Source organism: Hemitrygon akajei, chromosome 1 (assembly GCF_048418815.1).
Source record: "Hemitrygon akajei chromosome 1, sHemAka1.3, whole genome shotgun sequence".
In the NCBI taxonomy this organism is placed as follows: Eukaryota; Metazoa; Chordata; class Chondrichthyes; order Myliobatiformes; family Dasyatidae; genus Hemitrygon; species Hemitrygon akajei.
The window spans coordinates 146,731,122-146,875,300 of record NC_133124.1 but is presented as its reverse complement, the minus strand read 5'-3'; positions in this window follow the sequence as shown (position 1 = coordinate 146,875,300).

The following is a 144,179-nucleotide window of genomic DNA, read 5'->3' as shown; positions in this document are numbered from 1 at the left end:
CTCACACATTCTGTAAGACTGTCAGTCCCAGACTCACACACTCTGTAAGACAGTGAGACCCAGACTCACACATTCTGTAAGACACTGAGTTCCAGACTCACACACCCTGTAAGACAGTCAGTCCCTGACTCACACATTCGGTAAGACAGTGAGACCCAGACTCACACACTCTGTAAGTCAGTGAGTCCCAGACTCACACACTCTGTAAGACTGTCCGACCCAGACTCACACTCTGTAAGACAGTGAGACCCAGACTCATACACTGTGTAAGACAGTCAGTCCCAGACTCACACATTCTGTAAGATGGTCAGTACCAGACTCACACACTCTCTAAGACAGTGAGACCCAGACTCACACACTCTGAAAGGCAGTCTGTCCCAGACTCACACACTCTGTAAGACAGACAGTCCCAGACCCACACACTCCGTAAGACAGTGAGACCAAGACTCACACACTCTGTAAGGCAGTCTGTCCCAGACTCACACACTCTGTAAGACAGTGAGACCCAGACTCACACACTGTGTAAGACAGTCAGCCCCAGACTCACACAGTCTGTAAGACAGTGAGACCCAGACTCACACATTCTGTAAGATGGTCAGTACCAGACTCACACTCTCTGTAAGACAGTGAGACCCAGACTCACACATTCTGTAAGATGGTCAGTACCAAACTCACACACTCTGTAAGACAGTGAGTCCCAGACTCACACACTCTCTAAGACAGTGAGACCCAGACTCACACACTCTGTAAGACAGTGAGTTCCAGACTCACACACCCTGTAAGACAGTCAGTCCCAGACTCACACATTCGGTAAGACAGTGAGACCCATACTCACACACTCTGTAAGACAGTGGGACCCAGACTCACACACACTGTAAGACAGTGAGTTCTAGACTCACACACCCTGTAATACCGTCAGTCCCAGACTCACACATTCTGTAAGACAGTGAGACCCATACTCACACACTCTGTAAGACAGTGAGACCCAGACTCATGCACTCTGGAAGACAGTGAGACACAGACTCACACACTCTTTAAGACAGTCAGTCGCAGACTCACATTGTGTAAGACAGTGAGACCCAGACTCACACATTCTGTAAGACAGTCAGTCCCAGACTCACACACTCTGTAAGACAGTGAGACCCAGACTCACACACTGTGTAAGACAGTCAGCCCCAGACTCACACAGTCTGTAAGACAGTGAGACCCAGACTCACACACTGTGTAAGACTGTCCGTCCCAGACTCACACACTCTGTAAGACAGTGAGTTCCAGACTCACACACTCTGTAAGGCTGTCCGACCCAGACTCACACTCTGTAAGACAGTGAGACCCAGACTCATACACTGTGTAAGACAGTCTGTCCCAGACTCACACATTCTGTAAGATGGTCAGTACCAGACTCACACACTCTCTAAGACAGTGAGACCCAGACTCACACACCCTGTAAGGCAGTCTGTCCCAGACTCACACACTCTGTAAGACACTGAGACCCAAACTCACACACTGTGTAAGACAGTCAGCCCCAGACTCACACAGTCTGTAAGACAGTGAGACCCAGACTCACACATTCTGTAAGATGATCAGTACCAAACTCACACACTCTGTAAGACAGTGAGTCCCAGACTCACACACACTCTAAGACAGTGAGACCCAGACTCACACATTCTGTAAGACAGTGTGTTCCAGACTCACACACCCTGTAAGACAGTCAGTCCCAGACTCACACATTCGGTAAGACAGTGAGTCCCAGACTCACACACTCTCTAAGACAGTGAGACCCAGACTCACACACTCTGTAAGACAGTGAGTTCCAGACTCACACACCCTGTAAGACAGTCAGTCCCAGACTCACACATTCTGTATGACAGTGAGACCCAGACTCAGGCCCTCTGGAAGACAGTGAGACACAGACTCACACACTCTTTAAGACAGTCAGTCGCAGACTCACATTGTGTAAGACAGTGAGACCCAGACTCACACATTCTATAAGACAGTGAGACCCAGACTCACACACTCTGTAAGTCAGTGAGACCCAGACTCACGCACTCTGGAAGACAGTGAGACACAGACTCACACTCTCTTTAAGACAGTCAGTCGCAGACTCACAATGTGTAAGGCAGTGAGACCCAGACTCCCACATTCTGTAAGACAGTCAGTCCCAGACTCACACACTCTGTAAGACAGTGAGACCCAGACTCACACACCCTGTAAGACAGTCAGTCCCTGACTCACACATTCGGTAAGACAGTGAGACCCAGACTCACACACTCTGTAAGTCAGTGAGTCCGAGACTAACACACTCTGTAAGACTGTCCGACCCAGACTCACACTCTGTAAGACAGTGAGACCCAGACTCATACACTGTGTAAGACAGTCAGTCCCACACTCACACATTCTGTAAGATGGTCAGTACCAGACTCACACACTCTCTAAGACAGTGAGACCCAGACTCACACACTCTGTAAGGCAGTCTGTCCCAGACTCACACACTCTGTAAGACAGACAGTCCCAGACCCACACACTCCGTAAGACAGTGAGACCAAGACTCATACACTCTGTAAGGCAGTCTGTCCCAGACTCACACACTCTGTAAGACAGTGAGTCACAGACTGACACACTCTGTAAGACAGTGAGTCACAGACTCACACACTGTGTAAGACAGTCAGCCCCAGACTCACACAGTCTGTAAGACAGTGAGACCCAGACTCACACATTCTGTAAGATGGTCAGTACCAGACCCACACTCTCTGTAAGACAGTGAGACCCAGACTCACACATTCTGTAAGATGATCAGTACCAAACTCACACACTCTGTAAGACAGTGAGTCCCAGACTCACACACTCTCTAAGACAGTGAGACCCAGACTCACACACTCTGTAAGACAGTGAGTTCCAGACTCACACACCCAGTAAGACAGTCAGTCCCAGACTCACACATTCGGTAAGACAGTGAGACCCATACTCACACACTCTGTAAGACAGTGGGACCCAGACTCACACACACTGTAAGACAGTGAGTTCTAGACTCACACACCCTGTAATACCGTCACTCCCAGACTCACACATTCTGTAAGACAGTGAGACCCATACTCACACACTCTGTAAGACAGTGAGACCCAGACTCATGCACTCTGGAAGACAGTGAGACACAGACTCACACACTCTTTAAGACAGTCAGTCGCAGACTCACACATTCTGTAAGACAGTCAGTCCCAGACTCACACACTCTGTAAGACAGTGAGACCCAGACTCACACACTGTGTAAGACAGTCAGCCCCAGACTCACACAGTCTGTAAGACAGTGAGACCCAGACTCACACATTCTGTAAGATGGTCAGTATCAGACTCACACTCTCTGTAAGACAGTGAGACCCAGACTCAAACATTCTGTAAGATGGTCAGTACCAAACTCACAAACTCTGTAAGACAGTGAGTCCCAGACACACACACTCTCTAAGACAGTGAGACCCAGACTCACACACTCTGTAAGACAGTGAGTTCCAGACTCACACACCCTGTAAGACAATCAGTCCCAGACTCACACATTCGGTAAGACAGTGAGACCCAGACTCATACACTGTCTAAGACAGTGAGTCCCAGACTCACACATTCTGTAAGACTGTCCGTCCCAGACTCACACACTCTGTAAGACAGTGAGTTCCAGACTCACACACCCTGTAAGACAGTCTGTCCCAGACTCACACATTCGGTAAGACAGTGAAACCCAGACTCACACACTCTGTAAGTCAGTGAGTCCCAGACTCACACACTCTGTAAGGCTGTCCGACCCAGACTCACACTCTGTAAGACAGTGAGACCCAGACTCATACACTGTGTAAGACAGTCAGTCCCAGACTCACACATTTTGTAAGATGGTCAGTACCAGACTCACACACTCTGTAAGGCAGTCTGTCCCAGACTCACACACTCTGTAAGACAGACAGTCACAGACCCACACACTCCGTAAGACAGTGAGACCAAGACTCACACACTCTGTAAGGCAGTCTGTCCCAGACTCACACACTCTGTAAGACAGTGAGACCCAGACTCACACACTGTGTAAGACAGTCAGCCCCAGACTCACACAGTCTGTAAGACAGTGAGACCCAGACTCACACATTCTGTAAGATGGTCAGTACCAGATTCACACTCTCTGTAAGACAGTGAGACCCAGACTCACACATTCTGTAAGATGATCAGTACCAAACTCACACACTCTGTAAGATAGTGAGTCCCAGACTGACACACTCTGTAAGACAGTGAGACCCATACTCACACACTCTATAAGACACTGAGACCCAGACTCACGCACTCTGGAAGACAGTGAGTCTCAGACTGACACACTCTGTAAGACAGTGAGTCACAGACTCACACATTCTGTAAGACTGTCAGTCCCAGACTCACACACTCTGTAAGACAGTGAGACCCAGACTCACACACTCTGTAAGACAGTGAGTTCCAGACTCACACACCCTGTAAGACAGTCAGTCCCTGACTCACACATTCGGGAAGACAGTGAGACCCAGACTCACACACTCTGTAAGTCAGTGAGTCCCAGACTCACACACTCTGTAAGACTGTCCGACCCAGACTCACACTCTGTAAGACAGTGAGACCCAGACTCATACACTGTGTAAGACAGTCAGTCCCAGACTCACACATTCTGTAAGATGGTCAGTACCAGACTCACACACTCTCTAAGACAGTGAGACCCAGACTCACACACTCTGTAAGGCAGTCTGTCCCAGACTCACACGCTCTGTAAGACAGACAGTCCCAGACCCACACACTCCGTAAGACAGTGAGACCAAGACTCACACACTCTGTAAGGCAGTCTGTCCCAGACTCACACACTCTGTAAGACAGTGAGACCCAGACTCACACACTGTGTAAGACAGTCAGCCCCAGACTCACACAGTCTGTAAGACAGTGAGACCCAGACTCACACATTCTGTAAGATGGTCAGTACCAGACTCACACTCTCTGTAAGACAGTGAGACCCAGACTCACACATTCGGTAAGATGATCAGTACCAAACTCACACACTCTGTAAGACAGTGAGTCCCAGACTCACACACTCTCTAAGACAGTGAGACCCAGACTCACACTCTCTGTAAGACAGTGAGACCCAGACTCACACATTCTGTAAGATGGTCAGTACCAAACTCACAAACTCTGTAAGACATTGAGTCCCAGACTCACACACTCTCTGAGACAGTGAGACCCAGACTCACACACTCTGTAAGACAGTGAGTTCCAGACTCACACACCCTGTAAGACAGTCAGTCCCAGACTCACACATTCGGTAAGACAGTGAGTCCCAGACTCACACACTCTCTAAGACAGTGAGACCCAGACTCACACACTCTGTAAGACAGTGAGACCCAGACTCACACATTCTGTAAGATGATCAGTACCAAACTCACACACTCTGTAAGATAGTGAGTCCCAGACTCACGCACTCTGGAAGACAGTGAGTCACAGACTGACACACTCTGTAAGACAGTGAGACCCATACTCACACACTCTATAAGACACTGAGTCCCAGACTCACGCACTCTGGAAGACAGTGAGTCACAGACTGACACACTCTGTAAGACAGTGAGTCACAGACTCACACATTCTGTAAGACTGTCAGTCCCAGACTCACACACTCTGTAAGACAGTGAGACCCAGACTCACACATTCTGTAAGACAGTGAGTTCCAGACTCACACACCCTGTAAGACAGTCAGTCCCTGACTCACACATTCGGTAAGACAGTGAGACCCAGACTCACACACTCTGTAAGTCAGTGAGTCCCAGACTCACACACTCTGTAAGACTGTCCGACCCAGACTCACACTCTGTAAGACAGTGAGACCCAGACTCATACACTGTGTAAGACAGTCAGTCCCAGACTCACACATTCTGTAAGATGGTCAGTACCAGACTCACACACTCTCTAAGACAGTGAGACCCAGACTCACACACTCTGAAAGGCAGTCTGTCCCAGACTCACACACTCTGTAAGACAGACAGTCCCAGACCCACACACTCCGTAAGACAGTGAGACCAAGACTCACACACTCTGTAAGGCAGTCTGTCCCAGACTCACACACTCTGTAAGACAGTGAGACCCAGACTCACACACTGTGTAAGACAGTCAGCCCCAGACTCACACAGTCTGTAAGACAGTGAGACCCAGACTCACACATTCTGTAAGATGGTCAGTACCAGACTCACACTCTCTGTAAGACAGTGAGACCCAGACTCACACATTCTGTAAGATGGTCAGTACCAAACTCACACACTCTGTAAGACAGTGAGTCCCAGACTCACACACTCTCTAAGACAGTGAGACCCAGACTCACACACTCTGTAAGACAGTGAGTTCCAGACTCACACACCCTGTAAGACAGTCAGTCCCAGACTCACACATTCGGTAAGACAGTGAGACCCATACTCACACACTCTGTAAGACAGTGGGACCCAGACTCACACACACTGTAAGACAGTGAGTTCTAGACTCACACACCCTGTAATACCGTCAGTCCCAGACTCACACATTCTGTAAGACAGTGAGACCCATACTCACACACTCTGTAAGACAGTGAGACCCAGACTCATGCACTCTGGAAGACAGTGAGACACAGACTCACACACTCTTTAAGACAGTCAGTCGCAGACTCACATTGTGTAAGACAGTGAGACCCAGACTCACACATTCTGTAAGACAGTCAGTCCCAGACTCACACACTCTGTAAGACAGTGAGACCCAGACTCACACACTGTGTAAGACAGTCAGCCCCAGACTCACACAGTCTGTAAGACAGTGAGACCCAGACTCACACACTGTGTAAGACTGTCCGTCCCAGACTCACACACTCTGTAAGACAGTGAGTTCCAGACTCACACACCCTGTAAGACAGTCTGTCCCAGACTCACACATTCGGTAAGACAGTGAGACCCAGACTCACACACTCTGTAAGGCTGTCCGACCCAGACTCACACTCTGTAAGACAGTGAGACCCAGACTCATACACTGTGTAAGACAGTCTGTCCCAGACTCACACATTCTGTAAGATGGTCAGTACCAGACTCACACACTCTCTAAGACAGTGAGACCCAGACTCACACACCCTGTAAGGCAGTCTGTCCCAGACTCACACACTCTGTAAGACACTGAGACCCAAACTCACACACTGTGTAAGACAGTCAGCCCCAGACTCACACAGTCTGTAAGACAGTGAGACCCAGACTCACACATTCTGTAAGATGATCAGTACCAAACTCACACACTCTGTAAGACAGTGAGTCCCAGACTCACACACACTCTAAGACAGTGAGACCCAGACTCACACATTCTGTAAGACAGTGTGTTCCAGACTCACACACCCTGTAAGACAGTCAGTCCCAGACTCACACATTCGGTAAGACAGTGAGTCCCAGACTCACACACTCTCTAAGACAGTGAGACCCAGACTCACACACTCTGTAAGACAGTGAGTTCCAGACTCACACACCCTGTAAGACAGTCAGTCCCAGACTCACACATTCTGTATGACAGTGAGACCCAGACTCAGGCCCTCTGGAAGACAGTGAGACACAGACTCACACACTCTTTAAGACAGTCAGTCGCAGACTCACATTGTGTAAGACAGTGAGACCCAGACTCACACATTCTATAAGACAGTGAGACCCAGACTCACACACTCTGTAAGTCAGTGAGACCCAGACTCACGCACTCTGGAAGACAGTGAGACACAGACTCACACTCTCTTTAAGACAGTCAGTCGCAGACTCACAATGTGTAAGGCAGTGAGACCCAGACTCCCACATTCTGTAAGACAGTCAGTCCCAGACTCACACACTCTGTAAGACAGTGAGACCCAGACTCACACACCCTGTAAGACAGTCAGTCCCTGACTCACACATTCGGTAAGACAGTGAGACCCAGACTCACACACTCTGTAAGTCAGTGAGTCCGAGACTAACACACTCTGTAAGACTGTCCGACCCAGACTCACACTCTGTAAGACAGTGAGACCCAGACTCATACACTGTGTAAGACAGTCAGTCCCACACTCACACATTCTGTAAGATGGTCAGTACCAGACTCACACACTCTCTAAGACAGTGAGACCCAGACTCACACACTCTGTAAGGCAGTCTGTCCCAGACTCACACACTCTGTAAGACAGACAGTCCCAGACCCACACACTCCGTAAGACAGTGAGACCAAGACTCACACACTCTGTAAGGCAGTCTGTCCCAGACTCACACACTCTGTAAGACAGTGAGTCACAGACTGACACACTCTGTAAGACAGTGAGTCACAGACTCACACACTGTGTAAGACAGTCAGCCCCAGACTCACACAGTCTGTAAGACAGTGAGACCCAGACTCACACATTCTGTAAGATGGTCAGTACCAGACCCACACTCTCTGTAAGACAGTGAGACCCAGACTCACACATTCTGTAAGATGATCAGTACCAAACTCACACACTCTGTAAGACAGTGAGTCCCAGACTCACACACTCTCTAAGACAGTGAGACCCAGACTCACACACTCTGTAAGACAGTGAGTTCCAGACTCACACACCCAGTAAGACAGTCAGTCCCAGACTCACACATTCGGTAAGACAGTGAGACCCATACTCACACACTCTGTAAGACAGTGGGACCCAGACTCACACACACTGTAAGACAGTGAGTTCTAGACTCACACACCCTGTAATACCGTCAGTCCCAGACTCACACATTCTGTAAGACAGTGAGACCCATACTCACATACTCTGTAAGACAGTGAGACCCAGACTCATGCACTCTGGAAGACAGTGAGACACAGACTCACACACTCTTTAAGACAGTCAGTCGCAGACTCACACATTCTGTAAGACAGTCAGTCCCAGACTCACACACTCTGTAAGACAGTGAGACCCAGACTCACACACTGTGTAAGACAGTCAGCCCCAGACTCACACAGTCTGTAAGACAGTGAGACCCAGACTCACACATTCTGTAAGATGGTCAGTATCAGACTCACACTCTCTGTAAGACAGTGAGACCCAGACTCAAACATTCTGTAAGATGGTCAGTACCAAACTCACAAACTCTGTAAGACAGTGAGTCCCAGACTCACACACTCTCTAAGACAGTGAGACCCAGACTCACACACTCTGTAAGACAGTGAGTTCCAGACTCACACACCCTGTAAGACAATCAGTCCCAGACTCACACATTCGGTAAGACAGTGAGACCCAGACTCATACACTGTCTAAGACAGTGAGTCCCAGACTCACACATTCTGTAAGACTGTCCGTCCCAGACTCACACACTCTGTAAGACAGTGAGTTCCAGACTCACACACCCTGTAAGACAGTCTGTCCCAGACTCACACATTCGGTAAGACAGTGAAACCCAGACTCACACACTCTGTAAGTCAGTGAGTCCCAGACTCACACACTCTGTAAGGCTGTCCGACCCAGACTCACACTCTGTAAGACAGTGAGACCCAGACTCATACACTGTGTAAGACAGTCAGTCCCAGACTCACACATTTTGTAAGATGGTCAGTACCAGACTCACACACTCTGTAAGGCAGTCTGTCCCAGACTCACACACTCTGTAAGACAGACAGTCACAGACCCACACACTCCGTAAGACAGTGAGACCAAGACTCACACACTCTGTAAGGCAGTCTGTCCCAGACTCACACACTCTGTAAGACAGTGAGACCCAGACTCACACACTGTGTAAGACAGTCAGCCCCAGACTCACACAGTCTGTAAGACAGTGAGACCCAGACTCACACATTCTGTAAGATGGTCAGTACCAGATTCACACTCTCTGTAAGACAGTGAGACCCAGACTCACACATTCTGTAAGATGATCAGTACCAAACTCACACACTCTGTAAGATAGTGAGTCCCAGACTGACACACTCTGTAAGACAGTGAGACCCATACTCACACACTCTATAAGACACTGAGACCCAGACTCACGCACTCTGGAAGACAGTGAGTCTCAGACTGACACACTCTGTAAGACAGTGAGTCACAGACTCACACATTCTGTAAGACTGTCAGTCCCAGACTCACACACTCTGTAAGACAGTGAGACCCAGACTCACACACTCTGTAAGACAGTGAGTTCCAGACTCACACACCCTGTAAGACAGTCAGTCCCTGACTCACACATTCGGTAAGACAGTGAGACCCAGACTCACACACTCTGTAAGTCAGTGAGTCCCAGACTCACACACTCTGTAAGACTGTCCGACCCAGACTCACACTCTGTAAGACAGTGAGACCCAGACTCATACACTGTGTAAGACAGTCAGTCCCAGACTCACACATTCTGTAAGATGGTCAGTACCAGACTCACACACTCTCTAAGACAGTGAGACCCAGACTCACACACTCTGTAAGGCAGTCTGTCCCAGACTCACACGCTCTGTAAGACAGACAGTCCCAGACCCACACACTCCGTAAGACAGTGAGACCAAGACTCACACACTCTGTAAGGCAGTCTGTCCCAGACTCACACACTCTGTAAGACAGTGAGACCCAGACTCACACACTGTGTAAGACAGTCAGCCCCAGACTCACACAGTCTGTAAGACAGTGAGACCCAGACTCACACATTCTGTAAGATGGTCAGTACCAGACTCACACTCTCTGTAAGACAGTGAGACCCAGACTCACACATTCGGTAAGATGATCAGTACCAAACTCACACACTCTGTAAGACAGTGAGTCCCAGACTCACACACTCTCTAAGACAGTGAGACCCAGACTCACACACTCTGTAAGACAGTGAGTTCCAGACTAACACACCCTGTAAGACAGTCAGTCCCAGACTCACACATTCGGTAAAACAGTGAGACCCATACTCACACACTCTGTAAGACAGTGGGACCCAGACTCACACACACTGTAAGACAGTGAGTTCTAGACTCACACACCCTGTAATACCGTCAGTCCCAGACTCACACATTCTGTAAGACAGTGAGACCCATACTCACACACTCTGTAAGACAGTGAGACCCAGACTCATGCACTCTGGAAGACAGTGAGACACAGACTCACACACTCTTTAAGACAGTCAGTCGCAGACTCACATTGTGTAAGACAGTGAGACCCAGACTCACACATTCTGTAAGACAGTCAGTCCCAGACTCACACACTCTGTAAGACAGTGAGACCCAGACTCACACACTGTGTAAGACAGTCAGCCCCAGACTCACACAGTCTGTAAGACAGTGAGAACCAGACTCACACATTCTGTAAGATGGTCAGTATCAGACTCACACTCTCTGTAAGACAGTGAGACCCAGACTCAAACATTCTGTAAGATGGTCAGTACCAAACTCACAAACTCTGTAAGACAGTGAGTCCCAGACTCACGCACTCTCTAAGACAGTGAGACCCAGACTCACACACTCTGTAAGACAGTGAGTTCCAGACTCACACACCCTGTAAGACAGTCAGTCCCAGACTCACACATTCGGTAAGACAGTGAGACCCAGACTCATACACTGTGTAAGACAGTGAGTCCCAGACTCACACATTCTGTAAGACTGTCCGTCCCAGACTCACACACTCTGTAAGACAGTGAGTTCCAGACTCACACACCCTGTAAGACAGTCTGTCCCAGACTCACACATTCGGTAAGACAGTGAGACCCAGACTCACACACTCTGTAAGTCAGTGAGTCCCATTCTCACACACTCTGTAAGGCTGTCCGACCCAGACTCACACTCTGTAAGACAGTGAGACCCAGACTCATACACTGTGTAAGACAGTCAATCCCAGACTCACACATTCTGTAAGATGGTCAGTACCAGACTCACACACTCTCTAAGACAGTGAGACCCAGACTCACACACCCTGTAAGGCAGTCTGTCCCAGACTCACACACTCTGTAAGACAGACAGTCACAGACCCACACACTCCGTAAGACAGTGAGACCAAGACTCACACACTCTGTAAGACAGTGAGTTCCAGACTCACACACCCTGTAAGACAGTCAGTCCCAGACTCACACATTCGGTAAGACAGTGAGACCCATACTCACACACTCTGTAAGACAGTGGGACCCAGACTCACACACACTGTAAGACAGTGAGTTCTAGACTCACACACCCTGTAATACCGTCAGTCCCAGACTCACACATTCTGTAAGACAGTGAGACCCATACTCACACACTCTGTAAGACAGTGAGACCCAGACTCACACACTCTGGAAGACAGTGAGACACAGACTCACACATTCTGTAAGACAGTCAGTCGCACACTCACATTGTGCAAGACAGTGAGACCCAGACTCACACATTCTGTAAGACAGTCAGTCCCAGACTCACACACTCTGTAAGACAGTGAGACCCAGACTCACACACTGTGTAAGACAGTCAGCCCCAGACTCACACAGTCTGTAAGACAGTGAGACCCAGACTCACACATTCTGTAAGATGGTCAGTATCAGACTCACACTCTCTGTAAGACAGTGAGACCCAGACTCAAACATTCTGTAAGATGGTCAGTACCAAACTCACAAACTCTGTAAGACAGTGAGTCCCAGACTCACACACTCTCTAAGACAGTGAGACCCAGACTCACACACTCTGTAAGACAGTGAGTTCCAGACTCACACACCCTGTAAGACAGTCAGTCCCAGACTCACACATTCGGTAAGACAGTGAGTCCCAGACTCACACACTCTCTAAGACAGTGAGACCCAGACTCACACACTCTGTAAGACAGTGAGACCCAGACTCACACATTCTGTAAGATGATCAGTACCAAACTCACACAATCTGTAAGATAGTGAGTACCAGACTCACGCACTCTGGAAGACAGTGAGTCACAGACTGACACACTCTGTAAGACAGTGAGACCCATACTCACACACTCTATAAGACACTGAGTCCCAGACTCACGCACTCTGGAAGACAGTGAGTCACAGACTGACACACTCTGTAAGACAGTGAGTCACAGACTCACACATTCTGTAAGACTGTCAGTCCCAGACTCACACACTCTGTAAGACAGTGAGACCCAGACTCACACACTCTGTAAGACAGTGAGTTCCAGACTCACACACCCTGTAAGACAGTCAGTCCCTGACTCACACATTCGGTAAGACAGTGAGACCCAGACTCACACACTCTGTAAGTCAGTGAGTCCCAGACTCACACACTCTGTAAGACTGTCCGACCCAGACTCACACTCTGTAAGACAGTGAGACCCAGACTCATACACTGTGTAAGACAGTCAGTCCCAGACTCACACATTCTGTAAGATGGTCAGTACCAGACTCACACACTCTCTAAGACAGTGAGACCCAGACTCACACACTCTGAAAGGCAGTCTGTCCCAGACTCGCACACTCTGTAAGACAGACAGTCCCAGACCCACACACTCCGTAAGATAGTGAGACCAAGACTCACACACTCTGTAAGGCAGTCTGTCCCAGACTCACACACTCTGTAAGACAGTGAGACCCAGACTCACACACTGTGTAAGACAGTCAGCCCCAGACTCACACAGTCTGTAAGACAGTGAGACCCAGACTCACACATTCTGTAAGATGGTCAGTACCAGACTCACACTCTCTGTAAGACAGTGAGACCCAGACTCACACATTCTGTAAGATGGTCAGTACCAAACTCACAAACTCTGTAAGACAGTGAGTCCCAGACTCACACACTCTCTAAGACAGTGAGACCCAGACTCACAAACTCTGTAAGACAGTGAGTTCCAGACTCACACACCCTGTAAGACAGTCAGTCCCAGACTCACACATTCGGTAAGACAGTGAGTCCCAGACTCACACACTCTCTAAGACAGTGAGACCAAGACTCACACACTCTGTAAGACAGTGAGACCCAGACTCACACATTCTGTAAGATGATCAGTACCAAACTCACACACTCTGTAAGATAGTGAGTCCCAGACTCACGCACTCTGGAAGACAGTGAGTCACAGACTGACACACTCTGTAAGACAGTGAGACCCATACTCACACACTCTATAAGACACTGAGTCCCAGACTCACGCACTCTGGAAGACAGTGAGTCACAGACTGACACACTCTGTAAGACAGTGAGTCACAGACTCACACATTCTGTAAGACTGTCAGTCCCAGACTCACACACTCTGTAAGACAGTGAGACCCAGACTCACACACTCTGTAAGACAGTGAGTTCCAGACTCACACACCCTGTAAGACAGTCAGTCCCTGACTCACACATTCGGTAAGACAGTGAGACCCAGACTCACACACTCTGTAAGTCAGTGAGTCCCAGACTCACACACTCTGTAAGACTGTCCGACCCAGACTCACACTCTGTAAGACAGTGAGACCCAGACTCATACACTGTGTAAGACAGTCAGTCCCAGACTCACACATTCTGTAAGATGGTCAGTACCAGACTCACACACTCTCTAAGACAGTGAGACCCAGACTCACACACTCTGAAAGGCAGTCTGTCCCAGACTCACACACTCTGTAAGACAGACAGTCCCAGACCCACACACTCCGTAAGACAGTGAGACCAAGACTCACACACTCTGTAAGGCAGTCTGTCCCAGACTCACACACTCTGTAAGACAGTGAGACCCAGACTCACACACTGTGTAAGACAGTCAGCCCCAGACTCACACAGTCTGTAAGACAGTGAGACCCAGACTCACACATTCTGTAAGATGGTCAGTACCAGACTCACACTCTCTGTAAGACAGTGAGACCCAGACTCACACATTCTGTAAGATGGTCAGTACCAAACTCACACACTCTGTAAGACAGTGAGTCCCAGACTCACACACTCTCTAAGACAGTGAGACCCAGACTCACACACTCTGTAAGACAGTGAGTTCCAGACTCACACACCCTGTAAGACAGTCAGTCCCAGACTCACACATTCGGTAAGACAGTGAGACCCATACTCACACACTCTGTAAGACAGTGGGACCCAGACTCACACACACTGTAAGACAGTGAGTTCTAGACTCACACACCCTGTAATACCGTCAGTCCCAGACTCACACATTCTGTAAGACAGTGAGACCCATACTCACACACTCTGTAAGACAGTGAGACCCAGACTCATGCACTCTGGAAGACAGTGAGACACAGACTCACACACTCTTTAAGACAGTCAGTCGCAGACTCACATTGTGTAAGACAGTGAGACCCAGACTCACACATTCTGTAAGACAGTCAGTCCCAGACTCACACACTCTGTAAGACAGTGAGACCCAGACTCACACACTGTGTAAGACAGTCAGCCCCAGACTCACACAGTCTGTAAGACAGTGAGACCCAGACTCACACACTGTGTAAGACTGTCCGTCCCAGACTCACACACTCTGTAAGACAGTGAGTTCCAGACTCACACACCCTGTAAGACAGTCAGTCCCAGACTCACACATTCTGTAAGGCAGTGAGACCCAGACTCACACACTCTGTATGACAGTGAGACCCAGACTCAGGCCCTCTGGAAGACAGTGAGACACAGACTCACACTCCCTGTAAGGCAGTCTGTCCCAGACTCACACAGTCTGTAAGACAGTGAGACCCAGACTCACACACTGTGTAAGACAGTCAGCCCCAGACTCACACAGTCTGTAAGACAGTGAGACCCAGACTCACACATTCTGTAAGATGGTCAGTACCAGACTCACACTCTCTGTAAGACAGTGAGACCCAGACTCACACATTCTGTAAGATGATCAGTACCAAACTCACACACTCTGTAAGACAGTGAGTCCCAGACTCACACACTCTCTAAGACAGTGAGACCCAGACTCACACACTCTGTAAGACAGTGAGTTCCAGACTCACACACCCTGTAAGACAGTGAGACCCATACTCACACACTCTGTAAGACAGTGAGACCCAGACCCACGCACTCTGGAAGACAGTGAGACACAGACTCACACACTCTTTAAGACAGTCAGTCGCAGACTCACACTGTGTAAGACAGTGAGACCCAGACTCACACACTGTGTAAGACAGTCAGCCCCAGACTCACACAGTCTGTAAGACAGTGAGACCCAGACTCACACATTCTGTAAGACAGTCAGTCCCAGACTCACACACTCTGTAAGACAGTGAGACCCAGACTCACACACTGTGTAAGACAGTCAGCCCCAGACTCACACAGTCTGTAAGACAGTGAGACCCAGACTCACACATTCTGTAAGATGGTCAGTATCAGACTCACACTCTCTGTAAGACAGTGAGACCCAGACTCATACATTCTGTAAGATGGTCAGTACCAAACTCACAAAGTCTGTAAGACAGTGAGTCCCAGACTAACACACTCTCAAAGACAGTGAGACCCAGAATCACACACTCTGTAAGACAGTGAGTTCCAGACTCACACACCCTGTAAGACAGTCAGTCCCAGACTCACACATTCGGTAAGACAGTGAGACCCTGACTCATACACTGTGTAAGACAGTGAGTCCCAGACTCACACATTCTTTAAGACTGTCCGTCCCAGACTCACACACTCTGTCAGACAGTGAGTTCCAGACTCACACACCCTGTAAGACAGTCAGTCCCAGACTCACACATTCGGTAAGACAGTGAGACCCAGACTCACACACTCTGTAAGTCAGTGAGTCCCAGACTCACACACTCTGTAAGACTGTCCGACCCAGACTCACACTCTGTAAGACAGAGAGACCCAGACTCATACACTGTGTAAGACAGTCAGTCCCAGACTCACACATTCTGTAAGATGGTCAGTACCAGACTCACACACTCTCTAAGACAGTGAGACCCAGACTCACACACTCTGTATGGCAGTCTGTCCCAGACTCACACACTCTGTAAGACAGACAGTCCCAGACCCACACACTCCGTAAGACAGTGAGACCAAGACTCACACACTCTGTAAGGCAGTCTGTCCCAGACTCACACACTCTGTAAGACAGTGAGACCCAGACTCACACACTGTGTAAGACAGTCAGCCCCAGACTCACACAGTCTGTAAGACAGTGAGACCCAGACTCACACATTCTGTAAGATGGTCAGAACCAGACTCACACTCTCTGTAAGACAGTGAGACCCAGACTCACACATTCTGTAAGATGATCAGTACCAAACTCACACACTCTGTAAGACAGTGAGTCCCAGACTCACACACTCTCTAAGACAGTGAGACCCAGACTCACACACTCTGTAAGACAGTGAGTTCTAGACTCACACACCCTGTAATACCGTCAGTCCCAGACTCACACATTCTGTAAGACAGTGAGACCCAGACTCACACACTCTGTAAGACAGTGAGACCCAGACTCAGGCCCTCTGGAAGACAGTGAGACACAGATTCACACACTCTTTAAGACAGTCAGTCGCAGACTCACATTGTGTAAGACTGTGAGACCCAGACTCACACATTCTATAAGACAGTGAGACCCAGACTCACGCACTCTGTAAGTCAGTGAGACCCAGACTCACGCACTCTGGAAGACAGTGAGACACAGACTCACACTCTCTTTAAGACAGTCAGTCGCAGACTCACAATGTGTAAGACAGTGAGACCCAGACTCACACATTCTGTAAGACAGTCAGTCCCAGACTCACACACTCTGTAAGACAGTGAGACCCATACTCACACACTCTGTAAGACTGTCCGACCCAGACTCACACTCTGTAAGACAGTGAGACCCAGACTCATACACTGTGTAAGACAGTCAGTCCCAGACTCACACATTCTGTAAGATGGTCAGTACCAGACTCACACACTCTCTAAGACAGTGAGACCCAGACTCACACACTCTGTAAGGCAGTCTGTCCCAGAGTCACACACTCCGTAAGACAGTGAGACCCAGACTCACACTCTGTAAGACAGTGAGACCCAGACTCATACACTGTGTAAGACAGTCAGTCCCAGACTCACACATTCTGTAAGATGGTCAGTCCCAGACTCACACATTCTGTAAGACAGTGAGACCCATACTCACACACTCTGTAAGACAGTGAGACCCAGACTCATGCACTCTGGAAGACAGTGAGACACAGACTCACACACTCTTTAAGACAGTCAGTCGCAGACTCACATTGTGTAAGACAGTGAGACCCAGACTCACACATTCTGTAAGACAGTCAGTCCCAGACTCACACACTCTGTAAGACAGTGAGACCCAGACTCACACACTGTGTAAGACAGTCAGCCCCAGACTCACACAGTCTGTAAGACAGTGAGACCCAGACTCACACACTGTGTAAGACTGTCCGTCCCAGACTCACACACTCTGTAAGACAGTGAGTTCCAGACTCACACACCCTGTAAGACAGTCTGTCCCAGACTCACACATTCGGTAAGACAGTGAGACCCAGACTCACACACTCTGTAAGGCTGTCCGACCCAGACTCACAGTCTGTAAGACAGTGAGACCCAGACTCATACACTGTGTAAGACAGTCAGTCCCAGACTCACACATTCTGTAAGATGGTCAGTACCAGACTCACACACTCTCTAAGACAGTGAGACCCAGACTCACACACCCTGTAAGGCAGTCTGTCCCAGACTCACACACTCTGTAAGACAGACAGTCACAGACCCACACACTCCGTAAGACAGTGAGACCAAGACTCACACACTCTGTAAGTCAGTCTGTCCCAGACTCACACACTCTGTAAGACAGTGAGACCCAGACTCACACACTGTGTAAGACAGTCAGCCCCAGACTCACACAGTCTGTAAGACAGTGAGACCCAGACTCACACATTCTGTAAGATGGTCAGTACCAGACTCACACTCTCTGTAAGACAGTGAGACCCAGACTCACACATTCTGTAAGATGATCAGTACCAAACTCACACACTCTGTAAGACAGTGAGTCCCAGACTCACACACTCTCTAAGACAGTGAGACCCAGACTCACACACTCTGTAAGACAGTGAGTTCCAGACTCACACACCCTGTAAGACAGTCAGTCCCAGACACACACATTCGGTAAGACAGTGAGTCCCAGACTCACACACTCTCTAAGACAGTGAGACCCAGACTCACACACTCTGTAAGACAGTGAGTTCCAGACTCACACACCCTGTAAGACAGTCAGTCCCAGACTCACACATTCGGTAAGACAGTGAGTCCCATACTCACACACTCTGTAAGTCAGTGAGACACAGACTCACGCACTCTGGAAGACAGTGAGACCCAGACTCACACACTCTGTATGACAGTGAGACCCAGACTCACACACTCTGTAAGGCAGTCTGTCCCAGAGTCACACACTCTTTAAGACAGTCAGTCGCAGACTCACATTGTGTAAGACAGTGAGACCCAGACTCACACATTCTATAAGACAGTGAGACCCAGACTCACACACTCTGTAAGTCAGTGAGACCCAGACTCACGCACTCTGGAAGACAGTGAGACACAGACTCACACTCTCTTTAAGACAGTCAGTCGCAGACTCACAATGTGTAAGACAGTGAGACCCAGACTCACACATTCTGTAAGACAGTCAGTCCCAGACTCACACACTCTGTAAGACAGTGAGACCCAGACTCACACACCCTGTAAGACTGTCCGTCCCAGACGCACACACTCTGTAAGACAGTAAGTCCCAGACTCACACACTCTGTAAGATGGTCAGTACCAGACTCACACACTCTCTAAGACAGTGAGACCCAGACTCACACACTCTGTAAGGCAGTCTGTCCCAGAGTCACACACTCCGTAAGACAGTGAGACCCAGACTCACACTCTGTAAGACAGTGAGACCCAGACTCATACACTGTGTAAGACAGTCAGTCCCAGACTCACACATTCTGTAAGATGGTCAGTCCCAGACTCACACATTCTGTAAGACAGTGAGACCCATACTCACACACTCTGTAAGACAGTGAGACCCAGACTCATGCACTCTGGAAGACAGTGAGACACAGACTCACACACTCTTTAAGACAGTCAGTCGCAGACTCACATTGTGTAAGACAGTGAGACCCAGACTCACACATTCTGTAAGACAGTCAGTCCCAGACTCACACACTCTGTAAGACAGTGAGACCCAGACTCACACACTGTGTAAGACAGTCAGCCCCAGACTCACACAGTCTGTAAGACAGTGAGACCCAGACTCACACACTGTGTAAGACTGTCCGTCCCAGACTCACACACTCTGTAAGACAGTGAGTTCCAGACTCACACACCCTGTAAGACAGTCTGTCCCAGACTCACACATTCGGTAAGACAGTGAGACCCAGACTCACACACTCTGTAAGGCTGTCCGACCCAGACTCACACTCTGTAAGACAGTGAGACCCAGACTCATACACTGTGTAAGACAGTGAGTCCCAGACTCACACATTCTGTAAGATGGTCAGTACCAGACTCACACACTCTCTAAGACATTGAGACCCAGACTCACACACCCTGTAAGGCAGTCTGTCCCAGACTCACACACTCTGTAAGACAGACAGTCACAGACCCACACACTCCGTAAGACAGTGAGACCAAGACTCACACACTCTGTAAGTCAGTCTGTCCCAGACTCACACACTCTGTAAGACAGTGAGACCCAGACTCACACACTGTGTAAGACAGTCAGCCCCAGACTCACACAGTCTGTAAGACAGTGAGACCCAGACTCACACATTCTGTAAGATGGTCAGTACCAGACTCACACTCTCTGTAAGACAGTGAGACCCAGACTCACACATTCTGTAAGATGATCAGTACCAAACTCACACACTCTGTAAGACAGTGAGTCCCAGACTCACACACTCTCTAAGACAGTGAGACCCAGACTCACACACTCTGTAAGACAGTGAGTTCCAGACTCACACACCCTGTAATACCGTCAGTCCCAGACTCACACATTCTGTAAGACAGTGAGACCCATACTCACACACTCTGTAAGACAGTGAGACCCAGACAACGCACTCTGGAAGACAGTGAGACACAGACTCACACACTCTTTAAGACAGTCAGTCGCAGACTCACACTGTGTAAGACAGTGAGACCCAGACTCACACACTGTGTAAGACAGTCAGCCCCAGACTCACACAGTCTGTAAGACAGTGAGACCCAGACTCACACATTCTGTAAGACAGTCAGTCCCAGACTCACACACTCTGTAAGACAGTGAGACCCAGACTCACACACTGTGTAAGACAGTCAGCCCCAGACTCACACAGTCTGTAAGACAGTGAGACCCAGACTCACACATTCTGTAAGATGGTCAGTATCAGACTCACACTCTCTGTAAGACAGTGAGACCCAGACTCACACATTCTGTAAGATGGTCAGTACCAAACTCACAAAGTCTGTAAGACCGTGAGTCCCAGACTAACACACTCTCAAAGACAGTGAGACCCAGAATCACACACTCTGTAAGACAGTGAGTTCCAGACTCACACTCCCTGTAAGACAGTCAGTCCCAGACTCACACATTCGGTAAGACAGTGAGACCCAGACTCATACACTGTGTAAGACAGTGAGTCCCAGACTCACACATTCTTTAAGACTGTCCGTCCCAGACTCACACACTCTGTCAGACAGTGAGTTCCAGACTCACACACCCTGTAAGACAGTCAGTCCCAGACTCACACATTCGGTAAGACAGTGAGACCCAGACTCACACACTCTGTAAGTCAGTGAGTCCCAGACTCACACACTCTGTAAGACTGTCCGACCCAGACTCACACTCTGTAAGACAGAGAGACCCAGACTCATACACTGTGTAAGACAGTCAGTCCCAGACTCACACATTCTGTAAGATGGTCAGTACCAGACTCACACACTCTCTAAGAGAGTGAGACCCAGACTCACACACTCTGTATGGCAGTCTGTCCCAGACTCACACACTCTGTAAGACAGACAGTCCCAGACCCACACACTCCGTAAGACAGTGAGACCAAGACTCACACACTCTGTAAGGCAGTCTGTCCCAGACTCACACACTCTGTAAGACAGTGAGACCCAGACTCACACACTGTGTAAGACAGTCAGCCCCAGACTCACACAGTCTGTAAGACAGTGAGACCCAGACTCACACATTCTGTAAGATGGTCAGAACCAGACTCACACTCTCTGTAAGACAGTGAGACCCAGACTCACACATTCTGTAAGATGATCAGTACCAAACTCACACACTCTGTAAGACAGTGAGTCCCAGACTCACACACTCTCTAAGACAGTGAGACCCAGACTCACACACTCTGTAAGACAGTGAGTTCTAGACTCACACACCCTGTAATACCGTCAGTCCCAGACTCACACATTCTGTAAGACAGTGAGACCCAGACTCACACACTCTGTAAGACAGTGAGACCCAGACTCAGGCCCTCTGGAAGACAGTGAGACACAGACTCACACACTCTTTAAGACAGTCAGTCGCAGACTCACATTGTGTAAGACAGTGAGACCCAGACTCACACATTCTATAAGACAGTGAGACCCAGACTCACACACTCTGTAAGTCAGTGAGACCCAGACTCACGCACTCTGGAAGACAGTGAGACACAGACTCACACTCTCTTTAAGACAGTCAGTCGCAGACTCACAATGTGTAAGACAGTGAGACCCAGACTCACACATTCTGTAAGACAGTCAGTCCCAGACTCACACACTCTGTAAGACAGTGAGAACCTTACTCACACACTCTGTAAGACTGTCCGACCCAGACTCACACTCTGTAAGACAGTGAGACCCAGACTCATACACTGTGTAAGACAGTCAGTCCCAGACTCACACATTCTGTAAGATGGTCAGTACCAGACTCACACACTCTCTAAGACAGTGAGACCCAGACTCACACACTCTGTAAGGCAGTCTGTCCCAGAGTCACACACTCCGTAAGACAGTGAGACCCAGACTCACACTCTGTAAGACAGTGAGACCCAGACTCATACACTGTGTAAGACAGTCAGTCCCAGACTCACACATTCGGTAAGACAGTGAGACCCTGACTCATACACTGTGTAAGACAGTGAGTCCCAGACTCACACATTCTTTAAGACTGTCCGTCCCAGACTCACACACTCTGTCAGACAGTGAGTTCCAGACTCACACACCCTGTAAGACAGTCAGTCCCAGACTCACACATTCGGTAAGACAGTGAGACCCAGACTCACACACTCTGTAAGTCAGTGAGTCCCAGACTCACACACTCTGTAAGACTGTCCGACCCAGACTCACACTCTGTAAGACAGAGAGACCCAGACTCATACACTGTGTAAGACAGTCAGTCCCAGACTCACACATTCTGTAAGATGGTCAGTACCAGACTCACACACTCTCTAAGACAGTGAGACCCAGACTCACACACTCTGTATGGCAGTCTGTCCCAGACTCACACACTCTGTAAGACAGACAGTCCCAGACCCACACACTCCGTAAGACAGTGAGACCAAGACTCACACACTCTGTAAGGCAGTCTGTCCCAGACTCACACACTCTGTAAGACAGTGAGACCCAGACTCACACACTGTGTAAGACAGTCAGCCCCAGACTCACACAGTCTGTAAGACAGTGAGACCCAGACTCACACATTCTGTAAGATGGTCAGAACCAGACTCACACTCTCTGTAAGACAGTGAGACCCAGACTCACACATTCTGTAAGATGATCAGTACCAAACTCACACACTCTGTAAGACAGTGAGTCCCAGACTCACACACTCTCTAAGACAGTGAGACCCAGACTCACACACTCTGTAAGACAGTGAGTTCTAGACTCACACACCCTGTAATACCGTCAGTCCCAGACTCACACATTCTGTAAGACAGTGAGACCCAGACTCACACACTCTGTAAGACAGTGAGACCCAGACTCAGGCCCTCTGGAAGACAGTGAGACACAGATTCACACACTCTTTAAGACAGTCAGTCGCAGACTCACATTGTGTAAGACTGTGAGACCCAGACTCACACATTCTATAAGACAGTGAGACCCAGACTCACGCACTCTGTAAGTCAGTGAGACCCAGACTCACGCACTCTGGAAGACAGTGAGACACAGACTCACACTCTCTTTAAGACAGTCAGTCGCAGACTCACAATGTGTAAGACAGTGAGACCCAGACTCACACATTCTGTAAGACAGTCAGTCCCAGACTCACACACTCTGTAAGACAGTGAGACCCATACTCACACACTCTGTAAGACTGTCCGACCCAGACTCACACTCTGTAAGACAGTGAGACCCAGACTCATACACTGTGTAAGACAGTCAGTCCCAGACTCACACATTCTGTAAGATGGTCAGTACCAGACTCACACACTCTCTAAGACAGTGAGACCCAGACTCACACACTCTGTAAGGCAGTCTGTCCCAGAGTCACACACTCCGTAAGACAGTGAGACCCAGACTCACACTCTGTAAGACAGTGAGACCCAGACTCATACACTGTGTAAGACAGTCAGTCCCAGACTCACACATTCTGTAAGATGGTCAGTCCCAGACTCACACATTCTGTAAGACAGTGAGACCCATACTCACACACTCTGTAAGACAGTGAGACCCAGACTCATGCACTCTGGAAGACAGTGAGACACAGACTCACACACTCTTTAAGACAGTCAGTCGCAGACTCACATTGTGTAAGACAGTGAGACCCAGACTCACACATTCTGTAAGACAGTCAGTCCCAGACTCACACACTCTGTAAGACAGTGAGACCCAGACTCACACACTGTGTAAGACAGTCAGCCCCAGACTCACACAGTCTGTAAGACAGTGAGACCCAGACTCACACACTGTGTAAGACTGTCCGTCCCAGACTCACACACTCTGTAAGACAGTGAGTTCCAGACTCACACACCCTGTAAGACAGTCTGTCCCAGACTCACACATTCGGTAAGACAGTGAGACCCAGACTCACACACTCTGTAAGGCTGTCCGACCCAGACTCACAGTCTGTAAGACAGTGAGACCCAGACTCATACACTGTGTAAGACAGTCAGTCCCAGACTCACACATTCTGTAAGATGGTCAGTACCAGACTCACACACTCTCTAAGACAGTGAGACCCAGACTCACACACCCTGTAAGGCAGTCTGTCCCAGACTCACACACTCTGTAAGACAGACAGTCACAGACCCACACACTCCGTAAGACAGTGAGACCAAGACTCACACACTCTGTAAGTCAGTCTGTCCCAGACTCACACACTCTGTAAGACAGTGAGACCCAGACTCACACACTGTGTAAGACAGTCAGCCCCAGACTCACACAGTCTGTAAGACAGTGAGACCCAGACTCACACATTCTGTAAGATGGTCAGTACCAGACTCACACTCTCTGTAAGACAGTGAGACCCAGACTCACACATTCTGTAAGATGATCAGTACCAAACTCACACACTCTGTAAGACAGTGAGTCCCAGACTCACACACTCTCTAAGACAGTGAGACCCAGACTCACACACTCTGTAAGACAGTGAGTTCCAGACTCACACACCCTGTAAGACAGTCAGTCCCAGACACACACATTCGGTAAGACAGTGAGTCCCAGACTCACACACTCTCTAAGACAGTGAGACCCAGACTCACACACTCTGTAAGACAGTGAGTTCCAGACTCACACACCCTGTAAGACAGTCAGTCCCAGACTCACACATTCGGTAAGACAGTGAGTCCCATACTCACACACTCTGTAAGTCAGTGAGACACAGACTCACGCACTCTGGAAGACAGTGAGACCCAGACTCACACACTCTGTATGACAGTGAGACCCAGACTCACACACTCTGTAAGGCAGTCTGTCCCAGAGTCACACACTCTTTAAGACAGTCAGTCGCAGACTCACATTGTGTAAGACAGTGAGACCCAGACTCACACATTCTATAAGACAGTGAGACCCAGACTCACACACTCTGTAAGTCAGTGAGACCCAGACTCACGCACTCTGGAAGACAGTGAGACACAGACTCACACTCTCTTTAAGACAGTCAGTCGCAGACTCACAATGTGTAAGACAGTGAGACCCAGACTCACACATTCTGTAAGACAGTCAGTCCCAGACTCACACACTCTGTAAGACAGTGAGACCCAGACTCACACACCCTGTAAGACTGTCCGTCCCAGACGCACACACTCTGTAAGACAGTAAGTCCCAGACTCACACACTCTGTAAGATGGTCAGTACCAGACTCACACACTCTCTAAGACAGTGAGACCCAGACTCACACACTCTGTAAGGCAGTCTGTCCCAGAGTCACACACTCCGTAAGACAGTGAGACCCAGACTCACACTCTGTAAGACAGTGAGACCCAGACTCATACACTGTGTAAGACAGTCAGTCCCAGACTCACACATTCTGTAAGATGGTCAGTCCCAGACTCACACATTCTGTAAGACAGTGAGACCCATACTCACACACTCTGTAAGACAGTGAGACCCAGACTCATGCACTCTGGAAGACAGTGAGACACAGACTCACACACTCTTTAAGACAGTCAGTCGCAGACTCACATTGTGTAAGACAGTGAGACCCAGACTCACACATTCTGTAAGACAGTCAGTCCCAGACTCACACACTCTGTAAGACAGTGAGACCCAGACTCACACACTGTGTAAGACAGTCAGCCCCAGACTCACACAGTCTGTAAGACAGTGAGACCCAGACTCACACACTGTGTAAGACTGTCCGTCCCAGACTCACACACTCTGTAAGACAGTGAGTTCCAGACTCACACACCCTGTAAGACAGTCTGTCCCAGACTCACACATTCGGTAAGACAGTGAGACCCAGACTCACACACTCTGTAAGGCTGTCCGACCCAGACTCACACTCTGTAAGACAGTGAGACCCAGACTCATACACTGTGTAAGACAGTGAGTCCCAGACTCACACATTCTGTAAGATGGTCAGTACCAGACTCACACACTCTCTAAGACATTGAGACCCAGACTCACACACCCTGTAAGGCAGTCTGTCCCAGACTCACACACTCTGTAAGACAGACAGTCACAGACCCACACACTCCGTAAGACAGTGAGACCAAGACTCACACACTCTGTAAGTCAGTCTGTCCCAGACTCACACACTCTGTAAGACAGTGAGACCCAGACTCACACACTGTGTAAGACAGTCAGCCCCAGACTCACACAGTCTGTAAGACAGTGAGACCCAGACTCACACATTCTGTAAGATGGTCAGTACCAGACTCACACTCTCTGTAAGACAGTGAGACCCAGACTCACACATTCTGTAAGATGATCAGTACCAAACTCACACACTCTGTAAGACAGTGAGTCCCAGACTCACACACTCTCTAAGACAGTGAGACCCAGACTCACACACTCTGTAAGACAGTGAGTTCCAGACTCACACACCCTGTAATACCGTCAGTCCCAGACTCACACATTCTGTAAGACAGTGAGACCCATACTCACACACTCTGTAAGACAGTGAGACCCAGACAACGCACTCTGGAAGACAGTGAGACACAGACTCACACACTCTTTAAGACAGTCAGTCGCAGACTCACACTGTGTAAGACAGTGAGACCCAGACTCACACACTGTGTAAGACAGTCAGCCCCAGACTCACACAGTCTGTAAGACAGTGAGACCCAGACTCACACATTCTGTAAGACAGTCAGTCCCAGACTCACACACTCTGTAAGACAGTGAGACCCAGACTCACACACTGTGTAAGACAGTCAGCCCCAGACTCACACAGTCTGTAAGACAGTGAGACCCAGACTCACACATTCTGTAAGATGGTCAGTATCAGACTCACACTCTCTGTAAGACAGTGAGACCCAGACTCACACATTCTGTAAGATGGTCAGTACCAAACTCACAAAGTCTGTAAAACCGTGAGTCCCAGACTAACACACTCTCAAAGACAGTGAGACCCAGAATCACACACTCTGTAAGACAGTGAGTTCCAGACTCACACTCCCTGTAAGACAGTCAGTCCCAGACTCACACATTCGGTAAGACAGTGAGACCCAGACTCATACACTGTGTAAGACAGTGAGTCCCAGACTCACACATTCTTTAAGACTGTCCGTCCCAGACTCACACACTCTGTCAGACAGTGAGTTCCAGACTCACACACCCTGTAAGACAGTCAGTCCCAGACTCACACATTCGGTAAGACAGTGAGACCCAGACTCACACACTCTGTAAGTCAGTGAGTCCCAGACTCACACACTCTGTAAGACTGTCCGACCCAGACTCACACTCTGTAAGACAGAGAGACCCAGACTCATACACTGTGTAAGACAGTCAGTCCCAGACTCACACATTCTGTAAGATGGTCAGTACCAGACTCACACACTCTCTAAGAGAGTGAGACCCAGACTCACACACTCTGTATGGCAGTCTGTCCCAGACTCACACACTCTGTAAGACAGACAGTCCCAGACCCACACACTCCGTAAGACAGTGAGACCAAGACTCACACACTCTGTAAGGCAGTCTGTCCCAGACTCACACACTCTGTAAGACAGTGAGACCCAGACTCACACACTGTGTAAGACAGTCAGCCCCAGACTCACACAGTCTGTAAGACAGTGAGACCCAGACTCACACATTCTGTAAGATGGTCAGAACCAGACTCACACTCTCTGTAAGACAGTGAGACCCAGACTCACACATTCTGTAAGATGATCAGTACCAAACTCACACACTCTGTAAGACAGTGAGTCCCAGACTCACACACTCTCTAAGACAGTGAGACCCAGACTCACACACTCTGTAAGACAGTGAGTTCTAGACTCACACACCCTGTAATACCGTCAGTCCCAGACTCACACATTCTGTAAGACAGTGAGACCCAGACTCACACACTCTGTAAGACAGTGAGACCCAGACTCAGGCCCTCTGGAAGACAGTGAGACACAGACTCACACACTCTTTAAGACAGTCAGTCGCAGACTCACATTGTGTAAGACAGTGAGACCCAGACTCACACATTCTATAAGACAGTGAGACCCAGACTCACACACTCTGTAAGTCAGTGAGACCCAGACTCACGCACTCTGGAAGACAGTGAGACACAGACTCACACTCTCTTTAAGACAGTCAGTCGCAGACTCACAATGTGTAAGACAGTGAGACCCAGACTCACACATTCTGTAAGACAGTCAGTCCCAGACTCACACACTCTGTAAGACAGTGAGACCCTTACTCACACACTCTGTAAGACTGTCCGACCCAGACTCACACTCTGTAAGACAGTGAGACCCAGACTCATACACTGTGTAAGACAGTCAGTCCCAGACTCACACATTCTGTAAGATGGTCAGTACCAGACTCACACACTCTCTAAGACAGTGAGACCCAGACTCACACACTCTGTAAGGCAGTCTGTCCCAGAGTCACACACTCCGTAAGACAGTGAGACCCAGACTCACACTCTGTAAGACAGTGAGACCCAGACTCATACACTGTGTAAGACAGTCAGTCCCAGACTCACACATTCTGTAAGATGGTCAGTCCCAGACTCACACATTCTGTAAGACAGTGAGACCCATACTCACACACTCTGTAAGACAGTGAGACCCAGACTCATGCACTCTGGAAGACAGTGAGACACAGACTCACACACTCTTTAAGACAGTCAGTCGCAGACTCACATTGTGTAAGACAGTGAGACCCAGACTCACACATTCTGTAAGACAGTCAGTCCCAGACTCACACACTCTGTAAGACAGTGAGACCCAGACTCACACACTGTGTAAGACAGTCAGCCCCAGACTCACACAGTCTGTAAGACAGTGAGACCCAGACTCACACACTGTGTAAGACTGTCTGTCCCAGACTCACACACTCTGTAAGACAGTGAGTTCCAGACTCACACACCCTGTAAGACAGTCTGTCCCAGACTCACACATTCGGTAAGACAGTGAGACCCAGACTCACACACTCTGTAAGGCTGTCCGACCCAGACTCACACTCTGTAAGACAGTGAGACCCAGACTCATACACTGTGTAAGACAGTCAGTCCCAGACTCACACATTCTGTAAGATGGTCAGTACCAGACTCACACACTCTCTAAGACAGTGAGACCCAGACTCACACACCCTGTAAGGCAGTCTGTCCCAGACTCACACACTCTGTAAGACAGACAGTCACAGACCCACACACTCCGTAAGACAGTGAGACCAAGACTCACACACTCTATAAGTCAGTCTGTCCCAGACTCACACACTCTGTAAGACAGTGAGACCCAGACTCACACACTGTGTAAGACAGTCAGCCCCAGACTCACACAGTCTGTAAGACAGTGAGACCCAGACTCACACATTCTGTAAGATGGTCAGTACCAGACTCACACTCTCTGTAAGACAGTGAGACCCAGACTCACACATTCTGTAAGATGATCAGTACCAAACTCACACACTCTGTAAGACAGTGAGTCCCAGACTCATACACTCTCTAAGACAGTGAGTTCCAGACTCACACACCCTGTAATACCGTCAGTCCCAGACTCACACATTCTGTAAGACAGTGAGACCCAGACTCACGCACTCTGGAAGACAGTGAGACACAGACTCACACACTCTTTAAGACAGTCAGTCGCAGACTCACACTGTGTAAGACAGTGAGACCCAGACTCACACACTGTGTAAGACAGTCAGCCCCAGACTCACACAGTCTGTAAGACAGTGAGACCCAGACTCACACATTCTGTAAGACAGTCAGTCCCAGACTCACACACTCTGTAAGACAGTGAGACCCAGACTCACACACTGTGTAAGACAGTCAGCCCCAGACTCACACAGTCTGTAAGACAGTGAGACCCAGACTCACACATTCTGTAAGATGGTCAGTATCAGACTCACACTCTCTGTAAGACAGTGAGACCCAGACTCACACATTCTGTAAGATGGTCAGTACCAAACTCACAAAGTCTGTAAGACAGTGAGTCCCAGACTAACACACTCTCAAAGACAGTGAGACCCAGAATCACACACTCTGTAAGACAGTGAGTTCCAGACTCACACACCCTGTAAGACAGTCAGTCCCAGACTCACACATTCGGTAAGACAGTGAGACCCAGACTCATACACTGTGTAAGACAGTGAGTCCCAGACTCACACATTCTTTAAGACTGTCCGTCCCAGACTCACACACTCTGTCAGACAGTGAGTTCCAGACTCACACACCCTGTAAGACAGTCAGTCCCAGACTCACACATTCGGTAAGACAGTGAGACCCAGACTCACACACTCTGTAAGTCAGTGAGTCCCAGACTCACACACTCTGTAAGACTGTCCGACCCAGACTCACACTCTGTAAGACAGAGAGACCCAGACTCATACACTGTGTAAGACAGTCAGTCCCAGACTCACACATTCTGTAAGATGGTCAGTACCAGACTCACACACTCTCTAAGACAGTGAGACCCAGACTCACACACTCTGTATGGCAGTCTGTCCCAGACTCACACACTCTGTAAGACAGACAGTCCCAGACCCACACACTCCGTAAGACAGTGAGACCAAGACTCACACACTCTGTAAGGCAGTCTGTCCCAGACTCACACACTCTGTAAGACAGTGAGACCCAGACTCACACACTGTGTAAGACAGTCAGCCCCAGACTCACACAGTCTGTAAGACAGTGAGACCCAGACTCACACATTCTGTAAGATGGTCAGTACCAGACTCACACTCTCTGTAAGACAGTGATACCCAGACTCACACATTCTGTAAGATGATCAGTACCAAACTCACACACTCTGTAAGACAGTGAGTCCCAGACTCACACACTCTCTAAGACAGTGAGACCCAGACTCACACACTCTGTAAGACAGTGAGTTCCAGACTCACACACCCTGTAAGACAGTCAGTCCCAGACTCACACATTCGGTAAGACAGTGAGTGCCAGACTCACACACTCTCTAAGACAGTGAGACCCAGACTCACACACTCTGTAAGACAGTGAGTTCCAGACTCACACACCCTGTAAGACAGTCAGTCCCAGACTCACACATTCGGTAAGACAGTGAGTCCCATACTCACACACTCTGTAAGTCAGTGAGACCCAGACTCACGCACTCTGGAAGACAGTGAGACACAGACTCACACACCCTGTAATACCGTCAGTCCCAGACTCACACACTCTGTAAGACAGTGAGACCCAGACTCACACACTCTGTAAGACAGTGAGACCCAGACTCAGGCCCTCTGGAAGACAGTGAGACAAGGACTCACACACTCTTTAAGACAGTCAGTCGCAGACTCACATTGTGTAACACAGTGAGACCCAGACTCACACATTCTATAAGACAGTGAGACCCAGACTCACACACTCTGTAAGTCAGTGAGACCCAGACTCACGCACTCTGGAAGACAGTGAGACACAGACTCACACTCTCTTTAAGACAGTCAGTCGCAGACTCACAATGTGTAAGACAGTGAGACCCAGACTCACACATTCTGTAAGACAGTCAGTCCCAGACTCACACACTCTGTAAGACAGTGAGACCCAGACTCACACACCCTGTAAGTCTGTCCGTCCCAGACGCACACACTCTGTAAGACAGTAAGTCCCAGACTCACACATTCTGTAAGACAGTCAGTCCCAGACTCACACACTCTGTAAGACAGTGAGACCCATACTCACACACTCTGTAAGACTGTCCGACCCAGACTCACACTCTGTAAGACAGTGAGACCCAGACTCATACACTGTGTAAGACAGTCAGTCCCAGACTCACACATTCTGTAAGATGGTCAGTACCAGACTCACACACTCTCTAAGACAGTGAGACCCAGACTCACACACTCTGTAAGGCAGTCTGTCCCAGAGTCACACACTCCGTAAGACAGTGAGACCCAGACTCACACTCTGTAAGACAGTGAGACCCAGACTCATACACTGTGTAAGACAGGCAGTCCCAGACTCACACATTCTGTAAGATGGTCAGTACCAGACTCACACACTCTCTAAGACAGTGAGACCCAGACTCAGACTCTGTAAGTCAGTGAGTCCCAGACTCACACACTCTTTTAGACAGTCAGTCGCAGACTCACACACTCTGTAAGATAGTGAGTCCCAGACTGACACACTCTGTAAGGCAGTCTGTCCCAGAGTCACACACTCCGTAAGACAGTGAGACCCAGACTCACACTCTGTAAGACAGTGAGACCCACACTCACACACTCTATAAGACACTGAGACCCAGACTCACGCACTCTGGAAGACAGTGAGTCACAGACTTACACACTCTGTAAGACAGTGAGACCCATACTCACACATTCTGTAAGACACTGAGACCAAGACTCACGCACTCTGGAAGACAGTGAGTCACAGACTCACACATTCTGTAAGACTGTCAGTCCCAGACTCACACACTCTGTAAGACAGTGAGACCCAGACTCACACACTCTGTAAGACAGTGAGTTCCAGACTCACACACCCTGTAAGACAGTCAGTCCCTGACTCACACATTCGGTAAGACAGTGAGACCCAGACTCACACACTCTGTAAGTCAGTGAGTCCCAGACTCACACACTCTGTAAGACTGTCCGACCCAGACTCACACTCTGTAAGACAGTGAGACCCAGACTCATACACTGTGTAAGACAGTCAGTCCCAGACTCACACATTCTGTAAGATGGTCAGTCCCAGACTCACACATTCTGTAAGACAGTGAGACCCATACTCACACACTCTGTAAGACAGTGAGACCCAGACTCATGCACTCTGGAAGACAGTGAGACACAGACTCACACACTCTTTAAGACAGTCAGTCGCAGACTCACATTGTGTAAGACAGTGAGACCCAGACTCACACATTCTGTAAGACAGTCAGTCCCAGACTCACACACTCTGTAAGACAGTGAGACCCAGACTCACACACTGTGTAAGACAGTCAGCCCCAGACTCACACAGTCTGTAAGACAGTGAGACCCAGACTCACACACTGTGTAAGACTGTCCGTCCCAGACTCACACACTCTGTAAGACAGTGAGTTCCAGACTCACACACCCTGTAAGACAGTCTGTCCCAGACTCACACATTCGGTAAGACAGTGAGACCCAGACTCACACACTCTGTAAGGCTGTCCGACCCAGACTCACACTCTGTAAGACAGTGAGACCCAGACTCATACACTGTGTAAGACAGTCAGTCCCAGACTCACACATTCTGTAAGATGGTCAGTACCAGACTCACACACTCTCTAAGACAGTGAGACCCAGACTCACACACCCTGTAAGGCAGTCTGTCCCAGACTCACACACTCTGTAAGACAGACAGTCACAGACCCACACACTCCGTAAGACAGTGAGACCAAGACTCACACACTCTGTAAGTCAGTCTGTCCCAGACTCACACACTCTGTAAGACAGTGAGACCCAGACTCACACACTGTGTAAGACAGTCAGCCCCAGACTCACACAGTCTGTAAGACAGTGAGACCCAGACTCACACATTCTGTAAGATGGTCAGTACCAGACTCACACTCTCTGTAAGACAGTGAGACCCAGACTCACACATTCTGTAAGATGATCAGTACCAAACTCACACACTCTGTAAGACAGTGAGTCCCAGACTCACACACTCTCTAAGACAGTGAGACCCAGACTCACACACTCTGTAAGACAGTGAGTTCCAGACTCACACACCCTGTAATACCGTCAGTCCCAGACTCACACATTCTGTAAGACAGTGAGACCCATACTCACACACTCTGTAAGACAGTGAGACCCAGACTCACACAGTCTGTAAGACAGTGAGACCCAGACTCACACATTCTGTAAGATGGTCAGTACCAGACTCACACTCTCTGTAAGACAGTGAGACCCAGACTCACACATTCTGTAAGATGATCAGTACCAAACTCACACACTCTGTAAGACAGTGAGTCCCAGACTCACACACTCTCTAAGACAGTGAGTTCCAGACTCACACACCCTGTAATACCGTCAGTCCCAGACTCACACATTCTGTAAGACAGTGAGACCCAGACTCACGCACTCTGGAAGACAGTGAGACACAGACTCACACACTCTTTAAGACAGTCAGTCGCAGACTCACACTGTGTAAGACAGTGAGACCCAGACTCACACACTGTGTAAGACAGTCAGCCCCAGACTCACACAGTCTGTAAGACAGTGAGACCCAGACTCACACATTCTGTAAGACAGTCAGTCCCAGACTCACACACTCTGTAAGACAGTGAGACCCAGACTCACACACTGTGTAAGACAGTCAGCCCCAGACTCACACAGTCTGTAAGACAGTGAGACCCAGACTCACACATTCTGTAAGATGGTCAGTATCAGACTCACACTCTCTGTAAGACAGTGAGACCCAGACTCACACATTCTGTAAGATGGTCAGTACCAAACTCACAAAGTCTGTAAGACAGTGAGTCCCAGACTAACACACTCTCAAAGACAGTGAGACCCAGAATCACACACTCTGTAAGACAGTGAGTTCCAGACTCACACACCCTGTAAGACAGTCAGTCCCAGACTCACACATTCGGTAAGACAGTGAGACCCAGACTCATACACTGTGTAAGACAGTGAGTCCCAGACTCACACATTCTTTAAGACTGTCCGTCCCAGACTCACACACTCTGTCAGACAGTGAGTTCCAGACTCACACACCCTGTAAGACAGTCAGTCCCAGACTCACACATTCGGTAAGACAGTGAGACCCAGACTCACACACTCTGTAAGTCAGTGAGTCCCAGACTCACACACTCTGTAAGACTGTCCGACCCAGACTCACACTCTGTAAGACAGAGAGACCCAGACTCATACACTGTGTAAGACAGTCAGTCCCAGACTCACACATTCTGTAAGATGGTCAGTACCAGACTCACACACTCTCTAAGACAGTGAGACCCAGACTCACACACTCTGTATGGCAGTCTGTCCCAGACTCACACACTCTGTAAGACAGACAGTCCCAGACCCACACACTCCGTAAGACAGTGAGACCAAGACTCACACACTCTGTAAGGCAGTCTGTCCCAGACTCACACACTCTGTAAGACAGTGAGACCCAGACTCACACACTGTGTAAGACAGTCAGCCCCAGACTCACACAGTCTGTAAGACAGTGAGACCCAGACTCACACATTCTGTAAGATGGTCAGTACCAGACTCACACTCTCTGTAAGACAGTGATACCCAGACTCACACATTCTGTAAGATGATCAGTACCAAACTCACACACTCTGTAAGACAGTGAGTCCCAGACTCACACACTCTCTAAGACAGTGAGACCCAGACTCACACACTCTGTAAGACAGTGAGTTCCAGACTCACACACCCTGTAAGACAGTCAGTCCCAGACTCACACATTCGGTAAGACAGTGAGTGCCAGACTCACACACTCTCTAAGACAGTGAGACCCAGACTCACACACTCTGTAAGACAGTGAGTTCCAGACTCACACACCCTGTAAGACAGTCAGTCCCAGACTCACACATTCGGTAAGACAGTGAGTCCCATACTCACACACTCTGTAAGTCAGTGAGACCCAGACTCACGCACTCTGGAAGACAGTGAGACACAGACTCACACACCCTGTAATACCGTCAGTCCCAGACTCACACACTCTGTAAGACAGTGAGACCCAGACTCACACACTCTGTAAGACAGTGAGACCCAGACTCAGGCCCTCTGGAAGACAGTGAGACAAGGACTCACACACTCTTTAAGACAGTCAGTCGCAGACTCACATTGTGTAACACAGTGAGACCCAGACTCACACATTCTATAAGACAGTGAGACCCAGACTCACACACTCTGTAAGTCAGTGAGACCCAGACTCACGCACTCTGGAAGACAGTGAGACACAGACTCACACTCTCTTTAAGACAGTCAGTCGCAGACTCACAATGTGTAAGACAGTGAGACCCAGACTCACACATTCTGTAAGACAGTCAGTCCCAGACTCACACACTCTGTAAGACAGTGAGACCCAGACTCACACACCCTGTAAGTCTGTCCGTCCCAGACGCACACACTCTGTAAGACAGTAAGTCCCAGACTCACACATTCTGTAAGACAGTCAGTCCCAGACTCACACACTCTGTAAGACAGTGAGACCCATACTCACACACTCTGTAAGACTGTCCGACCCAGACTCACACTCTGTAAGACAGTGAGACCCAGACTCATACACTGTGTAAGACAGTCAGTCCCAGACTCACACATTCTGTAAGATGGTCAGTACCAGACTCACACACTCTCTAAGACAGTGAGACCCAGACTCACACACTCTGTAAGGCAGTCTGTCCCAGAGTCACACACTCCGTAAGACAGTGAGACCCAGACTCACACTCTGTAAGACAGTGAGACCCAGACTCATACACTGTGTAAGACAGGCAGTCCCAGACTCACACATTCTGTAAGATGGTCAGTACCAGACTCACACACTCTGTAAGACAGTGAGACCCAGACTCACACACTCTGTAAGACAGTGAGTTCCAGACTCACACACCCTGTAAGACAGTCAGTCCCTGACTCACACATTCGGTAAGACAGTGAGACCCAGACTCACACACTCTGTAAGTCAGTGAGTCCCAGACTCACACACTCTGTAAGACTGTCCGACCCAGACTCACACTCTGTAAGACAGTGAGACCCAGACTCATACACTGTGTAAGACAGTCAGTCCCAGACTCACACATTCTGTAAGATGGTCAGTCCCAGACTCACACATTCTGTAAGACAGTGAGACCCATACTCACACACTCTGTAAGACAGTGAGACCCAGACTCATGCACTCTGGAAGACAGTGAGACACAGACTCACACACTCTTTAAGACAGTCAGTCGCAGACTCACATTGTGTAAGACAGTGAGACCCAGACTCACACATTCTGTAAGACAGTCAGTCCCAGACTCACACACTCTGTAAGACAGTGAGACCCAGACTCACACACTGTGTAAGACAGTCAGCCCCAGACTCACACAGTCTGTAAGACAGTGAGACCCAGACTCACACACTGTGTAAGACTGTCCGTCCCAGACTCACACACTCTGTAAGACAGTGAGTTCCAGACTCACACACCCTGTAAGACAGTCTGTCCCAGACTCACACATTCGGTAAGACAGTGAGACCCAGACTCACACACTCTGTAAGGCTGTCCGACCCAGACTCACACTCTGTAAGACAGTGAGACCCAGACTCATACACTGTGTAAGACAGTCAGTCCCAGACTCACACATTCTGTAAGATGGTCAGTACCAGACTCACACACTCTCTAAGACAGTGAGACCCAGACTCACACACCCTGTAAGGCAGTCTGTCCCAGACTCACACACTCTGTAAGACAGACAGTCACAGACCCACACACTCCGTAAGACAGTGAGACCAAGACTCACACACTCTGTAAGTCAGTCTGTCCCAGACTCACACACTCTGTAAGACAGTGAGACCCAGACTCACACACTGTGTAAGACAGTCAGCCCCAGACTCACACAGTCTGTAAGACAGTGAGACCCAGACTCACACATTCTGTAAGATGGTCAGTACCAGACTCACACTCTCTGTAAGACAGTGAGACCCAGACTCACACATTCTGTAAGATGATCAGTACCAAACTCACACACTCTGTAAGACAGTGAGTCCCAGACTCACACACTCTCTAAGACAGTGAGACCCAGACTCACACACTCTGTAAGACAGTGAGTTCCAGACTCACACACCCTGTAATACCGTCAGTCCCAGACTCACACATTCTGTAAGAGAGTGAGACCCATACTCACACACTCTGTAAGACAGTGAGACCCAGACTCACGCACTCTGGAAGACAGTGAGACACAGACTCACACACTCTTTAAGACAGTCAGTCGCAGACTCACACTGTGTAAGACAGTGAGACCCAGACTCACACACTGTGTAAGACAGTCAGCCCCAGACTCACACATTCTGTAAGATGGTCAGAACCAGACTCACACTCTCTGTAAGACAGTGAGACCCAGACTCACACATTCTGTAAGATGATCAGTACCAAACTCACACACTCTGTAAGACAGTGAGTCCCAGACTCACACACTCTCTAAGACAGTGAGACCCAGACTCACACATTCTGTAAGACAGTCAGTCCCAGACTCACACACTCTGTAAGACAGTGAGACCCAGACTCACACACTGTGTAAGACAGTCAGCCCCAGACTCACACAGTCTGTAAGACAGTGAGACCCAGACTCACACATTCTGTAAGATGGTCAGTGTCAGACTCACACTCTCTGTAAGACAGTGAGACCCAGACTCACACATTCTGTAAGATGGTCAGTACCAAACTCACAAAGTCTGTAAGACCGTGAGTCCCAGACTAACACACTCTCAAAGACAGTGAGACCCAGAATCACACACTCTGTAAGACAGTGAGTTCCAGACTCACACTCCCTGTAAGACAGTCAGTCCCAGACTCACACATTCGGTAAGACAGTGAGACCCAGACTCATACACTGTGTAAGACAGTGAGTCCCAGACTCACACATTCTTTAAGACTGTCCGTCCCAGACTCACACACTCTGTCAGACAGTGAGTTCCAGACTCACACACCCTGTAAGACAGTCAGTCCCAGACTCACACATTCGGTAAGACAGTGAGACCCAGACTCACACACTCTGTAAGTCAGTGAGTCCCAGACTCACACACTCTGTAAGACTGTCCGACCCAGACTCACACTCTGTAAGACAGAGAGACCCAGACTCATACACTGTGTAAGACAGTCAGTCCCAGACTCACACATTCTGTAAGATGGTCAGTACCAGACTCACACACTCTCTAAGACAGTGAGACCCAGACTCACACACTCTGTATGGCAGTCTGTCCCAGACTCACACACTCTGTAAGACAGACAGTCCCAGACCCACACACTCCGTAAGACAGTGAGACCAAGACTCACACACTCTGTAAGGCAGTCTGTCCCAGACTCACACACTCTGTAAGACAGTGAGACCCAGACTCACACACTGTGTAAGACAGTCAGCCCCAGACTCACACAGTCTGTAAGACAGTGAGACCCAGACTCACACATTCTGTAAGATGGTCAGAACCAGACTCACACTCTCTGTAAGACAGTGAGACCCAGACTCACACATTCTGTAAGATGATCAGTACCAAACTCACACACTCTGTAAGACAGTGAGTCCCAGACTCACACACTCTCTAAGACAGTGAGACCCAGACTCACACACTCTGTAAGACAGTGAGTTCTAGACTCACACACCCTGTAATACCGTCAGTCCCAGACTCACACATTCTGTAAGACAGTGAGACCCAGACTCACACACTCTGTAAGACAGTGAGACCCAGACTCAGGCCCTCTGGAAGACAGTGAGACACAGACTCACACACTCTTTAAGACAGTCAGTCGCAGACTCACATTGTGTAAGACAGTGAGACCCAGACTCACACATTCTATAAGACAGTGAGACCCAGACTCACACACTCTGTAAGTCAGTGAGACCCAGACTCACGCACTCTGGAAGACAGTGAGACACAGACTCACACTCTCTTTAAGACAGTCAGTCGCAGACTCACAATGTGTAAGACAGTGAGACCCAGACTCACACATTCTGTAAGACAGTCAGTCCCAGACTCACACACTCTGTAAGACAGTGAGACCCTTACTCACACACTCTGTAAGACTGTCCGACCCAGACTCACACTCTGTAAGACAGTGAGACCCAGACTCATACACTGTGTAAGACAGTCAGTCCCAGACTCACACATTCTGTAAGATGGTCAGTACCAGACTCACACACTCTCTAAGACAGTGAGACCCAGACTCACACACTCTGTAAGGCAGTCTGTCCCAGAGTCACACACTCCGTAAGACAGTGAGACCCAGACTCACACTCTGTAAGACAGTGAGACCCAGACTCATACACTGTGTAAGACAGTCAGTCCCAGACTCACACATTCTGTAAGATGGTCAGTCCCAGACTCACACATTCTGTAAGACAGTGAGACCCATACTCACACACTCTGTAAGACAGTGAGACCCAGACTCATGCACTCTGGAAGACAGTGAGACACAGACTCACACACTCTTTAAGACAGTCAGTCGCAGACTCACATTGTGTAAGACAGTGAGACCCAGACTCACACATTCTGTAAGACAGTCAGTCCCAGACTCACACACTCTGTAAGACAGTGAGACCCAGACTCACACACTGTGTAAGACAGTCAGCCCCAGACTCACACAGTCTGTAAGACAGTGAGACCCAGACTCACACACTGTGTAAGACTGTCTGTCCCAGACTCACACACTCTGTAAGACAGTGAGTTCCAGACTCACACACCCTGTAAGACAGTCTGTCCCAGACTCACACATTCGGTAAGACAGTGAGACCCAGACTCACACACTCTGTAAGGCTGTCCGACCCAGACTCACACTCTGTAAGACAGTGAGACCCAGACTCATACACTGTGTAAGACAGTCAGTCCCAGACTCACACATTCTGTAAGATGGTCAGTACCAGACTCACACACTCTCTAAGACAGTGAGACCCAGACTCACACACCCTGTAAGGCAGTCTGTCCCAGACTCACACACTCTGTAAGACAGACAGTCACAGACCCACACACTCCGTAAGACAGTGAGACCAAGACTCACACACTCTGTAAGTCAGTCTGTCCCAGACTCACACACTCTGTAAGACAGTGAGACCCAGACTCACACACTGTGTAAGACAGTCAGCCCCAGACTCACACAGTCTGTAAGACAGTGAGACCCAGACTCACACATTCTGTAAGATGGTCAGTACCAGACTCACACTCTCTGTAAGACAGTGAGACCCAGACTCACACATTCTGTAAGATGATCAGTACCAAACTCACACACTCTGTAAGACAGTGAGTCCCAGACTCACACACTCTCTAAGACAGTGAGTTCCAGACTCACACACCCTGTAATACCGTCAGTCCCAGACTCACACATTCTGTAAGACAGTGAGACCCAGACTCACGCACTCTGGAAGACAGTGAGACACAGACTCACACACTCTTTAAGACAGTCAGTCGCAGACTCACACTGTGTAAGACAGTGAGACCCAGACTCACACACTGTGTAAGACAGTCAGCCCCAGACTCACACAGTCTGTAAGACAGTGAGACCCAGACTCACACATTCTGTAAGACAGTCAGTCCCAGACTCACACACTCTGTAAGACAGTGAGACCCAGACTCACACACTGTGTAAGACAGTCAGCCCCAGACTCACACAGTCTGTAAGACAGTGAGACCCAGACTCACACATTCTGTAAGATGGTCAGTATCAGACTCACACTCTCTGTAAGACAGTGAGACCCAGACTCACACATTCTGTAAGATGGTCAGTACCAAACTCACAAAGTCTGTAAGACAGTGAGTCCCAGACTAACACACTCTCAAAGACAGTGAGACCCAGAATCACACACTCTGTAAGACAGTGAGTTCCAGACTCACACACCCTGTAAGACAGTCAGTCCCAGACTCACACATTCGGTAAGACAGTGAGACCCAGACTCATACACTGTGTAAGACAGTGAGTCCCAGACTCACACATTCTTTAAGACTGTCCGTCCCAGACTCACACACTCTGTCAGACAGTGAGTTCCAGACTCACACACCCTGTAAGACAGTCAGTCCCAGACTCACACATTCGGTAAGACAGTGAGACCCAGACTCACACACTCTGTAAGTCAGTGAGTCCCAGACTCACACACTCTGTAAGACTGTCCGACCCAGACTCACACTCTGTAAGACAGAGAGACCCAGACTCATACACTGTGTAAGACAGTCAGTCCCAGACTCACACATTCTGTAAGATGGTCAGTACCAGACTCACACACTCTCTAAGACAGTGAGACCCAGACTCACACACTCTGTATGGCAGTCTGTCCCAGACTCACACACTCTGTAAGACAGACAGTCCCAGACCCACACACTCCGTAAGACAGTGAGACCAAGACTCACACACTCTGTAAGGCAGTCTGTCCCAGACTCACACACTCTGTAAGACAGTGAGACCCAGACTCACACACTGTGTAAGACAGTCAGCCCCAGACTCACACAGTCTGTAAGACAGTGAGACCCAGACTCACACATTCTGTAAGATGGTCAGTACCAGACTCACACTCTCTGTAAGACAGTGATACCCAGACTCACACATTCTGTAAGATGATCAGTACCAAACTCACACACTCTGTAAGACAGTGAGTCCCAGACTCACACACTCTCTAAGACAGTGAGACCCAGACTCACACACTCTGTAAGACAGTGAGTTCCAGACTCACACACCCTGTAAGACAGTCAGTCCCAGACTCACACATTCGGTAAGACAGTGAGTGCCAGACTCACACACTCTCTAAGACAGTGAGACCCAGACTCACACACTCTGTAAGACAGTGAGTTCCAGACTCACACACCCTGTAAGACAGTCAGTCCCAGACTCACACATTCGGTAAGACAGTGAGTCCCATACTCACACACTCTGTAAGTCAGTGAGACCCAGACTCACGCACTCTGGAAGACAGTGAGACACAGACTCACACACCCTGTAATACCGTCAGTCCCAGACTCACACACTCTGTAAGACAGTGAGACCCAGACTCACACACTCTGTAAGACAGTGAGACCCATACTCACACACTCTGTAAGTCAGTGAGACCCAGACTCACGCACTCTGGAAGACAGTGAGACACAGACTCACACTCTCTTTAAGACAGTCAGTCGCAGACTCACAATGTGTAAGACAGTGAGACCCAGACTCACACATTCTGTAAGACAGTCAGTCCCAGACTCACACACTCTGTAAGACAGTGAGACCCAGACTCACACACCCTGTAAGTCTGTCCGTCCCAGACGCACACACTCTGTAAGACAGTAAGTCCCAGACTCACACATTCTGTAAGACAGTCAGTCCCAGACTCACACACTCTGTAAGACAGTGAGACCCATACTCACACACTCTGTAAGACTGTCCGACCCAGACTCACACTCTGTAAGACAGTGAGACCCAGACTCATACACTGTGTAAGACAGTCAGTCCCAGACTCACACATTCTGTAAGATGGTCAGTACCAGACTCACACACTCTCTAAGACAGTGAGACCCAGACTCACACACTCTGTAAGGCAGTCTGTCCCAGAGTCACACACTCCGTAAGACAGTGAGACCCAGACTCACACTCTGTAAGACAGTGAGACCCAGACTCATACACTGTGTAAGACAGGCAGTCCCAGACTCACACATTCTGTAAGATGGTCAGTACCAGACTCACACACTCTCTAAGACAGTGAGACCCAGACTCAGACTCTGTAAGTCAGTGAGTCCCAGACTCACACACTCTTTTAGACAGTCAGTCGCAGACTCACACACTCTGTAAGATAGTGAGTCCCAGACTGACACACTCTGTAAGGCAGTCTGTCCCAGAGTCACACACTCCGTAAGACAGTGAGACCCAGACTCACACTCTGTAAGACAGTGAGACCCACACTCACACACTCTATAAGACACTGAGACCCAGACTCACGCACTCTGGAAGACAGTGAGTCACAGACTTACACACTCTGTAAGACAGTGAGACCCATACTCACACATTCTGTAAGACACTGAGACCAAGACTCACGCACTCTGGAAGACAGTGAGTCACAGACTCACACATTCTGTAAGACTGTCAGTCCCAGACTCACACACTCTGTAAGACAGTGAGACCCAGACTCACACACTCTGTAAGACAGTGAGTTCCAGACTCACACACCCTGTAAGACAGTCAGTCCCTGACTCACACATTCGGTAAGACAGTGAGACCCAGACTCACACACTCTGTAAGTCAGTGAGTCCCAGACTCACACACTCTGTAAGACTGTCCGACCCAGACTCACACTCTGTAAGACAGTGAGACCCAGACTCATACACTGTGTAAGACAGTCAGTCCCAGACTCACACATTCTGTAAGATGGTCAGTCCCAGACTCACACATTCTGTAAGACAGTGAGACCCATACTCACACACTCTGTAAGACAGTGAGACCCAGACTCATGCACTCTGGAAGACAGTGAGACACAGACTCACACACTCTTTAAGACAGTCAGTCGCAGACTCACATTGTGTAAGACAGTGAGACCCAGACTCACACATTCTGTAAGACAGTCAGTCCCAGACTCACACACTCTGTAAGACAGTGAGACCCAGACTCACACACTGTGTAAGACAGTCAGCCCCAGACTCACACAGTCTGTAAGACAGTGAGACCCAGACTCACACACTGTGTAAGACTGTCCGTCCCAGACTCACACACTCTGTAAGACAGTGAGTTCCAGACTCACACACCCTGTAAGACAGTCTGTCCCAGACTCACACATTCGGTAAGACAGTGAGACCCAGACTCACACACTCTGTAAGGCTGTCCGACCCAGACTCACACTCTGTAAGACAGTGAGACCCAGACTCATACACTGTGTAAGACAGTCAGTCCCAGACTCACACATTCTGTAAGATGGTCAGTACCAGACTCACACACTCTCTAAGACAGTGAGACCCAGACTCACACACCCTGTAAGGCAGTCTGTCCCAGACTCACACACTCTGTAAGACAGACAGTCACAGACCCACACACTCCGTAAGACAGTGAGACCAAGACTCACACACTCTGTAAGTCAGTCTGTCCCAGACTCACACACTCTGTAAGACAGTGAGACCCAGACTCACACACTGTGTAAGACAGTCAGCCCCAGACTCACACAGTCTGTAAGACAGTGAGACCCAGACTCACACATTCTGTAAGATGGTCAGTACCAGACTCACACTCTCTGTAAGACAGTGAGACCCAGACTCACACATTCTGTAAGATGATCAGTACCAAACTCACACACTCTGTAAGACAGTGAGTCCCAGACTCACACACTCTCTAAGACAGTGAGACCCAGACTCACACACTCTGTAAGACAGTGAGTTCCAGACTCACACACCCTGTAATACCGTCAGTCCCAGACTCACACATTCTGTAAGACAGTGAGACCCATACTCACACACTCTGTAAGACAGTGAGACCCAGACTCACGCACTCTGGAAGACAGTGAGACACAGACTCACACACTCTTTAAGACAGTCAGTCGCAGACTCACACTGTGTAAGACAGTGAGACCCAGACTCACACACTGTGTAAGACAGTCAGCCCCAGACTCACACAGTCTGTAAGACAGTGAGACCCAGACTCACACATTCTGTAAGACAGTCAGTCCCAGACTCACACACTCTGTAAGACAGTGAGACCCAGACTCACACACTGTGTAAGACAGTCAGCCCCAGACTCACACAGTCTGTAAGACAGTGAGACCCAGACTCACACATTCTGTAAGATGGTCAGTATCAGACTCACACTCTCTGTAAGACAGTGAGACCCAGACTCACACATTCTGTAAGATGGTCAGTACCAAACTCACAAAGTCTGTAGGACAGTGAGTCCCAGACTAACACACTCTCAAAGACAGTGAGACCCAGAATCACACACTCTGTAAGACAGTGAGTTCCAGACTCACACACCCTGTAAGACAGTCAGTCCCAGACTCACACATTCGGTAAGACAGTGAGACCCAGACTCATACACTGTGTAAGACAGTGAGTCCCAGACTCACACATTCTTTAAGACTGTCCGTCCCAGACTCACACACTCTGTCAGACAGTGAGTTCCAGACTCACACACCCTGTAAGACAGTCAGTCCCAGACTCACACATTCGGTAAGACAGTGAGACCCAGACTCACACACTCTGTAAGTCAGTGAGTCCCAGACTCACACACTCTGTAAGACTGTCCGACCCAGACTCACACTCTGTAAGACAGAGAGACCCAGACTCATACACTGTGTAAGACAGTCAGTCCCAGACTCACACATTCTGTAAGATGGTCAGTACCAGACTCACACACTCTCTAAGACAGTGAGACCCAGACTCACACACTCTGTATGGCAGTCTGTCCCAGACTCACACACTCTGTAAGACAGACAGTCCCAGACCCACACACTCCGTAAGACAGTGAGACCAAGACTCACACACTCTGTAAGGCAGTCTATCCCAGACTCACACACTCTGTAAGACAGTGAGACCCAGACTCACACACTGTGTAAGACAGTCAGCCCCAGACTCACACAGTCTGTAAGACAGTGAGACCCAGACTCACACATTCTGTAAGATGGTCAGAACCAGACTCACACTCTCTGTAAGACAGTGAGACCCAGACTCACACATTCTGTAAGATGATCAGTACCAAACTCACACACTCTGTAAGACAGTGAGTCCCAGACTCACACACTCTCTAAGACAGTGAGACCCAGACTCACACACTCTGTAAGACAGTGAGTTCTAGACTCACACACCCTGTAATACCGTCAGTCCCAGACTCACACATTCTGTAAGACAGTGAGACCCAGACTCACACACTCTGTAAGACAGTGAGACCCAGACTCAGGCCCTCTGGAAGACAGTGAGACACAGACTCACACACTCTTTAAGACAGTCAGTCGCAGACTCACAATGTGTAAGACAGTGAGACCCAGACTCACACATTCTGTAAGACAGTCAGTCCCAGACTCACACACTCTGTAAGACAGTGAGACCCATACTCACACACTCTGTAAGACTGTCCGACCCAGACTCACACTCTGTAAGACAGTGAGACCCAGACTCATACACTGTGTAAGACAGTCAGTCCCAGACTCACACATTCTGTAAGATGGTCAGTACCAGACTCACACACTCTCTAAGACAGTGAGACCCAGACTCACACACTCTGTAAGGCAGTCTGTCCCAGAGTCACACACTCCGTAAGACAGTGAGACCCAGACTCACACTCTGTAAGACAGTGAGACCCAGACTCATACACTGTGTAAGACAGTCAGTCCCAGACTCACACATTCTGTAAGATGGTCAGTCCCAGACTCACACATTCTGTAAGACAGACAGTCACAGACCCACACACTCCGTAAGACAGTGAGACCAAGACTCACACACTCTGTAAGTCAGTCTGTCCCAGACTCACACACTCTGTAAGACAGTGAGACCCAGACTCACACACTGTGTAAGACAGTCAGCCCCAGACTCACACAGTCTGTAAGACAGTGAGACCCAGACTCACACATTCTGTAAGATGGTCAGTACCAGACTCACACTCTCTGTAAGACAGTGAGTCCCAGACTCACACACTCTCTAAGACAGTGAGACCCAGACTCACACACTCTGTAAGACAGTGAGTTCCAGACTCACACACCCTGTAATACCGTCAGTCCCAGACTCACACATTCTGTAAGACAGTGAGACCCATACTCACACACTCTGTAAGACAGTGAGACCCAGACTCACGCACTCTGGAAGACAGTGAGACACAGACTCACACACTCTTTAAGACAGTCAGTCGCAGACTCACACTGTGTAAGACAGTGAGACCCAGACTCACACACTGTGTAAGACAGTCAGCCCCAGACTCACACAGTCTGTAAGACAGTGAGACCCAGACTCACACATTCTGTAAGACAGTCAGTCCCAGACTCACACACTCTGTAAGACAGTGAGACCCAGACTCACACACTGTGTAAGACAGTCAGCCCCAGACTCACACAGTCTGTAAGACAGTGAGACCCAGACTCACACATTCTGTAAGATGGTCAGTATCAGACTCACACTCTCTGTAAGACAGTGAGACCCAGACTCACACATTCTGTAAGATGGTCAGTACCAAACTCACAAAGTCTGTAAGACAGTGAGTCCCAGATTAACACACTCTCAAAGACAGTGAGACCCAGAATCACACACTCTGTAAGACAGTGAGTTCCAGACTCACACACCCTGTAAGACAGTCAGTCCCAGACTCACACATTCGGTAAGACAGTGAGACCCAGACTCATACACTGTGTAAGACAGTGAGTCCCAGACTCACACATTCTTTAAGACTGTCCGTCCCAGACTCACACACTCTGTCAGACAGTGAGTTCCAGACTCACACACCCTGTAAGACAGTCAGTCCCAGACTCACACATTCGGTAAGACAGTGAGACCCAGACTCACACACTCTGTAAGTCAGTGAGTCCCAGACTCACACACTCTGTAAGACTGTCCGACCCAGACTCACACTCTGTAAGACAGAGAGACCCAGACTCATACACTGTGTAAGACAGTCAGTCCCAGACTCACACATTCTGTAAGATGGTCAGTACCAGACTCACACACTCTCTAAGACAGTGAGACCCAGACTCACACACTCTGTATGGCAGTCTGTCCCAGACTCACACACTCTGTAAGACAGACAGTCCCAGACCCACACACTCCATAAGACAGTGAGACCAAGACTCACACACTCTGTAAGGCAGTCTATCCCAGACTCACACACTCTGTAAGACAGTGAGACCCAGACTCACACACTGTGTAAGACAGTCAGCCCCAGACTCACACAGTCTGTAAGACAGTGAGACCCAGACTCACACATTCTGTAAGATGGTCAGAACCAGACTCACACTCTCTGTAAGACAGTGAGTCCCAGACTCACACACTCTCTAAGACAGTGAGACCCAGACTCACACACTCTGTAAGACAGTGAGTTCTAGACTCACACACCATGTAATACCGTCAGTCCCAGACTCACACATTCTGTAAGACAGTGAGACCCAGACTCACACACTCTGTAAGACAGTGAGACCCAGATTCAGGCCCTCTGGAAGACAGTGAGACACAGACTCACACACTCTTTAAGACAGTCAGTCGCAGACTCACATTGTGTAAGACAGTGAGACCCAGACTCACACATTCTATAAGACAGTGAGACCCAGACTCACACACTCTGTAAGTCAGTGAGACCCAGACTCACGCACTCTGGAAGACAGTGAGACACAGACTCACACTCTCTTTAAGACAGTCAGTCGCAGACTCACAATGTGTAAGACAGTGAGACCCAGACTCACACATTCTGTAAGACAGTCAGTCCCAGACTCACACACTCTGTAAGACAGTGAGACCCAGACTCACACACCCTGTAAGTCTGTCCGTCCCAGACGCACACACTCTGTAAGACAGTAAGTCCCAGACTCACACATTCTGTAAGACAGTCAGTCCCAGACTCACACACTCTGTAAGACAGTGAGACCCATACTCACACACTCTGTAAGACTGTCCGACCCAGACTCACACTCTGTAAGACAGTGAGACCCAGACTCATACACTGTGTAAGACAGTCAGTCCCAGACTCACACATTCTGTAAGATGGTCAGTACCAGACTCACACACTCTCTAAGACAGTGAGACCCAGACTCACACACTCTGTAAGGCAGTCTGTCCCAGAGTCACACACTCCGTAAGACAGTGAGACCCAGACTCACACTCTGTAAGACAGTGAGACCCAGACTCATACACTGTGTAAGACAGGCAGTCCCAGACTCACACATTCTGTAAGATGGTCAGTACCAGACTCACACACTCTCTAAGACAGTGAGACCCAGACTCAGACTCTGTAAGTCAGTGAGTCCCAGACTCACACACTCTTTTAGACAGTCAGTCGCAGACTCACACACTCTGTCAGATAGTGAGTCCCAGACTGACACACTCTGTAAGGCAGTCTGTCCCAGAGTCACACACTCCGTAAGACAGTGAGACCCAGACTCACACTCTGTAAGACAGTGAGACCCACACTCACACACTCTATAAGACACTGAGACCCAGACTCACGCACTCTGGAAGACAGTGAGTCACAGACTTACACACTCTGTAAGACAGTGAGACCCATACTCACACATTCTGTAAGACACTGAGACCAAGACTCACGCACTCTGGAAGACAGTGAGTCACAGACTCACACATTCTGTAAGACTGTCAGTCCCAGACTCACACACTCTGTAAGACAGTGAGACCCAGACTCACACACTCTGTAAGACAGTGAGTTCCAGACTCACACACCCTGTAAGACAGTCAGTCCCTGACTCACACATTCGGTAAGACAGTGAGACCCAGACTCACACACTCTGTAAGTCAGTGAGTCCCAGACTCACACACTCTGTAAGACTGTCCGACCCAGACTCACACTCTGTAAGACAGTGAGACCCAGACTCATACACTGTGTAAGACAGTCAGTCCCAGACTCACACATTCTGTAAGATGGTCAGTCCCAGACTCACACATTCTGTAAGACAGTGAGACCCATACTCACACACTCTGTAAGACAGTGAGACCCAGACTCATGCACTCTGGAAGACAGTGAGACACAGACTCACACACTCTTTAAGACAGTCAGTCGCAGACTCACATTGTGTAAGACAGTGAGACCCAGACTCACACATTCTGTAAGACAGTCAGTCCCAGACTCACACACTCTGTAAGACAGTGAGACCCAGACTCACACACTGTGTAAGACAGTCAGCCCCAGACTCACACAGTCTGTAAGACAGTGAGACCCAGACTCACACACTGTGTAAGACTGTCCGTCCCAGACTCACACACTCTGTAAGACAGTGAGTTCCAGACTCACACACCCTGTAAGACAGTCTGTCCCAGACTCACACATTCGGTAAGACAGTGAGACCCAGACTCACACACTCTGTAAGGCTGTCCGACCCAGACTCACACTCTGTAAGACAGTGAGACCCAGACTCATACACTGTGTAAGACAGTCAGTCCCAGACTCACACATTCTGTAAGATGGTCAGTACCAGACTCACACACTCTCTAAGACAGTGAGACCCAGACTCACACACCCTGTAAGGCAGTCTGTCCCAGACTCACACACTCTGTAAGACAGACAGTCACAGACCCACACACTCCGTAAGACAGTGAGACCAAGACTCACACACTCTGTAAGTCAGTCTGTCCCAGACTCACACACTCTGTAAGACAGTGAGACCCAGACTCACACACTGTGTAAGACAGTCAGCCCCAGACTCACACAGTCTGTAAGACAGTGAGACCCAGACTCACACATTCTGTAAGATGGTCAGTACCAGACTCACACTCTCTGTAAGACAGTGAGACCCAGACTCACACATTCTGTAAGATGATCAGTACCAAACTCACACACTCTGTAAGACAGTGAGTCCCAGACTCACACACTCTCTAAGACAGTGAGACCCAGACTCACACACTCTGTAAGACAGTGAGTTCCAGACTCACACACCCTGTAATACCGTCAGTCCCAGACTCACACATTCTGTAAGACAGTGAGACCCATACTCACACACTCTGTAAGACAGTGAGACCCAGACTCACGCACTCTGGAAGACAGTGAGACACAGACTCACACACTCTTTAAGACAGTCAGTCGCAGACTCACACTGTGTAAGACAGTGAGACCCAGACTCACACACTGTGTAAGACAGTCAGCCCCAGACTCACACAGTCTGTAAGACAGTGAGACCCAGACTCACACATTCTGTAAGACAGTCAGTCCCAGACTCACACACTCTGTAAGACAGTGAGACCCAGACTCACACACTGTGTAAGACAGTCAGCCCCAGACTCACACAGTCTGTAAGACAGTGAGACCCAGACTCACACATTCTGTAAGATGGTCAGTATCAGACTCACACTCTCTGTAAGACAGTGAGACCCAGACTCACACATTCTGTAAGATGGTCAGTACCAAACTCACAAAGTCTGTAAGACAGTGAGTCCCAGACTAACACACTCTCAAAGACAGTGAGACCCAGAATCACACACTCTGTAAGACAGTGAGTTCCAGACTCACACACCCTGTAAGACAGTCAGTCCCAGACTCACACATTCGGTAAGACAGTGAGACCCAGACTCATACACTGTGTAAGACAGTGAGTCCCAGACTCACACATTCTTTAAGACTGTCCGTCCCAGACTCACACACTCTGTCAGACAGTGAGTTCCAGACTCACACACCCTGTAAGACAGTCAGTCCCAGACTCACACATTCGGTAAGACAGTGAGACCCAGACTCACACACTCTGTAAGTCAGTGAGTCCCAGACTCACACACTCTGTAAGACTGTCCGACCCAGACTCACACTCTGTAAGACAGAGAGACCCAGACTCATACACTGTGTAAGACAGTCAGTCCCAGACTCACACATTCTGTAAGATGGTCAGTACCAGACTCACACACTCTCTAAGACAGTGAGACCCAGACTCACACACTCTGTATGGCAGTCTGTCCCAGACTCACACACTCTGTAAGACAGACAGTCCCAGACCCACACACTCCGTAAGACAGTGAGACCAAGACTCACACACTCTGTAAGGCAGTCTATCCCAGACTCACACACTCTGTAAGACAGTGAGACCCAGACTCACACACTGTGTAAGACAGTCAGCCCCAGACTCACACAGTCTGTAAGACAGTGAGACCCAGACTCACACATTCTGTAAGATGGTCAGAACCAGACTCACACTCTCTGTAAGACAGTGAGACCCAGACTCACACATTCTGTAAGATGATCAGTACCAAACTCACACACTCTGTAAGACAGTGAGTCCCAGACTCACACACTCTCTAAGACAGTGAGACCCAGACTCACACACTCTGTAAGACAGTGAGTTCTAGACTCACACACCCTGTAATACCGTCAGTCCCAGACTCACACATTCTGTAAGACAGTGAGACCCAGACTCACACACTCTGTAAGACAGTGAGACCCAGACTCAGGCCCTCTGGAAGACAGTGAGACACAGACTCACACACTCTTTAAGACAGTCAGTCGCAGACTCACATTGTGTAAGACAGTGAGACCCAGACTCACACATTCTATAAGACAGTGAGACCCAGACTCACACACTCTGTAAGTCAGTGAGACCCAGACTCACGCACTCTGGAAGACAGTGAGACACAGACTCACACTCTCTTTAAGACAGTCAGTCGCAGACTCACAATGTGTAAGACAGTGAGACCCAGAATCACACATTCTGTAAGACAGTCAGTCCCAGACTCACACACTCTGTAAGACAGTGAGACCCATACTCACACACTCTGTAAGACTGTCCGACCCAGACTCACACTCTGTAAGACAGTGAGACCCAGACTCATACACTGTGTAAGACAGTCAGTCCCAGACTCACACATTCTGTAAGATGGTCAGTACCAGACTCACACACTCTCTAAGACAGTGAGACCCAGACTCACACACTCTGTAAGGCAGTCTGTCCCAGAGTCACACACTCCGTAAGACAGTGAGACCCAGACTCACACTCTGTAAGACAGTGAGACCCAGACTCATACACTGTGTAAGACAGTCAGTCCCAGACTCACACATTCTGTAAGATGGTCAGTCCCAGACTCACACATTCTGTAAGACAGACAGTCACAGACCCACACACTCCGTAAGACAGTGAGACCAAGACTCACACACTCTGTAAGTCAGTCTGTCCCAGACTCACACACTCTGTAAGACAGTGAGACCCAGACTCACACACTGTGTAAGACAGTCAGCCCCAGACTCACACAGTCTGTAAGACAGTGAGACCCAGACTCACACATTCTGTAAGATGGTCAGTACCAGACTCACACTCTCTGTAAGACAGTGAGTCCCAGACTCACACACTCTCTAAGACAGTGAGACCCAGACTCACACACTCTGTAAGACAGTGAGTTCCAGACTCACACACCCTGTAATACCGTCAGTCCCAGACTCACACATTCTGTAAGACAGTGAGACCCATACTCACACACTCTGTAAGACAGTGAGACCCAGACTCACGCACTCTGGAAGACAGTGAGACACAGACTCACACACTCTTTAAGACAGTCAGTCGCAGACTCACACTGTGTAAGACAGTGAGACCCAGACTCACACACTGTGTAAGACAGTCAGCCCCAGACTCACACAGTCTGTAAGACAGTGAGACCCAGACTCACACATTCTGTAAGACAGTCAGTCCCAGACTCACACACTCTGTAAGACAGTGAGACCCAGACTCACACACTGTGTAAGACAGTCAGCCCCAGACTCACACAGTCTGTAAGACAGTGAGACCCAGACTCACACATTCTGTAAGATGGTCAGTATCAGACTCACACTCTCTGTAAGACAGTGAGACCCAGACTCACACATTCTGTAAGATGGTCAGTACCAAACTCACAAAGTCTGTAAGACAGTGAGTCCCAGATTAACACACTCTCAAAGACAGTGAGACCCAGAATCACACACTCTGTAAGACAGTGAGTTCCAGACTCACACACCCTGTAAGACAGTCAGTCCCAGACTCACACATTCGGTAAGACAGTGAGACCCAGACTCATACACTGTGTAAGACAGTGAGTCCCAGACTCACACATTCTTTAAGACTGTCCGTCCCAGACTCACACACTCTGTCAGACAGTGAGTTCCAGACTCACACACCCTGTAAGACAGTCAGTCCCAGACTCACACATTCGGTAAGACAGTGAGACCCAGACTCACACACTCTGTAAGTCAGTGAGTCCCAGACTCACACACTCTGTAAGACTGTCCGACCCAGACTCACACTCTGTAAGACAGAGAGACCCAGACTCATACACTGTGTAAGACAGTCAGTCCCAGACTCACACATTCTGTAAGATGGTCAGTACCAGACTCACACACTCTCTAAGACAGTGAGACCCAGACTCACACACTCTGTATGGCAGTCTGTCCCAGACTCACACACTCTGTAAGACAGACAGTCCCAGACCCACACACTCCATAAGACAGTGAGACCAAGACTCACACACTCTGTAAGGCAGTCTATCCCAGACTCACACACTCTGTAAGACAGTGAGACCCAGACTCACACACTGTGTAAGACAGTCAGCCCCAGACTCACACAGTCTGTAAGACAGTGAGACCCAGACTCACACATTCTGTAAGATGGTCAGAACCAGACTCACACTCTCTGTAAGACAGTGAGACCCAGACTCACACATTCTGTAAGATGATCAGTACCAAACTCACAAACTCTGTAAGACAGTGAGTCCCAGACTCACACACTCTCTAAGACAGTGAGACCCAGACTCACACACTCTGTAAGACAGTGAGTTCTAGACTCACACACCCTGTAATACCGTCAGTCCCAGACTCACACATTCTGTAAGACAGTGAGACCCAGACTCACACACTCTGTAAGACAGTGAGACCCAGACTCAGGCCCTCTGGAAGACAGTGAGACACAGACTCACACACTCTTTAAGACAGTCAGTCGCAGACTCACATTGTGTAAGACAGTGAGACCCAGACTCACACATTCTATAAGACAGTGAGACCCAGACTCACACACTCTGTAAGTCAGTGAGACCCAGACTCACGCACTCTGGAAGACAGTGAGACACAGACTCACACTCTCTTTAAGACAGTCAGTCGCAGACTCACAATGTGTAAGACAGTGAGACCCAGACTCACACATTCTGTAAGACAGTCAGTCCCAGACTCACACACTCTGTAAGACAGTGAGACCCATACTCACACACTCTGTAAGACTGTCCGACCCAGACTCACACTCTGTAAGACAGTGAGACCCAGACTCATACACTGTGTAAGACAGTCAGTCCCAGACTCACACATTCTGTAAGATGGTCAGTACCAGACTCACACACTCTCTAAGACAGTGAGACCCAGACTCACACACTCTGTAAGGCAGTCTGTCCCAGAGTCACACACTCCGTAAGACAGTGAGACCCAGACTCACACTCTGTAAGACAGTGAGACCCAGACTCATACACTGTGTAAGACAGTCAGTCCCAGACTCACACATTCTGTAAGATGGTCAGTCCCAGACTCACACATTCTGTAAGACAGTGAGACCCATACTCACACACTCTGTAAGACAGTGAGACCCAGACTCATGCACTCTGGAAGACAGTGAGACACAGACTCACACATTCTGTAAGATGGTCAGTACCAGACTCACACTCTCTGTAAGACAGTGAGTCCCAGACTCACACACTCTCTAAGACAGTGAGACCCAGACTCACACACTCTGTAAGACAGTGAGTTCCAGACTCACACACCCTGTAATACCGTCAGTCCCAGACTCACACATTCTGTAAGACAGTGAGACCCATACTCACACACTCTGTAAGACAGTGAGACCCAGACTCACGCACTCTGGAAGACAGTGAGACACAGACTCACACACTCTTTAAGACAGTCAGTCGCAGACTCACACTGTGTAAGACAGTGAGACCCAGACTCACACACTGTGTAAGACAGTCAGCCCCAGACTCACACAGTCTGTAAGACAGTGAGACCCAGACTCACACATTCTGTAAGACAGTCAGTCCCAGACTCACACACTCTGTAAGACAGTGAGACCCAGACTCACACACTGTGTAAGACAGTCAGCCCCAGACTCACACAGTCTGTAAGACAGTGAGACCCAGACTCACACATTCTGTAAGATGGTCAGTATCAGACTCACACTCTCTGTAAGACAGTGAGACCCAGACTCACACATTCTGTAAGATGGTCAGTACCAAACTCACAAAGTCTGTAAGACAGTGAGTCCCAGATTAACACACTCTCAAAGACAGTGAGACCCAGAATCACACACTCTGTAAGACAGTGAGTTCCAGACTCACACACCCTGTAAGACAGTCAGTCCCAGACTCACACATTCGGTAAGACAGTGAGACCCAGACTCATACACTGTGTAAGACAGTGAGTCCCAGACTCACACATTCTTTAAGACTGTCCGTCCCAGACTCACACACTCTATCAGACAGTGAGTTCCAGACTCACACACCCTGTAAGACAGTCAGTCCCAGACTCACACATTCGGTAAGACAGTGAGACCCAGACTCACACACTCTGTAAGTCAGTGAGTCCCAGACTCACACACTCTGTAAGACTGTCCGACCCAGACTCACACTCTGTAAGACAGAGAGACCCAGACTCATACACTGTGTAAGACAGTCAGTCCCAGACTCACACATTCTGTAAGATGGTCAGTACCAGACTCACACACTCTCTAAGACAGTGAGACCCAGACTCACACACTCTGTATGGCAGTCTGTCCCAGACTCACACACTCTGTAAGACAGACAGTCCCAGACCCACACACTCCATAAGACAGTGAGACCAAGACTCACACACTCTGTAAGGCAGTCTATCCCAGACTCACACACTCTGTAAGACAGTGAGACCCAGACTCACACACTGTGTAAGACAGTCAGCCCCAGACTCACACAGTCTGTAAGACAGTGAGACCCAGACTCACACATTCTGTAAGATGGTCAGAACCAGACTCACACTCTCTGTAAGACAGTGAGACCCAGACTCACACATTCTGTAAGATGATCAGTACCAAACTCACACACTCTGTAAGACAGTGAGTCCCAGACTCACACACTCTCTAAGACAGTGACACCCAGACTCACACACTCTGTAAGACAGTGAGTTCTAGACTCACACACCCTGTAATACCGTCAGTCCCAGACTCACACATTCTGTAAGACAGTGAGACCCAGACTCACACACTCTGTAAGACAGTGAGACCCAGACTCAGGCCCTCTGGAAGACAGTGAGACACAGACTCACACACTCTTTAAGACAGTCAGTCGCAGACTCACATTGTGTAAGACAGTGAGACCCAGACTCACACATTCTATAAGACAGTGAGACCCAGACTCACACACTCTGTAAGTCAGTGAGACCCAGACTCACGCACTCTGGAAGACAGTGAGACACAGACTCACACTCTCTTTAAGACAGTCAGTCGCAGACTCACAATGTGTAAGACAGTGAGACCCAGACTCACACATTCTGTAAGACAGTCAGTCCCAGACTCACACACTCTGTAAGACAGTGAGACCCATACTCACACACTCTGTAAGACTGTCCGACCCAGACTCACACTCTGTAGGACAGTGAGACCCAGACTCATACACTGTGTAAGACAGTCAGTCCCAGACTCACACATTCTGTAAGATGGTCAGTACCAGACTCACACACTCTCTAAGACAGTGAGACCCAGACTCACACACTCTGTAAGGCAGTCTGTCCCAGAGTCACACACTCCGTAAGACAGTGAGACCCAGACTCACACTCTGTAAGACAGTGAGACCCAGACTCATACACTGTGTAAGACAGTCAGTCCCAGACTCACACATTCTGTAAGATGGTCAGTCCCAGACTCACACATTCTGTAAGACAGTGAGACCCAGACTCACACATTCTGTAAGACAGTCAGTCCCAGACTCACACACTCTGTAAGACAGTGAGACCCAGACTCACACACTGTGTAAGACAGTCAGCCCCAGACTCACACAGTCTGTAAGACAGTGAGACCCAGACTCACACACTGTGTAAGACTGTCCGTCCCAGACTCACACACTCTGTAAGACAGTGAGTTCCAGACTCACACACCCTGTAAGACAGTCTGTCCCAGACTCACACATTCGGTAAGACAGTGAGACCCAGACTCACACACTCTGTAAGGCTGTCCGACCCAGACTCACACTCTGTAAGACATTGAGACCCAGACTCATACACTGTGTAAGACAGTCAGTCCCAGACTCACACATTCTGTAAGATGGTCGGTACCAGACTCACACACTCTCTAAGACAGTGAGACCCAGACTCACACACCCTGTAAGGCAGTCTGTCCCAGACTCACACACTCTGTAAGACAGACAGTCACAGACCCACACACTCCGTAAGACAGTGAGACCAAGACTCACACACTCTGTAAGTCAGTCTGTCCCAGACTCACACACTCTGTAAGACAGTGAGACCCAGACTCACACACTGTGTAAGACAGTCAGCCCCAGACTCACACAGTCTGTAAGACAGTGAGACCCAGACTCACACATTCTGTAAGATGGTCAGTACCAGACTCACACTCTCTGTAAGACAGTGAGACCCAGACTCACACATTCTGTAAGATGATCAGTACCAAACTCACACACTCTGTAAGACAGTGAGTCCCAGACTCACACACTCTCTAAGACAGTGAGTTCCAGACTCACACACCCTGTAATACCGTCAGTCCCAGACTCACACATTCTGTAAGACAGTGAGACCCAGACTCACGCACTCTGGAAGACAGTGAGACACAGACTCACACACTCTTTAAGACAGTCAGTCGCAGACTCACACTGTGTAAGACAGTGAGACCCAGACTCACACACTGTGTAAGACAGTCAGCCCCAGACTCACACAGTCTGTAAGACAGTGAGACCCAGACTCACACATTCTGTAAGACAGTCAGTCCCAGACTCACACACTCTGTAAGACAGTGAGACCCAGACTCACACACTGTGTAAGACAGTCAGCCCCAGACTCACACAGTCTGTAAGACAGTGAGACCCAGACTCACACATTCTGTAAGATGGTCAGTATCAGACTCACACTCTCTGTAAGACAGTGAGACCCAGACTCACACATTCTGTAAGATGGTCAGTACCAAACTCACAAAGTCTGTAAGACAGTGAGTCCCAGACTAACACACTCTCAAAGACAGTGAGACCCAGAATCACACACTCTGTAAGACAGTGAGTTCCAGACTCACACACCCTGTAAGACAGTCAGTCCCAGACTCACACATTCGGTAAGACAGTGAGACCCAGACTCATACACTGTGTAAGACAGTGAGTCCCAGACTCACACATTCTTTAAGACTGTCCGTCCCAGACTCACACACTCTGTCAGACAGTGAGTTCCAGACTCACACACCCTGTAAGACAGTAAGACAGTCAGTCCCAGACTCACACATTCGGTAAGACAGTGAGACCCAGACTCACACACTCTGTAAGTCAGTGAGTCCCAGACTCACACACTCTGTAAGACTGTCCGACCCAGACTCACACTCTGTAAGACAGTGAGACCCAGACTCATACACTGTGTAAGACAGTCAGTCCCAGACTCACACATTCTGTAAGATGGTCAGTACCAGACTCACACACTCTCTAAGACAGTGAGACCCAGACTCACACACTCTGTATGGCAGTCTGTCCCAGACTCACACACTCTGTAAGACAGACAGTCCCAGACCCACACACTCCGTAAGACAGTGAGACCCAGACTCACACACTCTGTATGGCAGTCTGTCCCAGACTCACACACTCTGTAAGACAGACAGTCCCAGACCCACACACTCCGTAAGACAGTGAGACCAAGACTCACACACTCTGTAAGGCAGTCTGTCCCAGACTCACACACTCTGTAAGACAGTGAGACCCAGACTCACACACTGTGTAAGACAGTCAGCCCCAGACTCACACAGTCTGTAAGACAGTGAGACCCAGACTCACACATTCTGTAAGATGGTCAGTACCAGACTCACACTCTCTGTAAGACAGTGATACCCAGACTCACACATTCTGTAAGATGATCAGTACCAAACTCACACACTCTGTAAGACAGTGAGTCCCAGACTCACACACTCTCTAAGACAGTGAGACCCAGACTCACACACTCTGTAAGACAGTGAGTTCCAGACTCACACACCCTGTAAGACAGTCAGTCCCAGACTCACACATTCGGTAAGACAGTGAGTGCCAGACTCACACACTCTCTAAGACAGTGAGACCCAGACTCACACACTCTGTAAGACAGTGAGTTCCAGACTCACACACCCTGTAAGACAGTCAGTCCCAGACTCACACATTCGGTAAGACAGTGAGTCCCATACTCACACACTCTGTAAGTCAGTGAGACCCAGACTCACGCACTCTGGAAGACAGTGAGACACAGACTCACACACCCTGTAATACCGTCAGTCCCAGACTCACACACTCTGTAAGACAGTGAGACCCAGACTCACACACTCTGTAAGACAGTGAGACCCAGACTCAGGCCCTCTGGAAGACAGTGAGACACAGACTCACACACTCTTTAAGACAGTCAGTCGCAGACTCACATTGTGTAAGACAGTGAGACCCAGACTCACACATTCTATAAGACAGTGAGACCCAGACTCACACACTCTGTAAGTCAGTGAGACCCAGACTCACGCACTCTGGAAGACAGTAAGTCCCAGACTCACACATTCTGTAAGACAGTCAGTCCCAGACTCACACACTCTGTAAGACAGTGAGACCCAGACTCACACACCCTGTAAGTCTGTCCGTCCCAGACGCACACACTCTGTAAGACAGTAAGTCCCAGACTCACACATTCTGTAAGACAGTCAGTCCCAGACTCACACACTCTGTAAGACAGTGAGACCCATACTCACACACTCTGTAAGACTGTCCGACCCAGACTCACACTCTGTAAGACAGTGAGACCCAGACTCATACACTGTGTAAGACAGTCAGTCCCAGACTCACACATTCTGTAAGATGGTCAGTACCAGACTCACACACTCTCTAAGACAGTGAGACCCAGACTCACACACTCTGTAAGGCAGTCTGTCCCAGAGTCACACACTCCGTAAGACAGTGAGACCCAGACTCACACTCTGTAAGACAGTGAGACCCAGACTCATACACTGTGTAAGACAGTCAGTCCCAGACTCACACATTCTGTAAGATGGTCAGTACCAGACTCACACACTCTCTAAGACAGTGAGACCCAGACTCAGACTCTGTAAGTCAGTGAGTCCCAGACTCACACACTCTTTTAGACAGTCAGTCGCAGACTCACACACTCTGTAAGATAGTGAGTCCCAGACTGACACACTCTGTAAGGCAGTCTGTCCCAGAGTCACACACTCCGTAAGACAGTGAGACCCAGACTCACACTCTGTAAGACAGTGAGACCCACACTCACACACTCTATAAGACACTGAGACCCAGACTCACGCACTCTGGAAGACAGTGAGTCACAGACTTACACACTCTGTAAGACTGTGAGACCCATACTCACACATTCTGTAAGACACTGAGACCAAGACTCACGCACTCTGGAAGACAGTGAGTCACAGACTCACACATTCTGTAAGACTGTCAGTCCCAGACTCACACACTCTGTAAGACAGTGAGACCCAGACTCACACACTCTGTAAGACAGTGAGTTCCAGACTCACACACCCTGTAAGACAGTCAGTCCCTGACTCACACATTCGGTAAGACAGTGAGACCCAGACTCACACACTCTGTAAGTCAGTGAGTCCCAGACTCACACACTCTGTAAGACTGTCCGACCCAGACTCACACTCTGTAAGACAGTGAGACCCAGACTCATACACTGTGTAAGACAGTCAGTCCCAGACTCACACATTCTGTAAGATGGTCAGAACCAGACTCACACACTCTCTAAGACAGTGAGACCATGACTCACACACTCTGTAAGGCAGTCTGTCCCAGACTCACACACTCTGTAAGACAGACAGTCCCAGACCCACACACTCCGTAAGACAGTGAGACCCAGACTCACACACTGTGTAAGACAGTCAGCCCCAGACTCACACAGTCTGTAAGACAGTGAGACCCAGACTCACACATTCTGTAAGATGGTCAGTACCAGACTCACACTCTCTGTAAGACAGTGAGACCCAGACTCACACATTCTGTAAGATGATCAGTACCAAACTCACACACTCTGTAAGACAGTGAGTCCCAGACTCACACACTCTCTAAGACAGTGAGACCCAGACTCACACACTCTGTAAGACAGTGAGTTCCAGACTCACACACCCTGTAAGACAGTCAGTCCCAGACTCACACATACGGTAAGACAGTGAGACCCAGACTCACACACACTGTAAGACAGTGAGTTCTAGACTCACACACTCTGTAAGACAGTGAGACCCAGACTCACACACTCTGTAAGACAGTGAGACCCAGACTCATGCACTCTGGAAGACAGTGAGACACAGACTCACACATTCTGTAAGACAGTCAGTCCCAGACTCACACACTCTTTAAGACAGTGAGACCCAGACTCACACACTGTGTAAGACAGTCAGCCCCAGACTCACACAGTCTGTAAGACAGTGAGACCCAGACTCACACATTCTGTAAGATGGTCAGTATCAGACTCACACTCTCTGTAAGACAGTGAGACCCAGACTCAAACATTCTGTAAGATGGTCAGTACCAAACTCACAAACTCTGTAAGACAGTGAGTCCCAGACTCACACACTCTCTAAGACAGTGAGACCCAGACTCACACACTCTGTAAGACAGTGAGTTCCAGACTCACACACCCTGTAAGACAGTCAGTCCCAGACTCACACATTCGGTAAGACAGTGAGACCCAGACTCATACACTGTGTAAGACAGTGAGTCCCAGACTCACACATTCTGTAAGACTGTCCGTCCCAGACTCACACACTCTGTAAGACAGTGAGTTCCAGACTCACACACCCTGTAAGAAAGTCTGTCCCAGACTCACACATTCGGTAAGACAGTGAGACCCAGACTCACACACTCTGTAAGTCAGTGAGTCCCATACTCACACACTCTGTAAGACAGTGAGTCCCAGACTCACACACTCTGTAAGTCAGTGAGTCCCATACTCACACACTCTGTAAGACAGTGAGACCCAGACTCACACACTCTGTAAGTCAGTGAGTCCCAGACTCACACACTCTGTAAGACTTTCCGACCCAGACTCACACTCTGTAAGACAGTGAGACCCAGACTCATACACTGTGTAAGACAGTCAGTCCCAGACTCACACATTCTGTAAGAAAGTCAGTACCAGACTCACACACTCTCTAAGACAGTGAGACCCAGACCCACACACTCCGTAAGACAGTGAGACCCGGACTCACACATTCTGTAAGATGGTCAGTACCAGACTCACACACTCTGTAAGACAGTGAGACCCAGACTCACACATTCTGTAAGACAGTCAGTCCCAGACTCACACACTCTGTAAGACAGTGAGACCCAGACTCACACACCCTGTAAGACTGTCCGTCCCAGACGCACACACTCTGTAAGACAGTAAGTCCCAGACTCACACATTCTGTAAGACAGTCAGTCCCAGACTCACACACTCTGTAAGACAGTGAGACCCATACTCACACACTCTATAAGACACTGAGACCCAGACTCACGCACTCTGGAAGACAGTGAGTCACAGACTGTCACACTCTGTAAGACAGTGGGACCCATACTCACACATTCTGTAAGACACTGAGACCCAGACTCACGCACTCTGGAAGACAGTGAGTCACAGACTCACACATTCTGTAAGACTGTCAGTCCCAGACTCATACACTCTGTAAGACAGTGAGACCCAGACTCACACACTCTGTAAGACAGTGAGTTCCAGACTCACACACCCTGTAAGACAGTCAGTCCCTGACTCACACATTCGGTAAGACAGTGAGACCCAGACTCACACACACTGTAAGTCAGTGAGTCCCAGACTCACACACTCTGTAAGACTGTCCGACCCAGACTCACACTCTGTAAGACAGTGAGACCCAGACTCATACACTCTGTAAGACAGTCAGTCCCAGACTCACACATTCTGTAAGATGGTCAGTACCAGACTCACACACTCTGTAAGACAGACAGTCCCAGACCCACACACTCCGTAAGACAGTGAGACCAAGACTCACACACTCTGTAAGGCAGTCTGTCCCAGACTCACACACTCTGTAAGACAGTGAGACCCAGACTCACACACTGTGTAAGACAGTCAGCCCCAGACTCACACAGTCTGTAAGACAGTGAGACCCAGACTCACACATTCTGTAAGATGGTCAGTACCAGACTCACACTCTCTGTAAGACAATGAGACCCAGACTCACACATTCTGTAAGATGATCAGTACCAAACTCACACACTCTGTAAGACAGTGAGTCCCAGACTCACACACTCTCTAAGACAGTGAGACCCAGACTCACACACCCTGTAAGACAGTCAGTCCCAGACTCACACATTCGGTAAGACAGTGGGACCCAGACTCACACACACTGTAAGACAGTGAGTTCTAGACTCACACACCCTGTAATACCGTCAGTCCCAGACTCACACATTCTGTAAGACAGTGAGACCCATACCCACACACTCTGTAAGACAGTGAGACCCAGACTCATGCACTCTGGAAGACAGTGAGACACAGACTCACACATTCTGTAAGACAGTCAGTCCCAGACTCACACACTCTGTAAGACAGTGAGACCCAGACTCACACACTGTGTAAGACAGTCAGCCCCAGACTCACACAGTCTGTAAGACAGTGAGACCCAGACTCACACATTCTGTAAGATGGTCAGTATCAGTCTCACACTCTCTGTAAGACAGTGAGACCCAGACTCAAACATTCTGTAAGATGGTCAGTAACAAACTCACAAACTCTGTAAGACAGTGAGTCCCAGTCTCACACACTCTCTAAGACAGTGAGACCCAGACTCACACACTCTGTAAGACAGTGAGTTCCAGGCTCACACACCCTGTAAGACAGTCAGTCCCAGACTCACACATTCGGTAAGACAGTGAGACCCAGACTCATACACTGTGTAAGACAGTGAGTCCCAGACTCACACATTCTGTAAGACTGTCCGTCCCAGACTCACACACTCTGTAAGACAGTGAGTTCCAGACTCACACACCCTGTAAGACAGTCTGTCCCAGACTCACACATTCGGTAAGACAGTGAGACCCAGACTCACACACTCTGTAAGTCAGTGAGTCCCAGACTCACACACTCTGTAAGACTGTCCGACCCAGACTCACACTCTGTAAGACAGTGAGACCCAGACTCATACACTGTGTAAGACAGTCAGTCCCAGACTCACACATTCTGTAAGATGGTCAGTACCAGACTCACACACTCTCTAAGACAGTGAGACCCAGACTCACACACTCTGTAAGGCAGTCTGTCCCAGACTCACACACTCTGTAAGACAGACAGTCACAGACCCACACACTCCGTAAGACAGTGAGACCAAGACTCACACACTCTGTAAGGCAGTCTGTCCCAGACTCACACACTCTGTAAGACAGTGAGACCCAGACTCACACACTGTGTAAGACAGTCAGCCCCAGACTCACACAGTCTGTAAGACAGTGAGACCCAGACTCACACACTCTCTAAGACAGTGAGACCCAGACTCACACACTCTGTAAGACAGTGAGTTCCAGACTCACACACCCTGTAATACCGTCAGTCCCAGACTCACACATTCTGTAAGACAGTGAGACCCATACTCACACACTCTGTAAGACAGTGAGACCCAGACTCACGCACTCTGGAAGACAGTGAGACACAGACTCACACACTCTTTAAGACAGTCAGTCGCAGACTCACACTGTGTAAGACAGTGAGACCCAGACTCACACATTCTGTAAGACAGTCAGTCCCAGACTCACACACTCTGTAAGACAGTGAGACCCAGACACACACACTGTGTAAGACAGTCAGCCCCAGACTCACACAGTCTGTAAGACAGTGAGACCCAGACTCACACATTCTGTAAGATGGTCAGTATCAGACTCACACTCTCTGTAAGACAGTGAGACCCAGACTCACACATTCTGTAAGATGGTCAGTACCAGACTCACACTCTCTGTAAGACAGTGAGACCCAGACTCACACATTCTGTAAGATGATCAGTACCAAACTCACACACTCTGTAAGACAGTGAGTCCCAGACTCACACACTCTCTAAGACAGTGAGACCCAGACTCACACACTCTGTAAGACAGTGAGTTCCAGACTCACACACCCTGTAATACCGTCAGTCCCAGACTCACACATTCTGTAAGACAGTGAGACCCATACTCACACACTCTGTAAGACAGTGAGACCCAGACTCACGCACTCTGGAAGACAGTGAGACACAGACTCACACACTCTTTAAGACAGTCAGTCGCAGACTCACACTGTGTAAGACAGTGAGACCCAGACTCACACATTCTGTAAGACAGTCAGTCCCAGACTCACACACTCTGTAAGACAGTGAGACCCAGACACACACACTGTGTAAGACAGTCAGCCCCAGACTCACACAGTCTGTAAGACAGTGAGACCCAGACTCACACATTCTGTAAGATGGTCAGTATCAGACTCACACTCTCTGTAAGACAGTGAGACCCAGACTCACACATTCTGTAAGATGGTCAGTACCATACTCACAAAGTCTGTAACACAGTGAGTCACAGACTCACACACTCTCTAAAACAGTGAGACCCAGAATCACACACTCTGTAAGACAGTGAGTTCCAGACTCACACACCCTGTAAGACAGTCAGTCCCAGACTCACACATTCGGTAAGACAGTGAGACCCAGACTCATACACTGTGTAAGACAGTGAGTCCCAGACTCACACATTCTTTAAGACTGTCCGTCCCAGACTCACACACTCTGTAAGACAGTGAGTTCCAGACTCACACACCCTGTAAGACAGTCAGTCCCAGACTCACACATTCGGTAAGACAGTGAGACCCAGACTCACACATTCTGTAAGACAGTCAGTCCCAGACTCACACACTCTGTAAGACAGTGAGACCCATACTCACACACTCTGTAAGTCTTTTCCACCCAGACTCACACTCTGTAAGACAGTGAGACCCAGACTCATACATTCTGTAAGACAGTCAGTCCCAGACTCACACATTCTGTAAGAAAGTCAGTACCAGACTCACACACTCTCTAAGACAGTGAGACCCAGACCCACACACTCCGTAAGACAGTGAGACCCGGACTCACACATTCTGTAAGATGGTCAGTACCAGACTCACACACTCTGTAAGACAGTGAGACCCAGACTCACACATTCTGTAAGACAGTCAGTCCCAGACTCACACACTCTGTAAGACAGTGAGACCCAGACTCACACACCCTGTAAGACTGTCCGTCCCAGACGCACACACTCTGTAAGACAGTAAGTCCCAGACTCACACATTCTGTAAGACAGTCAGTCCCAGACTCACACACTCTGTAAGACAGTGAGACCCATACTCACACACTCTATAAGACACTGAGACCCAGACTCACGCACTCTGGAAGACAGTGAGTCACAGACTGTCACACTCTGTAAGACAGTGGGACCCATACTCACACATTCTGTAAGACACTGAGACCCAGACTCACGCACTCTGGAAGACAGTGAGTCACAGACTCACACATTCTGTAAGACTGTCAGTCCCAGACTCATACACTCTGTAAGACAGTGAGACCCAGACTCACACACTCTGTAAGACAGTGAGTTCCAGACTCACACACCCTGTAAGACAGTCAGTCCCTGACTCACACATTCGGTAAGACAGTGAGACCCAGACTCACACACACTGTAAGTCAGTGAGTCCCAGACTCACACACTCTGTAAGACTGTCCGACCCAGACTCACACTCTGTAAGACAGTGAGACCCAGACTCATACACTCTGTAAGACAGTCAGTCCCAGACTCACACATTCTGTAAGATGGTCAGTACCAGACTCACACACTCTGTAAGACAGACAGTCCCAGACCCACACACTCCGTAAGACAGTGAGACCAAGACTCACACACTCTGTAAGGCAGTCTGTCCCAGACTCACACACTCTGTAAGACAGTGAGACCCAGACTCACACACTGTGTAAGACAGTCAGCCCCAGACTCACACAGTCTGTAAGACAGTGAGACCCAGACTCACACATTCTGTAAGATGGTCAGTACCAGACTCACACTCTCTGTAAGACAATGAGACCCAGACTCACACATTCTGTAAGATGATCAGTACCAAACTCACACACTCTGTAAGACAGTGAGTCCCAGACTCACACACTCTCTAAGACAGTGAGACCCAGACTCACACACCCTGTAAGACAGTCAGTCCCAGACTCACACATTCGGTAAGACAGTGGGACCCAGACTCACACACACTGTAAGACAGTGAGTTCTAGACTCACACACCCTGTAATACCGTCAGTCCCAGACTCACACATTCTGTAAGACAGTGAGACCCATACCCACACACTCTGTAAGACAGTGAGACCCAGACTCATGCACTCTGGAAGACAGTGAGACACAGACTCACACATTCTGTAAGACAGTCAGTCCCAGACTCACACACTCTGTAAGACAGTGAGACCCAGACTCACACACTGTGTAAGACAGTCAGCCCCAGACTCACACAGTCTGTAAGACAGTGAGACCCAGACTCACACATTCTGTAAGATGGTCAGTATCAGTCTCACACTCTCTGTAAGACAGTGAGACCCAGACTCAAACATTCTGTAAGATGGTCAGTAACAAACTCACAAACTCTGTAAGACAGTGAGTCCCAGTCTCACACACTCTCTAAGACAGTGAGACCCAGACTCACACACTCTGTAAGACAGTGAGTTCCAGGCTCACACACCCTGTAAGACAGTCAGTCCCAGACTCACACATTCGGTAAGACAGTGAGACCCAGACTCATACACTGTGTAAGACAGTGAGTCCCAGACTCACACATTCTGTAAGACTGTCCGTCCCAGACTCACACACTCTGTAAGACAGTGAGTTCCAGACTCACACACCCTGTAAGACAGTCTGTCCCAGACTCACACATTCGGTAAGACAGTGAGACCCAGACTCACACACTCTGTAAGTCAGTGAGTCCCAGACTCACACACTCTGTAAGACTGTCCGACCCAGACTCACACTCTGTAAGACAGTGAGACCCAGACTCATACACTGTGTAAGACAGTCAGTCCCAGACTCACACATTCTGTAAGATGGTCAGTACCAGACTCACACACTCTCTAAGACAGTGAGACCCAGACTCACACACTCTGTAAGGCAGTCTGTCCCAGACTCACACACTCTGTAAGACAGACAGTCACAGACCCACACACTCCGTAAGACAGTGAGACCAAGACTCACACACTCTGTAAGGCAGTCTGTCCCAGACTCACACACTCTGTAAGACAGTGAGACCCAGACTCACACACTGTGTAAGACAGTCAGCCCCAGACTCACACAGTCTGTAAGACAGTGAGACCCAGACTCACACACTCTCTAAGACAGTGAGACCCAGACTCACACACTCTGTAAGACAGTGAGTTCCAGACTCACACACCCTGTAATACCGTCAGTCCCAGACTCACACATTCTGTAAGACAGTGAGACCCATACTCACACACTCTGTAAGACAGTGAGACCCAGACTCACGCACTCTGGAAGACAGTGAGACACAGACTCACACACTCTTTAAGACAGTCAGTCGCAGACTCACACTGTGTAAGACAGTGAGACCCAGACTCACACATTCTGTAAGACAGTCAGTCCCAGACTCACACACTCTGTAAGACAGTGAGACCCAGACACACACACTGTGTAAGACAGTCAGCCCCAGACTCACACAGTCTGTAAGACAGTGAGACCCAGACTCACACATTCTGTAAGATGGTCAGTATCAGACTCACACTCTCTGTAAGACAGTGAGACCCAGACTCACACATTCTGTAAGATGGTCAGTACCAGACTCACACTCTCTGTAAGACAGTGAGACCCAGACTCACACATTCTGTAAGATGATCAGTACCAAACTCACACACTCTGTAAGACAGTGAGTCCCAGACTCACACACTCTCTAAGACAGTGAGACCCAGACTCACACACTCTGTAAGACAGTGAGTTCCAGACTCACACACCCTGTAATACCGTCAGTCCCAGACTCACACATTCTGTAAGACAGTGAGACCCATACTCACACACTCTGTAAGACAGTGAGACCCAGACTCACGCACTCTGGAAGACAGTGAGACACAGACTCACACACTCTTTAAGACAGTCAGTCGCAGACTCACACTGTGTAAGACAGTGAGACCCAGACTCACACATTCTGTAAGACAGTCAGTCCCAGACTCACACACTCTGTAAGACAGTGAGACCCAGACACACACACTGTGTAAGACAGTCAGCCCCAGACTCACACAGTCTGTAAGACAGTGAGACCCAGACTCACACATTCTGTAAGATGGTCAGTATCAGACTCACACTCTCTGTAAGACAGTGAGACCCAGACTCACACATTCTGTAAGATGGTCAGTACCATACTCACAAAGTCTGTAACACAGTGAGTCACAGACTCACACACTCTCTAAAACAGTGAGACCCAGAATCACACACTCTGTAAGACAGTGAGTTCCAGACTCACACACCCTGTAAGACAGTCAGTCCCAGACTCACACATTCGGTAAGACAGTGAGACCCAGACTCATACACTGTGTAAGACAGTGAGTCCCAGACTCACACATTCTTTAAGACTGTCCGTCCCAGACTCACACACTCTGTAAGACAGTGAGTTCCAGACTCACACACCCTGTAAGACAGTCAGTCCCAGACTCACACATTCGGTAAGACAGTGAGACCCAGACTCACACACTCTGTAAGTCAGTGAGTCCCAGACTCACACACTCTGTAAGACTGTCCGACCCAGACTCACACTCTGTAAGACAGAGAGACCCAGACTCATACACTGTGTAAGACAGTCAGTCCCAGAATCACACATTCTGTAAGATGGTCATTACCAGACTCACACACTCTCTAAGACAGTGAGACCCAGACTCACACTCTGTAAGGCAGTCTGTCCCAGACTCACACACTCTGTAAGACAGACAGTCCCAGACCCACACACTCCGTAAGACAGTGAGACCCAGACTCACGCACTCTGGAAGACAGTGAGACACAGACTCACACATTCTGTAAGACAGTCAGTCCCAGACTCACACACTCTGTAAGACAGTGAGACCCAGACTCACACACCCTGTAAGACTGTCCGTCCCAGACGCACACACTCTGTAAGACAGTAAGTCCCAGACTCACACATTCTGTAAGACAGTCAGTCCCAGACTCACACACTCTGTAAGACAGTGAGACCCATACTCACACACTCTGTAAGTCTTTTCCACCCAGACTCACACTCTGTAAGACAGTGAGACCCAGACTCATACACTGTGTAAGACAGTCAGTCCCAGACTCACACATTCTGTAAGATGGTCAGTACCAGACTCACACACTCTCTAAGACAGTGAGACCCAGACTCACACTCTGTAAGTCAGTGAGTCCCAGACTCACACACTCTTTAAGACAGTCAGTCGCAGACTCACAATGTGTAAGTCAGTGAGACCCAGACTCACACATTCTGAAAGACAGTCATTCCCAGACTCACACACTCTGTAAGATAGTGAGTCCCAGACTGACACACTCTGTAAGACAGTGAGACCCATACTCACACACTCTATAAGACACTGAGACCCAGACTCACGCACTCTGGAAGACAGTGAGTCACAGACTGACACACTCTGTAAGACAGTGAGACCCATACTCACACATTCTGTAAGACACTGAGACCCAGACTCACGCACTCTGGAAGACAGTGAGTCACAGACTCACACATTCTGTAAGACTGTCAGTCCCAGACTCACACACTCTGTAAGACAGTGAGACCCAGACTCACACACTCTGTAAGACAGTGAGTTCCAGACTCACACACCCTGTAAGACAGTCAGTCCCTGACTCACACATTCGGTAAGACAGTGAGTCCCAGACTCACACACTCTGTAAGACTGTCCGACCCAGACTCACACTCTGTAAGACAGTGAGACCCATACTCACACACTCTGTAAGACAGTGAGACCCAGACTCACGCACTCTGGAAGACAGTGAGACACAGACTCACACACTCTTTAAGACAGTCAGTCGCAGACTCGCAATGTGTAAGACAGTGAGACCCAGACTCACACACCCTGTAAGACTGTCCGTCCCAGACGCACACACTCTGTAAGACAGTAAGTCCCAGACTCACACATTCTGTAAGACAGTCAGTCCCAGACTCACACACTCTGTAAGACAGTGAGACCCATACTCACACACTCTGTAAGACTGTCCGACCCAGACTCACACTCTGTAAGACAGTGAGATCCAGACTCATACACTGTGTAAGACAGTCAGTCCCAGACTCACACATTCTGTAAGATGGTCAGTTCCAGACTCACACACTCTGTAAGACAGTGAGACCCAGACTCACACATTCTGTAAGACAGTCAGTCCCAGACTCACACACTCTGTAAGACAGTGAGACCCAGACTCACACACCCTGTAAGACTGTCCGTCCCAGACGCACACACTCTGTAAGACAGTAAGTCCCAGACTCACACATTCTGTAAGACAGTCAGTCCCAGACTCACACACTCTGTAAGACAGTGAGACCCATACTCACACACTCTATAAGACACTGAGACCCAGACTCACGCACTCTGGAAGACAGTGAGTCACAGACTGTCACACTCTGTAAGACAGTGGGACCCATACTCACACATTCTGTAAGACACTGAGACCCAGACTCACGCACTCTGGAAGACAGTGAGTCACAGACTCACACATTCTGTAAGACTGTCAGTCCCAGACTCATACACTCTGTAAGACAGTGAGACCCAGACTCACACACTCTGTAAGACAGTGAGTTCCAGACTCACACACCCTGTAAGACAGTCAGTCCCTGACTCACACATTCGGTAAGACAGTGAGACCCAGACTCACACACTCTGTAAGTCAGTGAGTCCCAGACTCACACACTCTGTAAGACTGTCCGACCCAGACTCACACTCTGTAAGACAGTGAGACCCAGACTCATACACTCTGTAAGACAGTCAGTCCCAGACTCACACATTCTGTAAGATGGTCAGTACCAGACTCACACACTCTGTAAGACAGACAGTCCCAGACCCACACACTCCGTAAGACAGTGAGACCAAGACTCACACACTCTGTAAGGCAGTCTGTCCCAGACTCACACACTCTGTAAGACAGTGAGACCCAGACTCACACACTGTGTAAGACAGTCAGCCCCAGACTCACACAGTCTGTAAGACAGTGAGACCCAGACTCACACATTCTGTAAGATGGTCAGTACCAGACTCACACTCTCTGTAAGACAATGAGACCCAGACTCACACATTCTGTAAGATGATCAGTACCAAACTCACACACTCTGTAAGACAGTGAGTCCCAGACTCACACACTCTCTAAGACAGTGAGACCCAGACTCACACACCCTGTAAGACAGTCAGTCCCAGACTCACACATTCGGTAAGACAGTGGGACCCAGACTCACACACACTGTAAGACAGTGAGTTCTAGACTCACACACCCTGTAATACCGTCAGTCCCAGACTCACACATTCTGTAAGACAGTGAGACCCATACCCACACACTCTGTAAGACAGTGAGACCCAGACTCATGCACTCTGGAAGACAGTGAGACACAGACTCACACATTCTGTAAGACAGTCAGTCCCAGACTCACACACTCTGTAAGACAGTGAGACCCAGACTCACACACTGTGTAAGACAGTCAGCCCCAGACTCACACAGTCTGTAAGACAGTGAGACCCAGACTCACACATTCTGTAAGATGGTCAGTATCAGTCTCACACTCTCTGTAAGACAGTGAGACCCAGACTCAAACATTCTGTAAGATGGTCAGTACCAAACTCACAAACTCTGTAAGACAGTGAGTCCCAGTCTCACACACTCTCTAAGACAGTGAGACCCAGACTCACACACTCTGTAAGACAGTGAGTTCCAGGCTCACACACCCTGTAAGACAGTCAGTCCCAGACTCACACATTCGGTAAGACAGTGAGACCCAGACTCATACACTGTGTAAGACAGTGAGTCCCAGACTCACACATTCTGTAAGACTGTCCGTCCCAGACTCACACACTCTGTAAGACAGTGAGTTCCAGACTCACACACCCTGTAAGACAGTCTGTCCCAGACTCACACATTCGGTAAGACAGTGAGACCCAGACTCACACACTCTGTAAGTCAGTGAGTCCCAGACTCACACACTCTGTAAGACTGTCCGACCCAGACTCACACTCTGTAAGACAGTGAGACCCAGACTCATACACTGTGTAAGACAGTCAGTCCCAGACTCACACATTCTGTAAGATGGTCAGTACCAGACTCACACACTCTCTAAGACAGTGAGACCCAGACTCACACACTCTGTAAGGCAGTCTGTCCCAGACTCACACACTCTGTAAGACAGACAGTCACAGACCCACACACTCCGTAAGACAGTGAGACCAAGACTCACACACTCTGTAAGGCAGTCTGTCCCAGACTCACACACTCTGTAAGACAGTGAGACCCAGACTCACACACTGTGTAAGACAGTCAGCCCCAGACTCACACAGTCTGTAAGACAGTGAGACCCAGACTCACACACTCTCTAAGACAGTGAGACCCAGACTCACACACTCTGTAAGACAGTGAGTTCCAGACTCACACACCCTGTAATACCGTCAGTCCCAGACTCACACATTCTGTAAGACAGTGAGACCCATACTCACACACTCTGTAAGACAGTGAGACCCAGACTCACGCACTCTGGAAGACAGTGAGACACAGACTCACACACTCTTTAAGACAGTCAGTCGCAGACTCACACTGTGTAAGACAGTGAGACCCAGACTCACACATTCTGTAAGACAGTCAGTCCCAGACTCACACACTCTGTAAGACAGTGAGACCCAGACACACACACTGTGTAAGACAGTCAGCCCCAGACTCACACAGTCTGTAAGACAGTGAGACCCAGACTCACACATTCTGTAAGATGGTCAGTATCAGACTCACACTCTCTGTAAGACAGTGAGACCCAGACTCACACATTCTGTAAGATGGTCAGTACCAGACTCACACTCTCTGTAAGACAGTGAGACCCAGACTCACACATTCTGTAAGATGATCAGTACCAAACTCACACACTCTGTAAGACAGTGAGTCCCAGACTCACACACTCTCTAAGACAGTGAGACCCAGACTCACACACTCTGTAAGACAGTGAGTTCCAGACTCACACACCCTGTAATACCGTCAGTCCCAGACTCACACATTCTGTAAGACAGTGAGACCCATACTCACACACTCTGTAAGACAGTGAGACCCAGACTCACGCACTCTGGAAGACAGTGAGACACAGACTCACACACTCTTTAAGACAGTCAGTCGCAGACTCACACTGTGTAAGACAGTGAGACCCAGACTCACACATTCTGTAAGACAGTCAGTCCCAGACTCACACACTCTGTAAGACAGTGAGACCCAGACACACACACTGTGTAAGACAGTCAGCCCCAGACTCACACAGTCTGTAAGACAGTGAGACCCAGACTCACACATTCTGTAAGATGGTCAGTATCAGACTCACACTCTCTGTAAGACAGTGAGACCCAGACTCACACATTCTGTAAGATGGTCAGTACCATACTCACAAAGTCTGTAACACAGTGAGTCACAGACTCACACACTCTCTAAAACAGTGAGACCCAGAATCACACACTCTGTAAGACAGTGAGTTCCAGACTCACACACCCTGTAAGACAGTCAGTCCCAGACTCACACATTCGGTAAGACAGTGAGACCCAGACTCATACACTGTGTAAGACAGTGAGTCCCAGACTCACACATTCTTTAAGACTGTCCGTCCCAGACTCACACACTCTGTAAGACAGTGAGTTCCAGACTCACACACCCTGTAAGACAGTCAGTCCCAGACTCACACATTCGGTAAGACAGTGAGACCCAGACTCACACACTCTGTAAGTCAGTGAGTCCCAGACTCACACACTCTGTAAGACTGTCCGACCCAGACTCACACTCTGTAAGACAGAGAGACCCAGACTCATACACTGTGTAAGACAGTCAGTCCCAGAATCACACATTCTGTAAGATGGTCATTACCAGACTCACACACTCTCTAAGACAGTGAGACCCAGACTCACACTCTGTAAGGCAGTCTGTCCCAGACTCACACACTCTGTAAGACAGACAGTCCCAGACCCACACACTCCGTAAGACAGTGAGACCCAGACTCACGCACTCTGGAAGACAGTGAGACACAGACTCACACATTCTGTAAGACAGTCAGTCCCAGACTCACACACTCTGTAAGACAGTGAGACCCAGACTCACACACCCTGTAAGACTGTCCGTCCCAGACGCACACACTCTGTAAGACAGTAAGTCCCAGACTCACACATTCTGTAAGACAGTCAGTCCCAGACTCACACACTCTGTAAGACAGTGAGACCCATACTCACACACTCTGTAAGACTTTTCCACCCAGACTCACACTCTGTAAGACAGTGAGACCCAGACTCATACACTGTGTAAGACAGTCAGTCCCAGACTCACACATTCTGTAAGATGGTCAGTACCAGACTCACACACTCTCTAAGACAGTGAGACCCAGACTCACACTCTGTAAGTCAGTGAGTCCCAGACTCACACACTCTTTAAGACAGTCAGTCGCAGACTCACAATGTGTAAGTCAGTGAGACCCAGACTCACACATTCTGAAAGACAGTCATTCCCAGACTCACACACTCTGTAAGATAGTGAGTCCCAGACTGACACACTCTGTAAGACAGTGAGACCCATACTCACACACTCTATAAGACACTGAGACCCAGACTCACGCACTCTGGAAGACAGTGAGTCACAGACTGACACACTCTGTAAGACAGTGAGACCCATACTCACACATTCTGTAAGACACTGAGACCCAGACTCACGCACTCTGGAAGACAGTGAGTCACAGACTCACACATTCTGTAAGACTGTCAGTCCCAGACTCACACACTCTGTAAGACAGTGAGACCCAGACTCACACACTCTGTAAGACAGTGAGTTCCAGACTCACACACCCTGTAAGACAGTCAGTCCCTGACTCACACATTCGGTAAGACAGTGAGTCCCAGACTCACACACTCTGTAAGACTGTCCGACCCAGACTCACACTCTGTAAGACAGTGAGACCCATACTCACACACTCTGTAAGACAGTGAGACCCAGACTCACGCACTCTGGAAGACAGTGAGACACAGACTCACACACTCTTTAAGACAGTCAGTCGCAGACTCGCAATGTGTAAGACAGTGAGACCCAGACTCACACACCCTGTAAGACTGTCCGTCCCAGACGCACACACTCTGTAAGACAGTAAGTCCCAGACTCACACATTCTGTAAGACAGTCAGTCCCAGACTCACACACTCTGTAAGACAGTGAGACCCATACTCACACACTCTGTAAGACTGTCCGACCCAGACTCACACTCTGTAAGACAGTGAGATCCAGACTCATACACTGTGTAAGACAGTCAGTCCCAGACTCACACATTCTGTAAGATGGTCAGTTCCAGACTCACACACTCTCTAAGACAGTGAGACCCAGACTCACACACTCTGTAAGGCAGTCTGTCCCAGAGTCACACACTCCGTAAGACAGTGAGACCCAGACTCACACTCTGTAAGACAGTAAGACCCAGACTCATACACTGTGTAAGACAGTCAGTCCCAGACTCACACATTCTGTAAGATGGTCAGTACCAGACTCACACACTCTCTAAGACAGTGAGACCCAGACTCACACTCTGTAAGTCAGTGAGTCCCAGACTCACACACTCTTTAAGACAGTCAGTCGCAGACTCACACACTCTGTAAGATAGTGAGTCCCAGACTGACACACTCTGTAAGACAGTGAGACCCATACTCACACACTCTATAAGACACTGAGACCCAGACTCACGCACTCTGGAAGACAGTGAGTCACAGACTGACACACTCTGTAAGACAGTGAGACCCATACTCACACATTCTGTAAGACACTGAGACCCAGACTCACGCACTCTGGAAGACAGTGAGTCACAGACTCACACATTCTGTAAGACTGTCAGTCCCAGACTCACACACTCTGTAAGATAGTGAGACCCAGACTCACACATTCTGTAAGATGGTCAGTATCAGTCTCACACTCTCTGTAAGACAGTGAGACCCAGACTCAAACATTCTGTAAGATGGTCAGTACCAAACTCACAAACTCTGTAAGACAGTGAGTCCCAGACTCACACACTCTCTAAGACAGTGAGACCCAGACTCACACACTCTGTAAGACAGTGAGTTCCAGACTCACACACCCTGTAAGACAGTCAGTCCCAGACTCACACATTCGGTAAGACAGTGAGACCCAGACTCATACACTGTGTAAGACAGTGAGTCCCAGACTCACACATTCTGTAAGACTGTGCGTCCCAGTCTCACACACTCTGTAAGACAGTGAGTTCCAGACTCACACACCCTGTAAGACAGTCTGTCCCAGACTCACACATTCGGTAAGACAGTGAGACCCAGACTCACACACTCTGTAAGTCAGTGAGTCCCAGACTCACACACTGTGTAAGACTGTCCGACCCAGACTCACACTCTGTAAGACAGTGAGACCCAGACTCACACTCTGTAAGGCAGTCTGTCCCAGACTCACACACTCTGTAAGACAGACAGTCCCAGACCCACACACTCCGTAAGACAGTGAGACCCAGACTCACGCACTCTGGAAGACAGTGAGACACAGACTCACACATTCTGTAAGACAGTCAGTCCCAGACTCACACACTCTGTAAGACAGTGAGACCCAGACTCACACACCCTGTAAGACTGTCCGTCCCAGACGCACACACTCTGTAAGACAGTAAGTCCCAGACTCACACATTCTGTAAGACAGTCAGTCCCAGACTCACACACTCTGTAAGACAGTGAGACCCATACTCACACACTCTGTAAGACTGTCCGACCCAGACTCACACTCTGTAAGACAGTGAGACCCAGACTCATACACTGTGTAAGACAGTCAGTCCCAGACTCACACATTCTGTAAGATGGTCAGTACCAGACTCACACACTCTCTAAGACAGTGAGACCCAGACTCACACTCTGTAAGTCAGTGAGCCCAGACTCACACACTCTTTAAGACAGTCAGTCGCAGACTCACAATGTGTAAGTCAGTGAGACCCAGACTCACACATTCTGAAAGACAGTCATTCCCAGACTCACACACTCTGTAAGATAGTGAGTCCCAGACTGACACACTCTGTAAGACAGTGAGACCCATACTCACACACTCTATAAGACACTGAGACCCAGACTCACGCACTCTGGAAGACAGTGAGTCACATACTGACACACTCTGTAAGACAGTGAGACCCATACTCACACATTCTGTAAGACACTGAGACCCAGACTCACGCACTCTGGAAGACAGTGAGTCACAGACTCACACATTCTGTAAGACTGTCAGTCCCAGACTCACACACTCTGTAAGACAGTGAGACCCAGACTCACACACTCTGTAAGACAGTGAGTTCCAGACTCACACACCCTGTAAGACAGTCAGTCCCTGACTCACACATTCGGTAAGACAGTGAGACCCAGACTCACACACTCTGTAAGTCAGTGAGTCCCAGACTCACACACTCTGTAAGACTGTCCGACCCAGACTCACACTCTGTAAGACAGTGAGACCCAGACTCATACACTCTGTAAGACAGTCAGTCCCAGACTCACACATTCTGTAAGATGGTCAGTACCAGACTCACACACTCTGTAAGACAGACAGTCCCAGACCCACACACTCCGTAAGACAGTGAGACCAAGACTCACACACTCTGTAAGGCAGTCTGTCCCAGACTCACACACTCTGTAAGACAGTGAGACCCAGACTCACACACTGTGTAAGACAGTCAGCCCCAGACTCACACAGTCTGTAAGACAGTGAGACCCAGACTCACACATTCTGTAAGATGGTCAGTACCAGACTCACACTCTCTGTAAGACAATGAGACCCAGACTCACACATTCTGTAAGATGATCAGTACCAAACTCACACACTCTGTAAGACAGTGAGTCCCAGACTCACACACTCTCTAAGACAGTGAGACCCAGACTCACACACCCTGTAAGACAGTCAGTCCCAGACTCACACATTCGGTAAGACAGTGGGACCCAGACTCACACACACTGTAAGACAGTGAGTTCTAGACTCACACACCCTGTAATACCGTCAGTCCCAGACTCACACATTCTGTAAGACAGTGAGACCCATACCCACACACTCTGTAAGACAGTGAGACCCAGACTCATGCACTCTGGAAGACAGTGAGACACAGACTCACACATTCTGTAAGACAGTCAGTCCCAGACTCACACACTCTGTAAGACAGTGAGACCCAGACTCACACACTGTGTAAGACAGTCAGCCCCAGACTCACACAGTCTGTAAGACAGTGAGACCCAGACTCACACATTCTGTAAGATGGTCAGTATCAGTCTCACACTCTCTGTAAGACAGTGAGACCCAGACTCAAACATTCTGTAAGATGGTCAGTACCAAACTCACAAACTCTGTAAGACAGTGAGTCCCAGTCTCACACACTCTCTAAGACAGTGAGACCCAGACTCACACACTCTGTAAGACAGTGAGTTCCAGGCTCACACACCCTGTAAGACAGTCAGTCCCAGACTCACACATTCGGTAAGACAGTGAGACCCAGACTCATACACTGTGTAAGACAGTGAGTCCCAGACTCACACATTCTGTAAGACTGTCCGTCCCAGACTCACACACTCTGTAAGACAGTGAGTTCCAGACTCACACACCCTGTAAGACAGTCTGTCCCAGACTCACACATTCGGTAAGACAGTGAGACCCAGACTCACACACTCTGTAAGTCAGTGAGTCCCAGACTCACACACTCTGTAAGACTGTCCGACCCAGACTCACACTCTGTAAGACAGTGAGACCCAGACTCATACACTGTGTAAGACAGTCAGTCCCAGACTCACACATTCTGTAAGATGGTCAGTACCAGACTCACACACTCTCTAAGACAGTGAGACCCAGACTCACACACTCTGTAAGGCAGTCTGTCCCAGACTCACACACTCTGTAAGACAGACAGTCACAGACCCACACACTCCGTAAGACAGTGAGACCAAGACTCACACACTCTGTAAGGCAGTCTGTCCCAGACTCACACACTCTGTAAGACAGTGAGACCCAGACTCACACACTGTGTAAGACAGTCAGCCCCAGACTCACACAGTCTGTAAGACAGTGAGACCCAGACTCACACACTCTCTAAGACAGTGAGACCCAGACTCACACACTCTGTAAGACAGTGAGTTCCAGACTCACACACCCTGTAATACCGTCAGTCCCAGACTCACACATTCTGTAAGACAGTGAGACCCATACTCACACACTCTGTAAGACAGTGAGACCCAGACTCACGCACTCTGGAAGACAGTGAGACACAGACTCACACACTCTTTAAGACAGTCAGTCGCAGACTCACACTGTGTAAGACAGTGAGACCCAGACTCACACATTCTGTAAGACAGTCAGTCCCAGACTCACACACTCTGTAAGACAGTGAGACCCAGACACACACACTGTGTAAGACAGTCAGCCCCAGACTCACACAGTCTGTAAGACAGTGAGACCCAGACTCACACATTCTGTAAGATGGTCAGTATCAGACTCACACTCTCTGTAAGACAGTGAGACCCAGACTCACACATTCTGTAAGATGGTCAGTACCAGACTCACACTCTCTGTAAGACAGTGAGACCCAGACTCACACATTCTGTAAGATGATCAGTACCAAACTCACACACTCTGTAAGACAGTGAGTCCCAGACTCACACACTCTCTAAGACAGTGAGACCCAGACTCACACACTCTGTAAGACAGTGAGTTCCAGACTCACACACCCTGTAATACCGTCAGTCCCAGACTCACACATTCTGTAAGACAGTGAGACCCATACTCACACACTCTGTAAGACAGTGAGACCCAGACTCACGCACTCTGGAAGACAGTGAGACACAGACTCACACACTCTTTAAGACAGTCAGTCGCAGACTCACACTGTGTAAGACAGTGAGACCCAGACTCACACATTCTGTAAGACAGTCAGTCCCAGACTCACACACTCTGTAAGACAGTGAGACCCAGACACACACACTGTGTAAGACAGTCAGCCCCAGACTCACACAGTCTGTAAGACAGTGAGACCCAGACTCACACATTCTGTAAGATGGTCAGTATCAGACTCACACTCTCTGTAAGACAGTGAGACCCAGACTCACACATTCTGTAAGATGGTCAGTACCATACTCACAAAGTCTGTAACACAGTGAGTCACAGACTCACACACTCTCTAAAACAGTGAGACCCAGAATCACACACTCTGTAAGACAGTGAGTTCCAGACTCACACACCCTGTAAGACAGTCAGTCCCAGACTCACACATTCGGTAAGACAGTGAGACCCAGACTCATACACTGTGTAAGACAGTGAGTCCCAGACTCACACATTCTTTAAGACTGTCCGTCCCAGACTCACACACTCTGTAAGACAGTGAGTTCCAGACTCACACACCCTGTAAGACAGTCAGTCCCAGACTCACACATTCGGTAAGACAGTGAGACCCAGACTCACACACTCTGTAAGTCAGTGAGTCCCAGACTCACACACTCTGTAAGACTGTCCGACCCAGACTCACACTCTGTAAGACAGAGAGACCCAGACTCATACACTGTGTAAGACAGTCAGTCCCAGAATCACACATTCTGTAAGATGGTCATTACCAGACTCACACACTCTCTAAGACAGTGAGACCCAGACTCACACTCTGTAAGGCAGTCTGTCCCAGACTCACACACTCTGTAAGACAGACAGTCCCAGACCCACACACTCCGTAAGACAGTGAGACCCAGACTCACGCACTCTGGAAGACAGTGAGACACAGACTCACACATTCTGTAAGACAGTCAGTCCCAGACTCACACACTCTGTAAGACAGTGAGACCCAGACTCACACACCCTGTAAGACTGTCCGTCCCAGACGCACACACTCTGTAAGACAGTAAGTCCCAGACTCACACATTCTGTAAGACAGTCAGTCCCAGACTCACACACTCTGTAAGACAGTGAGACCCATACTCACACACTCTGTAAGACTTTTCCACCCAGACTCACACTCTGTAAGACAGTGAGACCCAGACTCATACACTGTGTAAGACAGTCAGTCCCAGACTCACACATTCTGTAAGATGGTCAGTACCAGACTCACACACTCTCTAAGACAGTGAGACCCAGACTCACACTCTGTAAGTCAGTGAGTCCCAGACTCACACACTCTTTAAGACAGTCAGTCGCAGACTCACAATGTGTAAGTCAGTGAGACCCAGACTCACACATTCTGAAAGACAGTCATTCCCAGACTCACACACTCTGTAAGATAGTGAGTCCCAGACTGACACACTCTGTAAGACAGTGAGACCCATACTCACACACTCTATAAGACACTGAGACCCAGACTCACGCACTCTGGAAGACAGTGAGTCACAGACTGACACACTCTGTAAGACAGTGAGACCCATACTCACACATTCTGTAAGACACTGAGACCCAGACTCACGCACTCTGGAAGACAGTGAGTCACAGACTCACACATTCTGTAAGACTGTCAGTCCCAGACTCACACACTCTGTAAGACAGTGAGACCCAGACTCACACACTCTGTAAGACAGTGAGTTCCAGACTCACACACCCTGTAAGACAGTCAGTCCCTGACTCACACATTCGGTAAGACAGTGAGTCCCAGACTCACACACTCTGTAAGACTGTCCGACCCAGACTCACACTCTGTAAGACAGTGAGACCCATACTCACACACTCTGTAAGACAGTGAGACCCAGACTCACGCACTCTGGAAGACAGTGAGACACAGACTCACACACTCTTTAAGACAGTCAGTCGCAGACTCGCAATGTGTAAGACAGTGAGACCCAGACTCACACACCCTGTAAGACTGTCCGTCCCAGACGCACACACTCTGTAAGACAGTAAGTCCCAGACTCACACATTCTGTAAGACAGTCAGTCCCAGACTCACACACTCTGTAAGACAGTGAGACCCATACTCACACACTCTGTAAGACTGTCCGACCCAGACTCACACTCTGTAAGACAGTGAGATCCAGACTCATACACTGTGTAAGACAGTCAGTCCCAGACTCACACATTCTGTAAGATGGTCAGTTCCAGACTCACACACTCTCTAAGACAGTGAGACCCAGACTCACACACTCTGTAAGGCAGTCTGTCCCAGAGTCACACACTCCGTAAGACAGTGAGACCCAGACTCACACTCTGTAAGACAGTAAGACCCAGACTCATACACTGTGTAAGACAGTCAGTCCCAGACTCACACATTCTGTAAGATGGTCAGTACCAGACTCACACACTCTCTAAGACAGTGAGACCCAGACTCACACTCTGTAAGTCAGTGAGTCCCAGACTCACACACTCTTTAAGACAGTCAGTCGCAGACTCACACACTCTGTAAGATAGTGAGTCCCAGACTGACACACTCTGTAAGACAGTGAGACCCATACTCACACACTCTATAAGACACTGAGACCCAGACTCACGCACTCTGGAAGACAGTGAGTCACAGACTGACACACTCTGTAAGACAGTGAGACCCATACTCACACATTCTGTAAGACACTGAGACCCAGACTCACGCACTCTGGAAGACAGTGAGTCACAGACTCACACATTCTGTAAGACTGTCAGTCCCAGACTCACACACTCTGTAAGATAGTGAGACCCAGACTCACACATTCTGTAAGATGGTCAGTATCAGTCTCACACTCTCTGTAAGACAGTGAGACCCAGACTCAAACATTCTGTAAGATGGTCAGTACCAAACTCACAAACTCTGTAAGACAGTGAGTCCCAGACTCACACACTCTCTAAGACAGTGAGACCCAGACTCACACACTCTGTAAGACAGTGAGTTCCAGACTCACACACCCTGTAAGACAGTCAGTCCCAGACTCACACATTCGGTAAGACAGTGAGACCCAGACTCATACACTGTGTAAGACAGTGAGTCCCAGACTCACACATTCTGTAAGACTGTGCGTCCCAGTCTCACACACTCTGTAAGACAGTGAGTTCCAGACTCACACACCCTGTAAGACAGTCTGTCCCAGACTCACACATTCGGTAAGACAGTGAGACCCAGACTCACACACTCTGTAAGTCAGTGAGTCCCAGACTCACACACTGTGTAAGACTGTCCGACCCAGACTCACACTCTGTAAGACAGTGAGACCCAGACTCACACTCTGTAAGGCAGTCTGTCCCAGACTCACACACTCTGTAAGACAGACAGTCCCAGACCCACACACTCCGTAAGACAGTGAGACCCAGACTCACGCACTCTGGAAGACAGTGAGACACAGACTCACACATTCTGTAAGACAGTCAGTCCCAGACTCACACACTCTGTAAGACAGTGAGACCCAGACTCACACACCCTGTAAGACTGTCCGTCCCAGACGCACACACTCTGTAAGACAGTAAGTCCCAGACTCACACATTCTGTAAGACAGTCAGTCCCAGACTCACACACTCTGTAAGACAGTGAGACCCATACTCACACACTCTGTAAGACTGTCCGACCCAGACTCACACTCTGTAAGACAGTGAGACCCAGACTCATACACTGTGTAAGACAGTCAGTCCCAGACTCACACATTCTGTAAGATGGTCAGTACCAGACTCACACACTCTCTAAGACAGTGAGACCCAGACTCACACTCTGTAAGTCAGTGAGCCCAGACTCACACACTCTTTAAGACAGTCAGTCGCAGACTCACAATGTGTAAGTCAGTGAGACCCAGACTCACACATTCTGAAAGACAGTCATTCCCAGACTCACACACTCTGTAAGATAGTGAGTCCCAGACTGACACACTCTGTAAGACAGTGAGACCCATACTCACACACTCTATAAGACACTGAGACCCAGACTCACGCACTCTGGAAGACAGTGAGTCACATACTGACACACTCTGTAAGACAGTGAGACCCATACTCACACATTCTGTAAGACACTGAGACCCAGACTCACGCACTCTGGAAGACAGTGAGTCACAGACTCACACATTCTGTAAGACTGTCAGTCCCAGACTCACACACTCTGTAAGACAGTGAGACCCAGACTCACACACTCTGTAAGACAGTGAGTTCCAGACTCACACACCCTGTAAGACAGTCAGTCCCTGACTCACACATTCGGTAAGACAGTGAGACCCAGACTCACACACTCTGTAAGTCAGTGAGTCCCAGACTCACACACTCTGTAAGACTGTCCGACCCAGACTCACACACTCTGTAAGACAGTGAGACCCAGACTCACGCACTCTGGAAGACAGTGAGACACAGACTCACACACTCTTTAAGACAGTCAGTCGCAGACTCGCAATGTGTAAGACAGTGAGACCCAGACTCACACACCCTGTAAGACTGTCCGTCCCAGACGCACACACTCTGTAAGACAGTAAGTCCCAGACTCACACATTCTGTAAGACAGTCAGTCCCAGACTCACACACTCTGTAAGACAGTGAGACCCATACTCACACACTCTGTAAGACTGTCCGACCCAGACTCACACTCTGTAAGACAGTGAGACCCAGACTCATACAGTGTGTAAGACAGTCAGTCCCAGACTCACACATTCTGTAAGATGGTCAGTACCAGACTCACACACTCTCTAAGACAGTGAGACCCAGACTCACACACTCTGTAAGGCAGTCTGTCCCAGAGTCACACACTCCGTAAGACAGTGAGACCCAGACTCACACTCTGTAAGACAGTAAGACCCAGACTCATACACTGTGTAAGACAGTCAGTCCCAGACTCACACATTCTGTAAGATGGTCAGTACCAGACTCACACACTCTCTAAGACAGTGAGACCCAGACTCACACTCTGTAAGTCAGTGAGTCCCAGACTCACACACTCTTTAAGACAGTCAGTCGCAGACTCACACACTCTGTAAGATAGTGAGTCCCAGACTGACACACTCTGTAAGACAGTGAGACCCATACTCACACACTCTATAAGACACTGAGACCCAGACTCACGCACTCTGGAAGACAGTGAGTCACAGACTGACACACTCTGTAAGACAGTGAGACCCATACTCACACATTCTGTAAGACACTGAGACCCAGACTCACGCACTCTGGAAGACAGTGAGTCACAGACTCACACATTCTGTAAGACTGTCAGTCCCAGACTCACACACTCTGTAAGACAGTGAGACCCAGACTCACACATTCTGTAAGATGGTCAGTATCAGTCTCACACTCTCTGTAAGACAGTGAGACCCAGACTCAAACATTCTGTAAGATGGTCAGTACCAAACTCACAAACTCTGTAAGACAGTGAGTCCCAGACTCACACACTCTCTAAGACAGTGAGACCCAGACTCACACACTCTGTAAGACAGTGAGTTCCAGACTCACACACCCTGTAAGACAGTCAGTCCCAGACTCACACATTCGGTAAGACAGTGAGACCCAGACTCATACACTGTGTAAGACAGTGAGTCCCAGACTCACACATTCTGTAAGACTGTCCGTCCCAGACTCACACACTCTGTAAGACAGTGAGTTCCAGACTCACACACCCTGTAAGACAGTCTGTCCCAGACTCACACATTCGGTAAGACAGTGAGACCCAGACTCACACACTCTGTAAGTCAGTGAGTCCCAGACTCACACATTGTGTAAGACTGTCCGACCCAGACTCACACTCTGTAAGACAGTGAGACCCAGACTCACACGCTGTAAGGCAGTCTGTCCCAGACTCACACACTCAGTAAGACAGACAGTCCCAGACCCACACACTCCGTAAGACAGTGAGACCCAGACTCACGCACTCTGGAAGACAGTGAGACACAGACTCACACATTCTGTAAGACAGTCAGTCCCAGACTCACACACTCTGTAAGACATTGAGACCCAGACTCACACACCCTGTAAGACTGTCCGTCCCAGACGCACACACTCTGTAAGACAGTAAGTCCCAGACTCACACATTCTGTAAGACAGTCAGTCCCAGACTCACACACTCTGTAAGACAGTGAGACCCATACTCACACACTCTGTAAGACTGTCCGACCCAGACTCACACTCTGTAAGACAGTGAGACCCAGACTCATACACTGTGTAAGACAGTCAGTCCCAGACTCACACATTCTGTAAGATGGTCAGTACCAGACTCACACACTCTCTAAGACAGTGAGACCCAGACTCACACTCTGTAAGTCAGTGAGTCCCAGACTCACACACTCTTTAAGACAGTCAGTCGCAGACTCACAATGTGTAAGTCAGTGAGACCCAGACTCACACATTCTGAAAGACAGTCATTCCCAGACTCACACACTCTGTAAGATAGTGAGTCCCAGACTGACACACTCTGTAAGACAGTGAGACCCATACTCACACACTCTATAAGACACTGAGACCCAGACTCACGCACTCTGGAAGACAGTGAGTCACATACTGACACACTCTGTAAGACAGTGAGACCCATACTCACACATTCTGTAAGACACTGAGACCCAGACTCACGCACTCTGGAAGACAGTGAGTCACAGACTCACACATTCTGTAAGACTGTCAGTCCCAGACTCACACACTCTGTAAGACAGTGAGACCCAGACTCACACACTCTGTAAGACAGTGAGTTCCAGACTCACACACCCTGTAAGACAGTCAGTCCCTGACTCACACATTCGGTAAGACAGTGAGACCCAGACTCACACACTCTGTAAGTCAGTGAGTCCCAGACTCACACACTCTGTAAGACTGTCCGACCCAGACTCACACACTCTGTAAGACAGTGAGACCCAGACTCACGCACTCTGGAAGACAGTGAGACACAGACTCACACACTCTTTAAGACAGTCAGTCGCAGACTCGCAATGTGTAAGACAGTGAGACCCAGACTCACACACCCTGTAAGACTGTCCGTCCCAGACGCACACACTCTGTAAGACAGTAAGTCCCAGACTCACACATTCTGTAAGACAGTCAGTCCCAGACTCACACACTCTGTAAGACAGTGAGACCCATACTCACACACTCTGTAAGACTGTCCGACCCAGACTCACACTCTGTAAGACAGTGAGACCCAGACTCATACACTGTGTAAGACAGTCAGTCCCAGACTCACACATTCTGTAAGATGGTCAGTACCAGACTCACACACTCTCTAAGACAGAGAGACCCAGACTCACACACTCTGTAAGGCAGTCTGTCCCAGAGTCACACACTCCGTAAGACAGTGAGACCCAGACTCACACTCTGTAAGACAGTAAGACCCAGACTCATACACTGTGTAAGACAGTCAGTCCCAGACTCACACATTCTGTAAGATGGTCAGTACCAGACTCACACACTCTCTAAGACAGTGAGACCCAGACTCACACTCTGTAAGTCAGTGAGTCCCAGACTCACACACTCTTTAAGACAGTCAGTCGCAGACTCACACACTCTGTAAGATAGTGAGTCCCAGACTGACACACTCTGTAAGACAGTGAGACCCATACTCACACACTCTATAAGACACTGAGACCCAGACTCACGCACTCTGGAAGACAGTGAGTCACAGACTGACACACTCTGTAAGACAGTGAGACCCATACTCACACATTCTGTAAGACACTGAGACCCAGACTCACGCACTCTGGAAGACAGTGAGTCACAGACTCACACATTCTGTAAGACTGTCAGTCCCAGACTCACACACTCTGTAAGACAGTGAGACCCAGACTCACACATTCTGTAAGATGGTTAGTATCAGTCTCACACTCTCTGTAAGACAGTGAGACCCAGACTCAAACATTCTGTAAGATGGTCAGTACCAAACTCACAAACTCTGTAAGACAGTGAGTCCCAGACTCACACACTCTGTAAGACAGTGAGTTCCAGACTCACACACCCTGTAAGACAGTCAGTCCCAGACTCACACATTCGGTAAGACAGTGAGACCCAGACTCATACACTGTGTAAGACAGTGAGTCCCAGACTCACACATTCTGTAAGACTGTCCGTCCCAGACTAACACACTCTGTAAGACAGTGAGTTCCAGACTCACACACCCTGTAAGACAGTCTGTCCCAGACTCACACATTCGGTAAGACAGTGAGACCCAGACTCACACACTCTGTAAGTCAGTGAGTCCCAGACTCACACACTCTGTAAGACTGTCCGACCCAGACTCACACTCTGTAAGACAGTGAGACCCAGACTCATACACTGTGTAAGACAGTCAGTCCCAGACTCACACATTCTGTAAGATGGTCAGTACCAGACTCACACACTCTCTAAGACAGTGAGACCCAGACTCACACACTCTGTAAGGCAGTCTGTCCCAGACTCACACACTCTGTAAGACAGACAGTCAGAGACCCACACACTCCGTAAGACAGTGAGACCAAGACTCACACACTCTGTAAGGCAGTCTGTCCCAGACTCACACACTCTGTAAGACAGTGAGACCCAGACTCAGACACTGTGTAAGACAGTCAGCACCAGACTCACACAGTCTGTAAGACAGTGAGACCCAGACTCACACATTCTGTAAGATGGTCAGTACCAGACTCACACTCTCTGTAAGACAGTGACACCCAGACTCACACATTCTGTAAGATGATCAGTACCAAACTCACACACTCTGTAAGACAGTGAGTCCCAGACTCACACACTCTGTAAGACAGTGAGACCCAGACTCACACACTCTGTAAGACAGTGAGACCCAGACTCACACACTCTGTAAGACAGTGAGTTCCAGACTCACACACCCTGTAATACCGTCAGTCCCAGACTCACACATTCGGTAAGACAGTGAGACCCATACTCACACACTCTGTAAGACAGTGAGACCCAGACTCACGCACTCTGGAAGACAGTGAGACACAGACTCACACACTCTTTAAGACAGTCAGTCGCAGACTCACACTGTGTAAGACAGTGAGACCCAGACTCACACATTCTGTAAGACAGTCAGTCCCAGACTCACACACTCTGTAAGACAGTGAGACCCAGACTCACACACTGTGTAAGACAGTCAGCCCCAGACTCACATAGTCTGTAAGACAGTGAGACCCAGACTCACACATTCTGTAAGATGGTCAGTATCAGACTCACACTCTCTGTAAGACAGTGAGACCCAGACTCACACATTCTGTAAGATGGTCAGTACCATACTCACAAAGTCTGTAACACAGTGAGTCCCAGACTCACACACTCTCTAAGACAGTGAGACCCAGAATCACACACTCTGTAAGACAGTGAGTTCCAGACTCACACACCCTGTAAGACAGTCAGTCCCAGACTCACACATTCGGTAAGACAGTGAGACCCAGACTCATACACTGTGTAAGACAGTGAGTCCCAGACTCACACATTCTTTAAGACTGTCCGTCCCAGACTCACACACTCTGTAAGACAGTGAGTTCCAGACTCACACACCCTGTAAGACAGTCAGTCCCAGACTCACACATTCGGTAAGACAGTGAGACCCAGACTCACACACTCTGTAAGTCAGTGAGTCCCAGACTCACACACTCTGTAAGACTGTCCGACCCAGACTCACACTCTGTAAGACAGAGAGACCCAGACTCATACACTGTGTAAGACAGTCAGTCCCAGACTCACACATTCTGTAAGATGGTCAGTACCAGACTCACACACTCTCTAAGACAGTGAGACCCAGACTCACACACTCTGTATGGCAGTCTGTCCCAGACTCACACACTCTGTAAGACAGACAGTCCCAGACCCACACACTCCGTAAGACAGTGAGACCCAGACTCACGCACTCTGGAAGACAGTGAGACACAGACTCACACATTCTGTAAGACAGTCAGTCCCAGACTCACACACTCTGTAAGACAGTGAGACCCAGACTCACACACCCTGTAAGACTGTCCGTCCCAGACGCACACACTCTGTAAGACAGTAAGTCCCAGACTCACACATTCTGTAAGACAGTCAGTCCCAGACTCACACACTCTGTAAGACAGTGAGACCCATACTCACACACTCTGTAAGACTGTCCGACCCAGACTCACACTCTGTAAGACAGTGAGACCCAGACTCACACATTCTGTAAGATGGTCAGTACCAGACTCACACACTCTCTAAGACAGTGAGACCCAGACTCACACTCTGTAAGTCAGTGAGTCCCAGACTCACACACTCTTTAAGACAGTCAGTCGCAGACTCACAATGTGTAAGTCAGTGAGACCCAGACTCACACATTCTGAAAGACAGTCATTCCCAGACTCACACACTCTGTAAGATTGTGAGTCCCAGACTGACACACTCTGTAAGACAGTGAGACCCATACTCACACACTCTATAAGACACTGAGACCCAGACTCACGCACTCTGGAAGACAGTGAGTCACAGACTGACACACTCTGTAAGACAGTGAGACCCATACTCACACATTCTGTAAGACACTGAGACCCAGACTCACGCACTCTGGAGGACAGTGAGTCACAGACTCACACATTCTGTAAGACTGTCAGTCCCAGACTCACACACTCTGTAAGACAGTGAGACCCAGACTCACACACTCTGTAAGACAGTGAGTTCCAGACTCACACACCCTGTAAGACAGTCAGTCCCTGACTCACACATTCGGTAAGACAGTGAGACCCAGACTCACACACTCTGTAAGTCAGTGAGTCCCAGACTCACACACTCTGTAAGACTGTCCGACCCAGACTCACACTCTGTAAGACAGTGAGACCCATACTCACACACTCTGTAAGACAGTGAGACCCAGACTCACGCACTCTGGAAGACAGTGAGACACAGACTCACACACTCTTTAAGACAGTCAGTAGCAGACTCGCAATGTGTAAGACAGTGAGACCCAGACTCACACATTCTGTCAGACAGTGAGACCCAGACTCACACACCCTGTAAGACAGTGAGACACAGACTCACACACTCTGTAAGACTGTCCGACCCAGACTCACACTCTGTAAGACAGTGAGACCCAGACTCATACACTGTATAAGACAGTCAGTCCCAGACTCACACATTCTGTAAGATGGTCAGTACCAGACTCACACACTCTCTAAGACAGTGAGACCCAGACTCACACTCTGTAAGGCAGTCTGTCCCAGAGTCACACACTCCGTAAGACAGTGAGATCCAGACTCACAATCTGTAAGACAGTAAGACCCAGACTCATACACTGTGTAAGACAGTCAGTCCCAGACTCACACATTCTGTAAGACTGTCCGACCCAGACTCACACTCTGTAAGACAGTGAGACCCAGACTCACACTCTGTAAGTCAGTGAGTCCCAGACTCACACAATCTTTAAGACAGTGAGACCCATACTCACACACTCTATAAGGCACTGAGACCCAGACTCACGCACTCTGTAAGACAGTGAGACCCATACCCACACACTCTGTAAGACAGTGAGACCCAGACTCATGCACTCTGGAAGACAGTGAGACACAGACTCACACATTCTGTAAGACAGTCAGTCCCAGACTCACACACTCTGTAAGACAGTGAGACCCAGACTCACACACTGTGTAAGACAGTCAGCCCCAGACTCACACAGTCTGTAAGACAGTGAGACCCAGACTCACACATTCCGTAAGATGGTCAGTATCAGTCTCACACTCTCTGTAAGACAGTGAGACCCAGACTCAAACATTCTGTAAGATGGTCAGTACCAAACTCACAAACTCTGTAAGACAGTGAGTCCCAGACTCACACACTCTCTAAGACAGTGAGACCCAGACTCACACACTCTGTAAGACAGTGAGTTCCAGACTCACACACCCTGTAAGACAGTCAGTCCCAGACTCACACATTCGGTAAGACAGTGAGACCCAGACTCATACACTGTGTAAGACAGTGAGTCCCAGACTCACACATTCTGTAAGACTGTCCGTCCCAGACTCACACACTCTGTAAGACAGTGAGTTCCAGACTCACACACCCTGTAAGACAGTCTGTCCCAGACTCACACATTCGGTAAGACAGTGAGACCCAGACTCACACATTCTGTAAGTCAGTGAGTCCCAGACTCACACACTCTGTAAGACTGTCCGACCCAGACTCACACTCTGTAAGACAGTGAGACCCAGACTCATACACTGTGTAAGACAGTCAGTCCCAGACTCACACATTCTGTAAGATGGTCAGTACCAGACTCACACACTCTCTAAGACAGTGAGACCCAGACTCACACACTCTGTAAGGCAGTCTGTCCCAGACTCACACACTCTGTAAGACAGACAGTCACAGACCCACACACTCCGTAAGACAGTGAGACCAAGACTCACACACTCTGTAAGGCAGTCTGTCCCAGACTCACACACTCTGTAAGACAGTGAGACCCAGACTCACACACTGTGTAAGACAGTCAGCCCCAGACTCACACAGTCTGTAAGACAGTGAGACCCAGACTCACACATTCTGTAAGATGGTCAGTACCAGACTCACACTCTCTGTAAGACAGTGAGACCCAGACTCACACATTCTGTAAGATGATCAGTACCAAACTCACACACTCTGTAAGACAGTGAGTCCCAGACTCACACACTCTCTAAGGCAGTGAGACCCAGACTCACACACTCTGTAAGACAGTGAGTTCCAGACTCACACACCCTGTAAGACAGTCAGTCCCAGACTCACACATTCGGTAAGACAGTGAGACCCATACTCACACACTCTGTAAGACAGTGGGACCCAGACTCACGCACTCTGGAAGACAGTGAGACACAGACTCACACACTCTTTAAGACAGTCAGTCGCAGACTCACACTGTGTAAGACAGTGAGACCCAGACTCACACATTCTGTAAGACAGTCAGTCCCAGACTCACACACTCTGTAAGACAGTGAGACCCAGACTCACACAATGTGTAAGACAGTCAGCCCCAGACTCACACAGTCTGTAAGACAGTGAGACCCAGACTCACACATTCTGTAAGATGGTCAGTATCAGACTCACACACTCTCTAAGACAGTGAGACCCAGACTCACACTCTGTAAGTCAGTGAGTCCCAGACTCACACACTCTTTAAGACAGTCAGTCGCAGACTCACAATGTGTAAGTCAGTGAGACCCAGACTCACACATTCTGAAAGACAGTCATTCCCAGACTCATACACTCTGTAAGATAGTGAGTCCCAGACTGACACACTCTGTAAGACAGTGAGACCCATACTCACACACTCTATAAGACACTGAGACCCAGACTCACGCACTCTGGAAGACAGTGAGTCACAGACTGACACACTCTGTAAGACAGTGAGACCCATACTCACACATTCTGTAAGACACTGAGACCCAGACTCACGCACTCTGGAAGACAGTGAGTCACAGACTCACACATTCTGTAAGACTGTCAGTCCCAGACTCACACACTCTGTAAGACAGTGAGACCCAGACTCACACACTCTGTAAGACAGTGAGTTCCAGACTCACACACCCTGTAAGACAGTCAGTCCCTGACTCACACATTCGGTAAGACAGTGAGACCCAGACTCACACACTCTGTAAGTCAGTGAGTCCCAGACTCACACACTCTGTAAGACTGTCCGACCCAGACTCACACTCTGTAAGACAGTGAGACCCATACTCACACACTCTGTAAGACAGTGAGACCCATACTCACACACTCTGTATGACAGTTAGACCCAGACTCACGCCCTCTGGAAGACAGTGAGACACAGACTCACACACTCTGTAAGACAGTCATTCCCAGACTCACACACTCTGTAAGATAGTGAGTACCAGAGTCACACACTCTCTAAGACAGTGAGACCCAGACTCACACACTCTGTAAGAAAGTGAGTTCCAGATTCACATACCCTGTAAGACTGTCCGTCCCAGACTCACACACTCTGTCAGACAGTGAGTTCCAGACTCACACACCCTGTAAGACAGTCAGTCCCAGACTCACACATTCGGTAAGACAGTGAGACCCATACTCACACACTCTGTAAGACAGTGGGACCCAGACTCACACACTCTGTAAGACAGTGAGTTCCAGACTCACACACCCTGTAAGACAGTCAGACACAGACTCACACATTCTGTAAGACAGTGAGACCCATACTCACACACTCTGTATGACAGTTAGACCCAGACTCACGCCCTCTGGAAGACAGTGAGACACAGACTCACACACTCTGTAAGACAGTCATTCCCAGACTCACACACTCTGTAAGATAGTGAGTCCCAGACTCACACACTCTGTAAGACAGTGAGATCCAGACACACACACTTTGTAAAACAGTCAGTCCCAGACTCACACACTCTGTAAGACAGTGAGACCCAGACTCACACACTGTGTAAGACAGTCAGCCCCAGACTCACACAGTCTGTAAGACAGTGAGAACCAGACTCACACATTCTGTAAGATGGTCAGTATCAGACTCACACTCTCTGTAAGACAGTGAGACCCAGACTCACACATTCTGTAAGATGGTCAGAACCAAACTCACAAACTCTGTAAGACAGTGAGTCCCAGACTCACACACTCTCTAAGACAGTGAAACCCAGACGCACACACTCTGTAAGACAGTGAGTTCCAGACTCACAGACCCTGTAAGACAGTCAGTCCCAGACTCACACATTCGGTAAGACAGTGAGACCCAGACTCACACACTCTGTAAGTCAGTGAGTTCCAGACTCACACACCCTGTAAGACAGTCAGTCCCAGACTCACACATTCGGTAAGACAGTGAGACCCATACTCACACACTCTGTAAGACAGTGGGACCCAGACTCACACACTCTGTAAGACAGTGAGTTCCAGACTCACACACCCTGTAAGACAGTCAGACACAGACTCACACATTCTGTAAGACAGTGAGACCCATACTCACACACTCTGTATGACAGTTAGACCCAGACTCACGCCCTCTGGAAGACAGTGAGACACAGACTCACACACTCTGTAAGACAGTCATTCCCAGACTCACACACTCTGTAAGATAGTGAGTCCCAGAGTCACACACTCTCTAAGACAGTGAGACCCAGACTCACACACTCTGTAAGAAAGTGAGTTCCAGATTCACATACCCTGTAAGACTGTCCGTCCCAGACTCACACACTCTGTCAGACAGTGAGTTCCAGACTCACACACCCTGTAAGACAGTCAGTCCCAGACTCACACATTCGGTAAGACAGTGAGACCCATACTCACACACTCTGTAAGACAGTGGGACCCAGACTCACACACTCTGTAAGACAGTGAGTTCCAGACTCACACACCCTGTAAGACAGTCAGACACAGACTCACACATTCTGTAAGACAGTGAGACCCATACTCACACACTCTGTATGACAGTTAGACCCAGACTCACGCCCTCTGGAAGACAGTGAGACACAGACTCACACACTCTGTAAGACAGTCATTCCCAGACTCACACACTCTGTAAGATAGTGAGTCCCAGACTCACACACTCTGTAAGACAGTGAGATCCAGACACACACACTTTGTAAAACAGTCAGTCCCAGACTCACACACTCTGTAAGACAGTGAGACCCAGACTCACACACTGTGTAAGACAGTCAGCCCCAGACTCACACAGTCTGTAAGACAGTGAGAACCAGACTCACACATTCTGTAAGATGGTCAGTATCAGACTCACACTCTCTGTAAGACAGTGAGACCCAGACTCACACATTCTGTAAGATGGTCAGAACCAAACTCACAAACTCTGTAAGACAGTGAGTCCCAGACTCACACACTCTCTAAGACAGTGAAACCCAGACGCACACACTCTGTAAGACAGTGAGTTCCAGACTCACAGACCCTGTAAGACAGTCAGTCCCAGACTCACACATTCGGTAAGACAGTGAGACCCAGACTCACACACTCTGTAAGTCAGTGAGTTCCAGACTCACACACCCTGTAAGACAGTCAGTCCCAGACTCACACATTCGGTAAGACAGTGAGACCCATACTCACACACTCTGTAAGACAGTGGGACCCAGACTCACACACTCTGTAAGACAGTGAGTTCCAGACTCACACACCCTGTAAGACAGTCAGACACAGACTCACACATTCTGTAAGACAGTGAGACCCATACTCACACACTCTGTATGACAGTTAGACCCAGACTCACGCCCTCTGGAAGACAGTGAGACACAGACTCACACACTCTGTAAGACAGTCATTCCCAGACTCACACACTCTGTAAGATAGTGAGTCCCAGAGTCACACACTCTCTAAGACAGTGAGACCCAGACTCACACACTCTGTAAGAAAGTGAGTTCCAGATTCACATACCCTGTAAGACTGTCCGTCCCAGACTCACACACTCTGTCAGACAGTGAGTTCCAGACTCACACACCCTGTAAGACAGTCAGTCCCAGACTCACACATTCGGTAAGACAGTGAGACCCATACTCACACACTCTGTAAGACAGTGGGACCCAGACTCACACACTCTGTAAGACAGTGAGTTCCAGACTCACACACCCTGTAAGACAGTCAGACACAGACTCACACATTCTGTAAGACAGTGAGACCCATACTCACACACTCTGTATGACAGTTAGACCCAGACTCACGCCCTCTGGAAGACAGTGAGACACAGACTCACACACTCTGTAAGACAGTCATTCCCAGACTCACACACTCTGTAAGATAGTGAGTCCCAGACTCACACACTCTGTAAGACAGTGAGATCCAGACACACACACTTTGTAAAACAGTCAGTCCCAGACTCACACACTCTGTAAGACAGTGAGACCCAGACTCACACACTGTGTAAGACAGTCAGCCCCAGACTCACACAGTCTGTAAGACAGTGAGAACCAGACTCACACATTCTGTAAGATGGTCAGTATCAGACTCACACTCTCTGTAAGACAGTGAGACCCAGACTCACACATTCTGTAAGATGGTCAGAACCAAACTCACAAACTCTGTAAGACAGTGAGTCCCAGACTCACACACTCTCTAAGACAGTGAAACCCAGACGCACACACTCTGTAAGACAGTGAGTTCCAGACTCACAGACCCTGTAAGACAGTCAGTCCCAGACTCACACATTCGGTAAGACAGTGAGACCCAGACTCACACACTCTGTAAGACAGTGAGTCCCAGACTCACACATTCTGTAAGATGGTCAGTATCAGACTCACACTCTCTGTAAGACAGTGAGACCCAGACTCACACAGTCTGTAAGACAGTGAGACCCAGACTCACACATTCTGTAAGATGGTCAGTACCAAACTCACACACTCTGTAAGACAGTCAGTCCCAGACTCACACATTCGGTAAGACAGTGAGACCCAGACTCACACTCTCTGTAAGTCAGTGAGTCCCAGACTCACACACTCTGTAAGACTGTCCGACCCAGACTCACACTCTGTAAGACAGTGAGACCCAGACTCATACACTGTGTAAGACAGTCAGTCCCAGACTCACACATTCTGTAAGATGGTCAATACCAGACTCACACACTCTCTAAGACAGTGAGACCCAGACTCACACATTCTGTAAGATGATCAGTACCAAACTCACACACTCTTTAAGACAGTGAGTCCCAGACTCACACACTCTCTAAGACAGTGAGACCCAGACTCACACACTCTGTAAGACAGTGAGTTCCAGACTCACACACCCTGTAAGACAGTCAGTCCCAGACTCACACATTCGGTAAGACAGTGAGACCCAGACTCACGCCCTCTGGAAGACAGTGAGACCCAGACTCACGCACTCTGGAAGACAGTGAGACACAGACTCACACACTCTTTAAGACAGTCAGTCGCAGACTCACACTGTGTAAGACAGTGAGACCCTGACTCACACATTCTGTAAGACAGTCAGTCCCAGACTCACACACTCTCTAAGACAGTGAGACCCAGACTCACACACTCTGTAAGAAAGTGAGTTCCAGACTGACACACTCTGTAAGACAGTGAGACCCATACTCACACACTCTATAAGACACTGAGACCCAGACTCACGCACTCTGGAAGACAGTGAGTCACAGACTGACACACTCTGTAAGACAGTGAGACCCATACTCACACATTCTGTAAGACACTGAGACCCAGACTCACGCACTCTGGAAGACAGTGAGTCACAGACTCACACATTCTGTAAGACTGTCAGTCCCAGACTCACACACTCTGTAAGACAGTGAGACCCAGACTCACACACTCTGTAAGACAGTGAGTTCCAGACTCACACACCCTGTAAGACAGTCAGTCCCTGACTCACACATTCGGTAAGACAGTGAGACCCAGACTCACACACTCTGTAAGTCAGTGAGTCCCAGACTCACACACTCTGTAAGACTGTCCGACCCAGACTCACACTCTGTAAGACAGTGAGACCCATACTCACACACTCTGTAAGACAGTGAGACCCAGACTCACGCACTCTGGAAGACAGTGAGACACAGACTCACACACTCTTTAAGACAGTCAGTAGCAGACTCGCAATGTGTAAGACAGTGAGACCCAGACTCACACATTCTGTCAGACAGTGAGACCCAGACTCACACACCCTGTAAGACAGTGAGACACAGACTCACACACTCTGTAAGACTGTCCGACCCAGACTCACACTCTGTAAGACAGTGAGACCCAGACTCATACACTGTGTAAGACAGTCAGTCCCAGACTCACACATTCTGTAAGATGGTCAGTACCAGACTCACACACTCTCTAAGACAGTGAGACCCAGACTCACACTCTGTAAGGCAGTCTGTCCCAGAGTCACACACTCCGTAAGACAGTGAGATCCAGACTCACACTCTGTAAGACAGTAAGACCCAGACTCATACACTGTGTAAGACAGTCAGTCCCAGACTCACACATTCTGTAAGATGGTCAGTACCAGACTCACACACTCTCTAAGACAGTGAGACCCAGACTCACACTCTGTAAGTCAGTGAGTCCCAGACTCACACAATCTTTAAGACAGTGAGACCCATACTCACACACTCTATAAGACACTGAGACCCAGACTCACGCACTCTGTAAGACAGTGAGACCCATACCCACACACTCTGTAAGACAGTGAGACCCAGACTCATGCACTCTGGAAGACAGTGAGACACAGACTCACACATTCTGTAAGACAGTCAGTCCCAGACTCACACACTCTGTAAGACAGTGAGACCCAGACTCACACACTGTGTAAGACAGTCAGCCCCAGACTCACACAGTCTGTAAGACAGTGAGACCCAGACTCACACATTCTGTAAGATGGTCAGTATCAGTCTCACACTCTCTGTAAGACAGTGAGACCCAGACTCAAACATTCTGTAAGATGGTCAGTACCAAACTCACAAACTCTGTAAGACAGTGAGTCCCAGACTCACACACTCTCTAAGACAGTGAGACCCAGACTCACACACTCTGTAAGACAGTGAGTTCCAGACTCACACACCCTGTAAGACAGTCAGTCCCAGACTCACACATTCGGTAAGACAGTGAGACCCAGACTCATACACTGTGTAAGACAGTGAGTCCCAGACTCACACATTCTGTAAGACTGTCCGTCCCAGACACACACACTCTGTAAGACAGTGAGTTCCAGACTCACACACCCTGTAAGACAGTCTGTCCCAGACTCACACATTCGGTAAGACAGTGAGACCCAGACTCACACATTCTGTAAGTCAGTGAGTCCCAGACTCACACACTCTGTAAGACTGTCCGACCCAGACTCACACTCTGTAAGACAGTGAGACCCAGACTCATACACTGTGTAAGACAGTCAGTCCCAGACTCACACATTCTGTAAGATGGTCAGTACCAGACTCACACACTCTCTAAGACAGTGAGACCCAGACTCACACACTCTGTAAGGCAGTCTGTCCCAGACTCACACACTCTGTAAGACAGACAGTCACAGACCCACACACTCCGTAAGACAGTGAGACCAAGACTCACACACTCTGTAAGGCAGTCTGTCCCAGACTCACACACTCTGTAAGACAGTGAGACCCAGACTCACACACTGTGTAAGACAGTCAGCCCCAGACTCACACAGTCTGTAAGACAGTGAGACCCAGACTCACACATTCTGTAAGATGGTCAGTACCAGACTCACACTCTCTGTAAGACAGTGAGACCCAGACTCACACATTCTGTAAGATGATCAGTACCAAACTCACACACTCTGTAAGACAGTGAGTCCCAGACTCACACACTCTCTAAGACAGTGAGACCCAGACTCACACACTCTGTAAGACAGTGAGTTCCAGACTCACACACCCTGTAAGACAGTCAGTCCCAGACTCACACATTCGGTAAGACAGTGAGACCCATACTCACACACTCTGTAAGACAGTGGGACCCAGACTCACGCACTCTGGAAGACAGTGAGACACAGACTCACACACTCTTTAAGACAGTCAGTCGCAGACTCACACTGTGTAAGACAGTGAGACCCAGACTCACACATTCTGTAAGACAGTCAGTCCCAGACTCACACACTCTGTAAGACAGTGAGACCCAGACTCACACAATGTGTAAGACAGTCAGCCCCAGACTCACACAGTCTGTAAGACAGTGAGACCCAGACTCACACATTCTGTAAGATGGTCAGTATCAGACTCACACTCTCTGTAAGACAGTGAGACCCAGACTCACACATTCTGTAAGATGGTCAGTACCATACTCCCAAAGTCTGTAACACAGTGAGTCCCAGACTCACACACTCTCTAAGACAGTGAGACCCAGAATCACACACTCTGTAAGACAGTGAGTTCCAGACTCACACACCCTGTAAGACAGTCAGTCCCAGACTCACACATTCGGTAAGACAGTGAGACCCAGACTCACACATTCTGTAAGATGGTCAGTACCAAACTCACACACTCTGTAAGACAGTGATTCCCAGACTCACACACTCTCTAAGACAGTGAGACCCAGACTCACACCCTCTGTAAGAAAGTGAGTTCCAGATTCACATACCCTGTAAGACAGTCAGTCCCAGACTCACACATTCGGTAAGACAGTGAGACCCATACTCACACACTCTGTAAGACAGTGGGACCTAGACTCACACACTCTGTAAGACAGTGAGTTCCAGACTCACACACCCTGTAAGACAGTCAGACACAGACTCACACATTCTGTAAGACAGTGAGACCCATACACACACACTCTGTATGACAGTTAGACCCAGACTCACGCCCTCTGGAAGACAGTGAGACACAGACTCACACACTCTGTAAGACAGTCATTCCCAGACTCACACACTCTGTAAGATAGTGAGTCCCAGACTCCCACACTCTGTAAGACAGTGAGATCCAGACACACACACTTTGTAAAACAGTCAGTCCCAGACTCACACACTCTGTAAGACAGTGAGACCCAGACTCACACACTGTGTAAGACAGTCAGCCCCAGACTCACACAGTCTGTAAGACAGTGAGAACCAGACTCACACATTCTGTAAGATGGTCAGTATCAGACTCACACTCTCTGTAAGACAGTGAGACCCAGACTCACACATTCTGTAAGATGGTCAGAACCAAACTCACAAACTCTGTAAGACAGTGAGTCCCAGACTCACACACTCTCTAAGACAGTGAGACCCAGACTCACACACTCTGTAAGACAGTGAGTTCCAGACTCACACACCCTGTAAGACAGTCAGACCCAGACTCACACATTCGGTAAGACAGTGAGACCCAGACTCACACACTCTGTAAGGCACTCTGTCCCAGACTCACACACTCTGTAAGACAGACAGTCCCAGACCCACACACTCCGTAAGACAGTGAAACCAAGACTCACACACTCTGTAAGGCAGTCTGTCCCAGACTCACACACTCTGTAAGACAGTGAGACCCAGACTCACACACTGTGTAAGACAGTCAGCCCCAGACTCACACAGTCTGTAAGACAGTCATTCCCAGACTCACACACTCTGTAAGATAGTGAGTCCCAGACTCACACACTCTGTAAGACAGTGAGATCCAGACACACACACTTTGTAAAACAGTCAGTCCCAGACTCACACACTCTGTAAGACAGTGAGACCCAGACTCACACACTGTGTAAGACAGTCAGCCCCAGACTCACACAGTCTGTAAGACAGTGAGAACCAGACTCACACATTCTGTAAGATGGTCAGTAGCAGACTCACACTCTCTGTAAGACAGTGAGACCCAGACTCACACATTCTGTAAGATGGTCAGAACCAAACTCACAAACTCTGTAAGACAGTGAGTCCCAGACTCACACACTCTCTAAGACAGTGAGACCCAGACTCACACACTCTGTAAGACAGTGAGTTCCAGACTCACACACCCTGTAAGACAGTCAGTCCCAGACTCACACATTCGGTAAGACAGTGAGACCCAGACTCATACACTGTGTAAGACAGTGAGTTCCAGACTCACACACCCTGTAAGACAGTCAGTCCCAGACTCACACATTCGGTAAGACAGTGAGACCCAGACTCACACACTCTGTAAGTCAGTGAGTCCCGGACTCACACACTCTGTAAGACTGTCCGACCCAGACTCACACTCTGTAAGACAGTGAGACCCAGACTCATACACTGTGTAAGACAGTCAGTCCCAGACTCACACATTCCGTAAGAGAGTGAAACCAAGACTCACACACTCTGTAAGGCTGTCTGTCCCAGACTCACACACTCTGTAAGACAGTGAGACCCAGACTCACACACTGTGTAAGACAGTCAGCCCCAGACTCACACAGTCTGTAAGACAGGGAGACCCAGACTCACACATTCTGTAAGATGGTCAGTACCAAACTCACACACTCTGTAAGACAGTGGGACCTAGACTCACACACTCTGTAAGACAGTGAGTTCCAGACTCACACACCCTGTAAGACAGTCAGACACAGACTCACACATTCTGTAAGACAGTGAGACCCATACTCACACACTCTGTATGACAGTTAGACCCAGCCTCACGCCCTCTGGAAGACAGTGAGACACAGACTCACACACTCTGTAAGACAGTCATTCCCAGACTCACACACTCTGTAAGATAGTGAGTCCCAGACTCCCACACTCTGTAAGACAGTGAGATCCAGACACACACACTTTGTAAAACAGTCAGTCCCAGACTCACACACTCTGTAAGACAGTGAGACCCAGACTCACACACTCTCTAAGACAGTGAGACCCAGACTCACACACTGTGTAAGACAGTGAGTTCCAGACTCACACACCCTGTAAGACAGTCAGTCCCAGACTCACACATTCGGTAAGACAGTGAGACCCAGACTCATACACTGTGTAAGACAGTGAGTTCCAGACTCACACACCCTGTAAGACAGTCAGTCCCAGACTCAAACATTCGGTAAGACAGTGAGACCCAGACTCACACACTCTGTAAGTCAGTGCGTCCCGGACTCACAAACTCTGTAAGACTGTCCGACCCAGACTCACACTCTGTAAGACAGTGAGACCCAGACTCATACACTGTGTAAGACAGTCAGTCCCAGACTCACACATTCTGTAAGATGGTCAGTACCAGACTCACACACTCTCTAAGACAGTGAGACCCAGACTCACACACTCTGTAAGACAGACAGTCCCAGACCCACACACTCCGTAAGACAGTGAAACCAAGACTCACACACTCTGTAAGGCAGTCTGTCCCAGACTCACACACTCTGTAAGACAGTGAGACCCAGACTCACACACTGAGTAAGACAGTCAGCCCCAGACTCATGCACTCTGGAAGACAGTGAGACACAGACTCACACATTCTGTAAGACAGTCAGTCCCAGACTCACACACTCTGTAAGACAGTGAGACCCAGACTCACACACTGTGTAAGACAGTCAGCCCCAGACTCACACAGTCTGTAAGACAGTGAGACCCAGACTCACACATTCTGTAAGATGGTCAGTATCAGTCTCACACTCTCTGTAAGACAGTGAGACCCAGACTCAAACATTCTGTAAGATGGTCAGTACCAAACTCACAAACTCTGTAAGACAGTGAGTCCCAGACTCACACACTCTCTAAGACAGTGAGACCCAGACTCACACACTCTGTAAGACAGTGAGTTCCAGACTCACACACCCTGTAAGACAGTCAGTCCCAGACTCACACATTCGGTAAGACAGTGAGACCCAGACTCATACACTGTGTAAGACAGTGAGTCCCAGACTCACACATTCTGTAAGACTGTCCGTCCCAGACACACACACTCTGTAAGACAGTGAGTTCCAGACTCACACACCCTGTAAGACAGTCTGTCCCAGACTCACACATTCGGTAAGACAGTGAGACCCAGACTCACACATTCTGTAAGTCAGTGAGTCCCAGACTCACACACTCTGTAAGACTGTCCGACCCAGACTCACACTCTGTAAGACAGTGAGACCCAGACTCATACACTGTGTAAGACAGTCAGTCCCAGACTCACACATTCTGTAAGATGGTCAGTACCAGACTCACACACTCTCTAAGACAGTGAGACCCAGACTCACACACTCTGTAAGGCAGTCTGTCCCAGACTCACACACTCTGTAAGACAGACAGTCACAGACCCACACACTCCGTAAGACAGTGAGACCAAGACTCACACACTCTGTAAGGCAGTCTGTCCCAGACTCACACACTCTGTAAGACAGTGAGACCCAGACTCACACACTGTGTAAGACAGTCAGCCCCAGACTCACACAGTCTGTAAGACAGTGAGACCCAGACTCACACATTCTGTAAGATGGTCAGTACCAGACTCACACTCTCTGTAAGACAGTGAGACCCAGACTCACACATTCTGTAAGATGATCAGTACCAAACTCACACACTCTGTAAGACAGTGAGTCCCAGACTCACACACTCTCTAAGACAGTGAGACCCAGACTCACACACTCTGTAAGACAGTGAGTTCCAGACTCACACACCCTGTAAGACAGTCAGTCCCAGACTCACACATTCGGTAAGACAGTGAGACCCATACTCACACACTCTGTAAGACAGTGGGACCCAGACTCACGCACTCTGGAAGACAGTGAGACACAGACTCACACACTCTTTAAGACAGTCAGTCGCAGACTCACACTGTGTAAGACAGTGAGACCCAGACTCACACATTCTGTAAGACAGTCAGTCCCAGACTCACACACTCTGTAAGACAGTGAGACCCAGACTCACACAATGTGTAAGACAGTCAGCCCCAGACTCACACAGTCTGTAAGACAGTGAGACCCAGACTCACACATTCTGTAAGATGGTCAGTATCAGACTCACACTCTCTGTAAGACAGTGAGACCCAGACTCACACATTCTGTAAGATGGTCAGTACCATACTCCCAAAGTCTGTAACACAGTGAGTCCCAGACTCACACACTCTCTAAGACAGTGAGACCCAGAATCACACACTCTGTAAGACAGTGAGTTCCAGACTCACACACCCTGTAAGACAGTCAGTCCCAGACTCACACATTCGGTAAGACAGTGAGACCCAGACTCACACATTCTGTAAGATGGTCAGTACCAAACTCACACACTCTGTAAGACAGTGATTCCCAGACTCACACACTCTCTAAGACAGTGAGACCCAGACTCACACCCTCTGTAAGAAAGTGAGTTCCAGATTCACATACCCTGTAAGACAGTCAGTCCCAGACTCACACATTCGGTAAGACAGTGAGACCCATACTCACACACTCTGTAAGACAGTGGGACCTAGACTCACACACTCTGTAAGACAGTGAGTTCCAGACTCACACACCCTGTAAGACAGTCAGACACAGACTCACACATTCTGTAAGACAGTGAGACCCATACACACACACTCTGTATGACAGTTAGACCCAGACTCACGCCCTCTGGAAGACAGTGAGACACAGACTCACACACTCTGTAAGACAGTCATTCCCAGACTCACACACTCTGTAAGATAGTGAGTCCCAGACTCCCACACTCTGTAAGACAGTGAGATCCAGACACACACACTTTGTAAAACAGTCAGTCCCAGACTCACACACTCTGTAAGACAGTGAGACCCAGACTCACACACTGTGTAAGACAGTCAGCCCCAGACTCACACAGTCTGTAAGACAGTGAGAACCAGACTCACACATTCTGTAAGATGGTCAGTATCAGACTCACACTCTCTGTAAGACAGTGAGACCCAGACTCACACATTCTGTAAGATGGTCAGAACCAAACTCACAAACTCTGTAAGACAGTGAGTCCCAGACTCACACACTCTCTAAGACAGTGAGACCCAGACTCACACACTCTGTAAGACAGTGAGTTCCAGACTCACACACCCTGTAAGACAGTCAGACCCAGACTCACACATTCGGTAAGACAGTGAGACCCAGACTCACACACTCTGTAAGGCAGTCTGTCCCAGACTCACACACTCTGTAAGACAGACAGTCCCAGACCCACACACTCCGTAAGACAGTGAAACCAAGACTCACACACTCTGTAAGGCAGTCTGTCCCAGACTCACACACTCTGTAAGACAGTGAGACCCAGACTCACACACTGTGTAAGACAGTCAGCCCCAGACTCACACAGTCTGTAAGACAGTCATTCCCAGACTCACACACTCTGTAAGATAGTGAGTCCCAGACTCACACACTCTGTAAGACAGTGAGATCCAGACACACACACTTTGTAAAACAGTCAGTCCCAGACTCACACACTCTGTAAGACAGTGAGACCCAGACTCACACACTGTGTAAGACAGTCAGCCCCAGACTCACACAGTCTGTAAGACAGTGAGAACCAGACTCACACATTCTGTAAGATGGTCAGTAGCAGACTCACACTCTCTGTAAGACAGTGAGACCCAGACTCACACATTCTGTAAGATGGTCAGAACCAAACTCACAAACTCTGTAAGACAGTGAGTCCCAGACTCACACACTCTCTAAGACAGTGAGACCCAGACTCACACACTCTGTAAGACAGTGAGTTCCAGACTCACACACCCTGTAAGACAGTCAGTCCCAGACTCACACATTCGGTAAGACAGTGAGACCCAGACTCATACACTGTGTAAGACAGTGAGTTCCAGACTCACACACCCTGTAAGACAGTCAGTCCCAGACTCACACATTCGGTAAGACAGTGAGACCCAGACTCACACACTCTGTAAGTCAGTGAGTCCCGGACTCACACACTCTGTAAGACTGTCCGACCCAGACTCACACTCTGTAAGACAGTGAGACCCAGACTCATACACTGTGTAAGACAGTCAGTCCCAGACTCACACATTCCGTAAGAGAGTGAAACCAAGACTCACACACTCTGTAAGGCTGTCTGTCCCAGACTCACACACTCTGTAAGACAGTGAGACCCAGACTCACACACTGTGTAAGACAGTCAGCCCCAGACTCACACAGTCTGTAAGACAGGGAGACCCAGACTCACACATTCTGTAAGATGGTCAGTACCAAACTCACACACTCTGTAAGACAGTGGGACCTAGACTCACACACTCTGTAAGACAGTGAGTTCCAGACTCACACACCCTGTAAGACAGTCAGACACAGACTCACACATTCTGTAAGACAGTGAGACCCATACTCACACACTCTGTATGACAGTTAGACCCAGCCTCACGCCCTCTGGAAGACAGTGAGACACAGACTCACACACTCTGTAAGACAGTCATTCCCAGACTCACACACTCTGTAAGATAGTGAGTCCCAGACTCCCACACTCTGTAAGACAGTGAGATCCAGACACACACACTTTGTAAAACAGTCAGTCCCAGACTCACACACTCTGTAAGACAGTGAGTTCCAGACTCACACACCCTGTAAGACAGTCAGTCCCAGACTCACACATTCGGTAAGACAGTGAGACCCAGACTCACACATTCTGTAAGATGGTCAGTACCAAACTCACACACTCTGTAAGACAGTGATTCCCAGACTCACACACTCTCTAAGACAGTGAGACCCAGACTCACACCCTCTGTAAGAAAGTGAGTTCCAGATTCACATACCCTGTAAGACAGTCAGTCCCAGACTCACACATTCGGTAAGACAGTGAGACCCATACTCACACACTCTGTAAGACAGTGGGACCTAGACTCACACACTCTGTAAGACAGTGAGTTCCAGACTCACACACCCTGTAAGACAGTCAGACACAGACTCACACATTCTGTAAGACAGTGAGACCCATACACACACACTCTGTATGACAGTTAGACCCAGACTCACGCCCTCTGGAAGACAGTGAGACACAGACTCACACACTCTGTAAGACAGTCATTCCCAGACTCACACACTCTGTAAGATAGTGAGTCCCAGACTCCCACACTCTGTAAGACAGTGAGATCCAGACACACACACTTTGTAAAACAGTCAGTCCCAGACTCACACACTCTGTAAGACAGTGAGACCCAGACTCACACACTGTGTAAGACAGTCAGCCCCAGACTCACACAGTCTGTAAGACAGTGAGAACCAGACTCACACATTCTGTAAGATGGTCAGTATCAGACTCACACTCTCTGTAAGACAGTGAGACCCAGACTCACACATTCTGTAAGATGGTCAGAACCAAACTCACAAACTCTGTAAGACAGTGAGTCCCAGACTCACACACTCTCTAAGACAGTGAGACCCAGACTCACACACTCTGTAAGACAGTGAGTTCCAGACTCACACACCCTGTAAGACAGTCAGACCCAGACTCACACATTCGGTAAGACAGTGAGACCCAGACTCACACACTCTGTAAGGCACTCTGTCCCAGACTCACACACTCTGTAAGACAGACAGTCCCAGACCCACACACTCCGTAAGACAGTGAAACCAAGACTCACACACTCTGTAAGGCAGTCTGTCCCAGACTCACACACTCTGTAAGACAGTGAGACCCAGACTCACACACTGTGTAAGACAGTCAGCCCCAGACTCACACAGTCTGTAAGACAGTCATTCCCAGACTCACACACTCTGTAAGATAGTGAGTCCCAGACTCACACACTCTGTAAGACAGTGAGATCCAGACACACACACTTTGTAAAACAGTCAGTCCCAGACTCACACACTCTGTAAGACAGTGAGACCCAGACTCACACACTGTGTAAGACAGTCAGCCCCAGACTCACACAGTCTGTAAGACAGTGAGAACCAGACTCACACATTCTGTAAGATGGTCAGTAGCAGACTCACACTCTCTGTAAGACAGTGAGACCCAGACTCACACATTCTGTAAGATGGTCAGAACCAAACTCACAAACTCTGTAAGACAGTGAGTCCCAGACTCACACACTCTCTAAGACAGTGAGACCCAGACTCACACACTCTGTAAGACAGTGAGTTCCAGACTCACACACCCTGTAAGACAGTCAGTCCCAGACTCACACATTCGGTAAGACAGTGAGACCCAGACTCATACACTGTGTAAGACAGTGAGTTCCAGACTCACACACCCTGTAAGACAGTCAGTCCCAGACTCACACATTCGGTAAGACAGTGAGACCCAGACTCACACACTCTGTAAGTCAGTGAGTCCCGGACTCACACACTCTGTAAGACTGTCCGACCCAGACTCACACTCTGTAAGACAGTGAGACCCAGACTCATACACTGTGTAAGACAGTCAGTCCCAGACTCACACATTCCGTAAGAGAGTGAAACCAAGACTCACACACTCTGTAAGGCTGTCTGTCCCAGACTCACACACTCTGTAAGACAGTGAGACCCAGACTCACACACTGTGTAAGACAGTCAGCCCCAGACTCACACAGTCTGTAAGACAGGGAGACCCAGACTCACACATTCTGTAAGATGGTCAGTACCAAACTCACACACTCTGTAAGACAGTGGGACCTAGACTCACACACTCTGTAAGACAGTGAGTTCCAGACTCACACACCCTGTAAGACAGTCAGACACAGACTCACACATTCTGTAAGACAGTGAGACCCATACTCACACACTCTGTATGACAGTTAGACCCAGCCTCACGCCCTCTGGAAGACAGTGAGACACAGACTCACACACTCTGTAAGACAGTCATTCCCAGACTCACACACTCTGTAAGATAGTGAGTCCCAGACTCCCACACTCTGTAAGACAGTGAGATCCAGACACACACACTTTGTAAAACAGTCAGTCCCAGACTCACACACTCTGTAAGACAGTGAGACCCAGACTCACACACTCTCTAAGACAGTGAGACCCAGACTCACACACTGTGTAAGACAGTGAGTTCCAGACTCACACACCCTGTAAGACAGTCAGTCCCAGACTCACACATTCGGTAAGACAGTGAGACCCAGACTCATACACTGTGTAAGACAGTGAGTTCCAGACTCACACACCCTGTAAGACAGTCAGTCCCAGACTCAAACATTCGGTAAGACAGTGAGACCCAGACTCACACACTCTGTAAGTCAGTGCGTCCCGGACTCACAAACTCTGTAAGACTGTCCGACCCAGACTCACACTCTGTAAGACAGTGAGACCCAGACTCATACACTGTGTAAGACAGTCAGTCCCAGACTCACACATTCTGTAAGATGGTCAGTACCAGACTCACACACTCTCTAAGACAGTGAGACCCAGACTCACACACTCTGTAAGACAGACAGTCCCAGACCCACACACTCCGTAAGACAGTGAAACCAAGACTCACACACTCTGTAAGGCAGTCTGTCCCAGACTCACACACTCTGTAAGACAGTGAGACCCAGACTCACACACTGAGTAAGACAGTCAGCCCCAGACTCATGCACTCTGGAAGACAGTGAGACACAGACTCACACATTCTGTAAGACAGTCAGTCCCAGACTCACACACTCTGTAAGACAGTGAGACCCAGACTCACACACTGTGTAAGACAGTCAGCCCCAGACTCACACAGTCTGTAAGACAGTGAGACCCAGACTCACACATTCTGTAAGATGGTCAGTATCAGTCTCACACTCTCTGTAAGACAGTGAGACCCAGACTCAAACATTCTGTAAGATGGTCAGTACCAAACTCACAAACTCTGTAAGACAGTGAGTCCCAGACTCACACACTCTCTAAGACAGTGAGACCCAGACTCACACACTCTGTAAGACAGTGAGTTCCAGACTCACACACCCTGTAAGACAGTCAGTCCCAGACTCACACATTCGGTAAGACAGTGAGACCCAGACTCATACACTGTGTAAGACAGTGAGTCCCAGACTCACACATTCTGTAAGACTGTCCGTCCCAGACACACACACTCTGTAAGACAGTGAGTTCCAGACTCACACACCCTGTAAGACAGTCTGTCCCAGACTCACACATTCGGTAAGACAGTGAGACCCAGACTCACACATTCTGTAAGTCAGTGAGTCCCAGACTCACACACTCTGTAAGACTGTCCGACCCAGACTCACACTCTGTAAGACAGTGAGACCCAGACTCATACACTGTGTAAGACAGTCAGTCCCAGACTCACACATTCTGTAAGATGGTCAGTACCAGACTCACACACTCTCTAAGACAGTGAGACCCAGACTCACACACTCTGTAAGGCAGTCTGTCCCAGACTCACACACTCTGTAAGACAGACAGTCACAGACCCACACACTCCGTAAGACAGTGAGACCAAGACTCACACACTCTGTAAGGCAGTCTGTCCCAGACTCACACACTCTGTAAGACAGTGAGACCCAGACTCACACACTGTGTAAGACAGTCAGCCCCAGACTCACACAGTCTGTAAGACAGTGAGACCCAGACTCACACATTCTGTAAGATGGTCAGTACCAGACTCACACTCTCTGTAAGACAGTGAGACCCAGACTCACACATTCTGTAAGATGATCAGTACCAAACTCACACACTCTGTAAGACAGTGAGTCCCAGACTCACACACTCTCTAAGACAGTGAGACCCAGACTCACACACTCTGTAAGACAGTGAGTTCCAGACTCACACACCCTGTAAGACAGTCAGTCCCAGACTCACACATTCGGTAAGACAGTGAGACCCATACTCACACACTCTGTAAGACAGTGGGACCCAGACTCACGCACTCTGGAAGACAGTGAGACACAGACTCACACACTCTTTAAGACAGTCAGTCGCAGACTCACACTGTGTAAGACAGTGAGACCCAGACTCACACATTCTGTAAGACAGTCAGTCCCAGACTCACACACTCTGTAAGACAGTGAGACCCAGACTCACACAATGTGTAAGACAGTCAGCCCCAGACTCACACAGTCTGTAAGACAGTGAGACCCAGACTCACACATTCTGTAAGATGGTCAGTATCAGACTCACACTCTCTGTAAGACAGTGAGACCCAGACTCACACATTCTGTAAGATGGTCAGTACCATACTCCCAAAGTCTGTAACACAGTGAGTCCCAGACTCACACACTCTCTAAGACAGTGAGACCCAGAATCACACACTCTGTAAGACAGTGAGTTCCAGACTCACACACCCTGTAAGACAGTCAGTCCCAGACTCACAGATTCGGTAAGACAGTGAGACCCAGACTCACACATTCTGTAAGATGGTCAGTACCAAACTCACACACTCTGTAAGACAGTGATTCCCAGACTCACACACTCTCTAAGACAGTGAGACCCAGACTCACACCCTCTGTAAGAAAGTGAGTTCCAGATTCACATACCCTGTAAGACAGTCAGTCCCAGACTCACACATTCGGTAAGACAGTGAGACCCATACTCACACACTCTGTAAGACAGTGGGACCTAGACTCACACACTCTGTAAGACAGTGAGTTCCAGACTCACACACCCTGTAAGACAGTCAGACACAGACTCACACATTCTGTAAGACAGTGAGACCCATACACACACACTCTGTATGACAGTTAGACCCAGACTCACGCCCTCTGGAAGACAGTGAGACACAGACTCACACACTCTGTAAGACAGTCATTCCCAGACTCACACACTCTGTAAGATAGTGAGTCCCAGACTCCCACACTCTGTAAGACAGTGAGATCCAGACACACACACTTTGTAAAACAGTCAGTCCCAGACTCACACACTCTGTAAGACAGTGAGACCCAGACTCACACACTGTGTAAGACAGTCAGCCCCAGACTCACACAGTCTGTAAGACAGTGAGAACCAGACTCACACATTCTGTAAGATGGTCAGTATCAGACTCACACTCTCTGTAAGACAGTGAGACCCAGACTCACACATTCTGTAAGATGGTCAGAACCAAACTCACAAACTCTGTAAGACAGTGAGTCCCAGACTCACACACTCTCTAAGACAGTGAGACCCAGACTCACACACTCTGTAAGACAGTGAGTTCCAGACTCACACACCCTGTAAGACAGTCAGACCCAGACTCACACATTCGGTAAGACAGTGAGACCCAGACTCACACACTCTGTAAGGCAGTCTGTCCCAGACTCACACACTCTGTAAGACAGACAGTCCCAGACCCACACACTCCGTAAGACAGTGAAACCAAGACTCACACACTCTGTAAGGCAGTCTGTCCCAGACTCACACACTCTGTAAGACAGTGAGACCCAGACTCACACACTGTGTAAGACAGTCAGCCCCAGACTCACACAGTCTGTAAGACAGTCATTCCCAGACTCACACACTCTGTAAGATAGTGAGTCCCAGACTCACACACTCTGTAAGACAGTGAGATCCAGACACACACACTTTGTAAAACAGTCAGTCCCAGACTCACACACTCTGTAAGACAGTGAGACCCAGACTCACACACTGTGTAAGACAGTCAGCCCCAGACTCACACAGTCTGTAAGACAGTGAGAACCAGACTCACACATTCTGTAAGATGGTCAGTAGCAGACTCACACTCTCTGTAAGACAGTGAGACCCAGACTCACACATTCTGTAAGATGGTCAGAACCAAACTCACAAACTCTGTAAGACAGTGAGTCCCAGACTCACACACTCTCTAAGACAGTGAGACCCAGACTCACACACTCTGTAAGACAGTGAGTTCCAGACTCACACACCCTGTAAGACAGTCAGTCCCAGACTCACACATTCGGTAAGACAGTGAGACCCAGACTCATACACTGTGTAAGACAGTGAGTTCCAGACTCACACACCCTGTAAGACAGTCAGTCCCAGACTCACACATTCGGTAAGACAGTGAGACCCAGACTCACACACTCTGTAAGTCAGTGAGTCCCGGACTCACACACTCTGTAAGACTGTCCGACCCAGACTCACACTCTGTAAGACAGTGAGACCCAGACTCATACACTGTGTAAGACAGTCAGTCCCAGACTCACACATTCCGTAAGAGAGTGAAACCAAGACTCACACACTCTGTAAGGCTGTCTGTCCCAGACTCACACACTCTGTAAGACAGTGAGACCCAGACTCACACACTGTGTAAGACAGTCAGCCCCAGACTCACACAGTCTGTAAGACAGGGAGACCCAGACTCACACATTCTGTAAGATGGTCAGTACCAAACTCACACACTCTGTAAGACAGTGGGACCTAGACTCACACACTCTGTAAGACAGTGAGTTCCAGACTCACACACCCTGTAAGACAGTCAGACACAGACTCACACATTCTGTAAGACAGTGAGACCCATACTCACACACTCTGTATGACAGTTAGACCCAGCCTCACGCCCTCTGGAAGACAGTGAGACACAGACTCACACACTCTGTAAGACAGTCATTCCCAGACTCACACACTCTGTAAGATAGTGAGTCCCAGACTCCCACACTCTGTAAGACAGTGAGATCCAGACACACACACTTTGTAAAACAGTCAGTCCCAGACTCACACACTCTGTAAGACAGTGAGACCCAGACTCACACACTCTCTAAGACAGTGAGACCCAGACTCACACACTGTGTAAGACAGTGAGTTCCAGACTCACACACCCTGTAAGACAGTCAGTCCCAGACTCACACATTCGGTAAGACAGTGAGACCCAGACTCATACACTGTGTAAGACAGTGAGTTCCAGACTCACACACCCTGTAAGACAGTCAGTCCCAGACTCAAACATTCGGTAAGACAGTGAGACCCAGACTCACACACTCTGTAAGTCAGTGCGTCCCGGACTCACAAACTCTGTAAGACTGTCCGACCCAGACTCACACTCTGTAAGACAGTGAGACCCAGACTCATACACTGTGTAAGACAGTCAGTCCCAGACTCACACATTCTGTAAGATGGTCAGTACCAGACTCACACACTCTCTAAGACAGTGAGACCCAGACTCACACACTCTGTAAGACAGACAGTCCCAGACCCACACACTCCGTAAGACAGTGAAACCAAGACTCACACACTCTGTAAGGCAGTCTGTCCCAGACTCACACACTCTGTAAGACAGTGAGACCCAGACTCACACACTGAGTAAGACAGTCAGCCCCAGACTCACACAGTCTGTAAGACAGTGAGACCCAGACTCACACATTCTGTAAGATGGTCAGTACCAGACTCACACTCTCTGAAAGACAGTGAGACCCAGACTCACACATTCTGTAAGATGATCAGTACCAAACTCACACACTCTGTAAGACAGTGAGTCCCAGACTCACACACTCTCTAAGACTGTGAGACCCAGACTCACACAGTCTGTAAGACAGTGAGTCCCAGACTCACACACTCTGTAAGACTGTCCGACCCAGACTCACACTCTGTAAGACAGTGAGACCCAGACTCACACACTGTGTAAGACAGTCAGTCCCAGACTCACACATTCTGTAAGATGGTCAGTACCAGACTCACACACTCTCTAAGACAGTGAGACCCAGACTCACACACTCTGTATGGCAGTCTGTCCCAGACTCACACACTCTGTAAGACTGACAGTCCCAGACCCACACACTCCATAAGACAGTGAGACCAAGACTCACACACTCTGTAAGGCAGTCTGTCCCAGACTCACACACTCTGTAAGACAGTGAGACCCAGACTCACACACTGTGTAAGACAGTCAGCCCCAGACTCACACAGTCTGTAAGACAGTGAGACCCAGACTCACACATTCTGTAAGATGGTCAGTACCAGACTGACACTCTCTGTAAGACAGTGAGACCCAGACTCACACATTCTGTAAGATGATCAGTACCAAACTCACACACTCTTTAAGACAGTGAGTCCCAGACTCACACACTCTCTAAGACAGTGAGACCCAGACTCACACACTCTGTAAGACAGTGAGTTCCAGACTCACACACCCTGTAAGACAGTCAGTCCCAGACTCACACATTCGGTAAGACAGTGAGACCCAGACTCACGCCCTCTGGAAGACAGTGAGACCCAGACTCACGCACTCTGGAAGACAGTGAGACACAGACTCACACACTCTTTAAGACAGTCAGTCGCAGACTCACACTGTGTAAGACAGTGAGACCCAGACTCACACATTCTGTAAGACAGTCAGTCCCAGACTCACACACTCTCTAAGACAGTGAGACCCAGACTCACACACTCTGTAAGAAAGTGAGTTCCAGACTGACACACTCTGTAAGACAGTGAGACCCATACTCACACACTCTATAAGACACTGAGACCCAGACTCACGCACTCTGGAAGACAGTGAGTCACAGACTGACACACTCTGTAAGACAGTGAGACCCATACTCACACATTCTGTAAGACACTGAGACCCAGACTCACGCACTCTGGAAGACAGTGAGTCACAGACTGACACACTCTGTAAGACAGTGAGACCCATACTCACACACTATGTAAGACACTGAGACCCAGACTCACGCACTCTGGAAGACAGTGAGTCAGAGACTCACACATTCTGTAAGACTGTCAGTCCAAGACTCACACACTCTGTAAGACAGTGAGACCCAGACTCACACACCCTGTAAGACTGTCCGTCCCAGACGCACACACTCTGAAAGACAGTAAGTCCCAGACTCACACATTCTGTAAGACAGTCAGTCCCAGACTCACACACTCTGTAAGACAGTGAGTTCCAGACTCACACACCCCGTAAGACAGTCAGTCCCAGACTCACACACTCTGTAAGTCAGTGAGTCCCGGACTCACACACTCTGTAAGACAGTCCGTCCCAGACTCACACTCTGTAAGACAGTGAGACCCAAACTCATTCGCTGTGGAAGACAGTCAGTCCCAGACTCACACATTCTGTAAGATGGTCAGTACCAGACTCACACACTCTCTAAGACAGTGAGACCCAGACTCACACACTCTGTAAGGCACTCTGTCCCAGACTCACACACTCTGTAAGACAGACAGTCCCAGACGCACACACTCCGTAAGACAGTGAGACCAAGACTCACACACTCTGTAAGGCAGTCTGTCCGGGACTCACACTCTCTCTAAGGCAGTGAGACCCAGACTCACACACTGTGTAAGACAGTCAGCCCCAGACTCACACAGTCTGTAAGACAGTGAGACCCAGACTCACACATTCTGTAAGATGGTCAGTACCAAACTCACACACTCTGTAAGACAGTGAGTCCCAGACTCACACACTCTCTAAGACAGTGAGACCCAGACTCACACACTCTGTAAGAAAGTGAGTTCCAGATTCACACACCCTGTAAGACAGTCAGTCCCAGACTCACACATTCGGTAAGACAGTGAGACCCATACTCACACACTCTGTAAGACAGTGGGACCCAGACTCACACACTCTGTAAGACAGTGAGACCCAGACTCACGCACTCTGGAAGACAGTCAGTCGCAGACTCACACTGTGTAAGACAGTGAGACCCAGACTCACACATTCTGTAAGACAGTCAGTCCCAGACTCACACACTCTGTAAGACAGTGAGACCCAGACTCACACACTGTGTAAGACAGTCAGCCCCAGACTCACACAGTCTGTAAGACAGTGAGACCCAGACTCACACATTCTGTAAGATGGTCAGTATCAGACTCACACTCTCTGTAAGACAGTGAGACCCAGACTCACACATTCTGTAAGATGGTCAGTACCAAACTCATAAAGTCTGTAAGACAGTGAGTCCCAGACTCACACACCCTGTAAGACAGTCAGTCCCAGACTCACACATTCGGTAAGACAGTGAGACCCAGATTCATACACTGTGTAAGACAGTGAGTCCCGGACTCACACATTCTTTAAGACTGTCCGTCCCAGACTCACACACTCTGTAAGACAGTGAGTTCCAGACTCACACACCCTGTAAGACAGTCAGTCCCAGACTCACACATTCGGTAAGACAGTGAGACCCAGACTCACACTCTCTGTAAGTCAGTGAGTCCCAGACTCACACACTCTGTAAGACTGTCCGACCCAGACTCACACTCTGTAAGACAGTGAGACCCAGACTCATACACTGTGTAAGAAAGTCAGTCCCAGAATCACACATTCTGTAAGATGGTCAGTACCAGACTCACACACTCTCTACGACAGTGAGACCCAGACTCACACACTCTGTATGGCAGTCTGTCCCAGACTCACACACTCTGTAAGACAGACAGTCCCAGACCCACACACTCCGTAAGACAGTGAGACCAAGACTCACACACTCTGTAATGCAGTCTGTCCCAGACTCACACACTCTGTAAGACAGTGAGACCCAGACTCACACACTGTGTAAGACAGTCAGCCCCAGACTCACACAGTCTGTAAGACAGTGAGACCCAGACTCACACATTCTGTAAGATGGTCAGTACCAGACTCACACTCTCTGTAAGACAGTGAGACCCAGACTCACACATTCTGTAAGATGATCAGTACCAAACTCACACACTCTGTAAGACAGTGAGTCCCAGACTCACACACTCTCTAAGACAGTGAGACCCAGACTCACACACTCTGTAAGACAGTGAGTTCCAGACTCACACACCCTGTAAGACAGTCAGTCCCAGACTCAGACATTCGGTAAGACAGTGAGACCCATACTCACACACTCTGTAAGACAGTGGGACCCAGACTCACACACACTGTAAGACAGTGAGTTCTAGACTCACACACCCTGTAATACCGTCAGTCCCAGAATCACACATTCTGTAAGACAGTGAGACCCAGACTCACACACTCTGTAAGACAGTGAGACCCAGACTCACGCCCTCTGGAAGACAGTGAGACCCAGACTCACGCACTCTGGAAGACAGTGAGACACAGACTCACACACTCTTTAAGACAGTCAGTCGCAGACTCACACTGTGTAAGACAGTGAGACCCAGACTCACACATTCTGTAAGACAGTCAGTCCCAGACTCACACACTCTGTAAGACAGTGAGACCCAGACTCACACACTGTGTAAGACAGTCAGCCCCAGACTCACACAGTCTGTAAGACAGTGAGACCCAGACTCACACATTCTGTAAGATGGTCAGTATCAGACTCACACTCTCTGTAAGACAGTGAGACCCAGACTCACACATTCTGTAAGATGGTCAGTACCAAACTCATAAAGTCTGTAAGACAGTGAGTCCCAGACTCACACACCCTGTAAGACAGTCAGTCCCAGACTCACACATTCGGTAAGACAGTGAGACCCAGACTCATACACTGTGTAAGACAGTGAGTCCCGGACTCACACATTCTTTAAGACTGTCCGTCCCAGACTCACACACTCTGTAAGACAGTGAGTTCCAGACTCACACACCCTGTAAGACAGTCAGTCCCAGACTCACACATTCGGTAAGACAGTGAGACCCAGACTCACACTCTCTGTAAGTCAGTGAGTCCCAGACTCACACACTCTGTAAGACTGTCCGACCCAGACTCACACTCTGTAAGACAGTGAGACCCAGACTCATACACTGTGTAAGAAAGTCAGTCCCAGACTCACACATTCTGTAAGATGGTCAGTACCAGACTCACACACTCTCTAAGACAGTGAGACCCAGACTCACACACTCTGTATGGCAGTCTGTCCCAGACTCACACACTCTGTAAGACAGACAGTCCCAGACCCACACACTCTGTAAGACAGTGAGACCAAGACTCACACACTCTGTAATGCAGTCTGTCCCAGACTCACACACTCTGTAAGACAGTGAGACCCAGACTCACACACTGTGTAAGACAGTCAGCCCCAGACTCACACAGTCTGTAAGACAGTGAGACCCAGACTCACACATTCTGTAAGATGGTCAGTACCAGACTCACACTCTCTGTAAGACAGTGAGACCCAGACTCACACATTCTGTAAGATGATCAGTACCAAACTCACACACTCTGTAAGACAGTGAGTCCCAGACTCACACACTCTCTAAGACAGTGAGACCCAGACTCACACACTCTGTAAGACAGTGGGACCCAGACTCACACACACTGTAAGACAGTGAGTTCTAGACTCACACACCCTATAATACCGTCAGTCCCAGAATCACACATTCTGTAAGACAGTGAGACCCAGACTCACACACTCTGTAAGACTGTGAGACCCAGACTCACGCCCTCTGGAAGACAGTGAGACCCAGACTCACGCACTCTGGAAGACAGTGAGACACAGACTCACACACTCTTTAAGACAGTCAGTCGCAGACTCACACTGTGTAAGACAGTGAGACCCAGACTCACACATTCTGTAAGACAGTCAGTCCCAGACTCACACACTCTCTAAGACAGTGAGACCCAGACTCACACACTCTGTAAGAAAGTGAGTTCCAGACTGACACACTCTGTAAGACAGTGAGACCCATACTCACACACTCTATAAGACACTGAGACCCAGACTCACGCACTCTGGAAGACAGTGAGTCACAGACTGACACACTCTGTAAGACAGTGAGACCCTTACTCACACACTCTGTAAGACACTGAGAGCCAGACTCACGCACTCTGGAAGACAGTGAGTCAGAGACTCACACATTCTGTAAGACTGTCAGTCCAAGACTCACACACTCTGTAAGACAGTGAGACCCAGACTCACACACCCTGTAAGACTGTCCGTCCCAGACGCACACACTCTGAAAGACAGTAAGTCCCAGACTCACACATTCTGAAAGACAGTCTGTCCCAGACTCACACACTCTGTAAGACAGTGAGTTCCAGACTCACACACCCCGTAAGACAGTCAGTCCCAGACTCACACACTCTGTAAGTCAGTGAGTCCCGGACTCACACACTCTGTAAGACAGTCCGTCCCAGACTCACACTCTGTAAGACAGTGAGACCCAGACTCATTCGCTGTGGAAGACAGTCAGTCCCAGACTCACACATTCTGTAAGATGGTCAGTACCAGACTCACACACTCTCTAAGACAGTGAGACCCAGACTCACACACTCTGTAAGGCACTCTGTCCCAGACTCACACACTCTGTAAGACAGACAGTCCCAGACTCACACACTCCGTAAGACAGTGAGACCAAGACTCACACACTCTGTAAGGCAGTCTGTCCCGGACTCACACTCTCTCTAAGGCAGTGAGACCCAGACTCACACACTGTGTAAGACAGTCAGCCCCAGACTCACACAGTCTGTAAGACAGTGAGACCCAGACTCACACATTCTGTAAGATGGTCAATACCAGACTCACACTCTCTGTAAGACAGTGAGACCCAGACTCACACATTCTGTAAGATGGTCAGTACCAAACTCACACACTCTGTAAGACAGTGAGTCCCAGACTCACACACTCTCTAAGACAGTGAGACCCAGACTCACACACTCTGTAAGAAAGTGAGTTCCAGATTCAAATACCCTGTAAGACAGTCAGTCCCAGACTCACACATTCGGTAAGACAGTGAGACCCATACTCACACACTCTGTAAGACAGTGGGACCCAGACTCACACTCTCTGTAAGACAGTGAGTTCCAGACTCACACACCCTGTAAGACAGTCAGACACAGACTCACACATTCTGTAAGACAGTGAGACCCATACTCACACACTCTGTAAGTCAGTGAGACCCAGACTCACACACTCTGTATGACAGTTAGACCCAGACTCACGCCCACTGGAAGACAGTGAGACACAGACTCACACATTCTGTAAGACAGTCATTCTCAGACTCACACACTCTGTAAGATAGTGAGTCCCAGACTCACACACTCTGTAAGACAGTGAGATCCAGACACACACACTTTGTAAAACAGTAAGTCCCAGACTCACACACTCTGTAAGACAGTGAGACCCAGACTCACACACTGTGTAAGACAGTCAGCCCCAGACTCACACACTCCGTAAGACAGTGAGTTCCAGACTCACACACCCTGTAAGACAGTCAGTCCCAGACTCACACATTCGGTAAGACAGTGAGACCCAGACTCATACACTGTGTAAGACAGTGAGTTCCAGACTCACACACCCTGTAAGACAGTCAGTCCCAGACTCACACATTCGGTAAGACAGTGAGACCCAGACTCACACACTCTGTAAGTCAGTGAGTACCAGACTCACACACTCTGTAAGACTGTCCGACCCAGACTCACACTCTGTAAGACAGTGAGACCCAGACTCATACACTGTGTAAGACAGTCAGTCCCAGACTCACACATTCTGTAAGACTGTCCGTTCCAGACTCACACACTCTGTAAGACAGTGAGTTCCAGACTCACACACCCTGTAAGACAGTCTGTCCCAGACTCACACATTCGGTAAGACAGTGAGACCCAGACTCACACACTCTGTAAGTCAGTGAGTCCCAGACTCACACACTCTGTAAGACTCTCCGACCCAGACTCACACTCTGTAAGACAGTGAGACCCAGACTCATACACAGTGTAAGACAGTCAGTCCCAGACTCACACTTTCTGTAAGATGGTCAGTACCAGACTCACACACTCTCTAAGACAGTGAGACCCAGACTCACACACTCTGTAAGGCAGTCTGTCCCAGACTCACACACTCTGTAAGACAGACAGTCACAGACCCACACACTCCGTAAGACAGTGAGACCAAGACTCACACACTCTGTAAGGCAGTCTGTCCCAGACTCACACACTCTGTAAGACAGTGAGACCCAGACTCACACACTGTGTAAGACAGTCAGCCCCAGACTCACACAGTCTGTAAGACAGTGAGACCCAGACTCACACATTCTGTAAGATGGTCAGTACCAGACTCACACTCTCTGTAAGACAGTGAGACCCAGACTCACACATTCTGTAAGATGATCAGTACCAAACTCACACACTCTGTAAGACAGTGAGTCCCAGACTCACACACTCTCTAAGACAGTGAGACCCTGACTCACACACTCTGTAAGACAGTGAGTTCCAGGCTCACACACCCTGTAAGACAGTCAGTCCCAGACTCACACATTCGGTAAGACAGTGAGACCCATACTCACACACTATGTAAGACAGTGAGACCCATACTCACACACTCTGTAAGACAGTGGGACCCAGACTCACACACACTGTAAGACAGTGAGTTCTAGACTCACACACCCTGTAATACCGTCAGTCCCAGACTCACACATTCTGTAAGACAGTGAGACCCATACTCACACACTCTGTAAGACAGTGAGACCCAGACTCACGCACTCTGGAAGACAGGCAGTCGCAGACTCACACTGTGTAAGACAGTGAGACCTAGACTCACACATTCTGTAAGACAGTCAGTCCCAGACTCACACACTCTGTAAGACAGTGAGACCCAGACTCACACACTGTGTAAGACAGTCAGCCCCAGACTCACACAGTCTGTAAGACAGTGAGACCCAGACTCACACATTATGTAAGATGGTCAGTATCAGACTCACACTCTCTGTAAGACAGTGAGACCAAGACTCACACATTCTGTAAGATGGTCAGTACCAAACTCACAAAGTCTGTAAGACAGTGAGTCCCAGACTCACACGCTCTCTAAGACAGTGAGACCCAGAATCACACACTCTGTAAGACAGTGAGTTCCAGACTCACACACCCTGTAAGACAGTCAGTCCCAGACTCACACATTCGGTAAGACAGTGAGACCCAGACTCATACACTGTGTAAGACAGTGAGTCCCGGACTCACACATTCTTTAAGACTGTCCGTCCCAGACTCACACACTCTGTAAGACAGTGAGTTCCAGGCTCACACACCCTGTAAGACAGTCAGTCCCAGACTCACACATTCGGTAAGACAGTGAGACCCAGACTCACACTCTCTGTAAGTCAGTGAGTCCCAGACTCACACACTCTGTAAGACTGTCCGACCCAGACTCACACTCTGTAAGACAGTGAGACCCAGACTCATACACTGTGTAAGACAGTCAGTCCCAGACTCACACATTCTGTAAGATGGTCAATACCAGACTCACACACTCTCTAAGACAGTGAGACCCAGACTCACACATTCTGTAAGATGATCAGTACCAAACTCACACACTCTTTAAGACAGTGAGTCCCAGACTCACACACTCTCTAAGACAGTGAGACCCAGACTCACACACTCTGTAAGACAGTGAGTTCCAGACTCACACACCCTGTAAGACAGTCAGTCCCAGACTCACACATTCGGTAAGACAGTGAGACCCAGACTCACGCCCTCTGGAAGACAGTGAGACCCAGACTCACGCACTCTGGAAGACAGTGAGACACAGACTCACACACTCTTTAAGACAGTCAGTCGCAGACTCACACTGTGTAAGACAGTGAGACCCAGACTCACACATTCTGTAAGACAGTCAGTCCCAGACTCACACACTCTCTAAGACAGTGAGACCCAGACTCACACACTCTGTAAGAAAGTGAGTTCCAGACTGACACACTCTGTAAGACAGTGAGACCCATACTCACACACTCTATAAGACACTGAGACCCAGACTCACGCACTCTGGAAGACAGTGAGTCACAGACTGACACACTCTGTAAGACAGTGAGACCCATACTCACACATTCTGTAAGACACTGAGACCCAGACTCACGCACTCTGGAAGACAGTGAGTCACAGACTCACACATTCTGTAAGACTGTCAGTCCCAGACTCACACACTCTGTAAGACAGTGAGACCCAGACTCACACACTCTGTAAGACAGTGAGTTCCAGACTCACACACCCTGTAAGACAGTCAGTCCCTGACTCACACATTCGGTAAGACAGTGAGACCCAGACTCACACACTCTGTAAGTCAGTGAGTCCCAGACTCACACACTCTGTAAGACTGTCCGACCCAGACTCACACTCTGTAAGACAGTGAGACCCATACTCACACACTCTGTAAGACAGTGAGACCCAGACTCACGCACTCTGGAAGACAGTGAGACACAGACTCACACACTCTTTAAGACAGTCAGTAGCAGACTCGCAATGTGTAAGACAGTGAGACCCAGACTCACACATTCTGTCAGACAGTGAGACCCAGACTCACACACCCTGTAAGACAGTGAGACACAGACTCACACACTCTGTAAGACTGTCCGACCCAGACTCACACTCTGTAAGACAGTGAGACCCAGACTCATACACTGTGTAAGACAGTCAGTCCCAGACTCACACATTCTGTAAGATGGTCAGTACCAGACTCACACACTCTCTAAGACAGTGAGACCCAGACTCACACTCTGTAAGGCAGTCTGTCCCAGAGTCACACACTCCGTAAGACAGTGAGATCCAGACTCACACTCTGTAAGACAGTAAGACCCAGACTCACACACTCTCTAAGACAGTGAGACCCAGACTCACACTCTGTAAGTCAGTGAGTCCCAGACTCACACAATCTTTAAGACAGTGAGACCCATACTCACACACTCTATAAGACACTGAGACCCAGACTCACGCACTCTGTAAGACAGTGAGACCCATACCCACACACTCTGTAAGACAGTGAGACCCAGACTCATGCACTCTGGAAGACAGTGAGACACAGACTCACACATTCTGTAAGACAGTCAGTCCCAGACTCACACACTCTGTAAGACAGTGAGAACAGACTCACACACTGTGTAAGACAGTCAGCCCCAGACTCACACAGTCTGTAAGACAGTGAGACCCAGACTCATACACTGTGTAAGACAGTCAGTCCCAGACTCACACATTCTGTAAGATGGTCAATACCAGACTCACACACTCTCTAAGACAGTGAGACCCAGACTCACACACTCTGTATGGCAGTCTGTCCCAGACTCACACACTCTGTAAGACAGACAGTCCCAGACCCACACACTCCATAAGACAGTGAGACCAAGACTCACACACTCTGTAATGCAGTCTGTCCCAGACTCACACACTCTGTAAGACAGTGAGACCCAGACTCTCACACTGTGTAAGACAGTCAGCCCCAGACTCACACAGTCTGTAAGACAGTGAGACCCAGACTCACACATTCTGTAAGATGGTCAGTACCAGACTCACACTCTCTGTAAGACAGTGAGACCCAGACTCACACATTCTGTAAGATGATCAGTACCAAACTCACACACTCTTTAAGACAGTGAGTCCCAGACTCACACACTCTCTAAGACAGTGAGACCCAGACTCACACACTCTGTAAGACAGTGAGTTCCAGACTCACACACCCTGTAAGACAGTCAGTCCCAGACTCACACATTCGGTAAGACAGTGAGACCCATACTCACACACTCTGTAAGACAGTGGGACCCAGACTCACACACTGTAAGACAGTGAGTTCTAGACTCACACACCCTGTAATACCGTCAGTCCCAGAATCACACATTCTGTAAGACAGTGAGACCCAGACTCACGCCCTCTGGAAGACAGTGAGACCCAGACTCACGCACTCTGGAAGACAGTGAGACACAGACTCACACACTCTTTAAGACAGTCAGTCGCAGACTCACACTGTGTAAGACAGTGAGACCCAGACTCACACATTCTGTAAGACAGTCAGTCCCAGACTCACACACTCTCTAAGACAGTGAGACCCAGACTCACACACGCTGTAAGAAAGTGAGTTCCAGACTGACACACTCTGTAAGACAGTGAGACCCATACTCACACACTCTATAAGACACTGAGACTCAGACTCAAGCACTCTGGAAGACAGTGAGTCACAGACTGACACACTCTGTAAGACAGTGAGACCCATACTCACACACTCTGTAAGACACTGAGAGCCAGACTCACGCACTCTGGAAGACAGTGAGTCAGAGACTCACACATTCTGTAAGACTGTCAGTCCAAGACTCACACACTCTGTAAGACAGTGAGACCCAGACTCACACATCCTGTAAGACTGTCCGTCCCAGACGCACACACTCTGAAAGACAGTAAGTCCCAGACTCACACATTCTGTAAGACAGTCAGTCCCAGACTCACACACTCTGTAAGACAGTGAGTTCCAGACTCACACACCCCGTAAGACAGTCAGTCCCAGACTCACACACTCTGTAAGTCAGTGAGTCCCGGACTCACACACTCTGTAAGACAGTCCGTCCCAGACTCACACTCTGTAAGATAGTGAGACCCAGACTCATTCGCTGTGGAAGACAGTCAGTCCCAGACTCACACATTCTGTAAGATGGTCAGTACCAGACTCACACACTCTCTAAGACAGTGAGACCCAGACTCACACACTCTGTAAGGCACTCTGTCCCAGACTCACACACTCTGTAAGACAGACAGTCCCAGACTCACACACTCCGTAAGACAGTGAGACCAAGACTCACACACTCTGTAAGGCAGTCTGTCCGGGACTCACACTCTCTCTAAGGCAGTGAGACCCAGACTCACACACTGTGTAAGACAGTCAGCCCCAGACTCACACAGTCTGTAAGACAGTGAGACCCAGACTCACACATTCTGTAAGATGGTCAATACCAGACTCACACTCTCTGTAAGACAGTGAGACCCAGACTCACACATTCTGTAAGATGGTCAGTACCAAACTCACACACTCAGTAAGACAGTGAGTCCCAGACTCACACACTCTCTAAGACAGTGAGACCCAGACTCACACACTCTGTAAGAAAGTGAGTTCCAGATTCACATACCCTGTAAGACAGTCAGTCCCAGACTCAGACATTCGGTAAGACAGTGAGACCCATACTCACACACTCTGTAAGACAGTCGGACCCAGACTCACACACTCTGTAAGACAGTGAGACCCAGACTCACGCACTCTGGAAGACAGTCAGTCGCAGAATCACACTGTGTAAGACAGTGAGACCCAGACTCACACATTCTGTAAGACAGTCAGTCCCAGACTCACACAGTCTGTAAGACAGTGACACCCAGACTCACACACTGTGTAAGACAGTCAGCCCCAGACTCACACAGTCTGTAAGACAGTGAGACCCAGACTCACACATTCTGTAAGATGGTCAGTATCAGACTCACACTCTCTGTAAGACAGTGAGACCCAGACTCACACATTCTGTAAGATGGTCAGTACCAAACTCACAAAGTCTGTAAGACAGTGACTCCCAGACTCACACACTCTCTAAGACAGTGAGACCCAGAATCACACACTCTGTAAGACAGTGAGTTCCAGACTCACACACCCTGTAAGACAGTCAGTCCCAGACTCACACATTCGGTAAGACAGTGAGACCCAGACTCATACACTGTGTAAGACAGTGAGTCCCGGACTCACACATTCTTTAAGACTGTCCGTCCCAGACTCACACACTCTGTAAGACAGTGAGTTCCAGACTCACACACCCTGTAAGACAGTCAGTCCCAGACTCACACATTCGGTAAGACAGTGAGACCCAGACTCACACTTTCTGTAAGTCAGTGAGTCCCAGACTCACACACTCTGTAAGACTGTCCGACCCAGACTCGCACTCTGTAAGACAGTGAGACCCAGACTCATACACTGTGTAAGACAGTCAGTCCCAGACTCACACATTCTGTAATGCAGTCTGTCCCAGACTCACACATTCTGTAAGATGGTCAGTACCAGACTCACACTCTCGGTAAGACAGTGAGACCCAGACTCACACATTCTGTAAGATGATCAGTACCAAACTCACACACTCTGTAAGACAGTGAGTCCCAGACTCACACACTCTCTAAGACAGTGAGACCCAGACTCACACACTCTGTAAGACAGTGAGTTCCAGACTCACACACCCTGTAAGACAGTCAGTCCCAGACTCACACATTCGGTAAGACAGTGAGACCCATACTCACACACTCTGTAAGACAGTGGGACCCAGACTCACACACACTGTAAGACAGTGAGTTCTAGACTCACACACCCTGTAATACCGTCAGTCCCAGAATCACACATTCTGTAAGACAGTGAGACCCAGACTCACACACTCTGTAAGACAGTGAGACCCAGACTAACGCCCTCTGGAAGACAGTGAGACCCAGACTCACGCACTCTGGAAGACAGTGAGACACAGACTCACACACTCTTTAAGACAGTCAGTCGCAGACTCACACTGTGTAAGACAGTGAGACCCAGACTCACACTTTCTGTAAGACAGTCAGTCCCAGACTCACACACTCTCTAAGACAGTGAGACCCAGACTCACACACTCTGTAAGAAAGTGAGTTCCAGACTGACACACTCTGTAAGACAGTGAGACCCATACTCACACACTCTATAAGACACTGAGACCCAGACTCACGCACTCTGGAAGACAGTGAGTCACAGACTGACACACTCTGTAAGACAGTGAGACCCATACTCACACACTCTGTAAGACACTGAGACCCAGACTCACGCACTCTGGAAGACAGTGAGTCAGAGACTCAGACATTCTGTAAGACTGTCAGTCCAAGACTCACACACTCTGTAAGACAGTGAGACCCAGACTCACACACCCTGTAAGACTGTCCGTCCCAGACGCACACACTCTGAAAGACAGTAAGTCCCAGACTCACACATTCTGTAAGACAGTCAGTCCCAGACTCACACACTCTGTAAGACAGTGAGTTCCAGACTCACACACCCCGTAAGACAGTCAGTCCCAGACTCACACACTCTGTAAGTCAGTGAGTCCCGGACTCACACACTCTGTAAGACAGTCCGTCCCAGAATCACACTCTGTAAGACAGTGAGACCCAGACTCATTCGCTGTTTAAGACAGTCAGTCCCAGACTCACACATTCTGTAAGATGGTCAGTACCAGACTCACACACTCTCTAAGACAGTGAGACCCAGACTCACACACTCTGTAAGGCACTCTGTCCAAGACTCACACACTCTTTAAGACAGACAGTCCCAGACTCACACACTCCGTAAGACAGTGAGACCAAGACTCACACACTCTGTAAGGCAGTCTGTCCCGGACTCACACTCTCTCTAAGGCAATGAGACCCAGACTCACACACTGTGTAAGACAGTCAGCCCCAGACTCACACAGTCTGTAAGACAGTGAGACCCAGACTCACACATTCTGTAAGATGGTCAATACCAGACTCACACTCTCTGTAAGACAGTGAGACCCAGACTCACACATTCTGTAAGATGGTCAGTACCAAACTCACACACTCTGTAAGACAGTGAGTCCCAGACTCACACACTCTCTAAGACAGTGAGACCCAGACTCACACACTCTGTAAGACAGTGGGACCCAGACTCACACACTCTGTAAGACAGTGAGTTCCAGACTCACACACCCTGTAAGACAGTCAGACACAGACTCACACATTCTGTAAGACAGTGAGACCCATACTCACACACTCTGTATGACAGTTAGACCCAGACTCACGCCCACTGGAAGACAGTGAGACACAGACTCACACATTCTGTAAGACAGTCATTCCAGACACACACACTCTGTAAGATAGTGAGTCCCAGACTCACACACTCTGTAAGACAGTGAGATCCAGACTCACACACTGTGTAAGACAGTCAGCCCCAGACTCACACAGTCTGTAAGACAGTGAGACCCAGACTCACACATTCTGTAAGATGGTCAATACCAGACTCACACTCTCTGTAAGACAGTGAGACCCAGACTCACACATTCTGTAAGATGGTCAGTACCAAACTCACACACTCTGTAAGACAGTGAGTCCCAGACTCACACACTCTCTAAGACAGTGAGACCCAGACTCACACACTCTGTAAGACAGTGGGACCCAGACTCACACACTCTGTAAGACAGTGAGTTCCAGACTCACACACCCTGTAAGACAGTCAGACACAGACTCACACATTCTGTAAGACAGTGAGACCCATACTCACACACTCTGTATGACAGTTAGACCCAGACTCACGCCCACTGGAAGACAGTGAGACACAGACTCACACATTCTGTAAGACAGTCATTCCAGACACACACACTCTGTAAGATAGTGAGTCCCAGACTCACACACTCTGTAAGACAGTGAGATCCAGACTCACACACTGTGTAAGACAGTCAGCCCCAGACTCACACAGTCTGTAAGACAGTGAGAACCAGACTCACACATTCTGTAAGATGGTCAGTATCAGACTCACACTCTCTGTAAGACAGTGAGACCCAGACTCACACATTCTGTAAGATGGTCAGAACCAAACTCACAAACTCTGTAAGACAGTGAGTCCCAGACTCACACACTCTATAAGACAGTGAGACCCAGACTCACACACTCCGTAAGACAGTGAGTTCCAGACTCACACACCCTGTAAGACAGTCAGTCCCAGACTCACACATTCGGTAAGACAGTGAGACCCAGACTCATACACTGTGTAAGACAGTGAGTTCCAGACTCACACACCCTGTAAGACAGTCAGTCCCAGACTCACACATTCGGTAAGACAGTGAGACCCAGACTCACACACTCTGTAAGTCAGTGAGTCCCAGACTCACACACTCTGTAAGACTGTCCGACCCAGACTCACACTCTGTAAGACAGTGAGACCCAGACTCATACACTGTGTAAGACAGTCAGTCCCAGACTCACACATTCTGTAAGATGGTCAGTACCAGACTCACACACTCTCTAAGACAGTGAGACCCAGACTCACACACTCTGTAAGGCAGTCTGTCCCAGACTCACACACTCTGTAAGACAGTGAGACCCAGACTCACACATTCTGTAAGATGGTCTGTACCAGACTCACACTCTGTAAGACAGTGAGACCCAGACTCATTCACTGTGGAAGACAGTCAGTCCCAGACTCACACATTCTGTAAGATGGTCAGTACCAGACTCACACACTCTCTAAGACAGTGAGACCCAGACTCACACACTCTGTAAGGCACTCTGTCCCAGACTCACACACTCTGTAAGACAGACAGTCCCAGACTCACACACTCCGTAAGACAGTGAGACCCAGACTCACACACTCTGTAAGGCAGTCTGTCCCAGACTCACACACCCTGTAAGACAGACAGTCCCAGACTCACACACTCCGTAAGACAGTGAGACCAAGACTCACACACTCTGTAAGGCAGTCTGTCCCGGACTCACACTCTCTGTAAGGCAGTGAGACCCAGACTCACACACTGTGTAAGACAGTCAGCCCCAGACTCACACAGTCTGTAAGACAGTGAGACTCAGACTCACACATTCTGTAAGATGGTCAGTACCAGACTCACACTCTCTGTAAGACAGTGAGACCCAGACTCACACATTCTGTAAGATGGTCAGTACCAAACTCACACACTCTGTAAGACAGTGAGTCCCAGACTCACACACTCTCTAAGACAGTGAGACCCAGACTCACACACTCTGTAAGAAAGTGAGTTCCAGACTCACACACCCTGTAAGACAGTCAGTCCCAGACTCACACATTCGGTAAGACATTGAGACCCATACTCACACACTCTGTAAGACAGTGGGACCCAGACTCACACACTCTGTAAGACAGTGAGTTCCAGACTCACACACCCTGTAAGACAGTCAGACACAGACTCACACATTCTGTAAGACAGTGAGACCCATACTCACACACTCTGTAAGACAGTTAGACCCAGACTCAAGCCCTCTGGAAGACAGTCATTCCCAGACTCACACACTCTGTAAGATAGTGAGTCCCAGACTCACACACTCTGTAAGACAGTGAGATCCAGACACACACACTTTGTAAAACAGTCAGTCCCAGACTCACACACTCTGTAAGACAGTGAGACCCAGACTCACACACTGTGTAAGACAGTCAGCCCCAGACTCACACAGTCTGTAAGACAGTGAGTCCCAGACTCACACATTCTGTAAGATGGTCAGTATCAGATTCACACTCTCTGTAAGACAGTGAGACCCAGACTCACACAGTCTGTAAGACAGTGAGACCCAGACTCACACATTCTGTAAGATGGTCAGTACCAAACTCACACACTCTGTAAGAAAGTGAGTCCCAGAGTCACACACTCTCTAAGACAGTGAGACCCAGACTCACACACTCTGTAAGGCACTCTGTCCCAGACTCACACACTCTGTAAGACAGACAGTCCCAGACTCACACACTCCGTAAGACAGTGAGACCCAGACTCACACACTCTGTAAGAAAGTGAGTTCCAGATTCACATACCCTGTAAGACAGTCAGTCCCAGACTCACACATTCGGTAAGACAGTGAGACCCATACTCACACACTCTGTAAGACAGTGGGACCCAGACTCACACACTCTGTAAGACAGTGAGTTCCAGACTCACACACCCTGTAAGACAGTCAGACACAGACTCACACATTCTGTAAGACAGTGAGACCCATACTCACACACTCTGTATGACAGTTAGACCCAGACTCACGCCCACTGGAAGACAGTGAGACACAGACTCACACATTCTGTAAGACAGTCATTCCCAGACTCACACACTCTGTAAGATAGTGAGTCCCAGACTCACACACTCTGTAAGACAGTGAGATCCAGACACACACACTTTGTAAAACAGTCAGTCCCAGACTCACACACTCTGTAAGACAGTGAGACCCAGACTCACACACTGTGTAAGACAGTCAGCCCCAGACTCACACAGTCTGTAAGACAGTGAGAACCAGACTCACACATTCTGTAAGATGGTCAGTATCAGACTCACACTCTCTGTAAGACAGTGAGACCCAGACTCACACATTCTGTAAGATGGTCAGAACCAAACTCACAAACACTGTAAGACAGTGAGTCCCAGACTCACACACTCTATAAGACAGTGAGACCCAGACTTACACACTCCGTAAGACAGTGAGTTCCAGACTCACACACCCTGTAAGACAGTCAGTCCCAGACTCACACATTCGGTAAGACAGTGAGACCCAGACTCACACACTCTGTAAGTCAGTGAGTCCCAGACTCACACACTCTGTAAGACTGTCCGACCCAGACTCACACTCTGTAAGACAGTGAGACCCAGACTCATTCACTGTGGAAGACAGTCAGTCCCAGACTCACACATTCTGTAAGATGGTCAGTACCAGACTCACACTCTCTCTAAGACAGTGAGACCCAGACTCACAGACTCTGTAAGGCACTCTGTCCCAGACTCACACACTCTGTAAGACAGACAGTCCCAGACTCACACACTCCGTAAGACAGTGAGACCCAGACTCACACACTCTGTAAGGCAGTCTGTCCCAGACTCACACACTCTGTAAGACAGACAGTCCCAGACTCACACACTCCGTAAGACAGTGAGACCAAGACTCACACACTCTGTAAGGCAGTCTGTCCCGGACTCACACTCTCTGTAAGGCAGTGAGACCCAGACTCACACACTGTGTAAGACAGTCAGCCCCAGACTCACACAGTCTGTAAGACAGTGAGACCCAGACTCACACATTCTGTAAGATGGTCAGTACCAGACTCACACTCTCTGTAAGACAGTGAGACCCAGACTCACACATTCTGTAAGATGGTCAGTACCAAACTCACACACTCTGTAAGACAGTGAGTCCCAGACTCACACACTCTCTAAGACAGTGAGACCCAGACTCACACACTCTGTAAGAATGTGAGTTCCAGACTCACACACCCTGTAAGACAGTCAGTCCCAGACTCACACATTCGGTAAGACAGTGAGACCCATACTCACACACTCTGTAAGACAGTCGGACCCAGACTCACACACTCTGTAAGACAGTGAGTTCCAGACTCACACACCCTGTAAGACAGTCAGACACAGACTCACACATTCTGTACGACAGTGAGACCCATACTCACACACTCTGTAAGACAGTTAGACCCAGACTCAAGCCCTCTGGAAGACAGTCATTCCCAGACTCACACACTCTGTAAGATAGTGAGTCCCAGACTCACACACTCTGTAAGACAGTGAGATCCAGACACACACACTTTGTAAAACAGTCAGTCCCAGACTCACACACTCTGTAAGACAGTGAGACCCAGACTCACACACTGTGTAAGACAGTCAGCCCCAGACTCACACAGTCTGTAAGACAGTGAGTCCCAGACTCACACATTCTGTAAGATGGTCATTATTAGACTCACACTCTCTGTAAGACAGTGAGACCCAGACTCACACAGTCTGTAAGACAGTGAGACCCAGACTCACACATTCTGTAAGATGGTCAGTACCAAACTCACACACTCTCTAAGACTGTGAGTCCCAGAGTCACACACTCTCTAAGACAGTGAGACCCAGACTCACACACTCTGTAAGAAAGTGAGTTCCAGATTCACATACCCTGTAAGACTGTCCGTCCCAGACTCACACACTCTGTCAGACAGTGAGTTCCAGACTCACACACCCTGTAAGACAGTCAGTCCCAGACTCACACATTCGGTAAGACAGTGAGACCCATACTCACACACTCTGTAAGACAGTGGGACCCAGACTCACACACTCTGTAAGACAGTGAGTTCCAGACTCACACACCCTGTAAGACAGTCAGACACAGACTCACACATTCTGTAAGACAGTGAGACCCATACTCACACACTCTGTATGACAGTTAGACCCAGACTCACGCCCTCTGGAAGACAGTGAGACACAGACTCACACACTCTGTAAGACAGTCATTCCCAGACTCACACACTCTGTAAGATAGTGAGTCCCAGAGTCACACACTGTCTAAGACAGTGAGACCCAGACTCACACACTCTGTAAGAAAGTGAGTTCCAGATTCACATACCCTGTAAGACTGTCCGTCCCAGACTCACACACTCTGTCAGACAGTGAGTTCCAGACTCACACACCCTGTAAGACAGTCAGTCCCAGACTCACACATTCGGTAAGACAGTGAGACCCATACTCACACACTCTGTAAGACAGTGGGACCCAGACTCACACACTCTGTAAGACAGTGAGTTCCAGACTCACACACCCTGTAAGACAGTCAGACACAGACTCACACATTCTGTAAGACAGTGAGACCCATACTCACACACTCTGTATGACAGTTAGACCCAGACTCACGCCCTCTGGAAGACAGTGAGACACAGACTCACACACTCTGTAAGACAGTCATTCCCAGACTCACACACTCTGTAAGATAGTGAGTCCCAGACTCACACACTCTGTAAGACAGTGAGATCCAGACACACACACTTTGTAAAACAGTCAGTCCCAGACTCACACACTCTGTAAGACAGTGAGACCCAGACTCACACACTGTGTAAGACAGTCAGCCCCAGACTCACACAGTCTGTAAGACAGTGAGAACCAGACTCACACATTCTGTAAGATGGTCAGTATCAGACTCACACTCTCTGTAAGACAGTGAGACCCAGACTCACACATTCTGTAAGATGGTCAGAACCAAACTCACAAACTCTGTAAGACAGTGAGTCCCAGACTCACACACTCTGTAAGACAGTGAGACCCAGACTCACACACTGTGTAAGACAGTCAGCCCCAGACTCACACAGTCTGTAAGACAGTGAGTCCCAGACTCACACATTCTGTAAGATGGTCATTATTAGACTCACACTCTCTGTAAGACAGTGAGACCCAGACTCACACAGTCTGTAAGACAGTGAGACCCAGACTCACACATTCTGTAAGATGGTCAGTACCAAACTCACACACTCTCTAAGACTGTGAGTCCCAGAGTCACACACTCTCTAAGACAGTGAGACCCAGACTCACACACTCTGTAAGAAAGTGAGTTCCAGATTCACATACCCTGTAAGACTGTCCGTCCCAGACTCACACACTCTGTCAGACAGTGAGTTCCAGACTCACACACCCTGTAAGACAGTCAGTCCCAGACTCACACATTCGGTAAGACAGTGAGACCCATACTCACACACTCTGTAAGACAGTGGGACCCAGACTCACACACTCTGTAAGACAGTGAGTTCCAGACTCACACACCCTGTAAGACAGTCAGACACAGACTCACACATTCTGTAAGACAGTGAGACCCATACTCACACACTCTGTATGACAGTTAGACCCAGACTCACGCCCTCTGGAAGACAGTGAGACACAGACTCACACACTCTGTAAGACAGTCATTCCCAGACTCACACACTCTGTAAGATAGTGAGTCCCAGAGTCACACACTCTCTAAGACAGTGAGACCCAGACTCACACACTCTGTAAGAAAGTGAGTTCCAGATTCACATACCCTGTAAGACTGTCCGTCCCAGACTCACACACTCTGTCAGACAGTGAGTTCCAGACTCACACACCCTGTAAGACAGTCAGTCCCAGACTCACACATTCGGTAAGACAGTGAGACCCATACTCACACACTCTGTAAGACAGTGGGACCCAGACTCACACACTCTGTAAGACAGTGAGTTCCAGACTCACACACCCTGTAAGACAGTCAGACACAGACTCACACATTCTGTAAGACAGTGAGACCCATACTCACACACTCTGTATGACAGTTAGACCCAGACTCACGCCCTCTGGAAGACAGTGAGACACAGACTCACACACTCTGTAAGACAGTCATTCCCAGACTCACACACTCTGTAAGATAGTGAGTCCCAGACTCACACACTCTGTAAGACAGTGAGATCCAGACACACACACTTTGTAAAACAGTCAGTCCCAGACTCACACACTCTGTAAGACAGTGAGACCCAGACTCACACACTGTGTAAGACAGTCAGCCCCAGACTCACACAGTCTGTAAGACAGTGAGAACCAGACTCACACATTCTGTAAGATGGTCAGTATCAGACTCACACTCTCTGTAAGACAGTGAGACCCAGACTCACACATTCTGTAAGATGGTCAGAACCAAACTCACAAACTCTGTAAGACAGTGAGTCCCAGACTCACACACTCTCTAAGACAGTGAAACCCAGACGCACACACTCTGTAAGACAGTGAGTTCCAGACTCACAGACCCTGTAAGACAGTCAGTCCCAGACTCACACATTCGGTAAGACAGTGAGACCCAGACTCATACACTGTGTAAGACAGTCAGTCCCAGACTCACACATTCTGTAAGATGGTCAGTACCAGACTCACACACTCTCTAAGACAGTGAGACCCAGACTCACACACTCTGTAAGGCAGTCTGTCCCAGACTCACACACTCTGTAAGACAGTGAGACCCAGACTCACACATTCTGTAAGATGGTCTGTACCAGACTCACACTCTCTAAGACAGTGAGACCCAGACTCACACACTCTGTAAGGCACTCTGTCCCAGACTCACACACTCTGTAAGACAGTGAGACCGAGACTCACACACTCTGTAAGGCAGTCTGTCCCGGACTCACACTCTCTGTAAGGCAGTGAGACCCAGACTCACACACTGTGTAAGACAGTCAGCCCCAGACTCACACAGTCTGTAAGACAGTGAGACCCAGACTCACACATTCTGTAAGATGGTCAGTACCAGACTCACACTCTCTGTAAGACAGTGAGACCCAGACTCACACACTCCGTAAGACAGTGAGACCAAGACTCACACACTCTGTAAGGCAGTCTGTCCCGGACTCACACTCTCTGTAAGGCAGTGAGACCCAGACTCACACACTGTGTAAGACAGTGAGTTCCAGACTCACACACCCTGTAAGACAGTCAGTCCCAGACTCACACACTCGGTAAGACAGTGAGACCCAGACTCATACACTGTTTAAGACAGTGAGTTCCAGACTCACACACCCTGTAAGACAGTCAGTCCCAGACTCACACATTCGGTAAGACAGTGAGACCCAGACTCACACACTCTGTAAGTCAGTGAGTCCCAGACTCACACACTCTGTAAGACTGTCCGACCCAGACTCACACTCTGTAAGACAGTGAGACCCAGACTCATACACTGTGTAAGACAGTCAGTCCCAGACTCACACATTCTGTAAGATGGTCAGTACCAGACTCACACACTCTCTAAGACAGTGAGACCCAGACTCACACACTCTGTAAGGCAGTCTGTCCCAGACTCACACACTCTGTAAGACAGACAGTCCCAGACTCACACACTCCGTAAGACAGTGAGACCAAGACTCACACACTCTGTAAGGCAGTCTGTCCCGGACTCACACTCTCTGTAAGGCAGTGAGACCCAGACTCACACACTGTGTAAGACAGTCAGCCCCAGACTCACACAGTCTGTAAGACAGTGAGACCCAGACTCACACATTCTGTAAGATGGTCAGTACCAGACTCACACTCTCTGTAAGACAGTGAGACCCAGACTCACACATTCTGTAAGATGGTCAGTACCAAACTCACACACTCTGTAAGACAGTGAGTCCCAGACTCACACACTCTCTAAGACAGTGACACCCAGACTCACACACTCTGTAAGAAAGTGAGTTCCAGACTCACACACCCTGTAAGACAGTCAGTCCCAGACTCACACATTCGGTAAGACAGTGAGACCCATACTCACACACTCTGTAAGACAGTCGGACCCAGACTCACACACTCTGTAAGACAGTGAGTTCCAGACTCACACACCCTGTAAGACAGTCAGACACAGACTCACACATTCTGTAAGACAGTGAGACCCATACTCACACACTCTGTAAGACAGTTAGACCCAGACTCAAGCCCTCTGGAAGACAGTCATTCCCAGACTCACACACTCTGTAAGATAGTGAGTCCCAGACTCACACACTCTGTAAGACAGTGAGATCCAGACACACACACTTTGTAAAACAGTCAGTCCCAGACTCACACACTCTGTAAGACAGTGAGACCCAGACTCACACACTGTGTAAGACAGTCAGCCCCAGACTCACACAGTCTGTAAGACAGTGAGTCCCAGACTCACACATTCTGTAAGATGGTCAGTATCAGACTCACACTCTCTGTAAGACAGTGAGACCCAGACTCACACATTCTGTAAGATGGTCAGTACCAAACTCACACACTCTGTAAGACAGTGAGTCCCAGAGTCACACACTCTCTAAGACAGTGAGACCCAGACTCACACACTCTGTAAGAAAGTGAGTTCCAGATTCACATACCCTGTAAGACTGTCCGTCCCAGACTCACACACTCTGTCAGACAGTGAGTTCCAGACTCACACACCCTGTAAGACAGTCAGTCCCAGACTCACACATTCGGTAAGACTGTGAGACCCATACTCACACACTCTGTAAGACAGTGGGACCCAGACTCACACACTCTGTAAGACAGTGAGTTCCAGACTCACACACCCTGTAAAACAGTCAGACACAGACTCACACATTCTGTAAGACAGTGAGACCCATACTCACACACTCTGTATGACAGTTAGACCCAGACTCACGCCCTCTGGAAGACAGTGAGACACAGACTCACACACTCTGTAAGACAGTCATTCCCAGACTCACACACTCTGTAAGATAGTGAGTCCCAGAGTCACACACTCTCTAAGACAGTGAGACCCAGACTCACACACTCTGTAAGAAAGTGAGTTCCAGATTCACATACCCTGTAAGACTGTCCGTCCCAGACTCACACACTCTGTCAGACAGTGAGTTCCAGACTCACACACCCTGTAAGACAGTCAGTCCCAGACTCACACATTCGGTAAGACAGTGAGACCCATACTCACACATTCTGTAAGACAGTGGGACCCAGACTCACACACTCTGTAAGACAGTGAGTTCCAGACTCACACACCCTGTAAGACAGTCAGACACAGACTCACACATTCTGTAAGACAGTGAGACCCATACTCACACACTCTGTATGACAGTTAGACCCAGACTCACGCCCTCTGGAAGACAGTGAGACACAGACTCACACACTCTGTAAGACAGTCATTCCCAGACTCACA